Raw genomic sequence first — 144,179 nt, 5'->3', positions numbered from 1 at the left:
GAACTATCATAACTTGATGACATGAACTGTTAAAATCATCCTATGAACTCCCCTTGCTATGAGTCCACACTCACCAAGCAACCTGCTTATTATCATTTAGCTCCTCATGTAAATATGCCTACAGAGAGATAATGCACTGATCAGAAAACACTAGTATCTGTTCCTCTTGGAAATTATACTACTCATTAGAAATTAATCAGTTGGCATTCTGACTTGTATATGGGTCTCTTGTGAATTTGGCTAAGCATGAGTCAGTCCCCAGGAGCCCAGGCTCTGGTTTACTACCAATCAAATTGCAAAGCTTATGAAGCTAAGGACCAGACTGTAGATCCTGACTGCATTAGAGTGCTCCCATTTTATGGAGCCTTGTCTGGGTAACTCTCTGGCTTTCCCTAACCAAATCCTTCTGTCTCACTATGATTTCTCTTCAAACTGCAACAGAGCCTTTGCTACTAAGAGTGAGATCTGTTGATCGGGAGCATCAGTATCGTCAGTGAGCTCCTGAGAAGTGAAGACTCTCAGATTCCACCCAAACCTGCTGAATCAGAATCTGCATTTAAACAAAATTCCCAGGTGATTTGTAGTCTACTCTGGGGTAGGCTAGAGTATTCCTGACAAGTAGCCAGCACCCAACCTCCTCTTGAACACTCCCAGTGTCAGAGCTTACTACCTCCCAGAGCACTGCATCTTGAATAGTACTGCGCTTTTCTTGTTGGAAAGTTCCTAGAGATGTACTGTGATTTTGCTTCAGTCTTTCCTCTTCCTCCCATCCAATTCTTCCTACCCCAGCTCCCCAGAGTTTCCATGCTCTTCCCCAGCTGTATTATCAGCACTCCAGCAGGGTCTTTGCTATGAGCAGTTTCCCTGTACCAGACTTCACCTTTTCCCGGCTCTCAAACTGAGTTTACCAGTTCTAGATGTATTCCTTCCAGGTCCTACTGTCCCCAAGGCTAATAAGAGCTATTATTATTCATTGAGCATTTACTATGCTCTTTACATGCATTATCTCATTAAATTCTCACAACCCTCCATTATTATCCTTATTGTCATTAAAAAAAATTTTTTTTGTTGCACCTTTGGCATGTGGGATCTTAGTTCCCCCACCAGGGATGGAACCCAACCCCCTGCCTTGGAAGGCAGAGTTTTAACCACTAGACCACCAGGGAAGTCTGCTATTATCCTTATTTTCAGAAAAAAAAAAACTGTTTCAGAGAGAATTAGCGACTCCCTAAGCTCATGGAGAAGGAAATGGCAACCCACTCCAGTGTTCTTGCCTGGAGAATCCCAGGGACGGGGGAGCCTGGTGGGCTGCCGTCTATGGGGTCACACAGAGTCGGACACGACTGAAGTGACTTAGCAGCAGCAGCAGCAAGCTCATGGAGAAGGAAATGGCAACCCACTCCAGTACTATTGCCTAGAAAATTCCATGGATAGAGGAGCCTGGTGGGCTGCAGTCCATGGGGTCGCGACTGAGCGACTTCACTTTCACTTTCACTTTTCACTTTCATGCATTGGAAAAGGAAATGGCAACCCACTCCAGTGTTCTTGCCTGGAGAATCCCAGGGACGGGGGAGCCTGGTGGGCTGCCATCTATGGGGTCGCACAGAGTCGGACACGACTGAAGCGAGTTAGCAGCAGCAGTAGCAGCAGCAAGCTCATATAGTTAGTAATAGAGTCAGGATTTCAATGCACTTCTGACTGTAAGTATTAATAGCCAATAATGACCCAGTATCTTTCCTCTTGAGAGTGGTATTTGCATTCTAACATTGCCTTACACCCAAGAAGGAAAGTTCATGTGAAAAGTTTCTTGCATGAACTTCAGTCACTGTCACCGGTGACAGAGATATATTTGGGCCAGGAGTCTTTTTCAGCTCCTCAAATCCTACCACAAAGGCTAGCCTTGCCAAGTATGTATATCAACAACACTAAACTGAAAGCCACCCTGAGCAGTGCACTATCTAGTGATGAACTGGTGAACAGAGCAGCATACGCAGAAGCAACAGCAGGGCACCACAGCAGCTGATTAAGTTTCCAGTCGCACGGAATTTCTGTGGTGGTGAAGAGATGGACAAGAGTGTTCAGCCTTTAATATGTCTCCAGGAAATGAGACACCACATCTGGCTTCTTACCATTAAATAAGTGACAAAGTACCATCTGGGACAACTGGTGACCTGGCATCAAAGCCATGCTGTAGCCAAACAGCTCAACAATATAGGTGCAGAGAATGTATGGCAACAAATTTCCACTTGAGGCAGTTGCCCTTTGGATAGCAAGAAGAAGATGGCAGTGCGGAGACAGCAAACAGCCAAACGAAACAGAACCCTAAACCCCAAATGTGGTGCTGTGGCATACTTTCAGATTATGTCCCATGACTTGCAAGTGCAGGTAAACCTCAGTCAGCTCAAGTGGGTATACAACCGTTAGAAAACAACGGGTGTTTTTTAAACAAAGATTTCATGCACTCAAAGAAAAGACAGAATTTCAGAGAGGGGCTTTACAACAGTAGGTGTGCTATATCTGAATTTAAGAACAGTCTTCTCATGCCTGTAACAGTAATAGCTGCCACTGAGAACCCGCCAGGAGCCAGGCACGCTATACCCGTGTGTTAAGTATTATATGCTACATCTTACCAGAGGAGAAATGTGTGTTCAGGTTAAGTAACTTGCTGAGGTCACCCATTAGGGAATAACCGAATGATCGAATTGGAATTTGACTCCATGTCTTAGAACAAAACTACACTCTTGAACAACTTTTCATTACGTAAACTACCTACCAAAGTAAGAGTAAGAAGGAAACATATTTATTGAGAACTTACTATGTGCCAGACACTTTACATGTATTAATTATATCATTTGCTTCTTACAACAAGTAATAAAATCCTATTATTTTCAGATGAGAAAAATGAGGCTCAGAAAAGTGAAGTTTCTTGCTGAAGGTCACACAGCTAGTAAGTGGCAGAGTTGGAATTCACAAGGGAGTTATATTTGACTCCAAATTCTATGCCATTTTCACTTTGCTATACTTCTTCTCCACATATATAGTGAGGGTATTACTACAAGGGGGAAAGATTTGTTGTTTTTCGGTCAGATCCGGTAACACATCCAACCTAAGAACCCCTTCACCAGAGCGCACTGCTTTCTTGCTGAGCAGCCCTAAAACTCCTAGATAACAGAGATAATGAAAGTCCATTTAGTCAAGTACTTCATCATCCTTTATAAATGTCTACATCGAGTTGTACACACTGGCCCCCATGCTTGTGGAGAGGAGCGCTTGAACATGTGTTATGTGTGGAAAGGGTGTTTTCTGTTCACTGATGCAAACTAGCACAGAAAGGAATCATACTGATAAGGACAGTGAAGAAAATTGGGAGTGAATTGTGTCAAGTTGATTGCTATGGGGAAGGGGAATCAAGTTAGCTATCTTGAGTTTGGGGGGATGATTGTGGGGATACCAGATTGCTAAAAAGGGATATGAGCCCAAGGCATAGTGTCAGCAATGGTTTCAAGGGGAAAGTTGGGCAAGGGAGGTGCTTGGAGGGAATGATGGATGTGAGTGATTTTTACCCTCACCTGCAGTATCAGGCGGAGAAGGCAATGGCAAGCCACTCCAGTACTATTACCTAGAAAATCCCATGGACGGAGGAGCCTGGTAGGCTGTAGTCCATGGGGTCGCTAAGGGTTGGACACCACTGAGCGACTTCACTTTCAATTTTCACTTTCACACATTGGAGAAGGAAATGGCAACCCACTCCAGTGTTCTTGCCTGGAGAATCCCAGGGACGGGGGAGCCTGGTGGGCTTCCGTCTATGGGGTCACACAGAGTCGGACACGACTGAAGTGACTTAGCAGCAGCAACAGCAGCAGCAGTATCAGGACAACGTTACCGGATTGGCCAAAAAATTTGTTGGGTTTTTCCATAAAATCTTACAGAAAAACCTGAAAGAAATTTTTGTTCAACCAAATACTTGGGAAATTAATCTGTTCTCATGCAATCTCTTCTCTCTCTCTAACTCTCTCTTTTTAGGTTTCTAGTAAGATGACTTTCAAAGAATTAAATCTGTGAACACAAGAGATTTCTGTATATTAAAAGAAAGAAAAACAACAGCTTGGGGAAAATGTTTTTAATGAATCATGCCCTACAGATATGGCCACATATCTGAGGTTTATTTCCAATCTGTTTGCTACTCAGTAGACTAGATCCTGTTGTTATTTTTAACTTTGCTGTGGACTGGTTATGTGACACCGAGGAAGTTTCTGTTTCTTCTTTCTCAGCTACAAAATAGGGATAATAATAATGAAAAAATTGTGTAGATATATTCTGAACCACTTAGTGTTCCTTTAGATTAAAGCTTACCAGATCAGCTAGTGTAGCTAAAATAAATTATCTAAGATTTTGCCACTGCCTAGGACAAATGACAGGATTGCTGGAGAAGGGAGTGGGCCTGGCAGGCATGGAGAAGATCAGTTTACTAAAGTAGGGAGGGGTTAAGTTCTTCAAAATGTACATGGGCAGTATTTTTTTTTAACCTACAGACAGAATGGGATTCCTTTTTAATAGGAGCCTGATTTGGTAATTCCTAGTAAAACTGAACCTCTGAAAAGCAGTTTAAGAATAAACATAGTTACAGTGCAGTGCATAATCACAATCACCTGTGAGGCCAAGGTTTACTCTTTAGAAACTAAAGTGTGGGCAAAGGTGGCCTTTGTATTCCAAGGGGCAAAGTCAAAAATTCACAGCTGCCAACAATATGCATTAGGATTAGCTGCTGCTGGCCAGAGCTCAAAATCGATCAAAAACTGGGAGTAAACAAGTATCTGGCAATAATGATCAGGTACTAACACACAACAGACAGACTGGTTCCAAATAGGAAAAGGAGCACATCAAGCATTGTCTCCCTGCTTATTTAACTTATATGCAGAGTACATCATGAGGAACACTGGGCTGGAAGAAGCACAAGCTGGAATCAAGATTGCCAGAAGAAATATCAATAACCTCAGATATGCAGATGACACCACCCTTATGGCAGAAAATGAAGAGGAACTAAAAAGCCTCTTGAGGAAAGTGAAAGAGGAGAGTGAAAAGTTGGCTTGAAGCTCAACATTCAGAAAACAAAGATCATGGCATCTGGTCCCATCACTTCATGGGAAATAGATGGGGAAACAGTGGAAACAGTGTCAGACGTTATTTTTCTGGGCTCCAAAATCACTGCAGATGCTGATTGCAGCCAGGAAATTAAAAGATGCTTACTCCTTGGAAGGAAAGTTATGACCAACTTAGACAGCATATTAAAAAGCAGAGACATTACTTTGTCAACAAAGGTCCATCTAGTCAAGGCTATGGTTTTTCCTGTGGTCATGTATGGATGTGAGAGTTGGACTGTGAAGAAAGCTGAGCGCCGAAGAATTGATGCTTTTGAACTGTGGTGTTGGAGAAGACTCTTGAGAGCCCCTTGGACTGCAAGGAGATCCAACCAGTCCATTCTAAAGGAGATCAGTCCTGGGTGTTCATTGGAAGGACTGCTGCTAAAGCGGAAACTCCAATACTTAGGCCACCTCATGTGAAGAGTTGACTCATTGGAAAAGACCCTGATGCTGGGAGGGATTGAGGGCAGGAGGAGAAGGGGACAACAGAGAATGAGATGGCTGGATGGCATCACCAACTCGATGGACATGAGTTTGAGTGAACTCCAGGAGTTGGTGATGGACAGGGAGGCCTGGCGTGCTGCGATTCATGGGGTCGCAAAGAGTCGGACACAACTGAGCGACTGGACTGAACTGAACTAACACAGTTGAGACAACTGAAATTAGCTGGTCTCCCACTCATGATTCCGGGGAAGGCAATGGCACCCCACTCCAGTACTCTTGACTGGAAAATCCAATGGACGGAGGAGCCTGGTAGGCTGCAGTCCATGGGGTCGCTACGTGTGGGACACGACTGAGCGACTTCACTTTCACTTTTCACTTTCATGCATTGGAGAAGGAAATGGCAACCCACTCCAGTGTTCTTGCCTGGAGAATCCCAGGGACGGGGGAGCCTGGTGGGCTGCCGTCTATGGGGTCGCACAGAGTCAGACACGACTGAAGTGACTTAGCAGCAGCAGCACTCATGATTCACACAGTAATTAAGTTCAGTCACACCAGAATTAGATAAGTGTCATGGTTGTGTTGGTCATAGGAAGCAGGCAAGAGACAAGCACATCTTCAACAAAAGGGTATTTTATGACTACAAAACTTACTTTGGTTTGACTTTATCACAAATCATGCCATATAAAATATAGAAACTTTAATGACGAAAAGTACTAACAGAACCATCACAAGGAAAAAATGCCCAGATCCATTGAACCACAGCACATCCAGGAATCCATAAAATAAATTCTCCCTTACCTGCCAATCTTCCAATTAGCAGAGGGTGGATACACTCTTTTCTAAGCTGCGTCTGTGTAACTCTGGGAGCAGATCGGATCAGTATCCTTCATGTTCTTTAGAGCAAAGTAGTTTGGATGCAGAGACCAATGACTGCTTAATATTCTAGATGTTGTCAGCTCTGGTGCCACAGAAAGCCTTTTAGCAGAGGCAATGAAGTGGCTTAGCAATGTTTGGTTTTTGTGTGGTGGGGGGAAAAAGAGAGGGAGCAAGTAAACATTGAAAGCCTGAACTCCTATTTGTTTGAAGAAGTTCATCAGGTTTATTTTAATAATCCCACCAGTTCATTAAACATCAGTTTTGCTGAGGTGGAGATGGTTGAAGCATTTGTTTAGAGACCCGATGAGAGCATATGTTTGGGCTCTACAAGGTGTTTAGGGCCCAACATCCTGCTGGTTTTAGGACCTTCTGTTTGGATTCAAGGCAGGATGAACACTTTTCAGTACGTACATTCCAGGAATCAGGCTATCTCAGATGAGTGCCTTCAACTCTGCTGCACATACGGTATTTTCAGCAGAGATTTTCGAGTTCCAAGATAGATGGAATAGTCAATTGCTTAAGGGTAGTGTGTGCAGGGCAAGTTGCTTCAGTTGTGTCTGACTCTTTGTGACCCCATGGACTGTAACCTGCCAGACTCCTCTTTCCATGGGATTCTCCATGCAAGAATACAGGAGTGGGTTGCCATTTCCTTCTTCAAGGAATCTTCCAGACTCAGGGATCGAACTGGTGTCTTCTACATCTCCTGCATTGGCAGTCAGGTTCTTTACCACTAGTACCACCTGGGGTTCTGGCCTGGAGAATTCCATGGACTGTATAGTCCATGGGGTCACAAAGAGCTGGACACGACTGAGCGACTTTCACTTTCACTTAACTTTCCACCTGGGAAGCCCAAGGGTAGTTCTAGTGTAGATTTATAATGCCTGCCGTTATCCTATTTTTTAAAACAGAATCTTAGCCCTGTCACTGCAAGTCGTGTTACATAGCAGTGAACAAGCAAAGAATGGACTTTCCAGGGGAAAAATGTGCTAGACTAATCCCACCTGATCACTACAGTCAGTATTCAAATTAGGAAAATAAGATGTTTCGCTAACCTTGACCCTTTGGGCTGTCAAATGACATACAAAATGTTAAGTGATATGCATCACTGAGCATGCCGGATTTATGATTTTCTCTTTTGGAGCTTCGGTGACTTAAAAGAAAATTCACACATTCTTGACTTTATTCATTAGAATAATAAATATTTTTTAGAGCTTCTAATGTCTACAAAGTCTTATGATAGTTGCAGCAAGTTCCCTCCTTTAAGTATCTTAGTCTACTGGGAGTCGGTTGTACCAAGGAAAATTTTGTGAGCCCTCTTTTTGTTTTTGCCTACACGCATCTAGATTATAGGCAATAAAAGCTTTAGTTGAAAGCCTAGTCTAATCTCAATAGCTTACTAATAAGGAAGAAAAGTGATATTAATTTTCTAGACAATTGTAAATAGCCTTCTGATTGATCTCCCTGCTTTTAGTCTCTGCCCCACTCCAAGTCATCCTTCATATTACTGCCATACTGTACTTTCTAAAACATAGTATGATTATGTTACTTCTCATTGTGTATTGAATAGAGTAGAAATTTCTAAGCTTCAAGGGCTAGGACCTCAACAATCTAGGTTCATCTGACCACTGTCTCCTTTATACCTCCACTGTACCATATATAGTATCTTCCATGCTATGGTGCTTATTTATTTACATATCTTCTCCATCAGAGACTGAGTTCCTTGAGAGAAGGGGTCATGTATTTTTCTTCTTTGTAGCCCCAGCTTTTAGCCTGTCACATTAGAATATATTTGAAAAGCAGTAAGTGCATGGCAGGATTTCCCAGGTGGTTCAGTGGTAAAGAACCTGCCTGCCAATGCAGGATACATGGGTTTGATCCGTGGGTCAGGAAGATTCCCTGAAGGAGGAAATGGCAACCCACTCCAGTATTCTTGCCTGGAAAATTGCATGGACAGAGGAGCCTAGCAGGCTACATGTAGCCATGGGGTCCCAAAGAGTTGGACATGACTAAGCACACACATGCAAGAGGATGGCAAGAACTGTAGGGCAACCTGTTTAGTTTGCTGACTAGCTGGTATTAATTTTTTCCTACTGTGTTTGTTAAGGTATAATTTACACACAATAAACTTCTCTTTTTTAGTATACAATTGCATAAATTTTGGCAAACATATAGTCATGTAGACACTACCACAATCAAAATATAGAAGTTTCATCTCTCCCTCAAATTCCACATACTATGCAAAGAGTCGGAACCGACTGAGTGACTGAACTGAACTGAACTGATGCCTTTATAGTCAAGTCTCCTCCTGCACCCATCCTTTACCCCTGGCAACCCTTCATCTGTTTTCTGTACCTATGTTTTTTTCCTTACCTAGAATGTCATATAAATGGAATCACTAAGTATGTAGTTTTTTTGCATCTGATTTCTTAGTAAAATGCATTTGAGACTCATCTATGTTATTGCAATGCCAAGACATTTAAACAAAAGAGTGGTTAGAGAGATGGATGCTGGAAGAGGGTACAAAGTCCTATGTGAATGCAGAGTGGGGAATGTTTGCTTTTGACTTAATGATTTGGGGGAGATTTCATGGAGAAAGTAGTATCTGTCTGAGCAGGGCCTTGTGGGGTGGGTAGGTGGGATTTTTATAGGTGAGAGAAGATATTTCAGTAAAGGATATAGCAGAAACAGAAGTTCAGAGTCAGGAAAGAGCAGGGGGATTGAGGGAACACTATTTCAGTTTGTTTAAGCATAAGAGGAGGAGTATTGGGAGACAGGACAGAAAAGGTAGGTTAGGGCTTTATTGATCTTGAATAGTGTATTTAGGAATTTGATCTTGATTTATTTGGCGCTGGTGGTAAAGAACACGCCTGTCAATGCAGGAGACTTAAGAGTACTGGGTTTGATCCCTGGGTTGGGAAGATCCCCTGGAGGATGGCATGGCATCCCTCTCCAGTATTCTTGCCTGGGAAATCCCATGGACAGAGGAGCCTGGCTGGCTACAGTCCATGGGGTCACAAAGAGTCGGACAGGACTGAAGTGACTTAGCACGCATGCCCGAATCATCATTGCAGGTATTTGATTCAAGCTCTTCTTAGAGGAGAGTAATAGTTCTGTCTGCAGGAATTCTGCTGCCCTGCCTGAGTTGAAGTAGATGGCTGTCTATCTGGGTGAGTATACACAACTGTGACCCATAAAACAATGCCATAAATGACATCTAAATATATCAAAAGCATACCAAGGATATAAAATATCTGTGCTGCTGGTACTTGCTAGAAAACATGTTCATGAAATGACCTAGTCTAATTCTTAACCAAAAGTTCTCTTATCTCTCCATTCATTTATATTCTCTCGATTCTCTCTAGGTCAAGGTATCAAAAAGCCAAGTATTGTTCCTGGATTCTATTTTTCTACTTCTCCACGGAAACATCTTCACCGGGATGGTGGTGGTGGTGGTGGTGGTTTAGTCACTTCAGTCATGTCTGACTCTTTGCAAGCCCTTGGACCATAGCCCGCAAGGCTTCTCTATCCATGGGATTTTTCTGGCAAGAATACTGGAGTGGGTTGCCATTTCCTTCTCCAGAGAATCTCCCCAATCCAGGGATTGAACCCATGTCTCCTACATTGGCAGGCGGATTCTTTACCGTTGAGCCACTGTAAGTATCAATTAATGTTAAGGCTTCTATCTTAGCGGACAGCCAATAAAAATTCCTGATTGAACAGCATTTCTTTCTTTTATAAAACTATATTATCTGGTATTATTCAAGTTCCTATGTAAAAAGAACCCATTCCTATTTGGGATGCTTTTTTCCACCCTGGGACAAGAACACACATTTCACCAAAGAGGATATACAGATGGTAAATAAGCACATGAAAAGATGTTCAACATTATTAGCCATTAGGGGAATGTTCGTTAAAACCACAATGTGATATGACTGCATACCTATCAGAATGGCTTAAAAAAATGACCACACCAAATGATGGTGAGAACATGGAGAAACTGCATCACACGTACACAGTCGGTGAGAATGTAAAATGGTATAGCAAATTTGGAAAAGAGTCTGGTAGTTTCTTATAAAATTAAACATATAACTACCATATAACTCAGCAATACTAATCTTGGGCTTCTATCTTAAATAAATGAAAAATTGTGTTCACTAAAATATATGTGTATGAACATGTATAGCAGCTTCATTCATAGTTGTCCCAAACTGGAAAGAACCCAGATGTTCTTTGATAGGTGAATAGTTAACCAATTGTGATACATCCATACCATGGAATACTACTCAGCAATAAAAAAGAATGAACTATGAATATATGCAACAATCTGAATGGATCTCCAGAGAATTACACTGAGTGAAAAAGGCCAATCTGCAAAAATTACATACAGTATCACCCCATTTATATAACATTTTTGAGATGAAAAACTGTAGTAATGAAAATCAGATTAATGGTTGCCTAGAGTCGAGGAAAGGGTATGGGGTGGAGGTGTGTGTCACTATAAAAGGGCCACATGAGGGAACAATGTAGTGATGGAATTGTTCTGAACCTTGACTGTGGTGGTGATCACATGAACCTACACATGTGATAAAACTGCGTAGAACATGCAATAGAAAATAAAGTGAAGTTGCTCAGTTATGTCCGATTCTTTGCGACCCCATGAACTGTAGCCTACCAGATTCCTCCGTCCATGGGATTTTCCAGCCAAGAATACTGGAGTGGGTTGCCATTTCCTCCTCCAGGGTATCTACCCAACCCAGGGATTGAACCCAGGTCTCCCACATTGTAGGCAGATGCTTTACCATCTGAGTCCAGGGAAGTCCCAGAACATGCAATAAGTGCATGTAAAACTAGTAAAATCTAAATAAGCTCAGTGGATTGCATTAATGTCAATTTCCTGGTTGTAATATTGTTCTATAGTTGCATAAGGTGATAACATTCAGGGAAACTAGGTGAATGGTATATGGGACCTCTATGTCATCGAAATGGCTGTCTGAGGAGGCCTTACAAATAGCTGTAAAAAGAAGAGAGGCGAAAAGCAAAGGAGAAAAGGAAAGATATAAGCATCTGAATGCAGAGTTCCAAAGAATAGCAAGGAGAGATAAGAAAGCCTTCCTCAGTGATCAATGCAAAGAAATAGAGGAAAACAACAGAATAGGAAAAACAAGAGACCTCTTCAAGAAAATTAGAGATTCCAAGGGAACTTTTCATGCAAAGATGGGCTCGATAAAGGACAGAAATGGTATGGACCTAACAGAAGCAGAAGATATTAAGAAGAGGTGGCAGGAATACACAGAAGAACTGTACAAAAAAGATCTTCACGACCAAGATAGTCACGATAATGTGATCACTGACCTAGAGCCAGACATCTTGGAATGTGAAGTCAAGTGGGCCTTAGAAAGCATCACTACGAACAAAGCTAGTGGTGGTGATGGAATTCCAGTTGAGCTATTTCAAGTCTTGAAAGATGATGCTGTGAAAGTGCTGCACTCAATATGCCAGCAGATTTGGAAAACTCAGCAGTGGCCACAGGACTGGAAGAGGTCAGTCTTCATTCCAATCCCAAAGAAAGGCAATGCCAAAGAATGCTCAAACTACCGCACAATTGCACTCATCTCACACGCTAGTAAAGTCATGCTCAAAATTCTCCAAGCCAGGCTTCAGCAGTATGTAAACCGTGAACTCCCAGATGTTCAAGCAGGTTTTAGAAAAGGCAGAGGCACCAGAGATCAAATTGCCAACATCCGCTGGATCATGGAGAAAGCAAGAGAGTTCCAGAAAAACATCTATTTCTGCTTCATTGACTATGCCAAAGCCTTTGACTGTGTGGATCACAATAAACTGTGGAACATTCTGAAAGAGATGGGAATCCCAGACCACCTGACCTGCCTCTTGAGAAACCTGTATGCAGGTCAGGAAGCAACAGTTAGAACCGGTCATGGAACAACAGACTGGTTCCAATAGGAAAAGGAGTGCGTCAAGGTTGTATATTGTCACCTTGCTTATTTAACTTATATGCAGAGTACATCATGAGGAACGCTGGGCTGGAAGAAGCACAAGCTGGAATCAAGATTGCTGGGAGAAATATCAATAACCTCAGATATGCAGATGACACTACCCTTATGGCAGAAAGTGAAGAGGAACTCAAAAGCCTCTTGATGAAAGTGAAAGAGGAGAGTGAAAAGGTTGGCTTGAAGCTCAACATTCAGAAAACAAAGATCATGGCATCTGGTCCCATCACTTCATGGGAAATAGATGGAAAAACAGTGGAAACAGTGTCAGACTTTGTTTTTTTGGGCTCCAAAATCACTGCAGATGCTGATTGCAGCCATGAAATTAAAAGACGCTTGCTCCTTGGAAGGAAAGTTATGACCAACCTTGATAGTATATTAAAAAGCAGAGACATTACTTTGCCGACCAAGGTCCGTCTAGTCAAGGCAATGGTTTTTCCCGTGGTCATGTATGGATGTGAGAGTTGGACTGTGAAGAAAGCTGATCGCCGAAGAATCGATGCTTTTGAACTGTGGTGTTGGAGAAGACTCTTGAGAGTCCCTTATACTGCAAGGAGATCCAACCAGTCCATTCTAAAGGAGATCAATCCTGGATGTTCATTGGAGGGACTGATGCTAAAGCTGAAACTCCAATACTTTGGCCACCTCATGAGACGAGTTGACTCACTGGAAAAGACTCTGATGCTGGGAAAGGTTGGGGGCGGGAGGAGAAGGGGACGACGGAGAATGAGATGGCTGGATGGCATCACCGACTCTGTGGACATGAGTTTGAGTGTACTCCGGGAGTTGGTGATGGACAGGGAGGCCTGGCGTGCTGTGATTCATGGGGTCGCGGAGAGTCGGACACGACTGAGCGACTGAACTGAACTGAACTGATGTCATACAACTGCACATAAATCTACAATTATCTCAAAATGAAAAGTTTTTTGAAAAGAGAAATGTGTGTTGGTCGTAGAAATGGGTAATACATTACTTGAATTTAACTCTAGGAAATTATCTCCTTTTTTTTTTTTTGCCGAAGGATTCAGATGTTTACTTAAGACATTAAAGTTTTGAAAAAACAATAAAATTCGCCAAGTTTCTAGTTCTAACTATGTTGTTAGGAGGCATACAACCCAAACAGGGGCACTACTTCTGCTTTTGCTATGATTCTTAACCTTTTGGGGGGCCAGAGTTCCTTCTGAAACTTTGATGAAACTTCGTTGTTCAGTTGCTCAGTCGTGTCCTACTCTTTGTGACCCCACAGACCATATAGCTTCCTGCTGGGCTTTCCTGCCCTTCACTATCTTTTGGAGTTTGCTCAAACTCATGTCCATTGATGAAACTTATGTACAGAGTAAATGAACACACACAAATATATGCACAATTTCAAGGACTTCACGGACCTCATGAAGCATATCCCAGTGACCCCATGTTAATGTTCATCTAGTCCTATACTGTTCAATCCAGTAGTCAACAACTTCCTGTGTCTATTTACATTTAATAAAAGTAAAAATTCAGTTCTTCAAGCACATTAGCCACATTTCAAGTGCTCAACTGCCACAAAAGGCTGTGGCTATATATATTGGACTGCATGGAGATAGAAGTTTGTATCATTGCAGAATGTTCTATTGGACTGCATTGCTCTTGACATTTAGAATGATTTTTAAAAAATCTACTCCATGTACGGGTAACTTCAAGAATACTTTACCTTGGTACTTCCCTGGTGGTTCAGTGGTTAAGATTCCACCCTTTCAGTGCACAAGATGCAGGTTTGATTCCTGGTCAGGAAACCAAGATCACACATGCCACGTGGCCGAAAAAAAAGAATACTTCACCTGCATAGAGACTTTGTATGACCTATCTGTGCATCTCCAAGGACTCCAGCCTAAGAATTCCTCCTTTAGATTGATTCTATTTTACCCATAAATGTCTTATTTTTGTATTGGTCTTAACCAAGGGACTAACTGAGATGCCTGTGAATTAGGTAGGCTCTAGACACTGAATGTTTACCATTTAAATTATTACATATAATGGCAGAAGAAAACAGGGCTGGCACTTGCAAATAGGAAGAATTGTTTCAAGTGCATTATTTTGGAAGACAACAGAGATACAGATGAATAATTTCAGGAGAGGTTCAAGAGTGAGGCTTACCTACGTAATAACAAAACAACTGGCTAAAAGTAGAACATTCAGTTGCCTTGTTCAACTAGTATTTTTTATTTATTTTGGTGTTGTGTAAACATATATGATACTAACTGTGGCAAAGGGTTATTAAAACAGAGGAGGGAAGCAAGATTTTAACTGCTGTGATGGGAACATAAATAGCTGAGTTGAATAACATTTTAGATGTGTGGGCAGAAAAAAAGATGGAGAAAAATGTAAGAGAACCGGTGTCTTGCAATTTTCTCATTCATTGTAGTTTGTCAAGTATTTACAAATAGAAGGCACTCTTGCTTAAAGTAGTGGTCATTTACCAAAGCTCTGATTATCTTTCTCTTATTAGAAGAATTATATTCTTAAAAGGAAAATAATATTCTTGCCTGCCTGGCTTTCTCCTTCAAATATTGAAATCAACTTTAAAATTTTTTAATTGAATTTCATTTTCCACCTACACTAGGTGTACACCAGAATTATTATACTGAAAGTTTAGATTTCTTAGGGCCACTGTTTATTAGTCCCCTAAGAAAGAGTTGAGTCAGATCTCAGTTATAGATACAAGTAATGGGAAGCAGTGATATAGATAATACAAAAGAGCAGATTATCAAAGACACTTGGAGTTGATTTTTAAATGCATTTTTCAGCACATTTTCATCTTATGTTTTATGCAAACATTCCCTTCAGACCCTTAAGAGGTGACTCTGAAGTAGCTTGAGTGATCAAAGAAAATTAGCCTGAGATTAAAACACTGCCAGTGGACTAGCTGCATGCAGATAATTAAATTAATGGCATAACTTAGCATATTTATATTCTGTCTATTGCCTTACTCCCATGAGCATGTAACCACTAAAGAGGATCTATGAACTCACTGGTCTTATTCATTCTGGGAATTTATTCACATCTTCAAGGTGGTTGGTTTTAAAGTAATCAATCAGATTGATTTTTGTTTTATTTAAATCTATTTGACTGAACTTGACTGAGTATCTTGGTGTTCTCTTAATTGAAAGAGTTGCCATATGACATCAGAAGACATTGGAAATTTTATTTCAGATGCAAATATAGCATGTTACTGCTTAAATATCCTTGAGGCAAGTACCAAGTTGTTTGGATTAGCCATAAAAATGCTCAACATGCCCTCTGCTGGGCCTTTCTTTTATAAGATTGGAATTGAAAAATGCTGTGTCATCTGGTTGTACAGCAGGTTGAGAAAAGGAATTCCCCACAATGATCACATGCAGTGAATAAACCCTAAGTACAGATTCATGAGTCTTTCTGGCATGAATAAGTCTGCCTCACTTAGCTGGTTTCAAAAGGAAGATTTAAACGTTATCTCGACCCAAAGAAACGAAGACTTCATCATGCGTTTGGGAATTCCCTTGTGTTTTATGAAGCAAGAACATCTCGTTGTCAGGTAATCACTCCATAAATATGTAAACCAATGGAACAATTCTACCATTATTATATTTTATGTAATTATTACATTATTACACAAACCAACTAAATCATTCTGCCACAAGAGAATATCTGTGAAGAGGTGAATTTTAATTCAAGATTTTTGCAGGGTTTGCAAAGATGCATTTCTACCTATCCCCTCCCCCCGTCCCCAGGGTTTTATCTGAAACCAAATCCTATGAATCAGTAGGTGCTCCTTCCTATAATTTAAGAGGGTGTTTTGATTTTAGGGAAGAATGGAGATTTAGGTTCAGTGTTTTTTCTTTAAGGGAAAATTATTTTTATATTTTTGTTGGATCAAAATATTTTTTAATATCCTCTGTGGTATGGTAACAAATATCCAGCAAGGATCTTCCCCACAAATTCCTTACAGTCAAATGGGGGTGTACACAGTTCATTTGTATAAACTATAATCACCACATTTTAGTTGACCACATGTTCCTGTTTATAGCTTCAGAAGAAGCAAATCATGAAAATAGACAATAGGAGACTATTGCTTCTCCTCTACCCAATGCCAACTGTCATTCAAAAAAATAGAACTGGCCAGAATATAACTGGCTATTTTTTTTTTTTAATGAATTTCTCGCTGAGACACCAAGATCAGCTCTTGGAGCCCTGGGAGTCAAAAACATTTTCATTTTTATCAAACTGACAGTTCTTCCAGACTCATTTAAGTCAATGCCCTCAATGAAATCATTGTACTCTGAGTTTTCTGAAGCATCCAATTGCTTGTACTATTAACAAAATAAGTAATAACTGCAAAGATAATGATTGGAGCATTATAGAAATCTGTCTTGTGGTGTATATTAGTCTTTGCTGCTTTCCATTTGTTGTGAATGTTAGTGGTATGTCAAAGACAAGGGTGAAACTAACTACAAGACAGGAAAACAAACATACTAAAGGAATTTAGATTACCAATTTTTTTCATATTTCAGTAGAACATTGTGCTTTACTGTGTAGCCTTTCAGAAATCAGAATACTACAATCTATGCAGTAATTAAATTTATCTGGAGGTACATTTTAGACAATAGGGGTTCCGTGATTTTTTGTTTCTCTTTGCCCTTTTGTTTGCTGAATGCAAAGAAGTCTTGAATTACCCTCCTACTCTGAGTAATAATTTCTTTCGCTCACGTGCAATAAGTACATAATTTGAAAAGATATTTTAAAAATATGGATTGGCCAAAAAGTTCATTTGGGTTTTTCCATCCCATCTTATGGAAAAACCTGAACTAACTTTTTGGCCAACCCAGTATATACCATCTCCAAGATCTTATTGTAAGGGAATGGAAATATTCCCATAAGAAGTTATAGCATAAAAATGTCCCAGATAAATGTCAGAAAAAACCCACTGAACACCACAACTGCGTGTTTTTAAAATGTAATTACAGGTTAAGAGCATAGGTCCATTAAATGGCAGCCTAAGGGACCAGGCTTTTGAACTGTGGTGTTGGAGAAGACTCTTGAGAGTCCCTTGGACTGCAAGGAGATCCAACCAGTCCATTCTAAAGGAGATCAATCCTGGGTGTTCATTGGAAGGACTGATGCTAAAGCTGAAACTGCAATACTTTGGCCACCTCATGCAACAAGTTGACTCCCTGGAAAAGACTCTGATGCTGGGAAAGGTTGGGGGCGGGAGGAGAAGGGGATGACCGAGAATGAGATGGCTGGATGGCATCACCGACTCTGTGGACATGAGTTTGAGTGTACTCCGGGAGTTGGTGATGGACAGGGAGGACTGGCATGCTGTGATTCATGGGGTCGGGGAGAGTCGGACACGACTGAGCGACTGAACTGAACTGAACTGAACTGAAGGGACCAGGTATGTGAAGTATTAGTGCTTGAAAGAGATGCATCTTTTATTTACCACTTTACTAACATTTTAAGTATTCACAGAGTGAGGATTAATGGGCTGTGGATATTAATTTTTTTCAGATAAATATTAATAGGATATCCAAGAGTTAAAACAATTTTCACAAATGAACAATGTGGATATTCTTTTAGATTTAACTTTTTTCATTGCCAGAAATACAATCCAAGTATACAGAATAAAGAAAATAGAGCTCTACTTTCATCATGAAATTATTTTTCAGAGAGAGAAAAACTTTACTAAATCACACTTGCTTGAAGTTGGCAAGTACTATAATTGGAATTATAGAATGATATTTCATTATTTTGGAGAAAGGCTAGGGCTCATTCTGTGGTGAAAGGAAATTTATGGTGTAGATAAGTTCTGCACTGAGAACAGCTACCTTGTACAAGAAAACCAATTTTTCTAGTGCCTTAGGAAGCATTCATTTACATAAAAGTAGACTATTAATTAAAATCATTTTCACTGTTCTTTGAAGCAGATTTCTATATTTCATTAGCTTTGATTACATTACTGTTATATGCCTGAAAAAAAATTCTTTCAAATGCCCTTCCAGAGTTCAGTGATTTCCTGTCACACAAGTCTTCCTCTTAAAATTTTAACAACATACGAAATGCAGCTTTATTATTTTCAAGTAATACAATAACACAAATGAATTGGTACTAAAATCATGTCAAAGAGAAACACTACTGGGGATCTTTTAATGAACAGGCAAAGATTGTTTGCAGGAAAATTGTTGCTTTTATGTACCACATAAAAACAGTTTTCTATTCTTTGAAGCAGTTAATCATCTCCCCACTCCTCTAAGTGCCAACCCCACATTTTTAACTTAGATTAAACACTGGTGAGAATTAATGAGGTTTTTCTTAAATGCTACCCAAATTCACATAGTATGATACAGATCACTACATCTACAATAGTTTATATAAAGAAGTGAAAGAGTCATGTTAATTCCACGATATTGTGCAGTGAAACTAGACCTGAACTGGAATTTGGATCCATTACCCCATGACCCTGTGTGGGTGTAAGCCCTCTGTGTAGGTTGTGAATCACTGGTGGTAATCTAGGCAGTTCCTACTGCCAGGGCTTTATATAGAAGCAGCCTAACAAAAGTCATGTCCTGACTGCCAGCTGAAGGTGAGACACCAAATAGCTTCAGAGAGAGACAATGGAGATAAAAAGAACATGTTAATAGCCAGCAAGGCTATTATTAAGTTGAGGAACCCCAACTCTTCTAGTATTATTATAGATAGAATTGTGAAGTAGGTAATATTTGTTTGGGAGAGTATACGCTTCTCTTTTTAGCCTCATTCATCAATCATCAGTGAGGGCTTAGTGTTAGTCTGTTACTGTGCTAAGTGTTATGTATATTGACATGAACGAAACAAGGTCCCTGGATCTCCAACTGTCTAGTACTGCTTCTAGGTCACAGCTCATCCCATCTGCCATTTTGCACTTAAGTCACTATCAGTGAATTAATCCTTGCTATGGTATTCAAATAGGAAAAGGAGTACGTCAAGGCTGTATATTGTCACCCTGCTTATTTAACTTATATGCAGAGTACATCATGAGAAACGCTGGGCTGGAGGAAGCAGAAGCTGGAATCAAGATTGCCAGGAGAAATATCAATAACCTCAGATATGCAGATGACACCACCCTTATGGCAGAAAGTGAAGAGGAACTAAAGAGCCTCTTGATGAAAGTGAAAGAGGAGAGTAAAAAAGTTGACTTAAAGCTCAACATTCAGAAAACGAAGATCATGGCATCCGGTCCCATCACTTCATGGCAAATAGATGGGGAAACAGTGGAAACAGTGGCTAACTTTATTTTTCTGGGCTCTAAGATCACTGCAGATGGTGATTGCAGCCATGAAATTAAAAGACTTGGAAGGAAAGTTATGACCAACATAGACAGCATATTAAAAAGCAGAGACATTACTTTGTCAACAAAGGTCCATCTAGTCAAGGCTATGGTTTTTCCAGCGGTCATGTATGGATGTGAGAGTTGGACTATAAAGAAAGCTGAGCGCCGAAGAATTGATGCTTTTGATCTGTGGTGTTGGAGAAGACTCTTGAGAGTCCCTTGGACTGCAAGGAGATCCAACCAGTCCATCCTAAAGGAGATCAGTCCTGGGTGTTCATTGGAAGGACTGACGCTGAAGCTGAAACTCCAATACTTTGGCCACCTGATGTGAAGAGCTGACTCATTTGAAAAGACCCTGATGCTGGGAAAGATTGAGGGCAGGAGAAGGGGACGACAGGGGATGAGATGGTTGGATGGCATCACTGACACAATGGACATGGGTTTGCGTGGTCTCCGGGAGTTGGTGATGGACAGGGAGGCCTGGCGTGCTGCGGTTCATGGGGTCACAAAAAGTTGGACACAACTGAGCAACTGAACTGAACTGAACTGATGGTATCTGTTGGGCTTCCCTAGTGGCTCAGTGATAGAGAGTCTGCCTGCCAATGCAGGAGATGTGGGTTTAATCCCTGGGTTGGGAAGATCCCCTGGAGAAAGGAATGGCAACCTACTCCAGTGTTCTTGCCTTGAAAACCCCAAGGACAGAGGAGCCTGGTGGGGCTACAGTCCATGGAGTCACAAAAGTCGGACATGGCTTTGCGATTAAACCACCACCATACAAAAGGAGAGATCAGGGTAAGTTGTTAGTCAAGAAAGTCTTCAATAAGACATAAATTTTGGCCAGGATTTTAAAGTGAGAAAGAATTGGATAGGAAAAGAGAGGGAATAAATCAAGCAGTGGAATTACTTCATCATCATCATCCTACTATTACCATTTTTTGAGTGTCTATAATAGAATAGGCACCGTGCTAAGTGCTTTGTTTACATGTGTTATCTCATTTGATCCTTACAACCATGCTAAAAGGTAGGACTGCAGTATACCCACTTTACAGATGATATGACTAAGATGAGAAAACTGGAATTCAGAGAAGTAAAATAACCTATTTAAGATCACACAGCTAGAAAACAAACAGTAGATCTGATATTCAAATCCAGATCTGTCTCCCTACCAAGCCCATGCCCTAAATCACTATGACATGCCACTGCTTCTCATAGAACCCTTGTTACATTTTTGAAGGCTGAGAGAGAGCAAGCTATGAAATGTAATATTTGGGAAGATAGGTCCAATAGTTGGTCCTTAGCACGTATTTGTTAAATGAATAAGTAAATCCTTGTTTTTAGATGAAAAAAAAAAAGACCCCATATTTTATGTCTCTTTCTATTCCCATGTTAGAAAACCCAATTGTCAGCCAGAACTTGCCCTCCCTAGGAGCTTACATCTTAGTCACTGCAGAGCTATCCCTAGGCCCAGGTTACGGATATGTAAACAAGGATGAGTGGCACCCAAGGGTTTTATGCCCTAGTGTTTAACCTCACCTCTTGTATCCCAGGAGTGATGGGGGAGGTGTCATGTATAATATGCATCAGGTTAGGGCCCTAGCATTTCTCTTTAGGCCTTCTTTAAGCTTCTCTTGTTCAGACAAAGAGCTGCAGTTTTCTGAGGAGAAAGGATGAGTTCTTTGTGAAATAGAGAAACCATACATCTTCCTTCAGCCAAAATGCAACTTACCCCTCTCTCCATCTGAGTTCTGTTCCAAGAATTCTCTACAAAGCCCTCTGGTAAACACGGCCTTTCTGCATATCCTGGCTTTTTTACAAGACTAATTTTCTAAGAACATTTGCCTGTATGGTTGGAATAGTAATACATTTCTAAGAATTAACCACTGTGGCCTCCAATTGCAACTCATCTTTACCATACACAAGTTACTGAGCATTTAGATGCGGTTATATCCTATATGAGGCTAATAAAAATCATCAGTGGGAAAATTAATTTGACAAACGGTGATTTGGCCCATGTAAGTATTTTTTAGAGCTAAAATAATGTCAGACATCCTATTTGACTGATTCTCCACTCCTTCTATGCAGCCTCCATCACTGAATTGACTGCTCTGAGGAAAAGAGCTCAATTTATATTTCCATTTAAAAGCTAAAAATACACACAAGTAAATGTAGGTTGGATTTAATTCAATTCTGGAATGCAGGGCAACCAGGCATTTAATCTTGCAGTTTTGACATCCTAAGGCCTTGACTAGGTTTCTACCAGTTTTTACTAAAAGCATTAGTCATAACAAACAGATCATTTCCCAGAACATTTAATTTATTAAATGAACCCAAATAATTTTTGTCATGAGCTTACTCTTTATAAGGATTTCATATTTTTATGAAACATCCTCTAGATATCTATGTAATACTGGACACAAGTCCCACCTTACACCTGATTTAAAACTTTAAAGGAGTTCCATTTGGAAACTTAAGGCTGGTTAGTTTTACTTTCGGGTCATTCAGCATCTATTACCTTCAGTGTACTCTCCCTCCCTGCCCAAACATTAACATTCCCCTCTTTCACTCTTATAATGTATAGCCACAGCTCTAGGACCGTACTGATCTCAGTTCTTTCATATTTTCATCTTTACTGTATTCAGCTCTGCCCTTCTCAACTTTTTCAAGAGTTCCTGCTCTCTTGTGAATAATTCTCTTATGTTTTATATACACTGGCAGCCTTTTACACTGGTAAACCAAGTCCTCTATTTGTCTGAGACATTTTTATCTTCACACTAATGCTTCCTGGTCTCACATTCATGTCACCCTTAATTGCTGTCCCAAATGGAAGCTAATCTGTTTAATCTTCATTGTGTGCTCCCCTCTCTGTACTTTCTTCTTCCACTGCTCTTTCCCCCAAAGTTTCCATTGAGTCTTCCAGATCTCTGGTTCCATGACACATGCTCAACTGGTAAAATTCACTCATTGCCTCTTCACTGAGGGTTATACTAAAACTTATGATATTTCCTTATGGTCCCTGACCCATCTTACCCCAGAGGACACCACTTTTCCTTCAGTTACTTTTAATAGAGACAGCTCATCCTTCTGTATCCTACATATTTCAGAGCTATAGAGGGTCTCCTCACTCCCACATGGTTGTTTCCAGACCACTTTCCCCCCACCATCATGAGTAAAACCCATTTCTTGGAAACTCATGGCAGTCAAGAGACTCATGGCACTTGGTTTTACCACCTCCAAGTCCTTCTCTCCCTGTTTGGTCATGGACCAACTTCCTAGTCATTCCCCCACGAACATGAAGACTTTGGCATTTGAATCACAGTCATTCTCTCCACCCTAAGTTCTTCCATCATCCAACAGTCTGGCCTCCTTGTGATTCAACCTCAGGGACATTTGTCTCTATTCCACTGTAGTCACTCCACTGTCATGACCAGACTCTGGACATTATTATCATCCTGATCTGCTCAACTTCTGAAATCTTAACAGAAATATTTCACTTTCTGATTGCCTCTTCAGGTAGCTCTCCCTTTTATATTCCCACTCCTGATCTTTGAGTTCTTTGCTATCATCTTCTATAACTTTAACATCCACCCACATTGATGACCTTTCCAACACTATGACCTCATAATTTCTTAACCTCTTCAGCTCCAACAATCTCAACACTTCTCTGAGTAGTGCTTTTTTATATTCCGCCTTTTACTAGTTGTACAAATATCGGTTCTCCCTACTACATTTTCCTCCTTGAGGGCAATGATCATGTTTTGGCACTATTTTGTATGGCACCTTGTGTTGCGTATGCTCACCAGAAGGGTATTATTGTGTACTGTTTAAAAGAACAGGTTCTGATGTCAGGATTGCAAACCTTAGTTTTGTAATCTACTAGTTGTTATGACTATGAGGGGAAAGTTAACCAACCTTTCTATGTCTCAGTTTCCATAGATATGAAATGTGAATGCTAACACTTTGTACCTTATGGATTTTTGAAATGATTAATTACACTATGTGCAGCACATAGCTAATAGAATATTTACTGTTAACAACTGCCCTCATAAAGGGCAAGGAAAACCAGTTTTTAGTAGGAATTAGGTACAATACTGAACGAAAAGAGCTCCAGATATTAGGGATAATGATATGGAAACAATCATTTTTTAAAAATTGAGAGAAAGTGAGTTATTTAGCAAATTTTCATTTCCCTCTATTTGTACTTTCCACTAAGGAGATGCCAGTGTACTGATCACTGCCAGAGACCAATTTATTTAACCACATAGTATCACTATGTATCACTGGATGTAAAGTCATTAGAAAATCACATAATGATATATATTATTAAAATTTAGATACAGATATATGTCTAAAAATCTAAAACGTTAGGTAGAGTACATTGCTCCTTATATGATGTGATGAGGGATGCTCTGAACTATGATTTCCTCCAATTACCTGTTCCACAGTTCTGTCAAAGGTCCTGATATTATCATCAGAGATCAGGTTTGTTTGTTTAAATCATGTTGTTTCTAGAGACAACTAGTAAAGTTCTCCCTGGGATACTTTATTAAAGTAGCTCTGGCATATCTAATAATTACTTAAATGAGTAGGACATAAGACTTGTGAGTTTAGATGGAAATGGATATAATTTCTTTGCATAAAGTCCTTGCTGTCAGAGAAGGTAAGCTTGAGTGATGGAAGAGAACAAGCTAGGGTAAGAGGACTTAGGAACCAAAGATTGCTGAAAATGGAGAGGTTACTTAAGAGGAACTGTTCTATTGTATGCAATGCTATTCAGGCATTTCTCCACCTAGTTTAGGAGAAAGAGGACAGGAGTTAAGCAGAGAATATATCAATAAACAAAAAGCACATATTTAGACTTACAAAATATTCTTTGATTAAAAAATATATTCCTAGATTTTAAAATGGAGAAAGGGGAGATAAAATGTCCTTTAAATAGCTCATACTGAATTTACTCTTTTTTTTTTTTCTGGAAACCAGCATTCAGAGGTTCTGTATCTTTAACTCACTTATAAAAATATAAACTTATGCAGTTGTGTATGTTTGTGCCTATATGGTGGGAGGTGGGGGAGGGGAGAGAAAAAGAGAGACAGACACTTGGGAATTTATGTGAGAATATGAGAGAGAGGTACTAAAATCCTGTTATTGTAAGCCAGGTTACAGTAAGGCTTATGATATTTTCAGAATTTTGTGAATTCCAAGCATAACCATGGTATTTTCCAGGCCTAACATATTATATACTTGTTGGTACATCTCATGATCATGCTAGTTTTAAAATAACTGTGTGTCATTCTTTATTTAACTTGTGGTACAATGTAACTGGGCTTCCCAGGTGGCACTTGCGGTAAAGAACCCACCTGCCACTGCAAGAGATGGAGGTTGAACCCCTGGGTCAGGAAGATCCTCTGGAGGAGGGCATGGCAACCCACTTCAGTCTTCTTGCGTGGAGAATCCCATGGACAGAGGAGCCTGGTGGGCTATGGTCCACAGGGTCGCAGAGTCGGACAAAACTGAAGTGACTTAGCACGCATGCGCAATGTAACTGTCAAATATTTTGGTTATAAACCTGTCTTAAGATTTTTCTATTTTACGTCTGTCTTTATATTTATTATTCTTTACTATATTCTGTGGTACTTCATCTTGTTTTAATAGACACTTTTTCTACCTTGTCAAGATATTTTAAAATTTCACTTGTGTCTTACAATTTGACACTCAGCTTGAAGTCATATGTATAAGCAACAAAAATGTTTTCAATCCTTTCATCAAGGGTACCTGGGAATTCCCTGGCAGTCCAGTGGTTAGGGCTTGGGACTTTCACTGCTGAAGGCGCTGGTGGGATCCCTGGTTGGGGAACTAAGACCCCTCAACCTGTGTGGTGCAGTCAAAAAAAAGGCACCAATACAATGATATCTAAAAAAAAAAAAAAAAGGGAGAAAACCAAAACTGTTCCTTTTACCTATTGTTCCCTTAAATATATGCCTATACATATGTATTTATATTATAGCTTGCCAGTAAGAATAACAAGATTCAAAAGCCTTACTAAAGTCTTGAAACTTGATAAAGAGTGTCTCCCAGAAGCTTCTCTCAATCAACACACTTATTGGTGGAACAGTGAGACCATTTTTGTAGTAAAGTCAGGAACAAGTCAAAGGGGTACATTTTACCACCACTGGAACCCTAGACAGTAGAATAAGACCACTGGAAAGAATGAAGAGATACAATTAGTATAAAAGACAAAATTGTAGAGAAAATGGTCATTTATCCTGAAAATTCAAGAACAAATTATTAAAATAAAATAGGAGTTTAACAAAGTGGTCAGATGTAAGAGCAACATCAATAGTGATGCAAGGTCAATGTCATTAGCTTCCTTAGGTATCAGCATTAATTATGTTCATTGGAGTATTGTCTATAAAAAAGCAAACTTGAAAACAACCTAATTGTTCATTAATAGAGGAGTGGTTGAATAAGTTATGAGTGTGCTTGCACTATGAAATATTATGCAGTAGTTAAAAATAGATACAATCTAAATATTAATTTATTAACATGGAGATAACTCCAGTTCCTGCTGTTGAGTGACAAAAGCAAGTTGCAGAATAACTTCATTAATGTGAAAAATAAAAGATAGATTGATTCTGTATTTTCTATTGGTATATATATGCAATAATTAATACAAAAAGCCTGAAAAGTTACTGAATAAATAGCAATGATTATCTTTTAGGAGAGGCCTGAGATTGGGGGCAATGGTCAAGGGGAATTTTATATTTTATGTTTTGCTTTTTTAAAAGAGAAAGTATTACCTGCATAGGGAAAAATAAAAACAATTTTAGAGTGAAATAGTTTGCTGAATTCACCTAAACTTCATTTGAACTTGCCCATCTTTTCATATATAAAAGGGAATTGCTTTTTAGTTTCTTAACCTTTCATTCATTTAACAACTAGTGAAGACTATGCACTATGCTCTGTACAATGAGTGACATGTTCTCTGCCATCCTGGAACTTACAATCAAGTGGGAGAGACGCATAATAAGCAAATAAAATAGTCATTACACTTTGTAAGAGATTTCAACAGAAATGAGCACCAGGTTTTGATTGAAATTAATGTGGTCGGGGGAGATTTCTGTGAAGAAGAGACATTTAAACTGGGATTCAGAGTACTGAATACAGTATATCATGTATTGTAGTGATGATGGTGATGAAGAGAAAAACAAGCCCAAAGGGTCTTGCAGAAAAAGCTTCGTGGGTTGGTGAAAATATCTAAGGGTCAGCGTGATTAGGCTTTAGGCAGGGTGGGTGAGAGTGTTAAGTTGGGAAGGCAGGCAGAGGCCAGATCATACAAGTCCTTTCAGGCATGGTAATGTTTAGATTTTATTTGAAGAATAATGTTAAGTCACTGGGGGCGGGAGTTGGTTTTGAGAAGAGAAGCAATGTGATCTGACCTCTATTTTTAGAAGATCGTTCCAGCTGCCATGTCGAGAAAGTAGTGACACAGTTATATTTTTGGAGGCAGCATTATATGAAAACATGAAAGAGAAATGACTTCAGTAGAGGGGACAGCAAGTGCAAAAGCTAGCTCTTTGGTTTAGAAACAAGAAAGACAAGAGTGGCGGAGGTATAGTAATGTGGGGGAGAGGGGTGTGGAATCAGGTCTCATCACCCAGGGTCTTGTAGGACCTGCATGAAGCCTGGGTTTTATTCTAATTTGGACTGAATTCCATTTTCCACAGGATCACTCTGACTGCTGAGTGGAAGAGAAGACTCTGTAGGGGGTCAAGAGTAGGAGGGAGAGCTGCTGGGAGATTATTGCCATGGACCAGGTCCCAAGTGGCTCAGCTGGTAAAGAACCCACCTGCCAAGGCGGGAGACATAAGAGACGTGGGTTCGATCCCTGAGTCGGGAAGATTCCCTGGAGGAAGGCATGGCAACCCACTGCAGTATTCTTGCCTGGAGAATGCCATGGACAGAGGAGCCTGGCAGGCTATGGTCTATAGGGCGAAGAGTTGGACACGACTGAAGCAACTGAGTACACATGCAGGTGAGGCATCATATTGGCCTGGGCTTGGGTTGAAGCAGCAGAGGTGGGAAAAGGGATGGATTTCAGGAATGCTTGGAGATTGAATCAACAGGACTTGATGCTTAATGAGATGTGGGACTGTAAAGAAGAGGGTGCTTTCAAGTGCTTTCAGGCTCAAGGCAGGGAATGGTTTATTGGGACTGAGCGTTTGAAAGTGGCCCAGTGTGGCTGGAGCTCAGTGTAGGGGGTGGTGTGCAGGGAGGTGAGAGGAGATGAGGTCAGAGCGGTGGGCACGAGCCAGGTGATTCATGGCAGGTGAGGACATGGAAAGGTGTCTGAATGTACTCTAAGCGCCATGGAAGCTACTGAAGGGTTTTAAAGAAGGTGTGGTTTGGTTTTATTCTCAAAAGCCACTTGGGCTACAGAGTGGGTAGTGGACTTAGACGGGGACAAGAGAGGCAGGGAGATGAGTTAGGAAGTTATTGCAGAGGTCTGAGGATGAAGTCTTGGAGATGGTGCCAGACAGATTTGAGATTCATTTGAAGTGGAACTGATTAGTTTTCTTGAATTAAACACACACCCATATATATATATATATATATATATATATATATATATATATAAGTTTATATATAGAAGTGAAAGTCAGTTTCACAGTCGTGTCTGACTCTTTGCGATCTCATGGACTGTAGCCTGCCCAGTTCCACTGTCCATGGAATTCGCCAGGCAAGAGTACTGGTGTGAATTGCCATTTCCTTCTCCAGGGGATCTTCCTGACTCAGGGATCAAATCCAGGTCTCCTGCATTGCAGGCAGATTCTTTACCAACAGAGCCATTAGGGAAGCCCATATGTGTGTGTGTGTTTGTGTGTGTGTGTGTATCAGAGTCTAAGCCTTATTGAAGTTTTTATCATTTTCTCATTTCACTTATGTACTATATTTTTATTTACCCCCTCATTTCTAGGAAAGTATTTTTCTAAAACATGTGAGTTTGCTGTTCTGATGAAACCCTTCCATGCACATAACTGCTTGGGAATTGGTGAGTTGGGGGATTCTGAAAGACTATAGACATCACCCTATAGTCCACTTCGTTGAACATAGTCAAATAGATGAAGAACCATTTATCCCTCTCAAATTACTGACTTTGCTGAAATAAACTACAATACATTCAAATCTAATTGCTTCTTAGGGCAATTAACCTATTAATAGCATGTTTAACTTTTAAAAAACTTGTTCGGTCAGAAAGCCAATACTTAACGTATTCATTCAGAATTAGTTCATTCATTCTGCATTAATAATTGAGGAGTCCTGCCTTTTCTTGCACATCTGGGACAACTGGATAGATAGATGTCTCCAAAATATTTGGAAAGGGTTGTTAAGAAGTTACATAATTACTTAAGGATACCATAAACATATCTTTCTATTTCCAGTCGCATCAAACTGCAAATCCAAACACACTGCAAACTGGGAAACGTAGAATTAAAGCTTTACTGGGCTATACACCATTCTTCCTCAGTAAGAACATGTCTCAGACTGAAGTTGTCCCCATCGGAAAAAGGATTCTGCTAGTAGCGGGGCTATGAATGAATTGGGCCCAGTAGTAAAGACATCGTGTATCCATATCATGAAACCCTGAGAGGTAAGGGGTGCAGAAGCATCTCTTGGGCTTCTTGGGGACCTTGAAGGCAGGGTATAGGGGGGTGGGGAAGCACTGATACATAAAATAGGGGGGAGATAATGTATTTGCACAGCAGTAAAAGCATAAACATAGTGTATTGTTGATGAGAAAGAGACAAGCAGCCCCTGATATCTGGGATCTGGCTTGGTACTAACAATCAGGACTTGGTGTTTTCTTATTGAACATAAATAATTTCACAGATCATCAATAGTAGAGAAGGTCATTCTGTACCCATGATGGATCAAGACAAAGACAAGACCATTCTGTAATTATGTCTGAATCCAGTCAAAATATGAACAGCATCCAAGGCACAAAAATGACCAAACATCTCCCATCCTGACAAACATGAGTGACGATTACTTCTTTACCAATTATCTGACGGTTCAGGTTAGTCTTCCCCACTTACAAATAAGATTTATTTAGAAATCCAATCACAGAATTACCCCCTACTTTCTGACAGCATCCAAATCCAGAACAATGCCAGCTAGAGTGACCTACTCAGCCTGGTTTTCCCAAGAATTTCCTGGCTTTAGCACTGCAAGACCCACAATCCAGGAAATTCCTGTCTCAGGCAAACTGGGATGTCTGGTCAAAGGCCTGTTTCCTTAAATCCTCCCCCAAGTCATCTGAAGCAAGCCCAAATCCTAGAAATCCTTTCTAAAGCCCTCTTACTGAGATACCCCACCGTTTTTGATGGTATGCATTCCCCCTTTGCTGCAGTAAGTAATAAATCCAACTTTTAAAACTACAGGTCTGTTCCTAGCAGCCTTTGGGTGAAGGGTTTTGACATCAATAAGACATAAAGAGGCACAGCATTGTGGAAAGGCTAGGGAGGCCTAGTATGGAAAATGAAACTGAAGGAATGAAGACATAGTGGGAACCAAGGAAGTGAAAGGGTGCTACAGCCCTGAGGGGTCTAGAGTGTGGTTTTCTGAAAAGGTGGTTTTCAGGGGTGATAAAAGATAAGGTGATGGAAGGTAAAATTTAGAGCTTTTGTAGGAGGAACAGGAGTTGTTCCCCCATGCTCTGTGACTGAAAATACACACACACACACACACACACACACACACACACACACACACATAATGAAAGATAGCAAAAACAAACACAATTTTGGCTTATGTTATATAATAATGACTCAGTCTTTAATGGTCTAGGGGCTGATCATTGAGATTTCATATCCACACTTAATTCCCTATGTTTGTTGTTTGTCAACTGCATTATATAATAGTTTCTATCTAAGAGAAATTTCTAGGAAGGAAGAACTCCAATGACACACTAGCTGACAGGTCTTATAACTGCAAAACACTAAACTTACAATTTTAATTATTTGGGGTTGAATCACTGAGTGTTAAAGATCACCATTCATTAGTTAAAATAAAGACCCTAAAACTGTGCCTGACATATATTAAATGGCAATAAATATTAACTATTACAATTACTGTGATAATACTATCTTTTCCCGTGTGCTTATTTTAAAACAGGAGCAATGCTGTAGTTTTTACAAATGTTTTTGACCACATAGCCTTGATAATATTGGTATTATGTATTCAATGATAAATGTAGTTGCTTTCTTAAACTGTACTCAGAGACATACTCAAATGACTGTGCATGCCTTTTGTAGAGATTTACTATTTTGTCAGTCTTTTAAATTCAATAGCTGGGTACCTACTTTTCAGTAGCTGGCCCTTCATGTTGCAAAGCAAGTTTTGAAAACATGACTACTGTTTAGTCTGATACGGTTTATACTTTTAGAAAACCAGAGGATTTAGAAAACAGAAACAGTCTCACAGACATCGAAAACAAACTTATGGTTACCAAAGCGGAAAGGTGGGGAGGAAAGACAAATTAGGAATTTGGGGAATAACATATACATGCTACTATATATAAAATTGATAACCAATGAGGACCTACTATATAGCATATATATATGTGTGTGTATAAAACTGAATCACTTTGCTGTACACATGGAAACTAATACAACATTATAAATCAACTATACTTCAGTTAAAAAATTATGCTAAATAAACCAGGGGAGTAAACAGCATAACGTGACTGTCCATGTAAAAGCAAACCTTGAATACTTAGAGTCTCTAATTTGAAACAGAGCACGTAGGTTCCTTAGAAGAGGTTTAACTTCCAATTTTCAACAGAAAGCTGCCTCATTTTATTTTTACAAGAGTAAAAGTCATCTGTAAAAATATAGGAACACAGGGAATGCTTATGGAGTACTCTTAACTTCAGAAGAAAAAAAAATGTGAATACTTGGGTTCTGGTGATGTCCAGCATAGGTTACAAAAAGTAGCAAGTAGAGTTTTGTACATTTGCAACAATTTTGTACTGCTATGCGATGAGTTGACTCACTGGAAAAGAGTCTGATGCTGGGAGGGATTGAGGGTAGGAGGAGACGGGGACGACAGAGAATGAGATGGCTGGATGGCATCACCGACTCGATGGACATGAGTTTGAGTGAACTCCGGGAGTTGGTGATGGACAGGGAGACCTGGCGTGCTGTGGTTCATGGGGTCACAAAGAGTCGGACACGACTGAGCGACTGAACTGAACTGAACTGAAAAACCATGTTACCTGGTTTTTCAATACCCAAAGAAACAAGCAGTTTGGTTTTCAAACATTAGTACCAAATTGCCATATTGTATGTACGCAACCTGGATGTTTCAATCATTCTACTATTCAACACAAATTTGAATTTTTTCTTACAATCCTGAAATCTGGTTGATTTAATTTACATTTATTTTCTCAAACACCAAATTTGGTGGTGAGAATACTAATTATCCTGATAGTGCATTCAACCAGATCTTACTCCGTTTGAAATTACTTTTTTCCTTTGGCCAAGTCTGGGGTCGAAAATACCTATATCCACCTAAAGTATAGAAGACTTGTTTCAGAAGTCTACTTCTTCACTGGTTTAAAACCATTTATTTTGAAACTGGCATTTTTTACAAAATAAACAAAATAAAAACAGTATTTCTAAGAGGTAAATTCCTTTACAAAGTTAATGCATTAGATAATTATATTTACTTGAGTCATAAGTAAACATTTTTAAGGGAAATCTTTACTTTTGGTGTGAATTATAGAGATATCCAATTTCAGCCATACCATTTTAAATGTATATTGTTTCTTACAGAGTAGTTTCATACATATTGCTGCTGCTGAAAATATTAAAATCTCACATACATACAGCAGATAGTTGAAGTCTCATTTCTGTAAACATTTTGAACACTTAAAACATGCTACTGTTTGATCATAATAATCAGTTTTGCAGTTACTGCATACTTGAACACATACAACCCTGAATCAAAATGAAAAGTACAAATTAAGAATGAAATTAAAACATTTATATTTTCTTTAATGTTTACAGGTAAAGGCACATTTATTAAAAAGCAATTATATAATACACACTGAGAAAACTAATAGAGCTAAGAATATCATGAAGGAAAACAGGAACCACTTCCTGAATTGCTTTTGTTCTTGAAACAAATTAATTCCAAATATTAATAGTAAAGTAACTCGGAGTAGTGCCGGGCAAAAAAAAATTAAAATACACTTGTTTAACAGTCTCATTGCCAAATCCTAGAGCCATTCTAGATAGAAATACCATTTTAAGATAAACAAAGACATTAACCCTCTTTGGGAATTGGTTCTTACCAAAATTTGCCATCTGTATCGTCTGGTTGCCAGTCTCTGGAAGATTGTAAATCACAACAGCATCAGCATTTCTTCTGCTCGCTGTTTGAATTTTTTCTGAAAATGTACAATTACCTCTTTCTATCAGCGCAATCCAGGGCTTCTTAGTATAGGTAAACTCAGTGTTGTAGTCACAAGCTTGGTAGTTATTATTCTTAGGGATGCCTACCACCCCCATAGCATTAGCCACTGGTGAGGCTAAACCATAAACACCACATTCGCATGTCTCTACTGAAGTGTAGTTGCTCGTTTCATTGTAGTAAGTCACAGTCACATAGGCATTAATTGAAAAAGGTGCTGTGATTTTAAATAAAAAGGTAAAAATTACCAGCAGCTGAAGACAACTGGACTTAGTCTTCTGGTTCATTGTTCATTCATTTGAGCATAAAATTTAAGATGTCTGCTGATTTTTCCAGCTATCAGTCACCATTTGTCCATGCAGGTTCCTGCTAAGCAGAAGTTTGAAATTTCAGTTGCAAGTAGGTAACTGATCTCACCTCTAGCAATGTAAGCTCTGAATACATCAGCTCTATTTCACTTTACTTAGCTATATTCCCCTTTGCCTGTCCCTCCTCCAACTGTACACACGTATAACCCTTAATCAGGACTGCCTTAGCGATAAATAACACCATCAACTTTATTCTACATGTTAACTTATCAGGATTGGATGACTTCCTGCATTGACATTTTTTCCTTCTTATTGTTCCAGCTAGTGAACTTTGATAAACATGGAGTGGATCGGAATGAGGAACTGGACTCTTGGGACTCCCACGTGACAAAATGAGTCACCTCTCTCAGATTATCTAAAACACCAGACTGGTTTTCCAAGCCCTGCTGAAATATGCTATCAACCAATTCAGCCAGAAGTAAGTTAAGATCAGTCATTTTAATTGCTATGGCATTGATGGAATTGATTTTGCAGCCTTTTTTGGTCTTATTTCTTTGTGGAATTTTTCTTAACAATCTCCCCAAGGAATATCTTCTGCAACCTTGTTTATTCATTGAAAGGGAAACATAATTCCAGTCATTAGAGATCACTTGAAGTACAATGCCTTGCCAGCGGTGGGCACTCAAATATTTCTCAACTGATTGATACCTATGATGTGATGCATTCCCTTAATTTTTATGTCCCATGTCTTATACTCTAACAAAAGATTATTCAAGGTTTATCTCCTAACATTTAGAATAAAAAATAATTATTGGAGTGTAGTTGCTTTACAATATTGTGTTAGTTTCTGTTGTAGAGCAAAATCAATCAGCTTTATGTATACATATATCCCCTCTTTTTTGGATTTCCTTCCCATTTAGGTCACCACAGAGCCCTGAGTAGAATTCCCTGCGCTAAAAGTAGGTTCTCATTAGTTATCTATTTTTTACACTATTGTTGTTTAGTTGTTAGGTCATGTTTGACTCTTTTGTGACCCCATGGACTGTAGGCCCCCAGGTTCTTCTGTCTGTGGGATTTCCCAGGCAGGAGTATTGGAGTGGGTTGCCATTTCTTTCTCCAGGGGATCTTCCCAATGCAACCTGCATCTCCTGCATTGGCAGACAGATTGTTTACCACTGAGCTACCAGGAAGCCCATTTTACCCATAGTAGCGTATATATGTCAATCTCAGTCTCCCAGTTCATCCCACCCCAATCCTGTTCCCCCCTTGATGTCCATGTTTGTTCTCTACATCTGTATCTCCATCTCAGGTTTGCAAATAGATTTACCTATTTGTACCACTCTTCTAGATTCCACATATACGTGCTAATATACGATAATTTTCTCTGACTTTCTTCACTCTGTATGTCTCTAGGGCCCAGAATTTTTAATTCTAGTTATTTTAAATGTATAAATAGCTTTATTTACGTCATTGCTTCCTTTACCATAAGCTGTTTTTAATCAAGAGTACACTGGACACTAGCAGCAGTTGGGTATACATTGGTGTGGACTCGATTGGTCTGGGTAAGTTGCTGGGAAAGGTAGATTGCAATGTGTGCCAAGGGCTGGTGAAGGAGTAGATGAACGGACAACCAGACAGAGATATCAGGAGTCTGATTGGACCAACAGTCAAAAAAACACACAAATAGGTATCAGACTGACAGAAGTAGAAAGACACCAGGTCAAAAGGAGGGCAGAAACAATGATAGTCTGAAGTCCAAAGAAAATAGTCTGGAATAAGGAATACCATTAGAGTCAACGGGACAGGATAACAGAAAACAGGAAAATAGGAGACATTGTTGAAGATGACCAATGAAGCTATTTCCATCCCACTCCCCCACTTGTCCATTACTGGGCATGTGAAGTATTAGTGTTGGGAGTGGACCCTGCAAATGGAAACAAACAGTTAACATCAGAAGGGAGTTCAGGGAATCTGCAGTAGAAACTTACGGATAAACCACAGCAAATGCACAATACAAATATTATGAACCTTTCTATCCCGTTACAGTTGCTGATTACTCATGGGTGTATGCCCTCCCTCACAGTACCTGGTATTAGTAACAACTTACACATAGTAACCACTCAATAATGGAATTGAACTGAAAATTTAAAGGTCTTGTGCATTAGCTTATGATCTATTTCAAAGTAAATGCAAGTAGTTTATTATTTTGCTATTAGCATTATCATTTTGACCTCAAAACTCATAGTAAAGACTACTCACTAGACAAAGAAAACTATCAAACTGAAAACAGAAGTATTATTGTCAAAATGATTAGTCTGCTGATTGCTAATAGACATCTGTGACAAATTCAACAGATAATTCATTAGTAAAGTTCTAGAGATTTAACTTTCTATTCAGTTCAGTTCAGTTCAGTTCAGTCGCTCAGTTGTGTCCGACTCTCCGCGACCCCATGAATCACAGCACGCCAGGCCTCCCTGTCCATCACCAACTCTCGGAGTTCACTCAAACTCATGTCCACAGAGTCGGTGATGCCATCCAGCCATCTCATTCTCCGTCGTCCCCTTCTCCTCCCGCCCCCAACCTTTCCCAGCATCAGAGTCTTTTCCAGGGAGTCAACTTGTTGCATGAGGTGGCCAAAGTATTGCAGTTTCAGCTTTAGCATCAGTCCCTCCAATGAACATCCAGGATTGATCTCCTTTAGAATGGACTGGTTGGATCTCCTTGCAGTATAAGGGACTCTCAAGAGTCTTCTCCAACACCACAGTTCAAAAGCATCGATTCTTCGGCGATCAGCTTTCTTCACAGTCCAACTCTCACATCCATACATGACCACAGGAAAAACCATTGCCTTGACTAGACGGACCTTGGTTGGCAAAGTAATGTCTCTGCTTTTTAATATACTATCAAGGTTGGTCATAACTTTCCTTCCAAGGAGCAAGCGTCTTTTAATTTCATGGCTGCAATCAGCATCTGCAGTGATTTTGGAGCCCAAAAAAATAAAGTCTGACACTGTTTCCACTGTTTTTCCATCTATTTCCCATGAAGTGATGGGACCAGATGCCATGATCCTTGTTTTCTGAATGTTGAGCTTCAAGCCAACCTTTTCACTCTCCTCTTTCACTTTCATCAAGAGGTTTTTGAGTTCCTCTTCACTTTCTGCCATAAGGGTAGTGTCATCTGCATATCTGAGGTTATTGATATTTCTCCCAGCAATCTTGATTCCAGCTTGTGCTTCTTCCAGCCCAGCGTTCCTCATGATGTACTCTGCATATAAGTTAAATAAGCAAGGTGACAATATACAACCTTGACGTACTCCTTTTCCTATTTGGAACCAGTCTGTTGTTCCATGTCCAATTCTAACTGTTGCTTCCTGACCTGCATACAGGTTTCTCAAGAGGCAGGTCAGGTGGTCTGGGATTCCCATCTCTTTCAGAATGTTCCACAGTTCATTGTGATCCACACAGTCAAAGGCTATACCAGTCATTAAACTGATTCTAAAAGTAAAATCATTATACGATTTTAAATGACAACTTTGCATAACACTTTGTGGTAGTGCTCATGAGAAAACTTTGCTAAACTATTTTAAATTGCTCTGATGGTTGAAGTGCATGACTTCATTAGCCAGCATTATATACCTTGTATGTAAGTGCCTTTATATTTCCTTTTATAGCTTTCAGCGAGTCACACCTTACAAAGATAATTTTAAACTGTTTTTAAAAAGAACAATAAATACCCATCAGTGCAGTTTTCCAGTTGAATCAAGTTGGAAATTTATCAAAAGTGAAGATTCCTGGGTCCTACTACCAGTCATCCTGAATCAAAATCAGAGGGAAATATCTAAGAATCCACATTTTAAATAGCTCTCCAGGTAATTCTCATGCACTCTACAATTTAAGAACTTTATTTTTTAAATTTATTTTTAATTGGAGGTACTGGAATCAAGATTGCCGGGAGAAATATCAATAACCTCAGATATGCAGATGACACTACCCTTATGGCAGAAAGTGAAGAGGAACTCAAAAGCCTCTTGATGAAAGTGAAAGAGGAGAGTGAAAAGGTTGGCTTGAAGCTCAACATTCAGAAAACAAAGATCATGGCATCTGGTCCCATCACTTCATGGGAAATAGATGGAAAAACAGTGGAAACAGTGTCAGACTTTATTTTTTTGGGCTCCAAAATCACTGCAGATGCTGATTGCAGCCATGAAATTAAAAGACGCTTGCTCCTTGGAAGGAAAGTTATGACCAACCTTGATAGTATATTAAAAAGCAGAGACATTACTTTGCCAACCAAGGTCCGTCTAGTCAAGGCAATGGTTTTTCCTGTGGTCATGTATGGATGTGAGAGTTGGACTGTGAAGAAGGCTGATCGCCGAAGAATCGATGCTTTTGAACTGTGGTGTTGGAGAAGACTCTTGAGAGTCCCTTATACTGCAAGGAGATCCAACCAGTCCATTCTGGAGGAGATCAATCCTGGATGTTCATTGGAGGGACTGATGCTAAAGCTGAAACTGCAATACTTTGGCCACCTCATGCGACGAGTTGACTCACTGGAAAAGACTCTGATGCTGGGAAAGGTTGGGGGCGGGAGGAGAAGGGGACGACGGAGAATGAGATGGCTGGATGGCATCACGGACTCTGTGGACATGAGTTTGAGTGAACTCCGGGAGTTGGTGATGGACAGGGAGGCCTGGCGTGCTGTGATTCATGGGGTCGCGGAGAGTCGGACACGACTGAGGGACTGAACTGAACTGAACTGAACTGAATGAAAAACATCTATTTCTGCTTTATTGACTATGCCAAAGCCTTTGACTGTGTGGATCACAATAAACTGTGGAACATTCTGAAAGAGATGGGTATACCAGACTACCTGACCTACCTCTTGAGAAACCTGTATGCAGGTCAGGAAGCAACAGTTAGAATTGGACATGGAACAACAGACTGGCTGCAAATAGGAAAAGGTGTATGTCAAGGCTGTATATTGTCACCCTGCTTATTTAATTTCTATGCAGAGTACATCATGAGGAACGCTGGGCTGGAAGAAGCACAAGCTGGAATCGAGAATGGTGGGAGAAATATCAATAACCTCAGATATGCAGATGACACCACCCTTATGGCAGAAAGTGAAGAGGAACTCAAAAGCCTCCTGATGAAAGTGAAAGAGGAGAGTGAAAAAGTTGGCTTAAAGCTCAACATTCAGAAAACGAAGATCATGGCATCTGGTCCCATCACTTCATGGGAAATAGATGGAAAAACAGTGGAAACAGTGGCTGACTTTATTTTTCTGGGCTCCAAAATCACTGCAGATGCTGATTGCAGCCATGAAATTAAAAGATGTTTACTCCTTGGAAGGAAAGTTATGACCAACTTGCTGCTGCTGCTGCTGCTAAGTCACTTCAGTCGTGTCCGACTCTGTGTGACCCCATAGACGGAAGCCCACCAGGCTCCCCCATCCCTGGGATTCTCCAGGCAAGAACACTGGAGTGGGTTGCCATTTCCTTCTCCAATGTGTGAAAGTGGAAAGTGAAAAGTGAAAGTGAAGTCGCTCAGTCGTGTCCAACCCTTAGCGACCCCACGGACTGCAGCCTACCAGGCTCCTCCATCCATGGGATTTTCTAGGCAAGAGTACTGACCAACTTAGACAGCATATTAAAAAGCAGAGACATTACTTGGTCAACAAAGGTCCATCTAGTCACGGCCGTGGTTTTTCCAGTGGTCATGTATGGGTGTGAGAGTTGGACTATAAAGAAAGCTGAGTGCTGAAGAATTGATACTTTTGAACTGTGGTGCTGGAGAAAACTCTTGAGAGTCCCTTGGACTGCAAGGAGATCCAACCAGTGCATTCTAGAGAAGATCAGTCCTGGGTGTTCATTGGAAGGATTGATGTTGAAGCTGAAACTCCAGGTCTTTGGCCACCTGATGCAAAGAGCTGACTCATTTGAAAAGACCCTGATGTTGGGAAAAATTGAGGGCAGGAGGAGAAGGGGACGACAGAGGATAAGATGGTTGAATGGCATCACCGACTTGATGGATATTGGTTTGGGTGGACTCCGGGAGTTGGTGATGGACAGGGAGGCCTGGCGTGCTGTGGTTCATGGGGTCACAAAGTCAGACACGGCTGAGCAACTGAATTGAACTGAATTGCTTTACACTATTGCATTGCTTTCTGCCATATATCAACAGGAATCAGCCATAAGTATATGTATGTTCTCTCCCTCTTGAACCTCCCTCTGGCCTCCCGCCCTATCTCACCCCTCCAGGTTGTCGCAGAACACCAGATTTGAGCTCCCTGCATCATACAGCAAATTTCTACTGGATGTCTAGTTTTACATATGGCAGTGTATAGGTTTCAATGCTACTCTCTCAATTCATCCCACCCTCTCCTTCCCCATGTCCACAAGTCTGTTCTCTGTGTCTGCATCTCCTGCTGCCCTGCAGATAGGTTCATCAGTACCATCTTTCTAGATTTCGTTATATGTGTTAATATACAATTTAAGAACTTTAGATCATACAAGTTGTACATGAAGAATACTGTGGTGTCTAGTTGTAGTTTTGACAGATTAGCTGCTATCATTTAATTTCAACCTCATAGTGCTTCAACTTCCAATCTATAACAGTTTGTTTTATTTTATATTGCAGTATAGCTGATTAACAATGTTGTGATAATTTCAGGTGGACAGCAAAGGGACACAGCCATACGCATACATGTATCCATTCTCCTCCAAACTTCCCTCCCATCCAGGCTGCCACATAGCATCGAGCAGAGTGCCCTGTGCTACACAGTAGGACCTTGTTGGTTATCCGTTTTAAATGTAGCTGTGTGTCCATCCCAATCTCCCTGACTATTCCTTCTCCCCAAGGTTTGATATTAGTTTGTACTTGAGGTGCTTCTCTTAACATTCCTGAAGTTCTCTTACGAGACAAAAGGCTGTGCATGTGCTGACACGGCAGCAGCTAATATTATATCCTCAGGAAAACAGTAAGTTCTCAGGGACTTTTTCTTCATTGACACAGTGAAAGAGGTTGGATTAGAATTGACCTATCAAGTCTTTTGTGGATCTGACATGCTAGAACTCTTACAAAAATGAAAGTTGTTTCAAAACTATGAGGTTTTAATTTTTCTTCTTATCAGAACAATTCAAGATGAAGCTGCATCGAGTGTAGGTGAAACTACAGCACCTAGATAGGAAGTTAAGTTCCATGTACTGGGTAAAGCTTGAGCTCTAATAAAACTAACAAGTGCTTGAAATGGGACTATATACCCATTTAGTGTTAAATAACTTTAGTGGTGTACAAACTTGCCTGAACATTAGAATCAACTGGGGAGCTGTTACCTATCTTGATGTCCAGGCTCCACCCAGATCAGAAACTTGGGGCAAGGGTGACACATTGGCATAGTCATTTTTTAAACTCCCCAGGTGATACCAATATGAAGCCAAGTTTGAGAACCACTATTGTGTTTCAAACATTTGATACTATTGGACTTTTTCTATTGCTTGTACCAAGTACCTTCAGTTCAGTCGCTCAGTTGTGTCCGACTCTTTGCGACCCCATGAATCACACCACGCCAGGCCTCCCTGTCCATCACCGGAGTTCACTCAAACTCATGTCCATCGAGTTGGTGATGCCATCCAGCCATCTCATTCTCTGTCATCCCCTTCTCCTCCTGCCCCCAATCCCTCCCAGCATCAGAGTTTTTTCCAGTGAGTCAACTCTTCGCATGAGGTGGCCAAAGTATTGGAGTTTCAGCTTCAGCATCAGTCCTTCCAATGAACACCCAGAACTGATCTCCTTTAGGATGAACTGGTTGGATCTCCTTGCAGTCCAAGGGACTCTCAAGAGTCTTCTCCAGCACCACAGTTCAAAAGCATCAATTCTTCAGCGATCAGCTTTCTTCACAGTCCAACTCTCACATCCATACATGACCACTAGAAAAACCATAGCCTTGACTAGACGGACCTTTGTTTAATACATATTAAAAATCTTAGCAAAGGTATGTAATATTAATAAAGGTGTAGAGGAGGGAATTACTTCCCTTAAGCAAGAAAAATTTTTCCATATGATTGAATAAAAGCTAAGACAAACCTATCATTTATAGATGAACTACAGGGCTTACTAGATACAGGAATGGTATCTAATACAGGTACTCCTTGATTATTCATAGCAAACATCCAATTCTGGGCTGGGTGACTAACTTGGTGTATGTTCAAAACAAGTAAGTTAACTTTAATATTAGCCCAAGCCAAATAAAAATATCACAAGGCCATATCCAGTCACAAAGGAAACAAAGAATTCTTTATTCTAGGTAGCTGTCTGCTTAGCTAAAAATGGAGAACTGTTACTCTATGAGAAGAATAGGTATTAGGGTACAGCTAGCAGTCTCTGCTCGGAGAAGGCAATGGCAAGCCACTCCAGTACTATTGCCTAGAAAATCCCATGGATGGAAGAGCCTGGTAGGCTGCAGTCCGTGGGGTCGCTAAGGGTCGGACATGACTAAGCGACTTCACTTTCACTTTTCACTTTCACACATTGGAGAAGGAAATGGCAACCCACTCCAGTGTTCTTGCCTGGAGAATCCCAGGGACGGGGGAGCCTGGTGGGCTTCCGTCTATGGGGTCGCACAGAGTCGGACACGACTGAAGTGACTTAGCAGCAGCAGCAGCAGCAGTCTCTGCTAACCTCTTATATTCCACTCTCTTTCCAGGAGACAGTGACCACTCTAAAACATTATGAATCCAATCAAACATATCACTGGCCACAAACCATTTACTGGCTTCCTAGAGCTCTGAAGGGGCTTCTCAGGTGGCTCAGTGGTAAAGAATCCGCCTGCCAATGCAGGAGACGCAGGTCCGAATCCTGGGTTGGGAAGATCCCCCAGAGAAGGAAATGGCAACCCATTCCAGTATTCTTGCCTGGAAAATCTCATAGACAGAGGAGCCTGATGGACTACAGTCCATGGGGTTGCAAAGAGTCAGACAGAACTGAGCAACTGAGCAAGGACACAGCATGGATAGTCCATATTGGCAGAAGGTACTTAGCTAGATTTAGTAACATCAAATGCTACCAGTGTCACAAAATAAGGGTTTCACATTTCTTTAAAGACCTAGTCTTAATGTGAATAAAATTAATGCAGGATAAGTCCAACAAAGAAATAAAAGTGACAGAACATAAAGGTGCTCAGATTCTTAATAGCTTACCAAAGGATTTAAATGTGTAGATCTCATGTACCATCTAAAATTAGAAACTTCAGTGAAAGATTGTGGTCTTGTGGTAGACTATGTAATATTTTATAATTTACAAACCAGTTTTTTTAATATAAAAGTGATACCACAGTAGTGTATTTGTGTTTATTTGGGAAGAATCAGCACTTATTGTCACTTGAAGATAAGGTCTTCTGATGTGATAGTCTGCTATTTTCCTTAGGAAATCACCACAGTACCTATCCAATTTTTCTGTAACTGGAAATGTAGACACAGATGTTAAAACTCCAAATTTGGATAGAAACATTACTGTAAAATAAATTGCCATGGAAATTGTTTTTAAAGATCTTGAATCTTAAAAAATATTTCATATTTCTCATTCAATATGAGAACAGAAATCACACCTGTTAAAGTGTGTAATTTTGCAATCTCAGCCTGAGGGTTTTTTAGTCAACAGTTATTTAAGTATTAACGTTTCCCTTCTCCAACATTTATGTGGCACTAAAGCCTATTTAAGTTTCTAATAGCTTAATATGAAAACCCAGATTCTATTTGATAAACAACAGTTTTCAAACCATATGGAAGAATCATACTGGCTCATTTAGTAAGTACATGTGGGTCTATTATAGGTCAAAAACATGGAGGAGACATCAAATACATTCAGAAAGAGATAAGTTTTAACTTCTTTAATAATACATTCAAAATTTAACATGAGGAGGATTCACTATTTTAATTAACTTTAAACACAATTTTGAGAACAAAAGACCACACACTGGTCAAAACATTTAGAAATTCAAAGGGTATAAAGTCACAATAGAGTGGAAAACCTTACAACAACTGAATTCAGTATATTCCTTGTACAGCTGACCAAACTAAAGGGCAAGGCAACTGGAATATAGCAATTCATATGTGCTTTTGAAAATGACAGAAACTACCTCGGTTATGAGAAATGCAGGTTGACCACTTTAGGGGAATGTGATCCTCAAATTAGCAATTTAGAATTTTCCACTGTAGTCTATGGCCATACCACCTGTCTGTGCCTGATGTTGTCTAATCTCAGAAGCTAAGCAGGGTCAGAGTATGGTTAGCGTATGACCACAAACAACTTCTGGTTAGAACTTGGATGGGAGAATTCCATCATAACCTAATTAAAAATGGAAGGATGCTAAATGTCCATGAAAAGTTACTCTTGTAAGTTGGGATGCCTTAATTCTGAAGCTGTAGAATAAAATGGCTACACAAATAGCCACCCCTGGTGGCTCAGATGGTAAAAAAAATAAAAAAATCGGCTTGCTAATGCAGGAGACCTGGGTTCCAATCCCCAGTCGGGAAGATGATCACAGGGAAGGGAAAAGCAACTCACTCCAGTATCTTCCCTGTAGACCCCTATGGACAGAGGAGTCAGTGGGCTACAGTCCCTGGGTGGCAAAGTCGGTCACGATGGACACTTTCACAAATAGAACAGTGAACACAAATTCTAAGTCAAGATAATACTCATACAGAAACAAGTAACATGAATTTTCTTGATACACAAGAATTGTTTTGATGACCTTTTCAAGTAATGAATTTAAAATGAAGTGTGTTAGCTCCAAATACAAGATGAACAGAAAACCACTTTAGAATTTATGTAATATTCTTGCTGAGAAATGGTTATTGAAATCACAAACAAAATGATAGAATATCTTTAAAGCAATGCTTTACTTATAACCTTCAGTAATTTTATTTGCCAATTTTTAAGAAGTTTTATTTGGTTTGTAAATTTTGTGCAAGTAGACTTCTGCTTTATTGTTCCCCAAATTGCAGATATCCAAGATACAGATGACACGTGCTCTATCCAGTTTAGATACAGCTTTGATAATATCACCTAAAAGTAAAACAGATGGAAAGCATTTTAAAATAAATATGTACTCGGATTAAGTATCACAAAAGCTGATTTTTCTTATAATTAAGTGTCTCATTTTCTCCCTCTTCCCTTCAATTCATTACACACATCCATCGAGTTATGTCACAGTAACTTCTGCAGATAACAGTGAATACATCAAATGCTACAAAAAATGTCAAGATACAAGCTGGTACTCCCCATAATTAATTAATTAACTAAATAAATCTACATATTTTCAAGGTCATTTAGGTGCCAAGTAAACAGTTTCCTAGTACTCCTCAAGGAAATACAAAATAAACTTTCCTATTTTGAAATTCAATTATCAATTATTTACAAAACTTCTAAGACAAAAAGCGAAGTAAGAATAATAATTGAAGCTGCTTTTAAAGTATATTTCCTTTGAAGTAGCTTTATTAACTAACACTTAGCTTTGGATAGTTTTTTTTTTATTATTATTTTAATTGGAGCTAACTACTTTATAATATTGTGTTGGTTTTGCCATACATTGACATGAATCTGCCCCAGGTGTACATGTGTTCCCCATCTTGAACCCCTCTCCCACCTCCCTCCCTATATCATCCCTCTGGGTCATCCCAGCTCTGAGCATCCTGTATCATGCATCAAACCTGGACTGGCGATTCGTTTCACATATGATAATATACATGTTTCAATGCCATTCTTCCAAATCATCCCACCCTCGCCCTCTCCCACAGAGTCCAAAAGACTGTTCTATACATCTGTGTCTCTTTTGCTGTCTTGCATACAGGGTTATCGTTACCATTTTTCTAAATTCCACATATATGCATTAGTATACTGTATTGGTGTTTTTCTTTCTGGCTTACTTCACTCTGTATAATAGGCTTCAGTTTCATCCACCTCATTAGAACTGACTCAAATGTATTCTTTTTAATGGCTGAGTAATACTCCATTGTGTATATGTACCACAGCACCTTTATCAAGAGGGGATTGGGTGAGACATTGATGAAAATGGCAGAGTACAGAATTTCAGGGCTCGCTCCCTCCACTAAAGCAACTTATAAGCTGGCTGAAAGCTCTCAGATCAGCTTTTGCAGAACTCTGGAATTTAGAACAAAACTTAACAACCTGGTGAAAGATTAATGAGAGATTCTGCTGCACTGTGGTAAGAGTGTGCTTGTTTTGAATTGCCCACCTACTCCCCAAATCAGCAAGTCATGAAGATGGCAACTTGCCCTCCTGGTACAAGTTGCTAGCATCAGAGGGAGCAATGCTGACCTTTTTCTTAAAGATGTGGTTGTGTATTTTTGATCTCTTAGGCAGCTCCCTCAAGGTCAGATGCAAGAAACTGCTTTTGTTTTACTCAATTTGGACCACCCCCACGACTAAGGTAGCTTTCCCAGTGGCTTTTGCCAAAAGCATATTAAGGCAAAAGCACTGATCAGAGCAGATAGAGCAGGGGATAAAGTTGGGACAAGCAATAGACAGACCAAAAAGCCTGGGGAGGAAGGAGCTGGGAAAAGAGATACAGGGGAAATATTATTGGCTTTTAAGACTTCCTGTGTATTTCAAGGAATCAAGGTAGCCACATATATGCCCAGTGCTGGACACATGTTCAGAATAGGCCTGAGAAAACGCTCATTGTTCACCTCTGGCTAATCATCATTCTCTGCAGAGCAGAATAAGACAGAATAAGACAGGAATAAGACAGGATCATAAACAACTGGCTAAGTACTGAAGGGGCTTCCCTGGTGGCTCAGTAGTAAAGAATCCACCTGTCAATGTAAGAGATGTGGGTTCAATTCCTGCGTGGGGAAGACCCCTGGAGAAGGACAGCCTGGCAACCCACTCCAGTATTCTTGCCTGGAGAATCCCATGGACAGAGGAGCCTGGCAGGCTACAGTCCATGGGGTCGCAAAGAATTGGACACAACTGAGCGACTAAACAACAACAAAGCACCAAAGGGGTGCCACAACACAGAGTCAATCTGCAAAAAATGAGAGAGTACTGTTTTTCTTTTCTTCCTTTCCTTGGATAAAATGGTATTTAAGGAATCTCTTTCAAAACACTACCTGACCACTACTAAGCTACTGTATAAGAGATTTCTGTGACTACACATGACAAAGATTTCATTTTAAATATGAGAAGATTAGAACATTTAGAGGTTAAGTAAAGTAACCAAAGTCACAGGGTGATTCTAAACTGGACAGTCTGGCATCAAAGTATGGGCTCTGAACCTTTTGTGCTAGAGCTACTTCTCTAAAAAATTGTGCTAAAAGGCTAGCAGTGCATCTACGTTTTATGGGGCCTGAAAAGATACAGTATTTTGGGGCCCTCTTTATAAAACAAACAAACAAATATTCCTCCAAAAAAACCCCAGAAGGGCCTCAGAAGGGATTTATGCAAGTGAGAACTCTTCAAGCTTAGATTTCATCAGCTTCACACGAAAGCCACATCTGCCAGAAAATCGGATGATTTTTTAAAATCTTTAATAATTTTATTTATTTTTGTCTCTGCTGGGTCTTTGTTGCTGCATGAGCTTTTTATTAGTTGCACAGAGTGGGGGCTAGTTGCAGTGCACAGGCATCTCACTGTGGTGGCTTCTCTTGTGAAGCACAGGCTCTAGGCATGTGGGCTTGAGTAGCTGTGGCATATGGGCTAGCAGTTGTGCTGCATGGGCTTAGTTGCTCCGAGTTATGTGGAACCATTCTGGACCAGGGATCAAACCCATGTCTCCCACACTGGCAGGTGGACTCTCTACCACTCAGCCACCAGGGAAGCCCCTGATGAATTATTTAAAATTGTGCAAGTTCACTAACACACAATGAATATAGTAAAAGTGCTAGGTCTTCCCTGGTGGCTCAGTGGTAAAGAATCCACTTGCCAATGCAAGAGACCTGGCTTTGATTCCTGATTCGGGAGGATCCCACATGCTGCAGAGCTACAAAGCCTGTGTGCAACAACTACTGAGCTTGTGCTCTAGAGCCCGGGAGCCATAACTGCTGACCCCATGTGCTGCAACTACTGAAGGCCTTGTGCCCTAGAGCTCGTGCTTTAAAACGAGAGAAGCCACCAGAACAGAAGCCCATGCACTGCAACTAGAAAGTAGCCATCCTTCTCCACTCCACAACTAAAGAAAAGCCCATGCAGCAACGAAGACCCAGCACAGTCAAAATTAAAGAAAAAAGGAAAAAACTTGCTAGTACTATATAGTTTTCTTCTTCTTTGATCGGAATGGACTTTAATCCAGGTGCTTTGGAAAGATTTTAAGATCTTCAGATTTGATGCTAACAACAGAAAGCCAAACCTTAATAATTCTAATTGTTATAATGTCATTTATAAATATTGAGTTAGTACCTGCAACAAAATGTATAAGTAAGTCTTCTGTTTAGGTGACTCTGCCTACTTGTATAAATGACAACCTCTCTGTGCTTCAATCTGCTCATGTAGTAACTACATCATAGGCTGCTGTGAGGATTAAATGCATGAAAAAGCACTTTGGTAGCTGACATAACAATTAAATGTCAGCAACCATCATTTTCTACTTAAGAAAAACTGGTATTAAATTACAAATTTTTGGAGGTTTTCATTAAATGTAATATTGCTTCTCTTGTTACCATACTGATTCTTTTCTATTTATAAATGTATTTTGATGGTCAGTAAAACAAAGTGTCTTAAAAGTTTTAAATAGATCAAATGTGCTTTACACAGTTGCCTATAAAAAGTACTTTATGTAATCCAAGCAATTCATACTATAAACTTCACTCTTATTGCTGTATGCAACTTTTGCTATCATGTAAATAAATTTAAGTAAATAGAACTAATAGATACCCTGCTTTAAAAAATACCCTATTAAATTACAATGCTATTATTTATATTACAAAGGAATTGTTTTAAGAGGGTTATAGACTTTACCTATGAGCTCATTTTAAATTGTTAGAATTACAAAAATTGTATATTTTCAGGAACATCATATATGCATAAGGTGAGTGTGACAAAGGAATGTTATGTGTTTACCACTCCATTTCCTATTCATGGTCACATGGGAGACAAACTGTCCTAGCCTCCCTTTAGTTAGGTTAGCGTTAGTCGCTCAGTTGTGTCCAACTCTTTGCAACCCCACAAACTGTAGCCTGCCAGGCTCCTCTGTCCACGGAATTTCCCAAGCAAGAATACTGGAATGGGTTGCCATTCCCTTCTTCAGGGTATCTTTAAAAGCCAGGGATCAAACCTTGGTCTCCTGCACTGCAGGCAAATTCTTTACCATCTAACTGAGCCACCAGTTAGGTTGAGATCACGCAAGTAAGTTCTGGCAAATGAGAATGTGAGTGGAAATGATGTAGCAGTTTTGTTCCAACACACTTACAAGCCAGTCTCCTTCAACCCCGGAGAAGGCAATGGCAAGCCACTCCAGTACTATTGCCTAGAAAATCCCATGGATGGAGGAGCCTGGTAGGCTGCAGTCCATGGGGTCGCTAAGGGTCGGACACGACTGAGCGACTTCACTTTCACACATTGGAGAAGGAAATGGCAACCCACTCCAGTGTTCTTGCCTGGAGAATCCCAGGGACAGGGGAGCCTGGTGGGCTTCCATCTATGGGGTCACACAGAGTCGGACACGACTGAAGTGACTTAGCAGCAGCAGCAGCAGCTCCTTCATCCCTTTCTTCCTCTGCCTAGATAACCCTGGGAGTCATTTGTTCCTGTTGGAGCTGCAGCAGGATGGAAGCGGGCTGCATTCCTGAATCACTGCTGGGAAGAAAGCTAATAACTGATTGCATCAGACTTGACTTGAGCAAGAAACAAACTTTTACTGTGTTAAGTCATGAGACTTTGGAATTGCTTTGTACTGCAGCAGTCTAACCTATCTTGTAATATAGTGTGTCATTCCTTTCTCTGAACATAATATAGGAAATCCAGACTACCTAGAGGATAATAAAATTATTTTCTTAGATGTGTTAAAACCTTTTCATACCATGTTACGCTTCTGAAATGTTTATCAGTGGAAACTGCTTTCAAAGGGGTGAGATGTGTATGTGTGTGTATACACATACATATATTCTTGTACTTAATAGTTAAAAATATAATAGCAATTTCAATATCATATCAGTATTATTCAACAAATGATTTGGGAACTATGGCTAATCCCTTGGAAAAACATTAAGCTGGATACCCCATCTCATTCTTTATACCAAAATAAATTCCAAATGGATTAAAATTTTAAACTATAAAAATGAAACCATATTAACAAAAGAAAAGAAAAAACCGCCCAAACAACCCAATTCAAAAATGGGCAAAGGACTTAAATTAACATTTCTCCAAAGAAGATATACACATGGCCAACGAGCTCATAAAAATATGCTCACTATCATTTGTAATTAGGGAAATGCAAATCAGAACCACAATGAGATATCACTGTAGGATGGCTGTTATAAAAAAACAATCAAAAACATAGTCAAAAAAAAACAAAAAACAAACCACACAACCCAAAATAATGTGTTGGTGAGAATGTGGAGAAATTGGGATCCTCATGGATTGCTTATGGGAATGTAAAATGGTACAGCTGCTGTGGAAAATGGTTTGCTGGTTTCTCAAAAAGTTAAATATAGAACTACCATACGACTCAGCAATTCCAACCCTAGGGATAGTCTTAAAACGACTGAAAGCAGGGACTTAAACAGGTACTTGTACACCAATTTACATAGCAGAACTATTCACAGTGGTCAAAGGATGGAAAAAACCCAAATGTCCATCAAGAGACGAATGAATAAAAAAATGTGATACATTCACCAAAGATTATTCAGACGTAAAAAGAAATGAAATTCTGATATATATTATAACATGGATGGACCTTGAGGATATTATACCAAGTTAGTAAGTCAGACCGAAAAGGACTAAACTGCATTACTTCACTTAGATATCTAGAACAGGCAAATTCACGGGGACAGAAAGTAAAATAGAGGTTATCAGGAGCTAAGTAGAGTGGGGAATGGGGAGTTATTGTTTAACAGGTATAGTGTTTCTGTTTTCAGATGATGAAAATGTTCTGAAAATGGTTAACATTGATGGTTGCACAATACTGTAAATGTACTTAGTGTCACTGAATTGTACACTTTAAAATGGTTAAAGTGGTAATTTTATGTTATGAATATTTTATCACAATAAAAATTATATGTGAGTAAAAAATAGTATAAAAGTATCAGAAAAAAATCAGTGAATTTTAAAAAAATCTTGGACTGAGTGATGTCTTCTTGAGTCTGACATAAAATCAATAGCCACAAAAATGAAAGACTGATATATTTGAGTACATAAAAATAAAATTACTTAAAAAATCAAAACAAGATTCCCACTGAATAAATTTCAAACTGATAAAAGTATTTCCAACACACAATGAGGGTTAAATTTCTTCAATATGCAGAAAGAACTTACAAATTAATTAAAAAAAGAACTCATAGAAAAACGGAAATTTCTAGCATAGAAAGTTCTAGAAAGTTCACAGAAGACTATAAATGGCCAATAAATATATGAAGATATTGAACCTTAGAAATAATTCAGAACTGCAAATGAAAATAATGATACAATACATTTTGTCTATCGTCTGCCAAAGATTAACAAGACTGATACTATCTAGTATTTTTAAGGGAGTGAGTCAAGTGGCACTCTTTTTTTTGGTTGAAGTGTGAATCGTTATAACCTTTTTGAAGGACATTTTGATAATACCTACCAAAATTTTGGGTTTCCCTGATGGTTCAGACAGTAAAGAATCTGCCTGCAATGCAGGAGACCCAGGTTCGATCCCTGGGTTGGGAACATCCCTTGGACAAGGAGATGGCAACCCACTCTAGTATTCTTGCCCCAGAAATCCCTTGGATAGAGGAGCCTCATGGCTACAGTCCATGGGTCACAAAGAGTCAGACACGACTGAGCGACTAACACTTTCACTTTTTACTTACACCAAAATTTTAAATTTGGTGACATCTAAGAAATAGGGAAAGGAGTACATCAAGGCTGTATATTGTCACCCTGCTTATTTAACTTATATGTTGAGTACATCATGAGAAATGCTGGGCTGAATGAAGCACAAGCTGGAATCAAGATTTCTAGGAGAAATATCAATAACCTCAGATATGCAGATGACACCACCCTGATGGCAGAAAGCAAAGAACAACTAAAGAGCCTCTTGTTGAAAGTGAAAGAGGAGAGTGAAAAAGTTGGCTTAAAACTCAACATTCAGAAAACTAAGATCATGGCATCCGGTCCCATTACTTCATGGGAAATAGATGGGGAAACAGTGGAAACAGTGACAAACTTTATTTTGGGGGGCTCCAAAATCACTGCAGGTGGTGATTGCAGCCATGAAATTAAAAGATGCTTACTCCTTGGGAGAAAAGTTATGATCAACCTAGACAGTATATTTAAAAGCAGAGCCATTACTTTGCCAACAAAGGTCGGTCTAGTGAAAGCTATGGTTTTTCCAGTAGTCATGTATGGATGTGAGAGTTGGAATATAAAGCAAGCTGAGTGCCAAAGAATTGATGCTTTTGAACTGTGGTGTTGGAGAAGACTCTTGAGAGTCCTTGGACTGCAAGGAGATCCAACCAGTCCATCCTAAAGGAAATCAGTCCTGAATATTCACTGGAAGGACTGATGCTGAAACTCCAATCCTTTGACCATCTGATGGGAAGAAGTGACTCATTTGAAAAGACCCTGATGTTGGGAAAGATTGAAGGTGGAAGAAGGGGACAACAGAGGATGAGATGGTTGAATGGCATCACCGATTCAACGGACATGGATTTGGGTGGCCTCCGGAAGTTGGTGATGGACAGGGAGGCCTGGTGTGCTGCAGTCCATGGGGTCACAAAGAGTTGGACATGACTGAGCGACTGAACTGAACTGAAGAATTCATCTTACAGATATATAAATGCACAAAGATTATAGATTATATGTACACACACATGGGGCTTCCCTGGTGGCTCAATGGTAAAGAATCTGCCTGTTACACAGAAGACGCGAGTTCAATCCCTAATCCAGGATGATCCCCTGGAGGAGGAAATGGCAACCCACTCTAGTCTTCTTGCCTGGGAAATCCCATGGACAGAGTAGCCTGGCAGGCTACAGTACATGGGGTTGCAAAAGAATCAGACACAACTTAGCAACTGAACGAACAACAACATACATACACACACACAGATAGATATAGATGCTCATTGCAGTATAAAAAATATTTGGAAACAATCTAAATGTCCATCAATACAGGACTAATTAAGTAAATACCAGTATAGCTACACAGTGGAATATTTATAGCTACTAAAACCAAAGAGGTAGCTCTCTATATATTGATACTAACATGAAAGCTATTCAAGTGTTAAAAGATAAAAGTTGGTTATGAAACCATGTTTAGTATAATTCCATGTATGTATCTAAGAGAGAGAGAAACCGACTGTATGTGTGCGTGCACTGCGTGTATGTGAGACAGAAAGAATATACTGTCAAATGTAAAAATAATTTCTTAAAGGATTCAAATACAGGTTATCTCCAGAGAGTGGGTGGGCTGGTAGAAAGGGATGAACCTTCAAAGGCAGGGAGGGAAAATTTCAGTTTTACCCTGTACCTTTTGGTATTGTTTGAATTTTTAAATTATGAACATGGAGAGCTTTTATAATAAAAAACTAGTTCATAAAAATGTTGGAAAGATGATACCAATGTTATACTGTAAGCCACTGCATTACATTATTCTGTATATTCTTTTTTTAAATTAATTTATTTTAATTGGAGGCTAATCACTTTACAATATTGTGGTAGTTTTTGCCATACATTGACATGAATCAGTCATGGGTGAACATGTGTCCCCCCTCCCGAACCCTGCTCCCACCTCCCTCTCCATCCCATCCCTCTGGGTTGTCCCAGTGCACCAGCTTTGAGTTCCCTGTTTCATGCATCGAACTTGGACTGGTCATGTATTTCACATATGGTAATATACATGTTTCAATGCTATTCTCCCAAATCATCCCACCCTCGCCTTCTCCCACAGAGTCCAAAAGTCTGTTCTTTATATCTATGTCTCTTTTGCTGACTCATGTATAGTTATCTTTCCGTTTGTAATTATGGAGAGAATGGAAATGTTTCAAACAAAATTGATCTGTGTTCAAATCCTAGCTATTATCTATGCTGATGAATCTCTCTGATCTTCAGTCTAATCATCTAGTAACAGGGGATAATAATGTTTACCTTGCAAGGCTCTTGTTAGGATTAGCTGTAAGTTATGTAAAATGTCAAGACACAATGCTTTGCACGGAGCTAAATGGACACTATCATTATGCCATGAAAAATACGGTATTCCATGTTTGAAATGAATTACCTTGATTTTGATTATATCACTTCTCTCTTCTAGTGATTCTTGCCCTACATGTCCCAAATATTAACTGCTCTGGCAGAATGGTACCAGGTATTTTCATGTGATCATGTTAAGTGACTGCTGGAAGGATGCTGGCACTAGCAAGTAGTGGGTAACTGTGAATTACAGACAGCAGAAGAAATGTGACAGAAGTGGATACTGCAAGCAAGATACTGCAATGAAGCAAGAGCAAGAGTTCCACAAACATTTAAAGTACAGATTAAGGCCCTAATTACTAAATCCGGAGTTACTGACAGTCTAAGGAGCTGAAATGTATGAAGTAATGTGTGTGCATGCTCAGCTGCGCCTGACTTTTTGCAACCCCATGGACTGCAGCTTGCCAGCCTCCTCTGTCCACGGGATTTCCCAGGCAAGAATACTGGAGTGGGTTGCCATTTCCTCCTCCAGGGAATATTCCTGACACAGGGATTAAACCCACATCTCCTGTGTTTCCTGAATTGGCAGGTAGATTCTTTACCACTGAGCCACCTGGGAAGCCCCATAGGAAGTAATACTGCAAGTTAAAATATCATCTTTAAAATGGACTGTGGGAAAAATAAAGAACCTATCTCTTACAAAACTGGATACTCAAGTTCAGTTTGAAGTGAGGTGTTAGTTGCTTAGTTGTGTCCAACTCTTTGTGACTCCATGGACTGTAGCCCACCAGGCTCCTCTGTCCACGGAGTTCTCTGGGCAAGAATACTAGAGAGCGTTGTCATGCCCTTCTCCAGGGGATCTTCCTAATCCAGGGATTGAACCTGGGCCTACCGTATTGCAGGCAATTGCTTTACCATCTGAGCCACCAGGGAAGTTTAGTTTGCAGTAACCATTACTGTCAAAAGTTACTTCATCATCAGGCACAACTCCTAAGACTTGTTTAAAAACAACATACACTCAAGAGTTTCATCAGCTTAGAAAGACCCACCACAAAATCCCAAGATAATAAGACCTTTCTTTAGTGCTTTTTTAAAAGGAATATTCATATAAGCTCAATGAAAATAGCTAGAAACTTTACCACATGCTTAGGAAATAGAAATGACAGAAGAAAGTGAATAGGATAATTATAATTGGACATGTAATTTTACTCATATATAAAAATGATTTAAAGTTCAGGATGTTATATAGCAGCCTAAACAATTCGTTGGTTGAAGGGATTACACACATGCTTAGCAGTCCTCAAGGAATTTATTGCATAGCACTTGAATAACTAAGTATTTATAAGAGAAAACAGTTGTACTGTACTATAGTATGGGACTTCACTGGTAGCTCAGCTGGTAAAGAATCCACCTGCAATGCAGGGGACCCCAGTTTGATTCCTGGGTCAGGAAGATCCCTTGGAGAAGCGATAGGCTACCCACTCCAGTATTCCTGGGCTTCCCTGGTGGCTCAGATGGTAAAGAATCTGCCTGCAATGCGGGAAACCTGGCTTCTATCCCTGGGTTGGGAAGATCCCCTGGAGGAGGGCATGGCAACTTACTCTAGTAGTCTTGCCTGGAGAATCCCCATGGACAGAGGAGCCTGGCAGGCTACAGTCCATGGTGCCACAAAGAATCGGACACGACTGAGTGACTAAGCACACAGTATGGAAGCACTGAGATTTCAGGCAATTATAAGATAAAAGGAAAAATTGTCTTGCCTGAAATAAAAGGAGAGAAGAGTAGAAGCTGCACTGTTCCTTATGTATACCACTTCAGTACAGCAAATACTTACATTTAGAAATGTATTATAAAAAGAACAATGCCTGCCTGGAATAGAAACCATTAATCTATCCAATTTTATTTTAAAATATATTCTCATTTATCTTTGCGTACTTTTACCAAACAACTCTTTAAACTGTATCAAATGTTAAAGCTAGAACTGTTTATATAGTAACATCTTAAGGTTAAGACCATTTGCATTATTAATTAATTTTATTTTCTGACTACAAAGATCCTGAGATTGTCTTACCTGCAAGTACTCTTGAACCTGTCAGTTTTTCACTGCCAGTTGATGGCTTTGGATACACACAGCTGTAATTCATGCAGGTCAATAATGTGTCCACTTGAGATGTTCGGCTATCTTGTAGAGAATACATGGGGAGGAAAGCCACATCGATTGCTATCTCATGGTTCAGACCTGTTATAGAAAAATCACACATTTGTAGTTAGTAACATGGTGCTAATGAGGCCAGATCTGATGGTCTGATCCTCACATGTGCCAGACAGCCTGATAACTGTAAAAAAAAATAACTTTCAAAACTAAGGGACTAAACCCTTTGCTGTGCAAATGCTTATGAATACATTCTACTGATTGAAACAGGAGACACTTCGGAGCAATCTAGCATCATCGTTGGAAATAACAGTCTCAAATCTTTTACATATTGATGAATGGCCTAAATTTTAATATCTGGAGAACAGCCTAGTCACAAAAATGAAGACATGTAGAGAATTTTCATCATCATTTATGATAGATGCCATTATAGGACAGGAGAATTCAGAGATAACTACTGGTTCTCTTACGCCATTTTGGACTTATGGATATAAGACTCAAGCAAGGCCAGGAATGGAAGTACCAAGGTTCCATTTGTCCTTAAACATACAAGTAAAATTTCAGTCACTCACCATTAGGGCTAGAAAAGGTTGCAGCTTGGGGGAACCACCACCATGCATCCTGACCTATGTCTGTTGTTTCTTTATGAGGGTCAATGTCAATTAGGGTGGATTAAAAATAGACTTCTGACAGGTAAGGGTTTCAGCTGGGTATTCAAGCATGAGTAGCACTTAAATAAACAGAGAGAAGAGTATTTCAGGTAGGGCAGGGAGAAGCCAAAAGTACAGGCCAGGGTAAGGAAACCATCTTGACTGGATCAAGGAAAAATAAGCAGAGCACAGCTTGAAAACTCCGAATTCCACCCAGACACTCAAACCAGAAACTTAGAAGTTATCCTTAACTCTTCCCTTTCATTCTGCCCTGATATTTAGTCAGCAAGTCCTATAGATTCTATGACTTCAGTAGCTACCCTATTCATACCATAGCAGTTCTTAAGTACAGAGCATGAGCCAATGATACATAAACAAGTCCTTCTAGTTAAGCTGTAAACTGATCCAGAAACACAAGTCCATTCTTTGTTTTTTATGGGTAAACAACACTAAGTTCCATAGCTTTAACTTAACAAACAACTAAGGGCTACTTTAAAATCTGGTATTCATAAACTAAAATAGTCATACCATCTAGAATTTACTGTGGATTGCAATTCAGTATTATGACTCCCTCATAACTCAGCAATGCTGCAAAACTCATGTCAAGGTGCACATACTGGTATCCTATTTCCTTGATTCTAATACCAAATCTAGGGCATATCATCCATTTAATAATGGGTTTTTAATAAAAAGAAAACACTGCATTAAATGTACCCATTGACCATAAGATGCATTCCAACTTGCAAATGTAAAAAAAGAGAAAGAGTGCTTTAGAATTGAGAAAATATCAAGTTGGAAACCTTGATTTTTAGGAAGATAGCTTTATTATCATTGTGTCATTGATGCTATTATGAGTTGCTTTCAAAATTATAGACTGTGAGTTTAGCTTCAGCATTACTGGTAAAATTTGTGATGAATTGTTTGGGTAAAACTAGAGTTCAGAGTGCAAATGTATAAGTAAATATGCCCAAGGCCTCTGTACTTGATGTTCCTGTACATAGAATGTTCTTTCCCCAGATAAACACACGGCTTGCTCCTTCACCTCTGTTAGGTGTCTGGTGAAATGTTATTTTCTTAGGGAGACCTCCCTGACCACTCCATTTAAAATTTAGCCATTTCCAGTGACAGCACTCTTCAACCCTTTCTTCTAGCATTGATCACCACATCTCATTTCACCACAGGCTCTATTATCATTTGCATTAACTCATGTAACCTCAGTCCCCAGAACAGCACTGAGCATGCCTTAGGTGCTCAGTAAGTATTCGTGAAATTGAGTAAAAGAATGTATACGTGCACATTTCAGTGTACAATTTTCAACTAATTAGACTTTTCAAATACGAATTCATCCATATTCACAACAGCAAAAGAGATGAACACAAATATCCTCCCACAATGTACAGGCATAATGGACTTCAATGGAGACAATTTATGTGTTACTTAGGTAACATACAACATACTACCTAGGTAAGTGTGGCAATATATGTGGATTATGTTAAAAATTAGAGGGAAATAGAAAATCAAACAAATAAGCTCAGTTCCTCTTTTGTAAAGTGTATTGTATGCAATTTATATATCTTCCTCTCAAATTCTTCATTATCACTGTGTTCCTTTTCCAATGAAAGTCTGTGTGTTTGTGTGTGTATGTGTTGGGTAGGATCCCACCATATAGCATAGTACTTGGTATATGCTATATTTTATGAAATCTAAAATATCATTGTTTTTTAAGATGATCATTATTTTATACATCACTAAGGAAAAAAATACTACCAATTAAACAAAGGCATGGCATCATTTATAAGATCCATATCCATTTTAAAAGGTGTTAACATATGGGGGAAAAAAGTGTGTCTTACACTGATGAAATCTGATAGTAGGTACTTAAGGATTAAATTACATTTATTATGCAATAGAATAAGGGACAGAATTAAGGGGGCGCAACAGTAACCCATATAATCCAGTGTGTTGCTCCATTTGAGATACAAGAATGAGAAGCATGTCAGTGGAATAGGATATCCTAAGGATACAGCCAGTGAAGAAACCAAGAGTGAGGGCATCCAGTTCTACTCAGATTTTAATGGTTCAAGTAGGCTTCAACATGGGCATACATGAGCCTGCAGGCTAGTGCCAAGGAGGGCGGGAATTATGTTGCTCTGCTTGGTTGCTTTAATAGGAGAAAAAAATCAAGATAAGTAAAGCCTTATGATTTCCATGTAACTACAGCATATTACATTACTTTGATGTTACAGTTAATGCAATTACTTACAATTTGTGATGATTTAAATGCATTTTTCGGAAAAGGAAAAGAATGATACAAAATTTTTTGACAAAGAAATCCTGATTAAAAAGTCTAGAAAACACTATCTTAACATTCTCCTTAAATTACACCTACTGTTACTGGAGTTTGTATCTCTTGATATCCAAGAGATAAACAGATGGCTTTCAGAGGTTTACTAAAGGTTGGCTGAGTAATTATTTTCCTTCTTGTCTAAGTCAAATGCAAATTGAATAGAGAACTCTTAAGCTTTAATTGACTCATAGCATTTCATGGGCAACTATTAATAAATTAGTTGTTTGCAGAATCAATGATGTACTAATGCCATCTTTGAGTCCAGTCAAGATTTTGAGAAGTATCTTCTTATATTTTAAGTGAGAAATAATTATTAAAATTGACCAACAGATTAAAAAGCTTATACTTGGGCTAAACGCATTGAAAATTTCATCTTACTTCATTCAAATATCTTCTCTTTGAAGTGTGTTATTATGTAATAGGCAATGGGCTGAGATTTTAGCACATACTATCTACTTATTTGAGTCAAGTGAGATGGCATAACAAGAATTATTAACACAAGAATTGGTACTTTTGGGATAGGTTTCTGATATTGCCACAGTATCCAATTAGTTGAATTGTGGGAAGGAAGATTAATAATTCCGTACAGTATTTTCAATAATGATTCACCTTAGACCAGTCAGAGCTAACGACCAAGTAATGGGATTATGGTCTGAATAACCTTTCTGGCTCCCAGAATAAGACACTTCAAAATTACTGGGTCCTCCAGAGATCAGCAAGATAAAGCTGAAGGATAATAAACTACTAGAAGGTAGTATCAGTGTAGGTTGGACAGTTTTCATGTCAGAAGAACTTCAAAAATCATTCAGACTTATCTGCCTTCATTGGTTTAGCCAGTTATATCTGAAAACAGGGATCTAGAATAGGGGTCAGCAAACTACGAGCTGGGGACAGGGATCAAATGTAGCTTCTACCTGGTTTCAAAGAATCCATGGCCTAGGAAACTTTTTTTTCATTTTAAATGGTTGGAAAAAAAGAGAATATTTCATGATACATGAAAATTACATGCAATTCAAATTTAACTGTCTATAAATAAAGTTTTAGTTAAACATAGTCCGGCACATTCATTTACACATTGTTTATGACTGCTTTCACACTAAAACAGCAGAGCAATGAAATATCACCTCACACCTGTCAGATGAGCCATCATTGAAAAGTAAAAATGGAGCTACCAAATGACTCCTGGCTATATATATATATATATAAAACCCCACTAATTTGAAAAGATACATGCACCCAAATGTTCACAGCAGCATTATTGATAACTGCCAAGATATGGACACAACATAAGTGACCATCAACAGATGATGGATAAAGGAGATGTGGTATGCATGCACAATAGAATACTACTCAGCCATAAAAAAGAATAAAAATTTGCCATTTGCAGCAACATGGATGGACTTGCAGGGCATTATATTAAGTGCAAAAAGTCAGACAGAGAAAAACAAATACTGTATGATATTGCTTATATGTGGAATCTAAAAAATAAAGCAAACTAGTGAATATAACAAAAAAGAGGCAGACTCACAGATATAGAGAACAAACTAGTTGTTATGGGAAGGGGGAAGAGAGAAGGGGGAGGGACATTATAAGGGTAAGGGATTAAGACATGATTTCTATTCATGGCCTGACTTTCACCTATCTAGTAGGTAAGACTAGAAGATATCCAGGCTTCTTTTATCTTTAAAATTAAGTACCTCATCAGGAACAATCCCCTTTCTCCCTTCCTGCAAGAAAACTCACAGAAAATTACTACTGAATGCTGGTAATTTGTTATTTACAGGCACCTAGTAATACTTTTTCTGTTTTATTTTAAATGTTCTGTTTTATATAATCCACATGTAGCTTATTTTTCAATGTTTTTATCCCTGTAAATCCACTTACGTCCTTGAAAAATGGTAGGATATAAAACAGTCCAATTCTAACATGAATTACAGCTGGTTAGGTATAACAACAAATTAGCCTCCTTTACATCTGATTCTTGCTTTTCGGTGATACATAAGATAGCTGAAATGTTCAGAGGATCAGTAACATGTTGAAAAGAAGAAAAATCTTCAATTTTTATGACTCCAAATGAACTCATGATTTTAACGGTTACTTCTTGTGATGTATGGGAAATCTATGCCGTAATTTTTTTTTCCTGGATATAAAACTAACACTGATAAACTACCCAAAGAGACCAAGCAATGCAGTCGAGTAAAAAGCAGCATTTGAAACTTAGATCTGAGACTGTCTAACAGTCAGTGGGAATTCATACTTTTCATAAATTATATACATATACACAATCACATGGATATAATATTTATATGTGAGGATGTAGGGAAGAAGAGTGGGAGAGAGTAAAGGGGAAAAAGGAATCTTAATAAAGGTCAAGGTAATTCATTCCTGTACTAGAGATATAAAAATCTATGAAATGCATTTTCTTTCAGGCATTAAATTAATTTGCTATTGGGATTTCATCATTCTTTCACTTAAGGTAATCAGATCTTCCTTTCAAATACAAATAAAAAATTTCCCTTGATCTAGAGAGTATCTCACTTTGGCTAAGATTTTATTTTATAATTAATTTCTGTGTACATTTTTCATTCATGAGAAACAAAATTTAAAAATGAAGTTTAAAAATGTGTTGACTTTAAATTTTTATAAGTTCCATAGCTACATGTCAGTTTAGAACAACCTGAGAAAATAAGTTTATTGTCACTTATCAGACAATACAGTTTTGGGACTTTCTGGGTGGTCCAGTGGTTCAGACTTTGAGCTTCTACTGTAGGGGGCTCGGTTTCGATCCCTGGCAGGGAATGAAGATCATGAGTGCTGTGCGGCATGGCCAAAAAAAAGAGAAAAGACAAGATAGTTTTTCTCAGTAGCTTCTTTCTTTTCAACCTAAGTTACTTGAGAATTTTATTTTCTTCACAGGCTAAACAGACAGAAGTTCATAGGATCTTCTCTTAATTATCCCTTTCTCTTTAAAAGACATTTTACCCTTCAGTGGTTCAGATGCACTGAGAAAGAGAGGCATAGAATATGAGCAAGAAAGTGGTGACTAAAGGAGAAGAGAATCGGTTTTAGAGAGAGTCAGTCAGGGGATAGAAAAGTTCCCTTGGTTCCCACTCTTCTCTCCTTAAATACTTTCCAAGGATTTGCCAATATTTAAAAGCCCACAATTAAAGCTTCATGTATTCTAGGATGTGTTCCCATTCCTCTGGTTTGAGCCAAACAAGAGCTCTCTTTGGGTTTAACTTTTTTTTTGGGTGGGTGGAGGTGGAGTATTTAGTTTTTTTTTTAAAGCAAAATAGTATCATCTGTATTTAAATTATATCAAGGAAATAACATTCACAAGGGCTTTCCTGGTGGCTCAAATGGTAGAGTCCACCTGCAATGCGGGAGACCTGGGTTGGATCCCTGGGTTGGGAAGGTCCCCTGGAGAAAGGTATGGTAGCCCACTCCAGTATTCTTGCCTGGAGAATCTCCATGGACAGACGACCCTGGCCCATGGGCTTGCAAAGAGTCAGACATGACTGAGCAACAAAGCATAAGGAGACAGTAACATTCAAAGAAAAGAACAGGTGACTTACCTAAGATGGTTAATTCAAAATGTCCAAGGCTTCGGGCGCTCTTAAAATTTTCAAGTTTTGGGACTCTTCCTTCTGGTAGTATGTATTTTGCAGGCTGAGAATTAAACTGCCGACTAAGAAAATGTCGGTGCTCGAAACTAAATTTTCGTGGAATACTTTCAGGATAAACCTGGCTGTAATGCAGGTGATCTGTCAAGCAGAACTTCTTCTCTCTCCACAGCTGACTTTCCCATTTATCACTTATAGTTTTTCTGGCTCTCGCTATGAAGGCACCACTGGAGTTTTCTCGACCTGCTAAAGAAACAATGAGATAAACACAACTGACCTATAAACTAATGAAATCAGTTATTTCACTACAAAGAAGCAGATTAATAAGAAATAGCTTAATTAACTGTAAAAATCAAACAGCCGCCTAGAAAACATAAACTGAATGTCCAAAAGATAAATCTTATTAAAGTGAGGAATGAACTAAAATTCACCTTCAAAATAAACTTTTACTCCAAAGTATTAAAAATATTGTTTTCTCTGTTGCTGGAATTAATGAGATTTTTAATTATCTTCTTTATACTTTTTCTATTTTTCCTAAATGCTCTTAAACAAACATTCCTTTTATTTTCAGTGATAAATTCAAGTTAAGTCAAATTCATGAGAATAAGAACATTTAGAGATTGAACCACTCCTCACTAATGGTGGAAGGTAAGCTTAAAATAAATTTTGTTAACTTTTGCTAAAAGTACCCTGAACAAATACAAAATATAGTCTATTTCTTAGATATAATGCTTTTTCAAAAGGACCATTTATATGATATTCCTTTCAGATATAAATAACATGAAAAACAAAGAAGGAACTAAATTGAAAGACCACTTCAACTCTTGATTGTTCTGTCATCAAATCCATTTATCATTTATGTACAACTTACTTAACATTTTTAGTTTCTAAGGCAGAATATAATTTATCTCTTACACACTGTGATATTCAATTCACTCATTCATTCATTCACTCAGCAACACCTATTATGTACCAGATACTGCACTAAGGAATTTGGTAAAATAACATTTTAATTGAATAATATACACTGGAAACTGAAGACATAGAGTAGAATCAGTAAAAAAGCCAGATTTTAGCACTTCTCACTTTGTCAGTTCTGCTAGCTCAGACAACCTGAAGCAAGTTGTTTTTTCAGAACTCCATTCCTAAGTTTAATAAGGTTGCTCAATTGCTTCCTTGTATGCTGCCCGTGCCTTGGTGTTCATTATTTTCCTAATACAAAAGACCTTGCTGAGACAGAAGGGCGTTTCAACAGCGAGGTTTCAGTGTGGTTAATATATCACTTCTGCTTTTGGACTTTATTCCATATCCCCAGACTACTTTCTTGGTTTCTTAACCCTAGACAGAGACTGAACATTTATTACGAGGTAAAATACTAGACTGAATTTTGAGAGAAGATGAAGAAGTTGAACTTCTTACCAGGAATTTCAAATACTGCAATATTACGAAAGAGTTTCTTTTTAATTCTCAAAATTTAGTTGATGAACACACTTAACTTCCTATAATACCGCCTGATAACAAAAAGGATAGAACATATAATCACATGTGAAAATGAAAGGACTCAATAAAAGCCAAGAGGAAAACTCTAATAGGACTAAACTGAAGATTGGGCAATGGATTTAATCCTTTTTATCTTCTAGAAATAAGCTCCTCTTATCTAAACTAATAAAAGTACATAATCAGATCAGCAATAAGTAGATATTACAACCCAATAGTGTGAGAATTCCTGATTTGTTCTAAAATATATTATGCAAAGAACAAGTTATAGGCCATTCCAATTTTGAAAAATTAAATAATTATATCTACTCCATAGGGGAAAAAAATCCTGATTCACACTGTCAGGAATAAGTCTGATAGTCGGATATATTTTCTGTGCTTGTGTTCTCATTTGAGTGTTAAGAACTGGCAAGGTTTAATGCTCACATGAAAAAGTTCTTCTGAAAAAAATCATGCATTGTTTTTTAATTTAGTAACTTGGGACTGTAAGTATCCCAATTATATGTTTCAAAATTAATACAAATGGGTATGAAATCAGTACAGGAGATATTGGCAGTCACTGGTTGTGAATAGTAAGATTTCAAGGGCAATAATTAGGAAAGAGACAAAATGTATCCAGAGTTCAGGTTTTTCTAAAAATGGAAAATCATATACTATAATTCTTTACTTTTTAGCTTGAATATTAGTAATATTACCATACAAAACACATTATGCTTTAGGCCCAATACATAACTAAGATGGGCTTCCCTGGTGGCTCAGTGGTAAAGAATCCACCTGCAAAGCAGGAGACCCAGGTTCGATCCCTGGGTTGGGAAGATCCCCTGGAGGGCATGGCAACCCACTCCAGTATTCTTGCCTGGTGAATCCCAAGGAGAGAGGAGCCTGGTGGGCTACAGTCCATAGAGTCAACAAGAGTCAGACACGACTGAAATGACTTAGCATGCACATATGCACCTAACTAAGATACAGCTTAATTACCTAGCAAAATTATATATACATATATATAATTATTTATCAGAATTATAGTAATCATTATTTTAGTGAATCATTTTACCTTTATTCCTGGTGAGAATGGATATATATTTTAATGAGGAAAAATTTCAGAAGACCACATTTAAGTTGTGAGTTGAAAAAGGACATCGTATAAATGTGTATGTGTGGCGATTTTGTTTCTTCACTGAATCTACACTAAGCATTTCATTGTGTGGATAAGAGTGACAGGGAGGGGTGTATGAAGGCATAGGGGAGTGGGAAGAGCTATTTCCTTTGCCTCTTTCCTGCTTGCCCTCAATGACCCCGTGCTGGTGCAAGATCTACAAGACTGGAAAAAAACAGGGTATTCCAGTCAGTGATCAGGTCTGTGCTTGGTAGCAAACATGTAATAGACTTTGTAAAGGATTGTGTAAGTCAGAAGCTACTTATAATGTCTTATGATCTCAGTAGTACTATCACTGTTTATTGCTAGCTTTTCAGTGTATGTCTCATTTAGTTATGTTACCAGATACAAAGGATAAGATGTTAAATTCTGTAATCTTCAAAATACCTAACACAATCAAATTGCATACACAAATTAGCTATATATTCACAAAATGAATACTTTTGAATTTACACACATAATAATTTCCAAAACTAACATGAAATATATCTGGGAATACATTAGTAAACATGTTAACACATATAGATCCAATTCATTCATTAAACCTGAAGTATAATAACACAAAGAGGACTATGAAAAACTAGAAAGCTTCTGCATGGCAAAGGAAACCATCAACACAATGGAAAGGCAACCTACTGAATGGAAGAAAATGACTGCAAATCATATATCTGATATGGGATTAATATCCAAATATATAAATAATTTGTTTACCTCAGTAAACAAAAACAAGCAACATGATTAAAAAGAGGGCAGAGGATCTGAAGAGACATTTTCCCAGAGGCATACAGTTGGCATACAGGTACATAAAAAGATGTTTAACATTATTACTAGGAAAATGCAAATCAAACCCACAAGGTATCATCTCACACCTATTAATACGGGTATTATCAAAAATACAAGAATAAACAAGTGTTGGTGAGCATGTGGAAAAAAGTCAACCCTTATGCACTGTGGGGATGTAAAGTGGTACAGCCACTATGAGTAACAGTATTGAGGTTCCTCAAAAAAATAAAAATAGAAGAACAATATGATCCAGCAATTCCAATACTGGGTATTTATCCAAAGAAATAAAAAACACTATCTCATAAAGATATATATACCCCCCATGTCCACTGTAGCATTATTTACAATAGCCAAGACCTGAAAACAACCTAAGTGCCCATCAATGAATGAATGGATAAAGAAAATGTGGTATATATACAAAGGAATATTATTCAGTCATAAAGGGAAATCTTAACTTGGATGAATCTTGAGGACACTATGCTAAGTCAAATAAGTCAGACAAAGACAAATACTATATGATCTTACTTATATGTGGAATAAAAAAAAGACCACTCAAAAAAACAAGCTCACAGATACAGAAAACTGACTGATGGTTGCCAGAAACAAGGGTTTGGGAGGGGGTGGGTGAAGTGGGTCTAAAGTTATAAAATAAATAAGTCATGGAGATGTAATGTACAGCTTGGTAGTTAATACCATACTGCATATCTGAAACTTACTAACAGTAGACCTTTTTCATTACAAGAAAAAAAATTTTTATAACTACGTACGGTGATGAATGTTAACTAGACTTATTGTGGTAATCATTCTGCTATACATACAAATACCAAATCATTATGCTGTACACCTGAAATTAATATAATGTTATATGCTAATTATACCTCAATTTAAAAAAGAAAAAAATGTAAAGAGAGTTTTGTAAATTAGGAAGAACCATTATCAAATTCATGTATCAGACACTTCTTGAGAAACTATCTCGTTAATAGAAATGCCATATTGGGGGTTTGGGACACTATACTAACTGAATAAGATTTGATCTTTTGCTCGCACTCTAGTTACATATCTCTATTTTCTTTTTAACAATTCTGACCATTTAAATATAATTATCAGTTTCTTTAAGGTTTGCTTGCTCCAAATAGCTAAAAGTTATCAATATATTTTAAATATTGATAATAATCAAGAAAAAATAAAGAGAAATGAAATATAAAGGCAATTATCTATAAGCCTGGGCAAAATAATTTATTATGAAAACCATATAGATTCAAAAAAAGTAAAAAATTAAACCAATCATTCATATGGTAACAGATCCAAGGGTTTATACTCACATAATCTGTAAGAATTAACTAATTATTTTTACCTAGTTTCCAGATTTTTTCTGTAGAGGGATGCTATACAAATGTGACAACTTTGAGAAATATTTACAGTTTGAACATCTGTTTAAAAGTCTTAGGCTAATTTTATGAAGTAAATAAAGGGATGCTATCATTCCTTTTGAGTGCATGCCAGTCGCTCAGTCACATCCAACTCTTTGCAACCCCATGGTCTGTAGCCAACCAGGCTCCTCTGTCCATGGAATTTCCCAGGCAAGAATACTGGAGCGGGTTGCCATTTCCTCCTCCAGGGGATCTTCTCAACCCAGGGATTGAACCTGCATCTCCTGCACTGGCAGCTGATTTTTTACCACTGAGCCATCTGGGAAGCCCGCTGTCAATTTCAGAGAAGAGTAGGCTGACATATAGTGTGACAGACTTGCCTCTGTTCACACAAGTTAAAAAACAAACAAACAACCCTGAAGTATAGTATTACGGTACATGAACAAAAATAAAAATACAACATAAAAACTTATAGGATTCAGTGAAAGTAGTGATCAGAGGGAAATTTAAAACATAAATACTGATATTAAAAAAGAAAGATCTCATTCAATAATGAAACATTAAACTTAAAGGAACTAGAAGTGACAGAAGTAATTATGCTTAAAGCAAATATAAATGAAATAGAGAATAAAAAACATAATAGAATCTTAGAAACCAAAAGCTTGTTCTATGTAAAGGCCAACAAAATTGATAATCTTCACCTCTACTGACCCAAAGAGTGAAGACATAAATAACTAAATTCAGAAATACAATGTGATTCATTACAGAGATAAAGAGGATTAAAATAGAATACTATGAACAATCATACACCATAAATTAGAAAAATGAGATGAAACAAATTCATAAAAGCAAAAAAAGTTTTACTGAAACTCATTAAAAAAAAAATCTCCATAGACCTATAGCAAGTAAAGAGATTCAAAAGAAAATTTAAAAGACTATTCCATTTATTTATTTTTTTCCTCTTTTGTTTTTATTGGAGGCTAATTATTTTACAATATTATATTGGTTGGTTTTGCCATACATTGCCATGAATCCACCCCAGGTGTACATGAGTTCCCCCTCCTGAACCCCCCTCCCACCTCCCTCCTCCCTTTATCCTCCCTCTGGGTCATGCCCGCACACCAGCCCCGAGCATCCTGTAACATGCATCGACCCTGAACTGATGATTCGTTTTACATATAACAACATACGTGTTTCACTGTCATTCTCCCAAATCATCCCACCCTCACCCTCTCCCACAGAGTCCCAAAGACTGTTCTATACATCTGTGTCTCTTTTGCTGTCTCGTATACAGGGTTATCATTTGCATCTTTCTAAATTCCATATATATGTGTTAGTATACTGTATTGGTGTTTTTCTTTCTGGCTTACTTCACTCTGTATAATAAGCTCCAGTTTCATCCACCTCATTAGAACTGATTCAAATGCATTCTTTTTAATGGCTGAGTAATACTCCATTGTGTATATGTACCAAAGCTTTCTTATCCATTCGTCTGCAGATGGACATCTAGGTTGCTTCCATGTCCTGGCTATTATAAACAGTGCTGCAATAAACATTGGAGTACATGTGTCTCTTTCAATTCTAGTTTCCTCGGCGTGTATGCCCAGGAGTGCGATTGCTGGATCATATGGCAGTTCTATTTCCAGTTTTTTGAGGAATCTCCACACTGTTCTCCATAGTGGCTGTACTAGTTTGCATTCCCACCAACAGTGTCAGAGGGTTCCCTTTTCTCCACACCCTCTCCAGCATTTATTGCATGTAGACTTTTGGATAGCAGCCATTCTGCCTGGTGTGAAATGGGATCTCATTGTGGTTTTGATTTGCATCTCTCTGATTATGAGGGATGTTGAGCATTTTTTCATGTGTTTGTTAGCCATCTTTATGTCTTCTTTGGAGAAATATCTGTTTAGTTCTTTGGCCCATTTTTTGATTGGGTCACTTATTTTTCTGGAATTGTGCTGCAGGAGCTGCTTGTATATTTTGGAGATTAATCCTTTATCAGTTGCTTCATTTGCTATTATTTTCTCCCATTCTGAAGGCTGTCTTTTCACCTTACTTATAGTTTCCTTTGCTGTGCAGAAACTTTTGATTTTAATTAGGTCCCATTTGTTTATTTTTGCTTTTATTTCCAATATTCTGGGAGGTGGGTCTTGGAGGATCCTGCTGTGATTTATGTCGGAGAGTGTTTTGCCTACATTCTCCTCTAGGAGTTTTATAGTTTCTGGTCTTACATTTAGCTCTCTAATCCATTTTGAGTTTATTTTGGTGTATGGCGTTAGGAAGTGTTCTAGTTTCATTCTTTTACAAGTGGCTGACCAGTTTTCCCAGCACCACTTGTTAAAGAGACTGTCTTTTCTCCATTTTATATTCTTACCTCCTTTGTCAAAGATAAGGTGTCCATAGGTGCGTGGATTTATCTCTGGGCCTTCTATTTTGTTCCATTGATCTATATTTCTGTCTTTATGCCAGTACCATACTGTCTTGATAACTCTTGCTTTGTAGTAGAGCCTGAAGTCTGGCAGGTTAATTCCCCCAGTTCCATTCTTCTTCCTCAAGATTGCTTTGGCTATTCGAGGTTTTTTGTATTTCCATACAAATTGTGAGATTATTTGTTCTAGTTCTGTGAAAAATATCGTTGGTAGCTTGATAGGGATTGCATTGAATGTATAAATTACTTTGGGTAGTATACTCATTTTCACAATATTTATTCTTCCAATCCACGAACACGGTATATTTCTCCATCTATAATTTCCTCTTTGATTACTTTCACTAGTGTTTTATAGTTTTCTATGTACAAGTCTTTTGTTTCCTTAGGTAGATATATTCCTAAGTATTTAATTCTTTTCGTTGCAACAGTGAATGGAATAGTTTCCTTAATTTCTCTATTTTCTCATTATTAGTGTATAGGAATGCAAGGGATTTCTGTGTGTTGATTTTATATCCTGCAACTTTACTGTATTCATTGATTAGCTCTAGCAGTTTTCTGGTAGAGTCTTTAGGGTTTTCTGTGTAGAGGATCATGTCATCAGCGAACAGTGAAAGTTTTACTTCTTCTTTTCCAATTTGTATTCCTTTTATGTCTTTTTCTGCTCTGATTGCTGTAGCCAAAACTTCCAGAACTATGTTGAATAGTAGTGGTGAGAGTGGGCACCCTTGTCTTGTTCCTGACTTTAGGAGAAATGTTTTCAGTTTTTCACCATTGAGGATAATGTTTGCTGTGGGTTTGTCATATATAGCTTTTATTATGTTGAGGTATGTCCCTTCTTTGGTTTTTCCCGTGGTCATGTATGGATGTGAGAGTTGGACTGTGAAGAAGGCTGATCGCCGAAGAATCGATGCTTTTGAACTGTGGTGCTGGAGAAGACTCTTGAGAGTCCCTTATACTGCAAGGAGATCCAACCAGTCCATTCTAGAGGAGATCAATCCTGGATGTTCATTGGAGGGACTGATGCTAAAGCTGAAACTCCAATACTTTGGCCACCTCATGCGACGAGTTGACTCACTGGAAAAGACTCTGATGCTGGGAAAGGTTGGGGGCGGGAGGAGAAGGGGACGATAGAGAATGAGATGGCTGGATGGCATCACCGACTCTGTGGACATGAGTTTGAGTGTACTCCGGGAGTTGGTGATGGACAGGGAGGCCTGGCGTGCTGTGATTCATGGGGTCGCGGAGAGTCGGACACGACTGAGCGACTGAACTGAACTGAACTGAACTGAACTGATGTCCCTTCTATTCCCACTTTCTGGAGGGTTTTTATCATAAATGGATGTTGAATCTTGTCAAAGGCTTTCTCTGCATCTATTGAGATAATCATATGATTTTTATTTTTCAGTTTGTTAACGTGGTGTATTACGTTGATTGATTTGCAGATATTGAAGAATCCTTGCATTCCTGGGATAAAGCCCACTTGGTCATGATGTATGATCTTAATAGCAACTAAAAGAAGAAAATACCTAGGAATAAAATTTAAGCAAGGAGGTGAAAGATTTCTATACTGAAAACTACAAAACACTGTCAAATTAAAGAATACCTTAAAATGAACAGAAAGAAATCCCATGTTCATGGACTACAAGAGTTAATATTATTAAGATGTCAATACTATCCAAAACTACCTGCAGACTCAATACAACCCATATCAAAATCCCAAAGCTTATTCTGCAGAAATTGTCAGATGGATCCTTAAATTCATATGAAATTACAAGAGTCCTCAACGCTAAAGCAATCTTGAACAACAGGAACAAAGTTGGAGGACTCATACACCCCAATTTCAAAAGCTGATACAAAGCTACAGTAATCAAAATACTGTGATGCTGGCATAGGGACACACATATAGACCAGTGAAAAAGAATTTGATATTTAACAACAGTTTTCTAATTCAATTTGGTGGGTACTAAGTCAATGCAACTTTCCTAATGATCGTCCAGGTAATACAGGAAGCTCCTTGATACTTCCCCATGTTGACGGCAATAATTTATCTGACCCTTAATAACCTTTCAAGTTTATATTGGTTCTACTTCAAATGCAAGAGGCCTGTGCTCTGGACTCTGCTTTCTAAGCGGTTATTACACCTCAGTCTATGATCATTTAGGCCTCTAGTTCTTAAATTTCCATGAGCAGTTTTAGTTCCTACTCACCACTAAATGTAATCTTTTTGTTTCTGCCACTTAGGGATTTTTAATTCTTGCTTTCAGCTTGGTTATATATTTATACTATAACGATTTCCCCCTTATTTTCTATCCTTTATTTGGGGGGTGAGTACATTCCAAATCCCTTTGTGGGTTCTTAATCTGTTAGACTGACTAGAAGTCAATTCTCAAATAAGAATAACTCATAAAGCAAGAAGGATCTAAAGTATTCAAATGTCTACAGAGATGACCACTTGTAAGATCTACTTTAAACAAACTCACTTCAAGGATACCCTGCCAGAACTAAATTTGTGTCATGATATCACTTCAGAAATAAACCCAAAAACTGGAACTACAGCTATCTTTTAAGCTTTAACTACGGTTATTGTCAAATAAAAATTAAACTTCCTACTTCATTCTTCTGTTAATTAAAAATAGTACATCTGAAAGAATGTACTACCAAAGAACCAATTTATTAAGTATTGTTCAATTACTCTGTCATGTCTGACTCTTTGCGATCCCATGAACTGCAGCACGCCAGGCCTCCCTGTCCATCACCAACTTCCAGAGTCCACCCAAACCCATGTCCATTGTGTTAGTGATGCCATCCAACCATCTCATCCTCTGTCGTGCCCTTCTCCTCCTGCCCTCAATATTTCCCAGCATCAGGGTCCTTTCAAATGAGTCCACTTTTCGCATCAGGTGGCCAAAGTATTGGAGTTTCAGCTTCAACATCAGGCCCTCCAATGAACACCCAGGACTCATCTCCTTTAGGATGGACTGGTTGGATCTCCTTGCAGTCCAAGGGACTCTCAAGAGCCTTCTCCAACACCACAATTAAAAAGCATCAATTCTTTGGCGCTCAGCCTTCTTTATAGTCCAAATCTCACATCCATACGACTACAGGAAAAACCATAGCCTTGACTAGACGGACCTTTGTTGGCAAAGTAATGTCTCTGCTTTTTAATATGCTGTCTAGGTTGGTCATAACTTTCCTTCCAAGGAGTAAGCATCTTTTAATTTCATGGCTGCAATCAGCATCCGCAGTGATTTTGGAGCCCAGAAAAATAAAGTTAGCCACTGTTTAGACTGTTTCCCCATCTATTTGCCATGAACTGGTGGGACCGGATGCCATGATCTTACTTTTCTGAATGTTGAGCTTTAAGCCAACTTTTTCACTCTCCCCCTTCACTTTCATCAAGAGGCTCTTCTTCACTTTCTGCCATAAGGGTGGTATCATCCACATATCTGAAGTTATTGATATCTCTCCCAGTAATATTGATTCCAGCTTGTGCTTCCTCCAGCCCAGTGTTTTTCATGATGTACTCTGCATATAAGTTAAATAAGCAGGGTGACAATATACAACCTTGACGTACTCCTTTTCCTATTTGGAACTGTTATTCCATGTCCAGTTCTAACTGTTGCTTCCTGACCTGCATACAGGTTTCTCAAGAGCCAGGTCAGGTGGTCTGGTATTCCCATCTCTCTAAGAATTTTCCAGAGTTTATTGTGATCCACACAGTCAAAGGATTTGGCATAGTCAATAAAGCAGAAATAGATGTTTTTCTGGAACTCTCTTGCTTTTTCGATGATCCAGTGGATATTGGCAATTTGATCTCTGGTTCCTCTGCCTTTTCTAAAACCAGCTTGAACATTTGCAAGTTCACGGTTCACGTATTGCTGAAGCCTGGCTTGGAAAATTTTGAGCATTACGTTACCAGCGTGTGAGATGAGTACAATTGTGTGGTAGTTTGAGCATTCTTTGTCATTGCCTTTCTTTGGGATTGGAATGAAAACTGACCTTTTCCAGTCCTGTGGTCACTGCTGAGTTCTCCAAATTTGCTGACATATTGAGTGCAGCACTTTCACAGCATCATCTTTTAGGATTTGAAATAGCTCAACTGGTATTCCATCACCGCCACTAGCTTTGTTCGTAGTGATGCTTTCTAAGGCCCACTTGACTTCACATTCTAAGATGTCTGGCTCTAGGTGAGTGATCACGCCATCGTGATTATCTTGGTCGTGAAGATCTTTTTTGTACAGTTCTTCTGTGTATTCTTGCCACCTCTTCTTAATATCTTCTGCTTCTGTTAGGTCCATACCATTTCTGTCCTTTATCCAGCCCATCTTTGCATGAAATGTTCCCTTGGAAACTCTAATTTTCTTGAAGAGGTCTCTAGTCTTTCCCATTCTATCATTTTCCTTGATTTCTTTGCATTGATCGCTGAGGAAAGCTTTCTTATCTCTCCTTGCTATTCTTTGGAACTCTGCATTCAAATCGGTGTTTATTTCCTTTTCTCCTTTGTTTTTCGCTTCTCTTCTTTTCGCAGCTATTTGTAAGGCCTCCTCAGACAGCCATTTTGCTTTTTTGCATTTCTTTTTCTTGGGGAATTAAGTGTTGTACTGGTCCAAAATTCAGAACAATTTGGGACTAGTACTTTTGACAAGGATTTAAGGTAATATAAATAAAAACAGAAACAAAAATAATTAGCTACATATCTATTTAATGTACTTATATTATGCTAGTGGCAGGCACAACCCAAAAATGCAGAATCAAATCAAACAGAAATATGTATATAATAGTGTTCCACAAAGTCTTCATAAAATCATCATCATCATCAAAGCAACATACCGTTGGAGGAGCTTGGCATGCTTGGTTTACTTCCTTTTGTTTGTGAAGAAGTTTCTGGCTGAGGTACAGGAATTCTACAAAAGATTAAAAAAAGATAACAGTTATAAAAACAGACTTGAATGGGAAAACTGGTTCTATTTGGAATTTATTCTAATCCAATACAATTAGAAAATTTATAGGTTTAGTTTCTTGAAAGTAATGCATTAGAAATGTAAGGAAAACACATGCAGATTATGAACAAATATCCATACTAACATAATTCGAATACTGAAACAGAGTTATATGTTTTTTAAGGAGTATTACACAAAAGAAAGTATTCAACTTTTATTAAACTAGTTGACACTAAAGATGGATATATATATATTTCATTCTCTACAATATAAATTAAATTATTCAATGGCCTCCTTTCATGTTTTCTTTGTTCAAATCTTCTGGAAAACAGTCTGGCCTAACTCTCCAACCTCATTTCAGAGTTTTCTATAAGCCTCATGCTGCTTCAAAACGTCATGTTTTTCTTTCAGCCAGAAAAACCTTATTCCCCCTTTTCTTTGCCTGGTTAACTCTTATTCAGCCTTCAAAATTTAGCTTGTAGCATTATTTTCTATAAGAAGCCATCCTTGATCTCTACTCAAGGTTCACTAATCCTTATATATGCTGTCATAGCACTAAGAATAAATATCATACCACTCACCATGCTGTATTAAAATTACTGCCTTTACAGTTTATCTCCTCTACCAGATTCTATTAGCTCTACAAAAACATAGACTTTTTCTATTTTTGTATCTCCACAGAATAGCCACTCAATAATTGTTTATTGAAAGAAAAATAAGTGAAAAGGAAGCATCTTATTTTGAAGCTTATGAGAGAAACTCGCACTTATAACAAAGACCTCTTTCTTAAAAACTTTCAGTATATTTCTATGATGATTATTTTCTGCTGTTGTGATTCCCAAACTAAAAGCATAAAGCAAAACAGAAGTGTCATGTTGGAGAATACCACATAATACTGCTCAACTTACTTCAGCAATAGAAATGTCTGTTACAATAGTAATAGTCTTCATTTTGTGAATGAGTTCTTAATGAATGGAAAGAACAAGCTTTCATGAAGGAAGACTGCATTAATTTCATTTAAAGAACTCCAGGAAATAAAAACATGTTTTATAGTTGTAATTAAAACTCTTTTCTGAGTATCGAAAAATCGTTTATTTCTAAAAGTTAATAAACTGATAACATCAACTCTGAGAGATATTTAAATAAATAAAAATAGTTAAATTACATGTATTTTGAGATCATTAAACAGTATGTATTTACTTTTAAACTGGGTTTTCCCAGGTGGCACAGTGGTAAAGAATCTGCCTGCCAATGCAGGAGATGCAGGTTTGATCCCTGGGTTGAGAAGACACCCTGGAGTAGGAAATGGCAACTTGTATTCTTGCTTGGAAAATTCCATGGACAGAGGAGCTTAGCAGGCTACAGTCCATGGAGTTGCAAAGAGTCAGACATGACTGAACAACTGAGCACACACAGCAGCACATACTTTAAAATATATGGTGTTGTAAAGTGATTTTTTTTCATCTGAAACAAATTAGAACTAGTTTTCCAAATTCTAACAGCATCATTATATTGTATAGAATATTTTTTAAGTGGCTTAGGAAATTTTTACCGGAACATACAATCATTCATTTGTATGCCTTAAGTGTCTTAAACTTGAGGGCCTAAATGACAAAAGTGGGGTATCAATGTCTATGGGTATTAACTGAGGAAACTGAAATAAAGAGATGAAAAATTAAAGCATGAGAAATATAAAAGGATGCCTGAGGAAAGAAAGGAAACAGATGGCTAAGACAATAATGTTAAATATGGTGGATAGTAGCTGAATATTATAAAAATTATGTCAAAGGCAATAAGCTGTACTCTTCATCAACTTATTGGCCTTAGAGAAAAGTCTTATAAATTGTATAGTATGCTATGCCCTCATAGATATAACAGTATTATAATTAATACTGTAGTCTTTCCTATGGTCTTCCCCAGTGGCTCAGTGATAAAGAATTGCCTGCTAATGCAGGAGATATGGGTTCAACTCCTGGGTCAGGAAGACTCCCTGGAGGAGGAAATGGCAATCCACTGCAGTATCCTTGCCTGGAAAATCTCATGGACAGAGGAGGCTGGCAAAGAGTTGGACACAACTGAGCACACATGCACAACAAAAGTCATTCCAATAGTGCCTTCTCCTTTCTTAGGAGACACTGATAATGAATTTTAAGGATTCATATAACCCTGATATGGTGTACTTTCTTGCTTTAGGAAGTAAATACCACCAAGAGAACATAAATATGTTTTAACGTCCCATTTATTATATTTTATTTCTCAGTGTTAAATATTGGATGAGTTGATATACTTTGACTACGTTTTACTATCTACTAGAGAGCACCATCATCTTTCAGGATTTGAAATAGCTCAACTGGAATTCCATCACCTCCACTAGCTTTGTTCGTAGTGATGCTTTCTAAGGCCCACTTGACTTCACATTCCAAGATGTCTGGCTCCAGGTGAGTGATCACGCCATCGTGATTATCTTGGTCATGAAGATCTTTTTTGTACAGTTCTTCTGTGTATTCTTGCCACCTCTTCTTAATATCTTCTGCTTCTGTTAGGTCCATACCATTTCTGTCCTTTATCGAGCCCATCTTTGCATGAAATGTTCCCTTGATATCTCTAATTTTCTTGAAGAGATCTCTTGTTTTTCCTGTTCTGTTGTTTTCCTCTATTTCTTTGCATTAATCGCTGAGGAAGGCTTTCTTATCTCTCCTTGCTATTCTTTGGAATCCTGCATTCAGATGCTTATATCTTTCCTTTTCTCCTTTGCTTTTCGCTTCTCTTCTTTTCACAGCTATTTGTAAGGCCTCCTCAGACAGCCATTTTGCTTTTTTGCATTTCTTTTCCATGGGGATGGTCTTGGTCCCTATCTCCTGTACAATGTCACGAACCTCCATCCATAGTTCATCAGGCACTCTATCAGATCTAGTCCCTTAGGTGATGGAATTCCAGTTGAGCTATTTCAAATCCTGAAACATGATGCTGTGAAAGTGTTGCACTCAATATGCCAGCAAATTTGGAAAACTCAGCAGTGGCCACAGGACTGGAAAAGGTCAGTCTTCATTCCAATCCCAAAGAAAGGGAATGCCAAAGAATGCTCAAACTACCACTCAGTTGCACTCATCTCACGCGCTAGTAAAGTCATGCTCAAAATTCTCCAAGCCAGGCTTTAGCAATATGTGAACCGTGAACTTTCAGATGTTCAAGCAGGTTTTAGAAAAGGCAGAGGCACCAGAGATCAAATTGCCAACATCCGCTGGATCATGGAGAAAGCAAGAGAGTTCCACAAAAACATCTATTTCTGCTTAATTGACTAAGCCAAAGCTTTTGACTGTGTGGATCACAATAAACTGTGGAACATTCTGAAAGAGATGGGAATACCAGACCACCTGACCTGCCTCTTGAGAAACCTGTATGCAGGTCAAGAAGCAACAGTCAGAACCGGACATGGAACAATAGACTGGTTCCAAATAGGAAAAGGAGTACGTCAAGGTTGTATATTGTCACCCTGCTTATTTAACTTCTATGCAGAGTACATCATGAGGAATGCTGGGCTGGAAGAAGCACAAGCTGGAATCAAGATTGCCAGGAGAAATATCAATAACCTCAGATATGCAGACGATACCACCCTTATGGCAGAAAGTGAAGAGGAACTAAAAAGCCTCTTGATGAAAGTGAAAGAGGAGAGTGAAAAGGTTGGCTTGAAGCTCAACATTCAGAAAACAAAGATTATGGCATCTGGCCCCATCACTTCATGGGAAATAGATGGAAAAACAGTGGAAACAGTGTCAGACTTTATTTTTGGGGCTCCAAAATCACTGCAGATGCTGACTGCAGCCATGAAATTAGAAGACGCTTACTCCTTGGGAGGAAAGTTATGACCAACCTAGATAGCATATTAAAAAGCAGAGACATTACTTTGCCAACAAAGGTCCCTCTAGTCAAGGCTATGGTTTTTCCCGTGGTCATGTATGGAGGTGAGAGTTGGACTGTGAAGAAAGCTGAGCACCGAAGAATTGATGCTTTTGAACTGTGGTGTTGGAGAAGACTCTTGAGAGTCCCTTGGACTGCAAGGAGATCCAACCAGTCCATTCTAAAGGAGATCAGTCCTGGGGTGTTCATTGGAAGGACTGCTGCTAAAGCTGAAACTGCAATACTTTGGCCACCTCAAGTGACGAGTTGACTCACTGGAAAAGACTCTGATGCTGGGAGGGATTGGGGGCGGGAGGAGATGGGGACGACAGAGAATGAGATGGCTGGATGGCATCACTGACTCAATGGACATGAGTTTGAGTGAACTCCAGGAGTTGGTGATGGACAGGGAGGCCTGGCGTGCTGTTATTCATGGGGTCGCAAAGAGTCGGACACGACTGAGCGACTGAACTGAACTGAACTGAGAAAGCACCATGGGTCACTATCTCCCTTTGAGATTAAAATGTTCATTGATACAACCTCTTAAATGGTCATATTTATTACTACCATAAACTATACCAATGGAAACAGACCAATGGGTAATACAGACACTGGAGTCAGCAAGCCAGGGTTTAAAATACAACAATGTGCCAGAAGAGTGGCATGCCCAGATTCCACAAGGAGAGTGCACAGAAGCTCCATGTTTCTTCTCAGACCTTTCTCCATGTGTCTCTTCATGTGGCTCTTCCTGATCTGTAACCTTTACAATAAAACTGTGATTTTAAGTATAGTATTTTTCATTCCAGTGAGCTACTGACTCTGAGGGGGTCATGGGAACTCCTGAATTTGTAGCCAGTTGATTGGAAGTGAGGGAGACCTGGGGACCAGCTGAATTGTGGTCATTAGCATCTGAGGTAAGGTCAATCTTGAGGAGGACTAAGCCCTTAAGAATCTGATGTTAAGTCTGGTTATTAGTATTAGAACTGAATCGCAGGATGGCTAGTTGGGTTGGAAACCCCACACGAAGAGCTCAATGAACCTAACTGATAGGTTTAATAGCACACAGGACATAGTAAAAGAGTAAATGGAGTCAGAGGTCCAAACTGAAACACAGAATCAAAAATAGAAATGAAATATGTATATCAGTAAAAAATGCAGTGTAAGAAACTTGTTGGTCAGTCAGAAGTGCTAATATATATGAAGTAGGAATCATAGAAAAAAAAGGAAATAATGAGGAAGAAAATATATTTGAAGAAATACGGCAGATGGTTTTTCCAAAACTGATGAAAGATATCAATAAACAGACTCAAGAAGCTTCGTAACCTCAAAGCAGTATTAAACAAAGAGAACCACCCCTTGGTACATCACATACAAACAGATGAAAATAAAAATGAAAATCTTAAAAGCACTCACAGTAAAAAGATACAGTATCTTTGAATGAACAATCAGAAGACATTAGTCTGATTCTTAATAGAAACAATGAAAGCAATAAAACAGTAGTTTCAGACTTCAAAAAAATAAACCTGCAACCAACTGAAAATATCCTTTTAGAAGTAAAAGTGAAATAAAGATATTTTTAAACAAACAAAAATAGAGAATATATCATCAGCAAGCTGTATTGAAATAAATGCTGAGAGGAACTCTTCAGTCAGAAGGAAAATGATCCCAAAGAGAAGCATGGGAATATAAGTAGGAATGAAGAGAACTTAAAAAATACTGTGGTTAAATATAAATAAATGCTAACCATATAAGAAAAACAATATTAAAAATGTCTCTTAGAATTTAAAATATATGTAGTATTAAAATATGAGGCAAAAATAATGAAAATGGAGATAAATGGAATTATCCTAAAGATCTAGCATTATCAGGAAATGGTAAAATAATTTGCATTTATTTATTTACTTATTTATCTATGGCTGTGCTGGGTCTTCGTTGCTGTGGGGGCTTTCCTCTAGTGGCGGCAAGCGGGGACTACTCTCTAGTTGTGGACCGTGGGCTTCTCATTGCAGTGGCTTCTCCAGTTACGGAGCACAGGGTCTAGGGCACATGGGCTTCAGTCATTGTGGCTCACAGGCTCTAGAGCACAGGCTTAATAGCTGCGGTACAGGCTTAGTTGGTCTGTGGCATGTGGGATCTTCCCGGACCAGGGATCAAACCCGTGTCTCCTACACTGTCAGATTTGTTTTTACCACTAAGCCACTAGGGAAGCTCTAAATAATTTGTATTTATCTACATTAAGTCAAGTGTTCAGGTTGTAATTTATAGAGTAAATACTAAAGACATATATCAAATTAAAAGAGGGGAAACTGAATAATGAAAACTATTAAACAAATAGTATAAAAATTTGTATAAGCCCAAAATACAGATCTCCATCAACTTATGACGGGGTTAAGTCCTGATAAACCCACTGTAAGTTGGAAATATAAGTAACTTGAGAATGAATTTAATACACTTAACCTACCTAACATCATAACTTAGCCTAAGCCACCTTAAACATGCTCAGAACACTTACAATACCCTGCAGTTTGGCAAAATCACCTAACACCAAACCAAATTTATAACAAAGTATTGTATAGTTCATGTGATTTATTGAATACCATGCTAAAAGTGAAACTCAGAATGGCTGTCTGGGCACAGAATGATTATAAGTGTATCAATTGCTTACCCTTGTGACTGTATATTTGATGGGGAGGTGTGGCTCACTGCCACTGCCTTGCATCACAAGAGAGTATAGTACTGCATACCACTAGCCCAAGAAAAGATCAAAATTCAGAATTTGAAGTATGTTTTCTACTGAATTTGTATTGCTTTCACACCATCAAAAAGTTTAAAAATAGTAAACTGAAACATAAATTGGGGACTGTATCATTATTGAACAGAGTGATATCAGCATCAAGGCAAAGGAAGATGCTCTCTTTGTCTCTCTCTTGTCTACAACCAGTAAAACATTCACAACTCAACAAAAGTGCTTTTGCCCAACATACCAGAGCATTGGAGATTTCAACATAGCTGTATATCTAAAGGTGGGTGGACTAGAACTTACAGAGTATGTGGAATTTGGGGAACAGTGGAGTTGGTGCCCATAATCCTGGTCCCCCAAGTCATGGCAGCTGAACTTGCAATCCTGGAGAACTCGGTGGCAACAAGGTGGATACAACTCTGGCCTCCTGCCTATAGCGGTGCCCACAGCCACAGATCAACTGAATGGCAGTGGTAGTAGGGTCTGGGACCCTGCCTCTCTAGCCATGGAGGTACCCATGATTCTGAGCCTTCCCCTCGCTTACAGCTGCAGAGTCCTCAAAACTGACAACACTGAACATGGCCGAGGTTCCTGTGCCACTTGGGTTACCCCCCGAACCTGCAGTGGGAAAGTCTGAGCCTCAGGAAATCCTAGATACGGCAGAACTGTCCACCATCCTGGTGCCCCAGGCAGTGACACCAGCCACACCACCAGCAGCATAGCACCAACGACCCTCGAAGCATAAGCAGTAACAACGAAGGCACTGGGAGATACCTCTGATGGAGGTGCTTAAAGTTCAGTTCAGTTCAGTTCAGTCGCTCAGTCATGTCTGACTCTCCGCGGCCCCATGAATCACAGAACGCCAGGCCTCCCTGTCCATCACCAACTCCCGGAGTTCACTCAAACTCATGTCCACAGAGTCGGTGATGCCATCCAGCCATCTCATTCTCTGTCGTCCCCTTCTCCTCCCGACCCCAACCTTTCCTAGCATCAGAGTCTTTTCCAGTGAGTCAACTCGTCGCATGAGGTGGCCAAAGTATTGCAGTTTCAGCTTTAGCATCAGTCCTTCCAATGAACACCCAGGATTGATCTCCTTTAGAATGGACTGGTTGGATCTATTTGCAGTACAAGGGACTCTCAAGAGTCTTCTCCAACACCACAGTTCAAAAGCATCAATTCTTTGGCGATCAGCTTTCTTCACAGTCCAACTCTCACATCTATACATGACCATGGGAAAAACTTGACTAGACGGACCTTTGTTGGCAAAGTAATGTCTCTGCTTTTTAATATACTATCAAGGTTGGTCATAACTTTCCTTCCAAGGAGTAAGCGTCTTTTAATTTCATGGCTGCAATCAGCATCTGCAGTGATTTTGGAGCCCAAAAAAATAAAGTCTGACACTGTTTCCACTGTTTCCCCATCTATTTCCCATGAAGTGATGGGACCAGATGCCATGATCTTTGTTTTCTGAATGTTGAGCTTCAAGCCAACATTTTCACTCTCCTCTTTCACTTTCATCAAGAGGCTTTTTAGTTCCTCTTCACTTTCTGCCATAAGGGTGGTGTCATCTGCATATCTGAGGTTATTGATATTTCTCCCAGCAATCTTGATTCCAGCTTGTGCTTCTTCCAGCCCAGCGTTCCTCTGCTGACTGTCAAATATAACCAGAGGCAGTGCAGGGAAGAGAAACCAAAAACTTGTGCTATAGCACCACCTACTGGAAGATGAAAGAAAGGCCTTATCTGTTGAATTATTAGAAACAAAAAGTTTTACCTAGAAATGAAAAGGGCTTCCCTGGTCACTCAATGGTAAAGAATCTGCCTGCAATGCAGGGGATACAGGTTTGATCCCTGGGTCAGGAAGATTCCCTGGAGAAGGAAACGGCAACCAATTCCAGTATTCTTGCCTGGGAAATCCCATGGACAGAGGAACCTGGTGGGCTACAGTCCACAGAGTCTCAAAAGAGCCAGACACGACCTAGCGACTAAAACAACAACAACAAAAAGAAGAAACGTGTCTGCCACTTGAAATGGGCCAGCAGAGTAACACCTCATTAAGCACCATGAAAAACCACAGTAAAATTGCACCACAAAAAGAAAATGACAATTCTCCAGAAACCAAAATTAAAAATCGCAGAATACTGTGATCTAACTGATAAGAGAATTCAAAATAGCTATCATAAAATTCAATGAGCTACAAGATAAATCAGGATACCAATGAGTTCAGGTATAAAATTAATAAACACAAGGAATAGTTTACCAAAGACACTAAAAGTAAAAAGAACCAATCGGAAATTCTGGAGCTGAAGAACTTAATAAATGAGTTGAAGAATGCATTACAAAACAGTGGAAATAGAGCAGACCATATGGAAGAGAGAATTAGCGAGCTTGAAGATAGAAATAGAGAGATTATACAAGTAGAAGAGAAAAGAGAATTGAAATTTTTTTTTAAAATGAGTAAATGCAAAGAAAGCTAGCTGACTCTTTTAAGAAGGGCAGTATTAGGGTAATGGATATACCAAAAGGAAAAGAGAGGGAGAAAGGAGCAAGGAGAAGAAAGAAATAATAGCTGAGAATTTCCCAAGTCTGGGGAAGGAATTGTACATACAAGTCCATAAAGCTAGGAGAACAACTGTTGCCTCAGTGCAAAAAGATCTTCTGTAAGATGCATTGTACCAAAGTTGTCTTCATAAGTCAGTGACACAGAAAGAATTTCAAAGGCAGGGGAAAAAGGATGGTAACCTACAAAAGAACCTACATTAAGCTATCAACAGATTTCTTAGCAGAAACTCTACAGGTCAGGAGGGAGTGGAATGACATTCTCAAAATACTGAAAGATAAAAACTGTCACCCAAGAATACTCTATCCAGCAAAGTAATCATTCAGATATGAACGGGAAATAAAAAGTTTCTCAGACAAACAAACTATGCCTTACAAAAAATGCTGAGAAGATTTATTCCACCAGAAACAAAAAGGCAAAAAAGTACACGAAAGTTTGAGTAAGGTAATAAACAGACAGAATCATAAAACTGTAACTACATCAAAATAGGCTTTTTAACATTTTATTATAGCATAAAGGTTAAAGCGGAAAAGAGGAAAACATAACCACAGCTACTTCAATTTGGTAACAAATTCACAACATAAAGAAAGATAATTTGAGAAACAAAAACATGAACAGGAATGGGGAAAAGGACATAACCTATATAGGCAAATGAAGATAAGATGCTATCAGCAGAAAAAGGACTATTTTATCTGTGAGATGGTGTATACAAACCTTATGGTAACCATAAAACATAAATCTAAAGCAGAAACTTTTCTGGTGACTCAGTGGTAAAGAATTTGTCTGCCAAGAAGGAGACGTGGGTTTGATCCCTGGGTTGAGAAGATCCCCTGGAGAAGTAAATGGCAACCCACTCCAGTATACTTGCCTGGGAAATCCCATGGACAGAAGAGCCTGGTGGGCTACAGTTGGTGGGGATGCTAAGAGTCAGACATGACTTAGCAACTTAAAAACAAGCAGAGACACCAAACAAAAGAAAAAAAAGCAAGAGGGCTTCCCTGGTGGTCTGGTGGTTAAGAATCTGTCCTGCAATTCAGGGGACACTGGTTCAATCCCTGGGGCGGAAGGATCTCACATGCCTTGGAGCAACTGAGCTTGTGCCCAACAACTACTGAGGCTGTGCTCAAGAGCCTGTGAGCCAAAGCCACTGAGTCCATACATTACAACTACTGAAGCCAGCACACCTATAGTCTGTGCCCTGCAACATGAGTGATTGCCAAAATGAGAGCCCACACACCACAACAGAGTGGCCCCCACTAGCCAAACTAGGGAATGCCCAAGTTCAGTAATGAAGACCCACCAAAGCCAAAACCAAGAGGAAGAAACTGAGAAAAACATCAGAGAAAACCACGAAACCAAATTGTAGATCAAAAAAGAATGAAAAAGAAATAATGGAGATACAGAGCAACCAGTTAGAACTGGACATGGAACAACGGGCTGGTTCAAAATTGGGAAAGGAGTACGTCAAGGCTATATATTGTCACCCTGCTTATTTAACTTATATGCAGAGTACATCATGTAAAAAGAGGAGCTGGATGAAGCTCAAGCTGGAATCAAGATTGCTGGGAGAAATATTAATAACCTCAGATATGCAGATGACACCACCCTTATGGGAGAAAGCGAAGAAGAACTAAAGAGACTCTTGATGAAAGTGAAAGAGGAGAGTGAAAAAGCTGGCTTAAAACTCAATATGCAAAAAAACTAAGATCATGGCATCTGGTTCCATCACTTCATGGCAAATAGATGGGGAAAAATGGAAACAGTGACAGACTTTATTTTCTTGGGCTCCAAAATCATTGCGGATGGTTACTGTAGCCATGAAATTAAAAGATGCTTGCTCCTTGGAAGAAACGCTATGACAAACCTAGACAGCATATTAAAAAGCAGAGACATCACTTTACCAACAAAGGTCCATCTAGTCAAAGCTATGTACGGTTTTCCAGTAGTCATGTATGGATGTGAGAGTTGGACTATAAAGAAGGCTGGGTGCCAAAGAATTGATGCTTTCAAGCTGTGGCACTGGAGAAGACTCTTGAGAGTCCCTTGGAGATCAAATCAGTCACTCCTAAAGGAAATCAACCTTAAATATTCATTGGAAGGACTGACGCTAAAGCTGAACCTCCAATACTCTGGTCACCTGATGCGAAGAGCCGACTCATTTGAAAGACCCTTATGCTGGGAAAGATTGAGGGCAGGAGGAGAAGGGGGTGACAGAGGATAAGATAGTTGGATGGCACTCAATGGACATGGGGAGAAGGAACTGGCAACCCACTCCAGTATTCTTGCCTGGAGAATCCTGTGGACAGAGGAGCCTGGTGGGCTGCTGTCCATAGGGTTGCATAGAGTCAGACATGACTGAAGTGACTTAGCATGCATGCATGCATTGGAAAAGGAAATGGCAACCCACTCCAGTATTCTTGCCTGGAGAATCCCAGGGATGGGAGAGCCTGGTGGGCTGCTGTCTGAGGGGTCGCACAGAGTTCGACACGACTGAAGCGACTTAGCAGCAGCAGCAGCAATGGACATGAGTTTGAGCAAACTCCAGGAGGTAGTGAAGGACACGGAAGCCTGGCGTGCTGCAGTCCATTGGGCTGCAAAGAGTCAGACAAGACTGAACGACTGAACAACAGAGCAATCAGAAAAGAGAAGATGAAATGGCAGTGACTAAATCCTCATCTATCAATAATCACCCTAAATGTAAATGGATTGAATTCACCAATCAAAAGATACAGTGGCTGGGTGGATTAAAAAGCGTGGCTGGATGGATTAAAAAGCAAGACACGGAGACGCCCGGCTCCGGCGGCGCAGGCGCGGGAGACGCCCAGCTCCGGCGCAACCGACCACGTGCAGAATCGTGGCTGAGATGAGCTACCCCGCGCCCAGGGTTAGGGCGGTGGCCGAGAGGAGCTGTACCACGTCCAGGAGGCGGTGGCTGCTTGGGCACCGGAGGGCTGAGAGGAGCTGAGCCACATTCAAAGCAGGAGGGGCGGCCTTGAGGAGATACCCCTCGTCCAAGGTAAGGTACAGCGGCTGCGCCTTGCTGGAGCAACTGGGAAGAGATACTCCACGACCAAGTGGAATATAAGAATCCAGTGTTCTGGGGAGGAAGGAACAAGATGGCGGAGGGATAAGACGGCAAGACCACTTTCTCCCCCACAAATTCATCAAAAGAACATTTGAACACGGAGTAAAGTCCACAAAACAACTTCTGAATACTGGCAGAGGACATCAGGCTCCCAGAAAAGCAGCCCATTGTCTTCTAAAGGAGAGAGAAGAAATCCAGCTCCACCCACCAGAACACCGACACATGCTTCCCTAACCAGGGAACCCAGACAATCACCCGTCCAACCCCACACACAGCGAAGAAACTACATAATAAAGAGAACTCCACAAACTGCCAGAAGAGAGAAAGGCCACCCCAAGCAAAGCAATATAAGCAAGATGAAGAGGCAGAGAAATACCCAGCAAGTAAAGGAACAAGATAATTGCCCACCAACACAAACAAAAGGAGAAGATATAGGGAATTTACCTGATAAAGAATTTCAAATTTTGATGGTGAAAATGATTCAAAATCTTGAAAGCAAAATGGAGTTACAGATAAATAACCTGGAGAAAAGGATTGAGAAGATGGAAGAAAGATTTAATAAGGACTTAGAAGAAATAAAAAAGAGTCAATATACAATGAATAATGCAATAGATGAGATCAGAAACGCTCTGGAGGGAACAAACAGTAGAATAACAGAGGCAGAAGACAGGATAAGCGAACTAGAAGATAGAATTGTAGAAATAAATGAAACAGAGAGGAAAAAAGAAAAACGAATTAAAAGAAATGAGGACAATATTAGAGCCCTCTGGGACAATGTTAAACGCTCCAACATTCGAATCATAGGAGTCCCAGAAGAAGAGGACAAAAAGAAAGATCATGAGAGAATACTGGAGGAGATAATAGTTGAAAACTTCCCTAAAATGGGGAAAGAAATAATCACCCAAGTCCAAGAAACCCAGAGAGTCCCCAACAGGATAAACCCAAGGCGAAATACTCCAAGACACATATTAATCAAATTAACAAAGATCAAACACAAAGAACAAATATTAAAAGCAGCAAGGGAAAAGCAGCAAATAACGCATAAGGGGATTCCCATAAGGATAACAGCTGATCTTTCAACAGAAACTCTTCAGGCCAGAAGGGAGTGGCAAGACATACTTAAAGTGATGAAAGAAAATACCCTACAGCCCAGATTACTATACCCAGCAAGGATCTCATTCAAATATGAAGGAGAAAACAAAAGCTTTACAGACAAGCAAAAGCTGAGGGAATTCAGCATCACCAAACCAGCTCTCCAACAAATGCTAAAGGATCTTCTATAGACAGCAAACACAGAAAAAGTGTATAAACTTGAACCCAAAGCAATAAAGAAAATGGCTACGGGATCGTACTTATCAATAATTACCTTAAACGTAAATGGGTTGAAATTTTCAAAAAGGCTAGGAAACAATTCTCATAGCCATCAATAGTTCAGTGTTGAGTTCATGAATAGTTTTTAAAGTTTGGGACAAACTGTAGTATTTGCTATTTGAAGTACTATTTGTAATTGGCATATTACGATGTAACATTGGTCTTCATTTCCAACTTAAAACGCCTAAAAATGCCTAACAGGTTTTTAGATTTGTGAATTTTAGTTGAAATGTATTTTACGATGTTACTAAACCTGCAGAAATATTGAAATATTTCAGAGAACTTATTCACTGTACATTTAATTTATTTTATTTATAAAAGTTATGAACTGTAAAAAGTTTTACTTGTTGGGTCAAATGCTTGTTGCTTCAAATGCTTGTTGCATTTGAAGTGCTAGTTACAAGAAAATCAAATACCTTCAATGTATAAATGCTATTAAGTTTTTAAAGGACTCTGGAGTATAAGTAAGTTTGTTTAAAGAAATTTAGTCTGTTCAACTTGAAAAAAAAATAAAATTGGATTATTTGATTAAAAAAATAAAATAAAATTTAAAAAAAAAAACAAAAAAAATAAATAAATAAAAAGCAAGACACAATTATATGTTGCCTCCAGGAGACTCATCTCAACTCTATAAAGAGAAACATAAGGTCAAAATGAAGGCATGCAAGATGATGCTTCACGCAAAGGGCAGACAAAAGAAAGCAGGTGTAGCCATACTCATATCAGACAAAATAGACTTCAAGCCTAAAATTGGACAAGTTAGAAGAAATGGACAGATTTTAGAATCATACAAGTTTCTAAGACTGAATCATGAAGAAACAGAAAATCTGAATAGACTGATCACTAATACAGTGATCAGTAAAATGATCAAACAGTAGTAAAAAACCACCCCCCAAAGCAAAACTCCAGGACCAGACAGCTTCATAGGTGAATTCTACCAAACATTCAAAGATGATTTAAAAATTTTAAATTCTTTTAAAATTCTATCTTTTAAAATTCTTCCAAAAAATTGAAGGGAATGCTTCCTAATTTAAAATGTCCATATCACATAAAGCAATCTACAGATTCACTACAATTCCTATCAAAATCCCAAAGACATTTTTCCCAGAAATAGAACAAAAAATTCAAAAATTTATTTGGAACCACAGTGGACCCCAAATAACCAAAACAATCATGAGAACAAAACTGGAGGTATCATACTTCTTGATTTCACACTATATACACAGCTATAATAATCAAAACAGTATGGTATTGGCAGAAAAACTGACACATAAATCAATGAAACAGAACTGAGGTCTCAGAAATAAACTCATACATATACGAACAATTTATTTATAACAAGGGAACAAAGAACATGCAGTGGTGGAAGAAGTCTCTTCAATAAATGGTATTGGGAAAACTGGACAGTCACACACAAAAAAATGAAACTGGACCACTGTATCTCCCACCACACACAAAATTAACTCAAAATAGAGTAAAGACTTGAATGTAGGTCCTGAGACCATAAAACTCATAGAAAAAAACATAGGAAGTATGATCTTTCACCTTGGTTTTAGAATTATCTTTATAGATAGGTCTCCTCAGGCAAGGGAAACAAAACCAAAAATAAACACAAATGGGACAACGTTAAACTAAAAAGCTTCTGCACAGCAAAGAAAACCAGCAACAAAATGAAAAGACAACTTACCAAATGAGAGAAGGTATTTGCAAATCACATATCCCACCAGGGGTTAAGATACATAATATATAAAAAACTCATACAACTCAGCTTCAAAAAAATAAACAATCCGAATAAAATGAGCAGAGGACCTGAATAGATATTTTTCCAAAGAAGTCATACAGATAGCCAACAGGGACAGGAAAAGATGTTCAACATCACTAATTATCATGGAAATGCAAATGAACACCACAATGAGATTATCATCTCAAACCTTCACACCTGTCAGAATGTCTATTATCAAAAAGACAGCAGGGGCTTCCTTGGCGGTCCAGTGGTTAAGACTCTGTGATTCCACTGCAGGGGGCACGGGTTTGATACCTGTTTGTGGAACTAAGATCCTGCAAGCTGCATGGCATGGTCAAAAAAATTAAAAAACAGAAAAGATACACGCACCCCTATATTCACAACAGCGATATTGGTAACAGCCAAGATAATGGAAATAATCTAAGTATTATCTAAATAATCAACAGATGGATAAAGATGTAGTGTATATAGTGGAATATTACTCAGCAATAAAAAGATGAAATCTTATCATTTGTAAAAACATGGATGGACCCTGAGATTATCATAGTAAGTGAAATAAGTCAGACTAGGAAAGACAAATACTGTATGATCTCCCTTATATGTAGAATTACAAAAAGACAAAAATGGTTATTTTCTTTTTGTAATTCCCTATTTTAAAGTTACATTCAATTAGTCCATGCTGAATATGGCAGATAAGAGCTTATGTTATGGGTTGAACTGTGCCCCCTCAATATTCACGTTGAAGTCCTAACCCCCATTACCTTGGAATTTAACCTTGATGGAAGTCCAATTGAGCTATTTCAAATCCTGAAAGATGATGCTGTGAAAGTGCTGCACTCAATATGCCAGCAAATTTGGAAAACTCAGCAGTGGCCACAGGACTGGAAAAGGTCAGTCTTCATTCCAATCCCAAAGAAAGGCAATGCCAAAGAATGCTCAAACTACTGCACAATTGCACTCATCTCACGCGCTAGTAAAGCCATGCTCAAAATTCTCCAAGCCAGGCTTCAGGTTCAATATGTGAACCGTGAACTCCCAGATGTTCAAGCAGGTTTTAGAAAAGGCAGAGGCACCAGAGATCAAATTGCCAACATCCGCTAGATTATGGAGAAAGCAAGAGAGTTCCAGAAAAACATCTATTTCTGCTTCATTGACTATGCCAAAGCCTTTGACTGTGTGGATCACAATAACATTCTGAAAGAGATGGTAATACCAGACCACCTGATCTGCCTCTTGAGAAACCTGTATGCAGGTCAGGAAGCAACAGTTAGAACTGGACATGGAACAACAGACTGGTTCCAAATAGGAAAAGGAGTACATTGAGGTTGTATATCGTCACCCTGCTTATTTAACTTCTATGCAGAGTACATCATGAGGAACGCTGGGCTGGAAGAAGCACAAGCTGGAATCAAGATTGCCGGGAGAAATATCAATAACCTCAGATATGCAGATGACACCACCCTTATGGCAGAAAGTGAAGAGGAACTCAAAAGCTTCTTGATGAAAGTGAAAGAGGAGAGTGAAAAGGTTGGCTTGAAGCTCAACATTCAGAAAACAAACATCATGGCATCTGGTCCCATCACTTCATGGGAAATAGATGGGGAAACAGTGGAAACAGTGTCAGACTTTATTTTTTTGGGCTCCAAAATCACTGCAGATGCTAATTGCAGTCAGGAAAAACGCTTATTCCTTGGAAGAAAGTTATGACCAACCTAGATAACATATTAAAAAGCAGAGACATTACTTTGCCAACCATCTAGTCAAGGCTATGGTTTTTCCCGTGGTCATGTATGGATGTGAGAGTTGGACTGTGAAGAAAGCTGATCGCTGAAGAATTGATGCTTTTGAACTGTGGTGCTGGAGAAGACTCTTGAGAGTCCCTTGGACTGCAAGGAGATCCAACCAGTCCATTCTAAAGGAGATCAATCCTGGGTGTTCATTGGAAGGACTGATGCTAAAGCTGAAATTCCAATACTTTGGCCACCTCATGTGACGAGTTGACTCACTGGAAAAGACTCTGATGCTAGGAGGGATTGGGGGTGGTAGGAGACGGGGACGACAGAGAATGAGATGGCTGGATGGCATCACCGACTTGATGGACATGAGTTTGAGTGAACTCCGGGAGTTGGTGATGGACAGGGAGGCCTGGCGTGCTGTGATTCATGGGGTCGCAAAGAGTCAGACACAACTGAGCGACTGAACTGAACTGAACTGAGATATAGGGTCACTGAAGATGTAATTTAATTAAGACGTGGTCATGTTAGAGTAGGGTGGGCCCCTAATGCAATGACTGATGCCCTTATCACATGGGGAAATTTGGACCCAGAGATTGGAGTGATGTTTATACAAGCCAAGGAAAGCCTGAGATGCTTAGCAAATCACCAGCTCCTAGGGGTAAGGCATGGGGCAGACTTTCTCACAGCCCTCAAAAGGAATCCATTCTACTGACACCTTGATTTTGGACTTACAAAGCTGTGAAACAATAAATTTCTGTTGTATAAGTCAAACAGTTTGTGGTACTTTGTTATAGCAGTCCTAGAAAATTAGTACAGATTTTGGTATCAGTAAGTGGTGTGCTGCTATAACAAATACATAAAAACATAGAAGTGGCTTTGGAATTTGGTATTAAGTGAAGGGGGCTTTCCTGGTGGCTCAGCAGTAAAGAATCCAACTGCAATGCAGGAGATGCCAAGAGATGTGAGTTCATTCCCTGGGTTGGGAAGATTTTTGAGGTGCATAACATAAAAAGCCTAGAAAGCCCTGAAGAGAATGTTGGTAGAAATATGGATTTTGAAGGAGAATCTCTTGAGGGCTCTGAAAGAAAAGGAGTGGTAGAGAAAGTTTCTGCTGTCTACGAGAATACATTCAGTGTCAAGAACAGAACTAGAAATGTGAATGTAAAATGTGCTTCTGGTAAGGTTTCAGACAGAAATGTTATTGGAAACTGGATGAAAGATAATCCTTGATACAGAGTGGCAGGGTACGTGGCCAAACTGTGTTCTGTTGAATGGAAAGTGAAACATATATAAGATGAACTTGTATATTTAGATGAAGAGATTTCTAAGCAAAGTGTTGAAGACACAGTCTGGTTTCTTCTTGACGCTTATAATAAAATACAAGAAGGGAGAAAAGTTGAAAAGCAATTGTTCAGAAAAAAAGAATCAAGGAATTCCCTGGAGGTCCAGTGGTTAGGACTCCACACTTTCACTGCCAAGGGCCTAGGTTCAATCCCTGGGTGGGGAACTAAGATCCCACAAGCTGCACAGCATGGCCAAAAAAAAAAAAAGAAATGAAAAAAAAAAAAGAACCATCAATACTTGAAAAATTATCAGCCTTTCCGCACTGAAAAACATATGAAAGCTTGCTTTGGGAAGCATACTAAGAGCATTGCTAGATAACCATATGCCCAAGAGATTACGACTTGTGGATCCAGTCAACCAACTCAGTAGGCATGCTATTAGCTTCAACTGAAAGGAACATAGGTGGGAAGAAATACAGGAATGCAATGCCATTGGACTTCTGGGATTTTACAGTCAGGAAATGAGCTGACAGAGATATCCAGCTGTGATCAAGTATTATCCTTCAAGAAAGGGGAAAAATGACCCTGAGGAGTGAGACCATTTCCTCCATTCTAGAAGGCAGGGACACCTCCTGAATTCCAGAAGCCAGGGCCACTTTTTCAGTTCCAGAGTGCAGGGCCACCACTCAGTGCCATGGGGGTGGGGCTGCCATCTCAGTGGGCCCAAAGGACACAGTACTCTGCCAGAGAGGATAATTCTGGGGCCTTAAAGCCAAATAGCATTTGCCTTGCTAGGTTTCAAATTGGCCTGTGACCCATAACCTCCTTTTTCTTCCCGATTTCTCCCTTTTGAAATGGGAATACTTATCCTATGTCTGTCCCACCATTGTATTTTGGAAGGTAATATGTCTAGTTTCATAGGCTCACAGATGGAAAAGAATTTTGTCCAGGATGAAACACCCTGTATCTCATCCATATAAGATTTATATGATATTTAGAAATGAGAGTAAATACTGGTATTGATTAAGACTTTGGGGGGTGTTCTGATGGAGTGAATGTATTTTATATGTGAGAAGAACATGAGTTTTTAGAGGGCAGACTGTTATGGATTGAATAATGTTCCTGTGAAACACCACCCTTACTACCAATACGTAACCAATTACATGTTAAATGACCATAAGAATATGACCTTATTTGGAAGTAGGGTCATTGATGATGTAACCGGTTAAGATGAGTTCATACTAGAGTAGACTGGTACTCCAGAGTGGGTCCCTAATTCAATATGGCTGGTGTCCTTAAAGAAAACTTGGACACATATATACCCACAGGGAGAATGCCATGTGAAGACAAAGGCAGAGATTCAAGTGATAACTTACATAAGCCAAGGAATGCTAAAGACTGCCACTAAACCACTAGAAGCTAAGGGAGATGCATGAAACAGATTCTTCCTCATAGCCTTCAGAGGGAACCCACCCTGCCTATACCTTGATCTTGGACTTTGGCAGCCGTAGAAAACTATACAACTTCCAGTACCACTGCTCATTTTATAGGATAGAAACAAATGAAAAAGCACATGCTATGTATATACTTAATACAAATGACTTACTGTTTGCCACTTGGGGTTTGCATAATTTTTTTCTTCGTGACAGGGCCTGAACTTGCCTCTGCAGAATGACAACATTGAGAACTCCCAGAACCATCATCGTGATGACGTTTGCCATCTTTTTCCTGACTTTGACTTTCTTTCCTAGCTGCTTCAGATGTTGAGGGTCGGTTAGCATTCTGAAACCAAAAATTTGAAGAAAACATTTTAAACTAATTCACAAAAATTATTTCTCTCTTAAAAGACTCTACACTTTTAGCATATTCATTTTTCGTAACTTGAGTTGTGACAAAACTTTGTAATCATAACAATGCTTTTATAAAGTTTATTTATCTTAATCCAAGTGTTAGTAACATATTTCAAAAAGATAAACAAAAGTCTTCCTTATATAACTGTAAAGTTGGATTAGATGCATCTTTCCATAAGAATAGTAATCTTAGAAATAACTTTTAAAAACATAAACTCATGGAAAAAATTAACTTGTCTTGATTTAGCCTAGAGTCCAGAAGTGGCCTCTTCTACAGCATTTATCCTCCAAGAGTCATTTCTACCTCTTAATAAAATCTGGGTAGAACTGCCAAGTCTGACAATAGAGCTAAAAATTTCCAGTGGGAATGTACCTATACTTTCGGCCTGGACAAAAGGTAAGAAATGAATGTAATCACAAATATCACCTGGAAATCTAAATAAAGGCTATCATGACAGGATCATTATTACATAGAAAGCAAAAACAGGATACCAAGTTTGGGGGGCCTAGGGAAATATCAGAGGCTGTGACTGTAGTCCAGACTGCTCCAAAATAAATGACATAAAGAAAACAAACTAAAAATGAAGCTTTTCCTTTTAGGTTTACATCATTAAGAGTTAATACATTTGAGTTCTGAATGAATTGTACAAGATATAATACCAATTGTGATTAAAATCACAGTGCTTTCAGAGATATACTATTAATTCTCTGGCACCATACCTGTAGTGTTTCAGATGCTGAGGCACTTTCAGTTGCCCTGTCAGGCAGGACATACTTTATAACAGAAATTATTCCCTGAATTGCAATGCGCTTTTGTTCCCTATACTGCAAGTCTTCAAGCTCCGCCTTTACTTCACTTATAGCTGTCAAGAGCGATTCAACTGCAAAAGAGTAATTCCAAGGAAACTGTAAGTTTTAAAGAACTGAAATGACAAAAATAAGAATTAGATTTGCATTGTAATTTCACAACATGAAAATTATAAACTTGATAATAAGTTAAATATGTGAGACTTTGTGCTTTTATTTGGCATCCCCTAAGGGCTCATGCTAAAGCTGAAACTCCAATACTTTGGCCACCTCATGCGACGAGTTGACTCACTGGAAAAGACTCTGATGCTGGGAAGGATTGGGGGCGGGAGGAAAAGGGGACAACAGAGAATGAGATGGATGGATGGCATCACGGACTCGATGGACATGAGTTTGAGTGAACTCCGGGAGTTGGTGATGGACAGGGAGGCCTGGCATGCTGTGATTCATGGGGTCGCAAAGAGTCGGACACGACTGAGCGACTGAACTGAACTGAACTGAACTGAAGGGCTCAAAAATCACTGCAGATGCTGATTGCAGCCAGGAAATTAAAAGACACTTACTCCTTGGAAGGAAAGTTATGACCAACCTAGATAGCATATTAAAAAGCAGACATTACTTTGCCATCCAAGGTCCGTCTAGTCAAGGCTATGGTTTTTCCCGTGGTCATGTATGGATGTGAGAGTTGGACTGTGAAGAACGCTGATCGCCGAAGAATTGATGCTTTTGAACTGTGGTGCTGGAGAAGACTCTTGAGAGTCCCTTGGACTGCAAGGAGATCCAACCAGTCCATTCTAAAGGAGATCAATCCTGGGTGTTCATTGGAAGGACTGATGCTAAAGCTGAAACTCCAGTACTTTGGCCACCTCATGCGATGAGTTGACTCACTGGAAAAGACTCTGATGCTGGGAGGGATTGGGGGCAGGAGGAGAAGGGGACAACAGAGAATGAGATGGCTGGATGGCATCACGGACTCGATGGACATGAGTTTGAGTGAACTCCGGGAGTTGGTGATGGACAGGGAGGCCTGGCGTGCTATGATTCATGGGTCGGACACAACTGAGCGACTAAACTGAACTGAAGGTAATGTCGGTAAAATACATAGGTCAGTTAAATTGTGATAAAGTCTTCTAGTCTGGTGTCTTAATTTGATACAGAAATTTTACATATTTACTGTAATTTATATATCATACTTCAAACTATAAAGTGTTGCTTAGCCATTGTGTAGAAGTACACATTAATATTTTCTATCCTCTATATGATATATATAGCATATAGTACATATTGCTGGCATTATGAGGTATAGAAGGATGGCAATATTTAACTGATGATAGATCAGTATTTCAAAGTTTCTTTTTTTCCAAAGCTGTGTAATTATCCCATAGCTTTTCAAAAAGAATATATGCTAAACTTGTCAACTATCATATTTTAATTCTAGTAAAATAAATTAACGTCTCTCATCAGTACTTATTCTGAATCTCACTAATTTTGATATCATGTTTATTTAAAGGTGGAGCCTCAACTGAGTTATATCCAATACACAGTCATTCACAAGTTTTGCAATACACATATCCATAAGTTTTGCAAACCTGTGGATACAAAGAGCCAACTGTAATCACTGTATATCCCTTATGTAAGGCGTTTGAACATCTGCAGATTTAGGTATCCATGGGGCTCCTTGAACCAATCCCCTATGGATACCAAGGGATATCTATGTATCATTCCATAAAAGTGGCCTAATACAGTTATCTGTATCTTGATATCAAATTGTCCAATGTATCCTTTCATATGTTTAATCTAAATAATGTTATAGGAGTTGGGATCTACCAATTCAGATTTTATCTCAAAGACCTTAAATCAAGATATTATCTCCATTTAGTCAGTCTATATTCCTTTTTTCTTACAGTCTAATAAAATCAAAATATCCACCTTTATGGGACATGACATATGTTTTTATATGTTGATAAAATCAAATTATTAACAGTGAGTATTGCTACACTTTGGCCTACTCAAAGAATAAAGATGAATAAATGACAAGGCATATACCATACATATAGCATATAATCATAAAAGACTAGTAATTTCATCAGTACCTTTACAAGAACTACTATACTTCGAAAATGTCTCTGGCACTGGTGGATAGGGATAATATCCACCCATAACTGTATTCTTCACTTCGCCAGAATCGTTCTTCGTTTTAACCCACTGAATAAACTTTTTTACCTTGGCATCATCGGTATATGGCTGGCCTTTATGACCTCATTGCACAAAGGGTAAAAAATAAGGAAAAAAAACAAAAACAAATCACTGTAGTAAACCGCCTGGACATTTGTGTGTATAAAAACATTTTAATATAAGATCAATCTTACGTCACCAAGAAAAGAAGTCAACTTATTCACTACGTAGCACATAATTATACTGAATATGCATACAAAAATTATCAAAGATGGTTAATAAATCCTAATTCTAGAAGGAAATCAAACATATTACAGTTTCTGTGGGCTATACTGTAGCTGTCTGTAGGACACCAAAAAAAGCCAGAAGAAAAAGAAAACTAATAGTCTGGACTTTTCTAACTATCCAACTGGTTAGCATCTTCTTAGAAAACCAATTTTAATGTATTAACCCAAAGGTATGATAGCACATATGAACTAAATTTTCTGTGAATATAGCTCAGCATTTAAATTCATGCCTTTGAAATGTACTTGTGTCATTTACATCTGATATTATTAGTATATATTAGATCTGATATTATTCATATTTATAAAATGAGGTATAAACAAAGATGTGTATTACATCCTTCCTAGGACTCTTCTTTGACAAATTTCCTTATTACCAAGATGGTAGCATTCTAGTAAGTACAACATTCCACAGTACTCTCTCATCTGATTTTTTTGCCCAAATTATCAGAGGGAATGGAAAAAAATAATAAACTTGTAGATAAGCAGTGAGACTTTGCTTGCTATGTAAGTAAAATGCAAGTCTGGGGACCAAAATTTAACATACATTTTCATTTTAATGTTTTAAAACTACTGTTAGTTGAATCCTTATTGTGATACAGGGCCAAACAGTCTTCAATCTGTGAAGCCATTTATGATTATCTAACTTAACATTAAGCAGGAATTAAAGTTAACCAAAGGACGTAAAATTTTTCAGAAATTCTTCAGAAAGTCAGAAAATCATTGCTTAAATTGTAAATCATCTCGAAGCAATATATATTATAGGCTGTATATTCTTTGTTGGGGCTTCCTAGTGGCTCAGATGGTAAAGAATCTGCCTGCAATGCAGAAGACCTGGGTTCGATCCCTGGGTTGGGAAGATCCCCTGGAGAAGGGAATGGCAACTCACTCCAGTATTCATGCCTGGAGAATCCCATGGATAGAGGAGCCTAGTGGGCTACAGTCCATGGGGTTGCGAAGAGTCAGACAGGACTGAGCAATTACTGTGCACACGCGTGCACACACACACACATATTCTTTGTTAAACCAATCTATAGTGAAGGAGTTCAAAATAAGGCTATCTTGTGGTTCAATGTTATAATAGAAAATTTAATTTAATGAAGAGAAAATATATTAGACTTCCAATTAAATATATAAAGAAATTGCTTACCAGTAATAACCATGTGACTCTCGTTTGTAGTGGTGAGGTAAAGCAGTTTAGGTACTTGAGCATCATTTCTGGTAACTTTCAGCTGTGTACACATGAAATATGTCACTGCAGGAAAAGAAAATACTTATGAAATTATTTATGCATTTCAAAGGGAAATACCTAGATCACGATCTAACAGAGTGCTTCTCAGGTTTTACTGAACTCAGGAATCACTTGGGATAATTGTTAAAATGTAAATACAGATTCAGTGGTTTTAGTGTGGGGCCTGAAATTTTTTACTAGTGAGATCTTAGGTGATACTAGTGCTAGCCCTTTGACCACACTTGGAGCAACAAGGATCTAACACTTTTCCTTCAGGAAGTTTTAATACAGCAGCTGCACATAACCGAAGGCCCTGCTTACTGGACAGTTGAAGAGTGAAAGTCTTTTAATTGGCCACACAACTGAGTGTGAACCGTTATTTCCCACAGAGAAAAGAAACTGAGCTTCTGCATGTTTTCACTGATTAACCCAATTTAACCTTGATCCCCGAAATTACTCTCACTCTTTCTATCAGGTAGAGCTATACACTATTAATGTGAACTTGTTTATGCAAGTGTTTTAATTGTGTTTCTCAATTAGACTTTAAATCTCAAAGACGGGGCTTCTACCACGTATTCTTTTCTGTTGGTTTTCCTCACCAACTAGATAGACTAAAAAGAATCCTTGAAAATGAGATTATTATGTCTTCAGATTTCAACCACTTTCAAAAGCTACCAACTGTTTTGTAACTATCAGGTTATTTAGGAAGAGTTTACTTATCCAACAATATCTTTAAAATTTTAACTTACTATGTGCCAAAACAGTTATCTTACAAATCAGGAAATGAAGAAATAAATATAAATACTTGCAATTTCCTATCAACAGTAAGCTCTTATTTGAGAATGAGTATTTCCCTAGAGCATGATAATATCTATAAATTCATTTCCTGTATCTCTCATTTAACTAGTTCTTTATTCTGGAGCAATGAAAAGAAAATCTGTTCAAATGACTAAGAATAATTCTCTTGATTTATATTGTTTTTATTTCAAAAACTGTTCAAAGATGTGAGTATTCATGATTAAAGATGCTGACATAAGAACACTAAAGAAATCTCTAAGTTCATGGTTGCTAAAAATAAGACATTTGAACCTAACACCTTCTAGCTGTTTAAAATCTCTCTTGACCTTTATTTCCTCACCCATAAATTTGTAAAAACATCACCTATTTAAAAGGTAACTGTACGTACAAAATTAAGTAACATCTATGAGCAACTAATATATAATAAGCAGTGAAAAAAAATTTCCCCTCAGTTCTTCACTTTTCTTAATGAAAAGTAAAAAAGGTGGCCCTGGGCCAGTGGTGCCCCAGCATGCACACACCATGGGCCTTCCACAGCACCATGCATTGCCAAAGCCTGTGATTCTGAGCACACACACCCAAGATAAAACAGATGCCCTGCTCCCAAAGGATTCCGGTACTGTTCCAGAAGATCCTTAGTTATGTTCTCCTTCATAGGCCTGAAGCTCCCTTAACATTCACCATTTATTTCACAAATTTTTCCTTCACTCTCGGTCAAAAGATGAAAATGAATAGTGATTGCTGTCAATTCTTGTACTAGAGTAAATCTCACTAAGCTCCATATAAACTTTTCTTAAAAGATATATTTCATGTTTCCATAAGAAATAGAATGTGACTACATGGCAACATTTCTGTGAAAAATCATTCGCCAAAACCTGTGTCAGTTTTATTAAAACAACTATAGTGGCTATAGAGAGAGAGGGACCTGGCCATAAAACCCATCTAAATTGTCATGAGTGAACATCACTATCAACTATCTAAGCCCTGAGAGAAGTTTATGAAAGGTCACAGCCCCACTTACCTTGGAAACCCATACCTTGGTTTTGGTCAAAATTCTCTTTCTGCTCTCCCCTCCAATCATAGTTGGGGTAATGTTTAGTTCTATTCACATATATATATATTAAACTCACAAGCATAAGGTGGATTCTAATGAGGTAATATCTGAATAGTGGGTAATATCATTTTACAATAGAGAATAAAGGGGTAGTAGAACAGCCCTGTATATGGTCTCTAGACAACCTGATGTTCTACCATTTCTATGTTGCTGCTGATCAAAAAAATACACGTAGTCAAGATGGGAATTTCCCCAATTTTGGCAAGCATTTAACAATCAGTATTTCATTCATATAGTCATTTGAAAAAATAGCTCACCATATCTAAAATAGCTTTATGTTACAAATTCAAACAAGGAAAAATTTCACTGAAGTTGTTATAAGAAAGTAGTAAATATATTTTTCCTCATCAAAATAGATTTGTAGACTAAGTTGTTACATAAAATACATAGTAGGACATACTTTAAATGTCTTGAAATAAATAAAAGTAGTGGAAAAATACCTATGTATATCAATAAATATAAGGGGAAAAATCAACACCAAAGTAAGTAAAATATTGACCAGGTGGTATAACACCATTAACTTAATATTAATTTCATACTCAAATGACATCATACTTACCACTGTCATTATTTAATTACATAGTTTCCCAATCCTCTCCCAGTTAATTCTACATTAGTAAAGTCTTCATTGTCTTAAATGGGGTCTATTTATTCAGTTTCCAAACAAATACAAAGGAAATGGTCTATGCTTTAGTTTCACAGAATTTTAAGCTTTTATGTCTAAAATGCTAAAAGTGAGAATTAATAAGAGCACCTGTTTTCTGAAAAACTAGTTTCAATTCAAAATTAATTCTGAATAGAAAACCAGAAGACAGTTAATATCTATAATACCACTTATAATATTAATATGCTGCTGCTGCTAAGTCGCTTCAGTCGTGTCCGACTCTGTGCGACCCCATAGACAGCAGCCCACCAGGCTCCCCCGCCCCTGGGCTTCTCCAGGCAAGAACACTGGAGTGGGCTGCCATTTCCTTCTCCAATGCGTGAAAGTGAAAAGTGAAAGTGAAATGGCTCAGTCGTGTCCGACTGGTAGCGACCCCATGGACTGCAGCCCACCAGGCTCCTCCATCCATGGGATTTTCTAGGCAAGAGTACTGGAGTGGCTTCCCATTGCCTTCTCCGATAATATTAATATAGAATTATATTAAAAATTTATATGTGCTATCAGACTGCTTGAATTTGCTAGTTCAGTATCATGGCATTCTGTAAGTTAGTATACTCTACTACTTTTTTCAGTTAATGCTCCCATTTCCAAATATAAAATGATAATAATATTTAAACTGAGTACTTGGGTAAATATGTTCAAAGATTTCTGGCTGAGATGTTGAAAACAGCTCCACTATAAATGGTTGTTCTGAAGTCCCGTCAGCAATGTGAATCCAGCGATATGACCAAAAGTCTTCACGGCTATCTATATGGATAGAATATTAGAATAAATGAAGGCAATGGATTATACACATATGAACATAGAATTATTCACTGAAATACATTTTATGACTTTCAATATCAAAAGCTTACCCTTCTTTTTTGACCGCTGGACCCTTCCTACAAAAACCAAAACGCCAATAACATCACAGATACTATTATTTGGCAGCTTATCCAGTTCTGATCTAAAAGAAGGAAAATTATTAAATAGATATTTTATTTTTAAATAGCAAAAGAGCATTCTACAAATATGAATGAAAATACTTATTTATTTAACTGCTACAGCATAATTTGGGGGAGATTTTGAACAAATTATAATACCTTATTTCAGTGACTAACAGTGAAAAATTAATATTTGAGATATTTTACAAGAATCTAATTTTACCTCGTAACAAAACGGTGATTTAATTTTGGCAATCTCCATTCTGGTTTCACCTGATTTTCTGGGATGATAGTTATATTATTTGGAGGATCTCGAATATTCAGGCAGATTTCTGAAAAAGAAATATATTACTTTAATATGATATACATATAAAATAATATACGCATGTATATAACACACAGCAAAAAATAGATTGAATACTTTGAGTCCACCACTAAACCTAAGAACTAGATCATTTTCAATAGCTTTCTTCTATCTATTCTGACATTATCACATCCACTTATCTTTATGTTTTACCATATACTTAAATTCTTAAAAAGAGGTATTTTAAAAATCACTTAAGTGTTTTTGCCAAAATAGTACACTATTTGGATTTGTTTTTGAACTTTAAATAAATGGAGTAATACCAAAATGTAGTATTCTAGGGCTACTATTTTCCCCACTTAACATTATGGTCTTAAAATTCATCCATGCAGCTGCATGTAGCATTTTTTTCTCATTTATACTGCGAATAATATTCCAGGGTGTTGATATACTACAATTCCATTTACTCTTCATCATATTGTTAGACATCTGGATTATTTCCAGCTTTTGTCATAACAGTCACTATGAATTTTTTCTGCATATCTCCTTGTACACACAGGCAAATGTTTTCTAAGGTATTATATCCAGAAGGGAAACCCTGGATTATAAAATATGCAAATGTTCCATTCTATAGGATGAAGAAGTCGCTCAGTTATGTCCGACTCTTTGTGACCCCATGGACTGTAGGAACCTACCATGCTCCTCTGTCCATGGGATTTAACAGGTAAGAGTACTGGAGTGGGTTGCCATTTCCTTCTCCAGAGGATCTTCCCAACCCAGGGATCAAACCCAGGTCTCCTGCATTGTAGGAAGATGCTTTACTGTCTGAGCCACCAGTGAAGTCACTCTATAGGATAATTCCAAACTATTCTAAGGTAGTATTTATTAACTCTTCACTTAGTTTAATATTATTATATTTATTAATATCTACTAAATATTAATTTAAACTATTAACAGTTTCAGCAGCAATGTGCAAGAATTCCATTGAGCCACATCCTCTCCAAATTTTGGTTCTGTTAAATTTATTTTGGCTGTACCACACAGCATATGGAATCTTATTTCCCTGACCAGGGATCGAACCTGTGCCCCTGCAGTGGAAGCACAGAGTCTTAATCTCTGGACAGCCAGGGAAATTCCTAAATGTCTTATTTTTTTTCAATCTAGTGATACAAAATGGCAATTTGTCATGGTCTTATTTTGTACTTCTCTTACTACTAATTATGTTCAACAACATTTCATATACCTATAGTTCATCTATGCATCCTCTTTTGTGAAATACCTCCTAATATTTTTGAACATTTTTTCTACTGGATTGTCTTTTTCTTATTTGTATTAGTTCTTTATATATACTGAATACCTTTGTTGATTATACTATTGAAAATATCTTCACCCAGTTTTTGGATTTTTTGGGGTGTCTTTTGATGGACAAAAGTTCTTAATTTTTGTTTTATCCTTTTAAAAAATATTTTATTTATTTGGCTGTGCTGGGTCTTAGCTGCAGCATGCAGTATCTTTTACCTGTGGCATGTAAACTCTTAGCTGTGGCATATGGGATCTAGTTTCCCAATCAGGAATAGAACCTGGGCCCTCTACACTGGGAGCGTGGAGTCAGCCACTGGACCACCAGGGAAGTCCCAGAAGTTCTTACTTTTAATGTAACTAAGCTTATTAATCTTTCTTTTATGGTTACCATTTCTGTGTGCTATCCAAAAGATGCTTCCTCCAGGGGATCTTCCCAACCCAGGGATCGAAGCAAGGTCTGTTGCATTGCAGGATTCTTTACCATCTGAGCTACTAGGGAAGTCCAAGAATACTGGAGTGGGTAGCCTATCCCTTCACTGGGGGGAACTTCCCAACCCAGGAATCAAATGGGGGTCTACTGCATTGCAGGCAGATTCTTTACCAGTTGAGCTACCCAGGAGGCCAATACATCAATTATACCTCAATAAAAAGCTCTTATGCTTTTAATGGATTTTATCTTCTCACTAGGTGGTGCAGTGGTAAAGAACCAACCTGCCAATGTGGGTTTGATCCCTGGGTTGGGAAGATCCCCTGGAGGAGGAAATGAAAACCCACACCAGTATTCTTGACTGGAGAATTCCAAGGACAGAGAAGCCTAGCGGGCTAGAGTCCATGGGGTCGCAAAGAATCAAGACACAACTGAGCACATAGGCACTCATGCATCCCCACATTGGCAAGGGCAGCCTGTACAACATTAAACAGAAATAGTAATAAGAGACCATCAATGGTCCCCATTTTACAAAGGAGTGTTTCAGGACTTCCCTAGTAGTACAGTCATTAAGACTTTGCCCTTCCGCTACAGAGGGCTTGGGTTCAATCCTTGCTTGGGGAACTAAGATCTGGTATGACACAAAGCATGGCCCCCCAAAAAATTTTGGAGTGTTTCTAAATTTTCCCCTTAAGAGTTGTGCTTTTTTTTCATTTGGTTTGGAAAACATCCTTTATCAGTTATGGAAAGTTCCTTTTCTTGCTATTTTCTTTTTAAAATTTATGAGTGCATGTAAAATTTTAGCAAATGTCTTTTATGGCTCTATCAGGACAACCCTCTTTAATCTATTAATGTGGTAGTGACACTTGTCTATTTTTGTAAGTAACTTTGCATTGCTGGAAAACAATACAACTTAGTCACAATGTGTAATCTTTTTTTTTTTTACATATAACTGAATTCAGTTTGCTAACCTTCAATTTTGTATATCTGTATATATGTTCATAGCTGAAGGCAGCCTTTAGTTTTCCTCATTCATAAAATTCTTTTTTTTGATATTAATATTTGAGATTTATTTCCTGTTATTTTAATTACATATAGAAATCTATGTTAATTCCCCTTTCAAATTATATATTAATATTCATATTTGAGAATTATTTCTCCTTATTTTAAGCTATAGAGATAGAAGTCTATGCTAAAGTCCCTTTCAAATTTTGTACATAAAATTCTTATTTGGTTTTGATTATCAAGGTTATATTGGTAGCAAAGAATAAGCCGGAGAGTATACCTTCTTACTTTATTCTCTGGAAATTTTGGAATGATACATTCCTTCAATGTTTGCTAGAATTTGCCTATAAAATGATACCTGCCTGGTGGGTGGGTAATGTGTGTGTGTGATTATTTTAAACCTCTGATTCACTTTAATAGTTATGGAACTATCTGGGTTTCTTATTTCTTTAATGTCAATATTTTTCTAAGGATTTGCTATGTAGCAAACAAAGATTAAACCAGGATGAAGATGACTGCTTTCTCATTTTGCCTATTACCAAACATGTGACTACAAAATTCTCTTTTACCTTTTCATATATGAGTGAAGGAAGTTTGTATTACATGGTATTACCTTGCACCTAGAAAATAGTTTGTATTTTACAAAGCACTTTCATAGCCATAGTTACTCAGTTATACTCAAGGTCCCTCCCAGCTCTAAAATGCTAGGATTTCAAATGAATTAAAAACTTCCTTCACCCCAAACCAAAAACACTTAAGGTTATTACCTCAATATGTGTTATGTAATACAGTCTGAAAATCTCAAGACTTTAAAAGGTTTACTATTTGTGTATGTCAACTGAACACTATTTTGTATAAGATAGGACAGAACAATAAACAAAAAGGCAATATACAAAAATCATACATTGCCAGCAAATATTCCTTTTTTTTTACAACAGAATTTATCTTCACAAGCTTCCATTTATCTAGTTTCTTTAAAATTACATTAGTTTCTATAACTTACAACTATATGTGTAAGAATGAAAAAATAAACCAAGCTAAATTACCCCCAACAGTTTGTGTTCCAACATCAACACCTAGAAGGCAGTGATAGTATCACAGATCCTTATTTCTGTACTGACCGAACTGTCCCTCGTTGTATCCTCTTTCTCATGTATTCTCTCATAACATTTAAACTACCCTGTTCTTATTGCTAACCCTTACTTACGTTTTCTCCAATTCAACTCATTCTCCTACTCTCCAGACCATTCATTCTTTCCTCAACTACATTTCTGTTCATTTCCTCTCCCCTTCTATTCATCCTTTTTTCTTACTGTTTACTGTCAGCAGTCTTTCATGTTAATGTAATTTGTTCATCTTACATATGTTAGACTAATTATTTTTTAAATTGGAGGATAATTGTTGTGTTGGTTTCTGCTGTACAACAACATGAATCAGCTGTAAGTAGACATATATCCCCTCCTTCCCGAGCCTCCTTCCCACTCCTTAGGTCATCACAGAGGACCTAGTTGAGCTCCCTGTACTATACAGCAGCTTCCCACTAGCTATCTTTTTACATAGAGTAATGTATATGTCTCAATGCTACTCTCTTAATTCGTCCTACCCTCTCCTTCCCCTGCTGTGTCCATAGGTTCTCTATCTATGTGTTAGGTTAATACTAAGGGTAGAACTCTATATTACGTATCTTTGTGTCCCCTGTGCCTAGCACAGTTTACAAAACTTATTTTTTTCCCTTTAAAAGATGATTAATCACACTGAGATTTTTAAAGATCATATATCAATAGTTTTCAACCCTGGCTGTACATTAGAATCCATCTGAGAGGTTTCAGAGATACCTCAATGTGTGGTCCCCTCCTCAGAATAATTATTAATTCAAAATCTCTGAGAGTGGGGTGGTCATGGTTCTTTAAAGCTCCCCAAATAATACTAATGTATCAGTAGTACTGAGATCCACTTATACATGAACACTAGGCAAACTATGGCTTGTAGATGGCTGCCTGTGTTTTGCAAATAAAAGTTTTACTGTAACAACACAGCTATGCCCATCCATTGACATATTATCTTTGGTTGCTTTCACTCAAGAAAGACAGAGCTGAGTTGTTGTGAAAGAGACTATACTACTTACACATCCTATAATATTTACTATTCAGCTATTTATAAAATAGCTCACTGACCCTTGATGAAGAGGGAAAAAGTCCTATTACTTATTAAAAAGGTGTGGGATAGCAGAGACTGATGCTAACACTGATAAATAAAACTGTTCTAAAGACTAAAACGTGCATTTTAAACATATTCTCATTAAAGCTCTCATTTTAAAAATGATTTCTGTATTTGTAATTATTCACTTAAAGGTATAAATAGCTTCGCCTGCCGTCTATGGGGTCGCACAGAGTTGGACACGACTGAAGCGACATGGACATCACCGGATGGTCAACACCAAAATCAGATTGATTATATTCTTTGCATACAAAGATGGAGAAGCTGTAAACAGTTAGCAAAACAAGACCAGGAACTGACTGTGGCTCAGATCATGAACTCCTTATTGCCAAATTCAGACTGAAATTGAAGAAAGTAGGGTAAACTACTAGACATTCAGATATGAGCTAAATCAAATTCCATATGATTATATAGTGGAAGTGAGAAATAGATTTAAGGGACTAGATCTGATAGATAGAGTGCCTGATGAACTCTGGATGGAGGTTCATGACATTGTACAGGAGACAGGGACCAAGACCATCCCCATGGAAAAGAAATGAAAAAAAGCAAAATGGCTCTGAGGAGGCCTTACAAATAGCTGTGAAAAGAAGAGAAGTGAAAAGCAAAGGAGAAAAGGAAAGATATAAGCATCTGAGTGCAGAGTTCCAAAGAACAGCAAGGAGAGATAAGAAAGCCTTCCTCAGCGATCAATGCAAAGAAATAGAGGAAAACAACAGAATAGGAAAAACAAGAGATCACTTCAAGAAAATTAGAGATTCCAAGGGAACATTTCATGCAAAGATGGGCTCCATAAAGGACAGAAATGGTATGGACCTAACAGAAGCAGAAGATATTAAGAAGAGGTGGCAAGAATACACAGAAGAACTGTACAAAAAAGATCTTCACGACCAAGATAATCACGATGGCGTGATCACTCACCTGGAGCCAGACATCTTGGAATGTGAAGTCAAGTGGGCCTTAGAAAGCATCACTACGAACAAAGCTAGTGGAGATGATGGAGTTCCAGTCGAGCTATTTCAAATCCTGAAAGATGATGCTGTGAAAGTGCTGCACTCAATATGCCAGCAAATTTGGAAAACTCAGCAGTGGCCACAGGACTGGAAAAGGTCAGTCTTCATTCCAATCCCAAAGAAAGGCAATGCCAAAGAATGCTCAAACTACCACTCAGTTGCACTCATCTCACGCGCTAGTAAAGTCATGCTCAAAATTCTCCAAGCCAGGCTTCAGCAATATGTGAACCGTGAACTCCCAGATGTTCAAGCAGGTTTTAGAAAAGGCAGAGGCACCAGAGATCAAATTGCCAACATCCGCTGGATCATGGAAAAAGCAAGAGAGTTCCAGAAAAACATCTATTTCTGCTTCATTGACTATGCCAAAGCCTTTGACTGTGTGGATCACAATAAACTGTGGAAAATTCTGAAAGAGATGGGAATACCAGACCACCTGACCTGCCTCTTGAGAAACCTGTATGCAGGTCAGGAAGCAACAGTTAGAACTGTACATGGAACAACAGACTGGTTCCAAATAGGAAAAGGAGTACATTGAGGTTGTATATCGTCACCCTGCTTATTTAACTTCTATGCAGAGTACATCATGAGGAATGCTGGGCTGGAAGAAGCACAAGCTGGAATCAAGATTGCCGGGAGAAATATCAATAACCTCAGATATGCAGATGACACCACCCTTATGGCAGAAAGTGAAGAAGAACTAAAGAGCTTCTTCATGAAAGTGAAGGAAGAGAGTGTAAAAGTTGGCTTAAAACTCAACATTCAAAAAGATCATGGCATCCGGTCAATGGAAACAGTGAGAGACATTATTTTTGGGGGCTCCAAAATCACTGCAGATGGTGACTGCAGCCATGAAATTAAAAGACGCTTACTCCTTGGAAGGAATGTTATGACCAACCTAGACAGCATATTAAAAAGCAGAGACATTACTTTGCCAACCAAGGTCCATCTAGTCAAGGCTATGGTTTTTCCAGTAGTCATGTATGGATGTGAGAGTTGGACTGTGAAGAACGCTGATCGCTGAAGAATTGATGCTTTTGAACTGTAGTGCTGGAGAAGACTCTTGAGAGTCCCTTGGACTGCAAGGAGATCCAACCAGTCCATTCTAAAGGAGATCAATCCTGGGTGTTCATTGGAAGGACTGCTGCTAAAGCTGAAACTCCAATACTTTGGCCACCTCATGTGACGAGTTGACTCACTGGAAAAGACTCTGATGCTGGGAGGGATTGGGGGCGGGAGGAGAAAGGGACGACAGAGAATGAGATGGTTGGATGGCATCACGGACTCGATGGACATGAATTTGAGTGAACTCTGGGAGTTGGTGATGGACAGGGAGACCTAGCGTGCTGTGATTCATGGGGTCGCAAAGAGTCAGACACGACTGAGCGACTGAATTGAACTGAACTGAACTGAAGCGACTTAGCAGCAGCAGCAGCATATCTTAAAAAGAGAGTTTATATTATGAAAATCTAGTCTTATAATTCTATGTAGCAGAGATAGCATAGAGCTCAATTAACTTTCACTGCTATGTTTTAATAACTATTTATCTACTGACCACATGCTTTTGTCCCACTTTCCATACGTTTTTAAGGTTTAGAAGCAGCTATTAGTACAGACTCATTTCTAGATTTGTCCACAGCCACATAGAAACGGTGATTGAATTTAATTTTCTTTATATAAGAAAACACTGTATTTAGTAAAAAGAACATTAGGTTAGGTATCAGGAGAACTAGGCATCAATTTTCACTATGCCAGTGATCAATTATATGCCATCAACAAAGTCACTTACCTTATCGGCTATTGGCAAAGAATGTCTCACTTTTTACTAAAAAGCAATTTTGTCACCTGGAGATGCATGGTTATGGGAAAGAATTTATAAATTGGCAGACACAATAATACACGTTTAGAATTAGCTTCTTCTTGCCAACTTTCACTACATTTTCTTAATTAAATCTCAACAGCAATCAGTTTATCTTCTCCTATGATAAAGAGTAATGTGATAATGGACTAGTCGTACCAAATTAATTAATATCTTGTTCACCCAGCCAGATTGATGTCTACCATCAATAGCCGGTAGACACTAATAAAGAATTATATAAAATTGTCCTAAATACATGTTTCAGTAAACAGTGAACAAAGGCTACATTATCTGAACATTCTTTATGTAATTAACCTTAATAGGTCAGCTAGGGAGTTCAGAATACATAGAAATACAGGTCCAGTATAAAACTATAACAAACCAAAACCAGTGCTTAAAACTGTTGACTGCTGTGTCCTACAATTTTGAAAAATGGAAATTCAAAGAAGTCATATCCACACCTTAAGCAATCACTTCATATATTAATTCTAAAGTTCCCCAAATATTAAGGATGATGCCAAGATATCAATACTGTGATTTCAATACTAATTAGGAAGAGTCCTTTCAAGATTACAATAATTGGCAACATTTGAATACTGATCATAAGTTATATAACATTATTATATCAACTTTAAATTTCCTAGTTTTGATAACTATACTGTGACTGTTAACAGAATGTTCTTGTTCTTAGGAAATAAGAGTAAAATAACACCAAGGTGTTTAGAGGTAAAGGGATATGTATATATGATGGCTGCCACTTACTCTCAGATAGTTCAGAGGTGAGATCTATCTATCCATTTATCTATAGTGGAGAAATGATAAAGTAAATGTTGCCAACTGCTGAATCTGTGTGAAGGGTATACAGAAGTTCTTTATACTATTCTTTCAACTTCTGTGTAAGTTCGAAATTATTTCAAAATAGAATGTTGACAAAAGCCCTTTGAAATGGCACCTTGAAGTAACAAAAACTATATTCAAGTCAGTAATTTAATATTTTAATACAAAAAAGTGAAAGAAAAGAAAAGTAAATCCAAAGTGGCACTCATTCCTTAATCAATAATAAATATCTCAGATGCTTTTCCTTAATAAATGAATAAATATAATTAAGTGATTGCTCAAAATTTTTTATGGATAAAGGAATTTAAAGGTTTGTCAGGTTCTAACAGCTTCAGGAATTTTTAATGTCTTTTGACAGATATGGTACTTTGCAAATTTATACAAACAAAATACTGATAAAATAACAAATTCACTGAATACTTAACCCATTGTAGAAATTAGTTTGATCTGTGGATCCACAGGAACAGGCTGCATCCTGAATGGATAACTCTTCTTAACAGAATAATCTTGAAGCAGAAGAACTAAACCAACATGCAGACTTTTGTACCACTCAGGACACAGGGTATTCCACATAATCACAGACACTGTGCCTGAGCTGTCAGCAACTTCCAAAAAGGTCTAGTAAAAAAAAAGAGTAAAAGCATATTTTACTTAATAAATGCATATTTGTTACTTTTACCTACATGGTGTTCAAATTTTATTTTTTAAGAATGAGGAAGCAAAATTATAGGAGAACCACTGAGTAATTTATGATATAATATGAGAGACTCTGTAATGATGAAAAGTTATGAATGAAGAACTTTTAGTAATGTGAGATAATACTTAAGAAAATGTTAAATGAAACAAAATGTTACATATACTATGATTTCCATTTTGTAAGAAAATTTACTATGATATATGACATGCTGCTGCTGCTGCTGCTGCTGCTGCTAAGCTGCTTCAGTTGTGTCCGACTCTGTGTGACCCCCATAGATGGCAGCCCACCAGGCTTCTGTGTTCCTGGGATTCTCCAGGCAAGAACACTGGAGTGGGTTGCCATTTCCTTCTCCAATGCGTGAAAGTGAAAAGTGAACGTGCAGTCGCTCAGTCGTGTCTGACTCATAGCGACCCCATGGACTGCAGCCCACCAGGCTCATCCATCCATGGGATTTTCTAGGCAAGAGTACTGGAGTGGGGTGCCATTGCCTTCTCTGATGATATATGACATAGTTATACCTAATACATGATAGGGGACTTCCCTAGTGGCTCAGCAATAAAGAATCCACCTGCCAATGCAGGAGACACGGGTTTGATTCCTCGGTCGTGAATATCCCCTGGTGAAGGAAATGGCAACACACTCTAGTATTCTTGCCTAGAAAATCCCATGGACAGAGGAGCCTGGCAGGCCATAGTTCAAGGGATCGCAAAGATTTGGACATGACTTGGTAACTAAATGACAACAAATACATGATAGGGATACATATATATACATAGATATGGTATATATGACATACATATGCTATCACAGACATATGCATATATGAGAGATACATACATGTATGTATATATATATGATCTATACATACAAAACGGGGGGATAAAACACACTAATATTAACAGTGATTCTCACTGAGTGGTAGGATTTGGGTTGATATTATTTATCGGCTTTATATATCTTTATACACTTTGCAAATTCCCTAAAAGCATGTATAACTTTTATTATAAAAGCTTAGCAAAGCACTCAAAATAATTTTTGATAATGTGGAAATACAGTAAAATGTTAAGTTCAAAAAAATGGGACAGAAATCAGCATCATATGCACAGTCAAGATAACAGAAAAGTGTCAGATTTGACAATTAAGGTCTCTATAGTGAGTGACCAGCTGAAGAAAAGAGACAAATTAATGGTGTTGAGAAGTAAACAGGAGGCAAGACAGTGAAAACAACTACTGTAGACTACATCTTCAGGGAGCTTGCCTGAAGGAGAGAGAGAATACAGGCATCCTGATGTCAAAGATTTTTTTCCTTTTTTAAAATGGAAGACTGTACTATATATCTGGGCTTCCATGGTGGCTCAGTGGTAAAGAATCTGCCTGCAATGTAGGAGATGCAGGCGACACGGATTTAATCCCTGGGGCAAGATCTCCTGGAGGAAGGCATGACAAACCATTCCAGTATTCTTACTGGGAAAATTTCATGGACAGAGGAATACAGTCTATGGGGTTGCAAAGAGTCGGACACAACTGAAGCGACTGAGCATGCCCACACAGACTATAAATTACTAATATTTATATGCTGGTATAGAAATCTCAGTGAAAAAAGGAAAACGTTGAAGATACAGAAAAAGGTATGAAGGAGACTAGCTGGATCAAGGGAACTAAAGAGCACTAATACAGAAATAATTCCTTTTTGTATAAGAAACTACACAGAAAAATACCCTGAAATATATATTTATGTTCATTATTTACATTATTAAGTTGAACTTTTAATGTTATTTAAACATAAATTATCCTAATGAAGATATCAGGTCTGCAAGTATAATTTATGATTGATAAATTAACATATACCATCTTATCACTATTCATACCTGGTATGGCTCAATCATCTTTTTATCAGGTTTTCCATAGTATCGCAGTTTTGATTTATGTAAGATCCTCACAAGCAAAGCAGGAAAACTCTTCCTATTAGCCCAGGTCATCTCAAGTTGAGAAAGGGAAATTATTTTGGTATCTAGAATACAAAATGAAAAAAATATGTCATAGTGATTTCAAAATTCTATTCTATTAGTTAAAAATGGTAACCAGATCAGATCCAAATCAACTCCTTTTCACCAGCTAAGCCAGTCTATATACTTCTCACATACAAAACTTAGCAATAAACAGTATCCTTAATAATAATGGTTAAATATATATATATATACACACATGTATGTATATGTATACACACACACACACACACCCATGATTAACTATGCGACTGGAATACAGGTAAATACTTATGTTAACTAACCCATTTAGATGGAATTGTCCATCTATAATACTGTCTATCTTGTCAAACTGTGTAATTACTTCCTGGAAGACTTGGATCAAAACTTACCTTCCTTAAGAAAAAACTCAACACCATGGAATATTTTCCCACTACTAAGCACTTACATATTTAATTTATAGCATTTTCATGATATATTTCTTTATTGTCCCATCTTAGTCTCATATGTGTAAGTTCAATTTTCCCCAAACATTCCAGGCATGGTCCTGTATCAGGGTTTTGCACTTGCTGTTCCCTGGGTCTGGAATGTCTTTCTCTTAGATACCCAAGTGACTTTTTCTTCCTCAAGTTTTGCTCAAAGGTAACTTTCTTAGTGGGGCTTCCCTGGTGGCTCAGAGGTTAAAGCGTCTGCCTCCAATGCGGGAGACCCGGGTTCGATCCCTGGGTCGGGAAGATCCCCTGGAGAAGGAAATGGTAACCCACTCCAGTATTCTTGCCTGGAGAATCCCATGGACGGAGAAGCCTGGTAGGCTACAGTCCACGGGGTCGCAAAGAGTCAGACACGACTGAGCGACCGAACGAACGCAACTTTCTTAGTGATGCTAGCTCTAACCCCCTATAGAAAACTGATCCCCTTACTTATCTCCATCCCATTTCATTTTTCTTCATAACAATGGCACTTATTACATTTTTATATGCCATATAATTTACTTGGAAATCTTTTAATCTCCAAGCCTGTTGGTAAGTACCAAAACTGTTTAAAAGCTATTCATCATCTTTAAAAGATTAATTTGTATTTCTAATTTTATGCTTCCTTGGGCTAAGAGGGATTCCATCTGCAATTTTCTCCACATTTTGCTCTCAAAGCCTACAGTCCCAGCTTTTAAAACCTGAACCGGTATTTGTTCAAACATTTCATTTATTTCTCTAAGGCATCCTCCACTTCCATTTTTATTTATATAATGTATCACCAACTCAACTTTGGTATTAAAAGTATTCTTGTAATTTGTTTTCAGTAAGAGTTTAAACAGCCTTTTATAATTACAACACTACCATTAGTACTCACCCCTATTTTCAGTATTAGGTATCTTGTATAAATTTCCCTCCAGATTCTCCCAAAACATTACTAGTCCAGGATCACAGAGACTAGTATTTGATCTGACACAATTAAGTAATTTCCTTTTTAATATGGTGAAACAAATTGTAGCTCACCTCTGAATTACCTAGAGTGTATGTGGAACATTCTTCACCAATGAAGGTACACACAACTCCTTTACAAGTGAAATAAATTCAAAAGCTACACACTTTTATAAAACCAGAGTTGTAAGAGCTACTATTTCTGCTACAGTTGAGTCCAGACAGCCATGATCAGACATCTGCCTGGAGAACATTTTCCCAGATTGGGTAAAAACAACAACAACAAAACCTCATTAACTTCATAGAATATACATATCTGTAAAATCTAAAAAGAAATTACAGTTTATACATAGACAATGGGAATCCATGTAAATTCACAGAAACAAGTGGATTTTTTATCAAAATAATGAAAATAATAGACTACATATTCAATATAAAAATTAGTATTATACAGAGTGAAGTAAGCCAGAAAGAAAAACACCAATACAGTATACTAACGCATATATATGGAATTTGGAAAGATGGTAATGATAACCTTGTATGCAAGACACAAAAATCGACACAGATGTATAGACCAGTCTTCTGGACTCTGTGCAAGAGGGCAAGGGTGGGATGATTTCGGAGAATGGCACTTAAACATGTATATTATCATATGTGAAACAGATCACCAGTCCAGGTTCTATGCATGATACAGGATGCTCGGGGCTGGTGCACCAGGATGACCCAGAGGGATGGTACGGGGAGGGAGGTGGGAAGGGGGTTCAGGATGGAGAACACATGTACACCCGTAGTGGATTCATGTCGATGTATGGCAAAACTAATAAAATATTGTACAGTAATTAGCCTCCAATTAAAATAAATAAATTTATATTTAAAAAAATAATAATAAATAAATAAATAGAAATTAGTAAACAATGCAATAGTGTTTCTCAAATTTGGTGGTCTCAGGACCTCTTTGTAGTCTTAAAAAATTGCTGAAGACCTCAATAAGCTTCTGTTTATGTGGGCAATATTTACCAATATTTACCATATTATGTAGTAAAACTAAGGAATAAAAATCTTTATTAATTCCTTTAAAACAAAAACAATAAACCTGTTATACATAGTAAAAAGATGTATTTTTGAAAAATGACTACATTGTTCAAAACCAAAAATGTAGTGGGAAGAGTGGTATTGTTTTACATTTTTGCAGATCTCTTTAGTATCTAGCTTAAAAAAGCACAGCTGGATAAATCATATTTTCTTTGGCATTTATTCAGTATGTTTCAATGTCCTTGACATGCAGCCTCTGAAACACTCCACCCTATACTTCAGAGGGAGAGTTTAAAAAAAGAAAATAAAGCCTTAATATTATTATTACATTGAAAACCGCTTCAAAAGAATAAATCTAAGGAATATAAAGAGGAATAAAGATAAAAACTGAAAATAATGAATTAGAAAACAGTATGACTGGTAAGTCCAATTCCCTGGAAAAATTAATAAAAAGGTAAAACCTTGTAAGTGCAATCAGGAAGAAAGCAAACAAAAAGATAATACCCAGAATGTGATCACCTATAAACATAGAGAAAATCATTTTAAAGATTATATGATTATATAGCACTAAACATGAAAACAGCAGTGAAATTGATAGTGTTCTAGAAACATATGAATTACCAATATCGTTGCCCTCAGGAACAGAAGAACACTGGAACAGATCAATAACCATGGAAGAAAATGAAAAAGTTCCTAATAATGACCTTCCAAACTGCACCAGATTCACATGGTTAACAATTTTCAAAGAATAGTTTTCTCTTCAGTTGTTCTAGAGCACAGTAAGTATAAAAATTGTACCAATACATTTGATAAACTTAGATAAATCTTAAAAAATTATAACAAATAGTAAAAAAGAGAACTAAAACCCCAAAACATTTCTGATGACAAAAATCCTAAATCAAATACTTTTAAATATAGCAGTATGCCAAAATGCATCATGATTAAGTAGAGTCCTAAACATCTTGTTCAGGAGAATATTGTAAACTCTAAGTAATTTTGGAGATTGACATAAAATGCAAGTTCAATAATTATGCTAAAACATTGAAGAGAATAAAAATATATTACTCCTAAATCACTAGGATAAAAAGGTTTTCAAATAGTTAAAAAAAAAATGCATGGCATATAATAAAGTAGGACTGCAAGAATAGGTACAAACATCATTAATTACATAAAATTTAACTTGATTAACTTCAACTCTCGAAAGAAAAATAATTTCTTTGGGTTAAAAAGAAAAATCTTAGCTATACCGAGAAACCTAAAACAAGGATAATTTGAGAGACTAGCATTGAAACATGCATATTATCATATGTGAAATAGATCACCAGTCCAGGTTTGATGCATGAGGCAGGGTGCTCAGGGCTGATGCACAGGGATGACTCTGAGAGATGGGATGGGAGGGAGGCAGGAGGGAGGGTCAGGATGGGGAACACATGCACCATGGCTGATTCATGTGAATGTATAGCAAAAACCATTTTTTTTAAAAATGGAAATAAAGTGATGAGCAAAGAAATATACACTAAGCCAGTTGTTATCAAAGTGTGGCCTTTGCACCAGCAGAATCAATGTGTTAGAAATGTAAATTCTAGAGCAGATATACTGAGAATCATAAACTGGTGGCAGGATCCAGCAATCTGAATTTCTGAGGTCATATGGCTTCCCCCATAGCTCAGTTGATAAAGAATCCGCCTGCAATGCAGGAGACCCGGGTTCTGCAGTGGGAAGATCTGCTGGAGAAGGGATAGGCTACCGACTCCAATGTTCTTGGGCTTCCCTTGTAGCTCAGCTGGTAAAGAATCCTCTTGTAAAGCAGGAGACCTGGGTTCGATCCCTGGGTTGAGAAGATCCCCTGGAGACAGGAAAAGCTACCCACTCCAGTATTCTGGCTTGAAGAATTCCATGGACTGGCTGAAACTCCAATACTTTGGCCACCTCGTGCGAAGAGTTGACTCACTGGAAAAGACTCTGATGCTGGGAGGGATTGGGGGCAGGAGGAGAAGGGGACGACAGAGAATGAGATGGCTGGATGGCAACACCGACTCAATGGACGTGAGTTTGAGTGAACTCAAGGAGTTGGTGATGGACAGGGAGGCCTGGCGTGCTGTGATTCATGGGGTCGCAAAGAGTCGGACACAACCAAGCAACTGAACTGAACTGTAGTCCATAGGGTCACAAAGAGCCGGACATGACTGAGCAACTTTCACTTTCACTTTGAGGTGATGTGGACGCCCACTCAGGTTTGAGAATGATGGCTCTAAATGCTAACGAAGAGACCATGGAAGTGGTAAACAGTACTATTAGGCAAAATACAATTTGAGGCAAAAAGGAACTAAAAGAAATTCTATGTTGTTAAGAGTAAAATCCACCAAGATATACTCAAGTTATCAAATTTTACGTATTATGGAAACATCTAAACCTAAAACTTTTAGAAATATAAGCAGAAATGAACAAAATCACCTCTATAAAGAGAAGTCAATATTCCTCTCAAAGAAATGGGCAAATAGATTTTAAAATAAGGATATGGAATGTTTTAATTAAAAATTTTAAAACCTGGTATGACAAAGAACTGCATAGCTAATAAGTAAACTTTTTGTAAACTTTTTGGGGTAAACAGAAACTCAATTTTAAAATCAGAAAATATGAGTAATGAGTAATAACAAAATCTCTATACTTCAAAACCTGAGGTATACAGCCAAAACAGTAACTGTGTGAAATTTCAAAACTTAAAGCTTTGGGAAGAAATAAAGAAGGGAATAAATAAACCTAGCATTCAACTCTAGAAGGAAGTACCAAAAATAAAAATAAAAAATGAACAAAGGACGTAAAAATAATTAAAGAGGACAGTACAAATAAAGTAGAAACATCTCCCTGATACAGACTTTTAATTAGTAAAGCTAAAGTCTTATTTTTGAATAACAAGAAAGTTGACAAACCTCTGGCAAGGCTGATCACGAAAAAGGGTGAAGACTTGAACATTAGGAACATATCAGGGGATGTAACTGATGAGATAGAGATTAAAACACGTAGATTATGTACAGCTCTGAGATTGAGGTGAAATGAGATTTTCTAGTGAAATATCAACTCTCAAAAATGCACTCAAAAGAAGCGTTACTGGTTTTACTACTTTCTCAAAAATTGAAAAGGAATCATTTTCCCAACTCCCAGTGCTCACCCAATGTCCCAGGTTCAAATAGTTTTAGGGGTAAATTCCACCAAACCTTCAAAGAACACGTTATTTCTCTAAGCGCAGAAAAACAGGCAGGCTTCCTAACTCATTCCATTAGACTAATATTAATTAATCTGGTATCAAAATTGAACTGAAATAGTACTTTCCTAAAATATAACAAACCTTATGGGTCAAATTCATTTGAATATATATATATATATATAAAACAATAATAAGCATGACCAAGTAGAAACAGTAGTGGTTCAACATCAGAAAACCTATGAATGTAATCTATTTCATTCGTTCCTTTATTAAGTGAACACTTCTCAACTGCCGATTATGTGCCACACATTTTCCTGGCTATAAGAAAAATAGACCACAGCAGTGAACAAAACAAAACAAAAAAACACGACTGGTTACCCACAAGGATCTTATAAATTAGAGGGAGGAGAAAGAAAACAAAATAATTTCTGAGTGTTATCAGTTTTGTTACAGTGATGTAGTAACAATAGTGTTAGTCGTTCAGTCGTGTCCTGCTCTTTGTGACGCCCTCCAGGTTCCTCTGTCCATGGGATTCTCCAGGCAAGAATATTGGAGTCGGTAACCATTTCCTTTTCCAGAGGATCTTCCTGAACCAGGTATTGAACCTGGATCTCTTGTATCTCCCACGTTGCAGGCAGACTCTTTACTTTCCCTGGTGGCTCAGGTGGTAAAGAGTCCGCCTGCAATGCAGAAGACACAGGTTCGATCCCTGGGTCAGGAAGATCCCCTGGAGAAGGAAATGGTTACTGACTCCAATATTCTTGCCTGGAGAATCCCATGGACAAGAGACTATCAGGCTACACCCCATGGAGTTGCAAAGAGTCAGACACGACTGAGCAACTCACACACACAATAACAATAAAAGGGGAAGGAATACATATTTAAATGACCGTTTTTAAATGTTTTATTTGGAGGTGCTCCTAAGACGGCAGAGAAATAGGACAGGGAGACCACTTTCTCCCCAACAAATTCATCAAAAGAACATTTGAACGCTGAGTAAATTTCACAAAACAACTTCTGAATGCTGGCAGAGGACATCAGGCACCCAGAAAAGCAGCCCATTGTCTTCAAAAGGAGGTAGGAAAAAATATAAAAGATAAAAAGAGAGACAAAAGAGGTAGGGACGGAGATCTGTCCTGGGAAGGGAGACTTATAAAAGAGAGAAGTTTCCAAACACCCAAGAAACACTCTCACTGGTGAGTCTGTGGTGAGCCTTGGAAACACAGAGGGCAACATAACCGGAAGAAAAAATAAATAAATAATTAAACCACACAGATTACGTGCCCAACAGTAACTCCCAGCGTAGAAGCAGTGCAGACGCCCACATCCGCCACTAGCAAGCGGGGGCTGGTCAGGGAGGCATGGCCTGCATTGCTTAGAGTGAGGATCGGGACTGAATGATGCGAGGGCAATCTGAGGGAGCTAACTTGAGACAGCAAAGCAGACTGTGGGATAGCTACTCCGCAAAAAGGTGAAAAGCCCTAACCTAAGACACCACCAGACCCGCTCACAGAACAAAGGACTGACTAAAGCTAGCCCACTGCGGACGGCCCATCCCCCATCCCCCACCGAGACAGGCAGGGGAGGGCTGCCAGAGCCAGAAGGGGGCAATCACGGCCCCAGAGAGGAATCCGATACCAAACTGCAAGCAGGCTTCGTTGCTAACCAGTATTTCTTCAGTTTCTGGATGGTCAACATCCGCCTGAGAAGGTGCGCTGATTGTACACCCAGAAAACTGAGTGGCAGGGACTGGGGAGGCGATAAGTCACAGCGACCGCGCTCGCCAAACACCTGGTCACATGAGCTAATCGGACCGGGGAAAGGCACAAAATGCAGGCCCAACCGAGTCTGCGCCTTTGTGGAGTACCCGAGTACCTGAACCTGAGCAGCTTTGACCTGGGAAGTGCATGCAACCCAGAGCCCACCTCAGACAGTTCCCAGCAGAAAAACCTAGAGTCTAAGCAATGTAGACAGGGAAAGCACACACGCCGTGAGTAGGGGCAAACCCAGTGTGTCCGAGACACTGCGAGCACACTCACAGATGCCAGTGATATCTATCTGCAGGGTTCTTCCCTCCCCACAGCACGACTGAACAAGTGAGCCTTAGAAAAAGTGACCACCACCGTCCCCTTGTATCAGGGCGGAAATTAGACACTGAAGAGACCAGCAAACAGAGGAAGCTAAAACAGAGGGAACCGCCTTGGAAGTGACAAATGAAGAAGTCTTGAGGCTACTGCAAGGATAAGACTGAAAACCAGAGGCAGGAGGCTTAAGTCCAAAGCCTGAGAACACCAGAGAACTCCTGACTCCAGGGAACATTAATCGAAAGGAGCTCATCAAACACCTCCATACCCACACTGAAACCAAGCACCACCCAAGGGCCAACAAGTTCCAGAGCAAGACATACCATGCAAATTCTCCAGCAACGCAGGAACACAGACTGAGCTTCAATATACAGGCTGCACAAAGTCACTCCAAACCCACTGACATCTCATAACTCATTACTGGACACTTCACTGCACTCCAGAAAGAAGAAATCCAGTTCCACCCACCAGAACACCGACACAAGCTTCCCTAACCAGGAAACCTTGACAAGCCACCCGTCCAACCCCACCCAGAGCAAGAAAACTCCACAATAGAGAACTCCACAAACTGCCAAAATAAGGAAAGCCCACCCCAAACACAGCAATATAAGCAAGAAGAAGAGGCAGAGAAATACCAAGCAGGTAAAGGAACAGGATAAATGCCCACCAACACAAACAAAAGAGGAAGAGACAGGGAATCTACCTGATAAAAAATTCCGAATAATGATAGTGAAAATGATCCAAAATCTAGAAAACAAAATGGAGTTACAGATAAATAGCCTGGAGACAAGGACTGAGAAGATGCAAGAAAGGTTTAACAAGGACCTAGAAGACAGAAAAAAGACTCACTATATAACGAATAATGCAATAAGTGAGATCAAAAACACTCTGGAGGAAATCAACAGTAGAATAACGGAAGCAGAAGATAGGATAAGTGAAGTAGAAGATAGAATAGTAGAAATAAATCACAGAGAGGAAAAAAGAAAAACAAATTAAAAGAAATGAGGACAATCTCAGAGACCTCTAGGACAATGTTAAACACCCCAACATTCGAAGCAGAGGAGTCCCAGAAGAAAAAGACAGAAAGACCATGAGAAAATACTTGAGGAGATAATAATTGAAAACTTCCCTAAAATGGGGAAAGAAATAATCACCCAAGTCCAAGAAACCCAGAGAGTCCCAAACAGGATAAACCCAAGGCGAAATACTCCAAGTCACATATTAATCAAATTAACAAAGATCAAACACAAAGAACAAATATTAAAAGCAGCAAAGGAAAAACAAATAACACACAAGGGGATTCCCATAAGGATAACAGCTGATCTTTCAATAGAAACTCTTCAGGCCAGGAGAGAATGGCAGGGCATACTTAAAGTGATGAGAGAAAATAACCTACAGCCCAAATTACTGTACTCAGCAAGGATCTCATTCAAACATTCAAATATGAAGGAGAAATCAAAAGCTTTACAGACAAGCAAAAGCTGAGAGAATTCAGCATCACCAAACCAGCTCTCTAACAAATGCTAAAGAACATTCTCTAGACAGGAAGCAGAGAAAGGGGGTATAAACCCGAACCCAAAACAATAAAGTAAATGGCAACAGGATCATACTTATCAATAATTATCTTAAATGTAAATGGGTTGAGTGCCCCAACCAAAAGACAAAGACTGGCTGAATGGATTCAAAAACAAGACCCCTATATATGTTGTCTACAAGAGACCCACCTCGAAACGAGGGACACATACAGACTGAAAGTGAAGGGCTGGAAAAAGATATTCCACGCAAACAGAGACCAAAAGAAAGCAGGAGTAACAATACTCATATCAGATAAGAAAGACTTTAAAACAAAGGCTGTGAAAAGAGACAAAGAAGGACACTACATAATGATCAAAGGATCAATCCAAGAAGAAGATATAACAATTATAAACATATATGCACCCAAGATAGGAGCACCACAATATGTAAGACAAATGCTAACAAGTATGAAAGGGGAAATTAACAATAACGCAATAAGAGTGGAAGACTTTAATACCCCACTCACACCTATGGATAGATCAACTAAACAGAAAACAAACAAGGAATCACAAACTTTGAAAGATACAATAGACCAGTTAGACCTAATTGATATCTATAGGACATTTCACCCCAAAACAATGAATTTAACCTTCTTCTCAAGTGCACATGGAACCTTCTCCAGGACAGATCACATCCTGGGGCATAAATCTAGACTTGGTAAATTCAAAAAAACTAAAATCATTCCAAGCATCTTTTCTGACCAATTTGCAGTAAGATTAGATATAAATTACAGGAGAAAAAATATTAAAAATTCCAACATATGGAGGCTGAACAACACGCTGCTGAATAACCAACAAATCACAGAAGAAATCAAAAAATCAAAATATGCATAGAAAAGAATGAAAATGAAAACACAACAACCCAAAACCTGTGGGACAATGTAAAAACAGTGCTAAGGGGAAGGTTCTTAGCAATACAGGCTTTCCTCAAGAAACAAGAAAAAAGTCAACTAAATAACCTAACTCTACACCTAAAGCAACTAGCAAAGGAAGAAATGAAGAACCGCAGGGTTAGTAGAAGGAAAGAAATCGTAAAAATTAGGGCAGAAATAAATGCAAAAGAAAAGAAAAAAAAGAGAGCATAGCAAAAATCAACAAAGCCAAAAGCTGGTTCTTTGAGAGGGTAAACAAAATTGACAAACCACTAGCCAGACTCATCAAAAAACAAGACCCTCTGGGGAAAACCAAATCAATAAAATTAGAAATGAAAATGGAGAGATCACAACAGACAACACAGAAATACAAAGGATCATAAGAGACTAAGAAATGGACAAATGTACTTAGAAAAGTACAACTTTCCAAAACGGAACCAGGAAGAAATAGAAAATCTTAACAGACCCATCACAAGCACAGAAATTGAAACTGTAATCAGAAATCTTCCAGCATACAAAAGCCCAGGTCCAGATGGCTTCCCAGCTGAATTCTACCAAAAATTTAGAGAAGAGCTAACACCTATTCTACTCAAACTCTTCCAGAAAATTGCAGAGGAAGGTAAACTGCCAAACTCATTCTATGAGGCCACCATCACCCTAATACCAAAACCAGACAAAGATGCCACAAAAAAGAAAACTACAGGCCAATATCACTGATGAACATAGATGCAAAAATCCTTAACAAAATTCTACCAATCAGAATCATTAAAGATTAAAAAGATCATACATCATGACCAAGTGGCCTTTATCCCAGGAATGCAAGGATTCTTCAATAACCGCACATCAATCAATGTAATACACCACATTAACAAATTGAAAAATAAAAGCCATATGATTATCTCAATAGATGCAGAGAAAGTCTTTGACAAAATTCAACATCCATTTATGATAAAAACCCTCCAGAAGGTGGGAATAAAAGGAACATACCTCAACATAATAAAAGCTATATATGACAAACCCACAGCAAACATTATCCTCAATGGTGAAAAATTGAAAGCATTTCCCCTACAGTCACGAACAAGACAAGCATGCCCACTCTCACCACTACTATTCAACATAGTTCTGGAAGTTTTGGCCACAGCAATCAGAGCAGAAAAAGACATAAAAGGAATCCAAATTGGAAAAGAAGAAGTAAAACTCTCACTGTTTGCAGATGACATGATCCTCTACATAGAAAACCCTAAAGACTCTACCAGAAAATTACTAGAGCTAATCAATGAATATAGTAAAGTTGCAGGATATAAAATCAACACACAGATATCCCTTGCATTCCTATACACTAATAATGAGAAAATAGAGAAATTAAGGAAACAATTCCATGCACCATTGCAACAGAAAGAATAAAATACTTAGGAATATATCTACCTAAGGAAACAAAAGACCTATATATAAAAAACTATAAAACGCTGGTGAAAGAAATCAAAGAGGACCCTAATAGATGGAGAAATGTACCATGTTCATGGATTGGAAAAAAAAAATTCTGAAAATAAGTATACTACCCAAAGTAATCTATAGATTCATTGCAATCCCTATCAAGCTACCAACAGTATTTTCCACAGAGCTAGAACAACTAATTTCACAATTTGTTCAGTTCAGTTCAAATACAGAAAACCTCGAATAGCCAAAGCAATCTTGAGAAAGAAGAATGGAACTGGAGGAATCAAACTGCCTGACTTCAGGCTCTACTACAAAGCAACAGTCATCAAGACAGATGGTACTAACACAAAGACAGAAATATAGATCAATGGAACAAAATAGAAAGCCCAGAAATAAATCCATGCACCTATGGACACCTTATCTGTGACAAAGGAGGCAAGAATATTCAATGGAGGAAAGACAATCTCTTTAACAAGTGGTGCTGGGAAAACTGGTCAGCCACTTGTAAAAGAATGATACTAGATCACTTTCTAACACCATACCCAAAAATAGACTCAAAATGGATTAAAGATCTAAATATAAGACCAGAAACTATAAAACTCCTAGAGGAAAACATAGGCAAAACACTCTCTGACATCAATCACATCAGGATCCTCCATGACCCACCTCCCAGAATATTGGAAATAAAAGCAAAAATAAACAAATGGGACCTAATTAAAATTAAAAACTTTTACACAACAAAGGAAACTATAAGCAAGGTGAAAAGACAGCCTTCGGAATGGGAGAAAATAATAGCAAATGAAGCAACTGACAAAGAATTAATGTGAAATATATACAAGCAACTCCTGCAGCTCAATTCCAGAAAAATAAACAACCCAATCAAAAAATGGGCCAAAGAACCAAATAGACATTTCTCCAAAGAAGACATACAGATGGCTAACAAACACAAGAAAAGATGTTCAACATCACTCATTATCAGAGAAATGCAAATCAAAACCACAATGAGGTACCATTTCATGCCAGTCAGAGTGGCTGCTATCTAAAAGTCTACAAGCAATAAATGCTGGAGCTGGTGTGGAGAAAAGGAACCCTCTTGCACTGTTGGTGGGAATGCAAACTAGTACAACAACTATGGTGAACAGTGTGCAGATTCCTTAAAATACTGGAAATAGAACAGCCATATGACCCTCAAATCACACTCCTGGGCATATAAACCGAGGAAACCAGAATTGAAAAAGACACGTGTACCCCAATGTTTATTGCAGCACTGTTTATAATAGTCAGGACATGGAAGCAACCTAGATGGCCATCAGCAGACGAATGGATAAGAAAGCTGTGGTACACATACACAATGGAATATTACTCAGCCATTAAAAAGAAAGCATTTGAATCAGTTCTAATGAGGTGGATGAAACTGGAGCCTATTATACAGAGTGAAGTAAGCCAGAAAGAAAAACACCAATACAGTATACTAACGCATATATATGGAATTTAGAAAGATGATAACGATAACCCTGTATGTGAGATAGCAACAGAGACACAGATGTATAGAACAGTTTTCTGGACTCTGTGGGAGAGGGCGAGGGTGGGATGATTTGGGAGCATGGCATTGAAACATGTATATTATCATATCTGAAATGAATCGCCAGTCCAGGTTCGATGCATGATACAGGATACTCGGGGCTGGTGCACTGGGATTACCCAGAGGGATGATATGGGGAGTCAGGTGGGGAGGGTTCAAGATGGGGAACACATGTACACCTGGGGCGGATTCATGTCAATGTACGGCAAAAGCCATACAATATTGTAAAGTAATTAGTAGCCAATTAAAATTTAAAAAATAAAATTGAGTACTGCAAATAAACAAATAATTTATTTGAGGTGAAAACTGAGGATGGGAAGGAACTTTCCAAAAAGATGAAAAAGCAGGCACAAAGTTCTTGCAGCAGGATAAAGCTTGGATGTTTAAAAATTTTGTGTTCATTGCTCAGTCGCGTCACACTCTTTACGACCCCCATGGAGTGTAGCCCACCAGGCTCCTCTGTCCATGTTATTCTCCAGGCAAGAATACTGGAGTGGGTTGCCAGTTCCTCCAGGGGATCTTACTGACCCATGGATTGAACCTGGGTCTCCTGCCTTGCAGGCAGACTCTTTACTGTCCGAGCGGAAAATGGCAGGGGAAAAAAAAAAAATTAAAATGGCGGCTGATGGGCGGGGTGGAAAAAATGGCGGCTGGCGGGCGTGGTGGAAAAATGGTGGCTGGCGGGCGGGATGGAAAAAATGGCAGCTGGCGGGCGGGATGGAAAAAATGGCGTCTGGTGGGCGTGGTGGAAAAATGGCGGCTGGCAGGCGGGATGGAAAAAATGGCAGCTGGCGGGAGGGATGGAAAAAATGGCGGCTGGCGGGAGGAATGGAAAAAATGGCGGCTGGTGGGCGTGGACGAAAATGGCGGCTGGCGGGCGGGATAGAAAAAATGGGGGCCAGTATGCTGAACCAAAAAATCAGAGGGAAGCAGTAAGGAAGACTATTACAGCAGAGCTCTGCAAAGTGTAGTCCTCAGGACAAATACAGCCTGTTGCCAGGATTTGTTAATAAAATAACCCATACATTTACATGTTTTCTGTGTTGCTTTCCATAAACTACGGCCAAGTTCAATAGCTGCAGTAGAAACCACAGGTCTCAAAAAAGACAAAAAGATTTCTATCTCTTTACAGAAAGAGTTTACATCTGCCATAGGGCCATGTGGATTCCAGTAAGCGGTTTAGATGTTTGTCTAAGTGCAATGGGTAGCCCTGGGGAGGGGTTTAGGCAGGAGAGTGGCACAGTCTAACTTCCATTTTATTTTTTGCCTGCACTCTCCACTTGCAAGATCTTATGTCCCTGACCAGGGATGGAACCCTGGACCTGGGCAGTTGAAGCAGAGTCCTAACAACTAGACTACCAGGGAATTCTCCTAACTTGCATTTTAAAAAGCAGTCTCTGAAGTACTGTCATTTACTTTTGGAATAGGGCACTGAACCAGAAGAGGAAGACTTTTAGGGTTCCTGAAATGCTCCATATCTTGATCTACGGTGGTGGTTACACACACACACATATATAGTTGTATTTTTAAGATTTTTCCATTTTACTGTGTACACAGTATACCAAATAGAAAAGTTTAAAAAGCACAAAATCACACAACAAATCTAAGAGAAAAGGGACAGAGTGGGAGAAAATAACTTGCAATATACAGCAGGTAAAAACTTACTGCCCTTAGCAAAGAAATCCTATAAATTAATTAGAAAAAAGATATAACTAAAAACAATAGTATAAAATAGGGAAATGGGCACTCTACGAAATATGTTGCTGCTGCTAAGTCACTTCAGTCATGTCCAACTCTGTGCAACCCCATAGATGGCAGCCCACCAGGCTCCCCTGTCCCTGGGATTCTCCAGGCAAGAACCCACCTTTTCAGAAACCACTTTGTCAATACCCATTTTAAAATTCAAATACTCTTTAACCCAGTAATTTCACTGATAGGAAGCCATCCATTTAACAGAAATACTTGAACATAGTAAACAAACACAGGCATATCCTAATGAGGTTCAGCACTGGATCTAAAACGGAAAAACTAATTACCTAAAACTATATACTACCCATTAAAATGGGCATGATTATATACATTATGGTACACCCCCACTATAGAAAAGTGTGTAAAAAGATGTATGTTAAAGACACTTGAGAGAAATAGAAATAACAAATCATAAAATGTAATATAATCATTTTTCCCCATTTTGAGTGGAAAGTTGAAGCCATAAGAGGAGGTATGAAGGGTCTTTTACTCCATCCAAACATTTTACTATTAAAAACTTCAAACATACAACAAACCTGAAAGAACACCAATACTTCTAGATTTGTCATTAGCACTTTACTGTACTTGGGTCTTACACTTTTAATGCAATATACTTTTAAATACAAAGTTTGGATTTTTTAGCACATGGTCCTTGCCTTTTGCAATAAAAATATGATTTAAATATAAATAGATATTACTTTCATAATCAGGGAAATGAAATTACTTTTTACAAATTATTCTCCGTTCTTCTAGAGCACCAATTTTTCATTTGCACATTCAGTCCTAAAAATAAAAATATTCAATAGAGTAGTAATGCACTACTGCCTTATTTCATGCTTGAGATTAAGAAAAAAAAATCATTCCATTATTTCATCCCTGAAATGAGTATCTTGTTTTTAAAGTTTAAGTTTTTAAAATCATCCTTAGCTACACATTTCTACAGCCGTCTTCTTTTTCTTATAAGTGGATATTACTTTAATTGCATATTTTCGTCCCAATTATCTTTTCAATTTCAAGTCTGTTGCTGTTACACATCATAGCATTACTACTGCAATGTGTTTTTTTTTAAAAAAAAAAACAAAAACCTGAAAAGCAGTAAATGCAGAAAATTATCTTTCTCGCTCCAGTACTTTTGCCTTTATTTTTTGCACTTTATTTCTTCCCCTTTCCATATACCTACATACCTATAATTCTGCTCATTTCCATCTCTTATAGGTAAAAATATATTTGAGAGCAGTGGCTGATGACTAAGGAGCCAGCATTATTATCAGGTTAACTTCCTTCTTATGAAACTGAACTTAGTTTTGCTCCTGGTAAGTAATAAACACAAAAATGAGAATTTCAAGCTTTTCCACAAAAATCACACATTCCAAAAACAGTATTTACGTAACTGCTACAGTTAACGGTATCAAAATGGCATTTCATTAAATGTAAACTAAGGAATAAATCACGGAACATTCTTTCTAGAATCAAAGTTTAAAAAGGGAAAACCAAATTTTTTACAACGTTTATGCCGAATTCAAATCTTTCCAACCAACACAGAAAGTACTACTTCCACTACTGGAATGGGAATAGAACTAAAATTAATTTCACTCCGTCGAATGTATAACAAACACACTGATTGCAACGAGACTACGTTTGTCAGATTAAATTTAAACCCCATGCAAGACACTTGCCGAAATAGCCCCTTTTTACAATCAACCCAAGACACAAGCAGTGCAATTTTCATTAAGAGACCGTCTCTCCATCATCCTGCAAAGCTTGTCTCTTACCACTCCCGGCTTATAATTAAGAAGACCCAAACACCTTCGTTTCCTTTTCCATTAAAGCGAATTCCTAAAAACTATTTTTTAACCCCTCCGGCGTTCCCTCCAATTACTTACTGTTAAAATCGTACTCCTCTGGTTGCTTATTGTTCAGCCAGATATCTCCATACGGATCTTCGTTATTCCATAGAGGCAGGTAATGACTTTTTCCGCCTCTTAAAGGTCTCTCAGGGACCTCTCGGTGTGCACTATTTCTGAAGGGAGTATCTAGAGAAACAGAGTCTAGCATCTCCCCACAGAGAACGTTATCTATGCACAAGATTCCCTGGCCTACTCTTTTCTCGTTGTAAATGCACGAGACTCTGGAAATTCTCACTTCTATGCCAACTCTGAGAATATTTTTATATACGAGAGAATTCAGGCTGGGGTCCAGGTAGCACTTCTCCTGGTACACCCCGTCCGAGATTGTCACATCAAAGCAGTAAAGCGGAGGTTTAGGGTCCATGTCGTGTGGCTCATCCTCTAACAGGTATCTCTGGACGGCCAAAACTGCGACAGGAACCACCTCCGACGGGGTGACCCACTGGCGAGGTAAGTCTATTACTTGCTCAAGAACCTTTTGGATCCAGGACTGGCGCCTCAAGGCACAGATCCTTTGGTTCACACCTCCCGGGACCACAGCCTGATTTTTCTCAGGGTGCGGCATATCGCCCCCAGCCTGGGATGGGTCAGCCTGAGGCTGACCCGACTCACCAGACATTGATGGGTGACTGCGTACCCTCTTCGCTTTAAAAAGTCATCTTGCTGAGTCCGAAGCTAAAAGAATAAGAAACCGCGCGCGCGAGCCCTATATGCTACTCGGCCCCCCGGGGCTGGTAAGGCTCCGCCCCGTCGCGAAGCTACAAAGACTTTACGCGTGTGTTCTTCGGCTCTCTGGCCCTGCCCCTCGCCAGGCGGGCTTCTGTATCCCAGGAACTATTACTAGGCAATAACACACGTTGTTGCGCGGCGGCTTCTCTAACTTAGAGCCGGCTGGAATGCCCGGATTGGAGAAGCGGGAAAAGCTCTGGTTGCCATGGTTTCCAAGCAAAGTAACCAGAGGGAGGGGAGGAACCCTCGTGACTCTTCTAGTAGGGAGGGTGCTGAGAGGCTATGGTGAAGAGAACCTGGCTGGAAGCCGGAAGCAAGTACTCAAAGCTCAGCGTTGGGGGGGGGGGCGGGGCCTTTGGCAGAATCTTTACCATCTGAGCCACCAGGGAAGTCCCCTTGGGCCAGCGACAGAAAGTAAATGGGGGCTTCCCAGGAGGCACAGGTGGTAAATAACCTGCCTGCCAATGCAGGAGACGTAAGAGACACAAAGTTCGATCCCTGGGTCAGGAAGATACCCTGGAGGAAGGTATGGCAACCCCCTCCAGTATTCTTGCCTGAGAAGCCCATGGACAGAGGAGTCTGGCGAGCTACAGCCCACAGGCTGGCAAAGAGTAGGAGACGACTAAAGTGACTTAACACACATGCACACAATATACGTGAATGTGATAACATGGGTCTCCTATGTATGTGCGTGCTAAGTCGCTTCAGTCCTGTCCGACTCTTTGTGACCCTATAGGCAAGAATACTGGAGTGGGTGCTAGTGCTAAAGAGCCCGCCTGCCAATGCAGGAGACGTAAGAGACACGGGGTCGACCCCTGGCTTGGGAAGATCCCCTGGATGAGGGCATGGTAACCCACTCCAGTATTCTTGCCTATAGGGTCACAAAGAGTTGGACAGGACTGAAGCGACTTAGCAGCAGCAGCAACAGCATCCCTTTTCTAACTAGACACAGCTTTCTGGAGGACCCAGTTTCTTTGGTGGTACCTCTCAGTTCAGTCACTCAGTCATGTCCGACTCTTTGTGACCCCATGGACTGCAGCATGCCAGGCTTCCCTGTCATCCCCAAATCCCGGAATTTGCTCAAACTTGTGTCCAGCGAGTCGGTGATGCCATCCAGCCATCTTATCCTCTGTCGTTCCCTTCTCCTCCTGCCTTCAATCTTTCCCAGCATCAGTGGTACCCTAGGCTGTTGAAATTATTTCATGTACCCTTATCCTTTTCCAAAGTAGCCTATATTCTGGAGAATTATGAGAAAGTGTAACTCATCTTTTCTCTTTGGCTGGGGATCTTTCACTTTCATCCTTACCACATCTCAGAAGACAAGCATCAGCAAAATATACATATACATATATATGTATGTATATTCTCTATCTATAGTTTGGATCTAATTTAACTAACTAGAAATTGAAGTGTGTTAGTCGCCCAGTCGTGTCTGACTTGTGTCCAACTCTTTGTGATCCCCTGGACTGTAGTCTGCCAGGCTCCTCTGCCCGTGGAATTCTCCAGGCAAGAATATTGGAGTGGGTTGCCATTCCCTTCTCCAGGCTATCTTCCTGACCCAGGGATGGAACCTGGGTGTCCTGAATTACAGGCAGATTCTTTACCATCTGAGCCAAAGCTAGCTTTTAATCTGACTAATACAAATTTAAATTCTCATTCTCCTACTTACTATTTGTTTGATCTTGACCAAGTTACCTAAACTCTCCAAACCTGATTCCTCTTTTTAAAAATGGAATGGAGGGAATTCCCTGGCAGTCCAGTGGTTAAGACTCTAGGACTTCCACTGCAAAGGGCACAGATTCAATCTCTGCTTGGGGAACTAAAGATCGCACATGCTGCATGGCATGATCAAAAAAAAAAAAAAAAGAAGAAGAAGAACAATAAATAATCAGGACTTGTCTGGTGGCTCAGCGGTAAAGAATCTGCCTGCCAATGCAGGAGACACAGGTTCAATCCCTGATCCAGGAAGATCCCACATGCCATGGAGCAACTAAGCCCATGTGCCTTAACTACTGAGTCCATGCTTTAGAACCCATGCTCCACAACCATAGAAGCCACTACAATGAGAAGCCTGTGTACTGCAACTAGAGAGTATTCCTCACTCACCACCCCCATGCGCCAATGAATGCCCAGCACAGTTAAAAATAAATAAATGAATAAACAAATATTATAAGAAGAAACAACAGAAAAAAGAAATAAATAATGATAGGAAAAGTATCCTAACTCCTTTAGTAGTCAAGAAAATTCCCATTAAAATTACTTATAAAATTGCCCCCCCCCAATTTTGAAGCATCATAATTTTTTATTCATTGGCTGTCATTTTGTCTCACCTCCAAGTTGTTGGATATTAGTTAGGCCAGAGGAACAGGAGGAAGATGGGAAAGTGCCAGTCTCAAGGATACTGAGCTTCACTGGAATATGGCCAGACTGCTTGTGTATCTTTTATGCATTTTCTCCTCCCATCCTATAAGACTAATCAAAGCTCTTAACAACATGACAAGGCTAGAAGATATCTCTTTTCTTTTCTGTACTACAGAGAATTATATCTACGTTAATGAAGACGAAATATTCATGATATATTGAGCTAAATACATACACACACACACTGAATATGAGAAAAGTGTGGAATAATACATAGAAGGTTATCTGGAGTTTCCAAGTGAAGAAGGAAAAGGGGTGAAATTATATATATTTTTATAAGATCAACATATTATTTAATTTCATTGTTTTCAGTAAACACATGCTAATTTTATAATTCTGGAAGAACATTTGATCACAGATTGAAGAAATATACCAATTTGAAAACTTTTAATTTAATATGGATATATAGTTGAAAAGTATTTTTTATTATCATTTATTATTAACATAGGCTTAAAACTTATAATAAACTTATCACCGTAAAGTAAAAATATATTTTTATTTTTTGGTTGTGCTGGGTGGGTCTTCATTGCTGTGCTCCGGCTTTCTATAGCTGTGGCAAGCAGGGCCTACTGTCTAGCTGCGGTTCACGGACTCCTCATTGTGGTGGCTTCTCTTGTTGCAAAGCATGGGCTCTAGGGTGCGTGGGCTTCAGTAGCTGTGATGCTTGGGCTCAGTAGTTGTGGCTTGTATGCTCTAGAGTGCAGGCTCAGTAGTTGTGGTGCATGGGGTTAGTTGCCCCAAGACATGTGAAATTTTCCCAGATCAGAGATCAAACCAGTGTCCCCTGCATTGCAAGGCAAATTGCTAACCACTGGACAACCAGAGAAGCCCCAGAAAAATTAATATATTGCATAAACCTGAATATTCAGTGTCATGAACATAAAACATATGTTTAATTTAGAATCATTTCACAGAAAAATTTTTATTTGTAGTATACACTTCTTCCACCAAAAGGGCCAAACATCATTCCAATAATATGAGCTATGAAGTTTTATTTATTATTGCATATGCTAAGTCCCTTCAATCGTGTCCGACTCTTTGAGACCCCATGGACTCTAGCCCGCGAGGCTCCTCTCTCCAGGCAAGAATACTGGAGTGGGGTGCCATTTCTTTCTCCATCATTGTATATAATCTTTGTGAAATGGATGCAATAAGCATAATTTTTTCTTTGAAATCACCTGTAGACCATTTAGTATTTCACAGAGGCATTTTGAGGAACACACTTTAGAAACTTGGGATTAGAAGAGTGATTTCCATACTCTTTAAACAATGCACCCTTTCCAGTAAAATATTGACTATAAATATTTATATATTAATGATAAATTATGTTTATTTCTCTTATAAAATTTTATGTACATTTAAAACCTACACAAAATTTTAAAAATTAAAATGATAAAATCAAAGTAAATTATGTTTTACTTTACATTAACGCCACAAAAATGTACTTTTAAATATTTATCTTCAGGTATAGTTTATCGGAGAAGGCAATGGCAAGCCACTCCAGTACTCTTGCCTAGAAAATCCCATGGATGGAGGAGCCTGGTAGGCTGCAGTCCGTGGGGTCTCTAAGGGTCGGACATGACTGAGCGACTTCACTTTCACTTTTCACTTTCACACATTGGAGAAGGAGATGGCGACCCACTCCAGTGTTCTTGCCTGGAGAATCCCAGGGACGGGGGAGCCTGGTGGGCTTCTGTCTATGGGGTCACACAGAGTCGGACACGACTGAAGTGACTTAGCAGCAGTATAGTATTTTATTGAGCTCTGTATTGTTAAACATACTTTATTATTTTGAAAACCACGGTCAACATTTTGTGATCCAGTGATTAAAAGGATTGGTTCTAATTTTTAAAAAATCCTAATTGCTGACAGATAACGGTTGGATAAATTACTTAGGAGGTATGGTAATATAGTATTTGCAGAAGCCAGATAAAAGAATGATACAAACAGCTCTTTTGAGAGGCTCTTCAGGGTTATTTGCTTGCTTTTGCTCTGTATTTCCTTTTCAAATTCCTATTTTAGCTTGTAATTTTGGAGTACCTTCTGATTATAGTAAATGATCACTGTTCTACAAAATTTATGATGTTTCAGCAAAATGAAATAGCCTCTATCACGTTAATTTTCTTCTTGTCAATACATTCCAATCATCATAGTCTTTAGTCTGTTGAAGAGGTTGTAATGGTGTTAACAATTTCCCAGTCTGTCAAAAACTGGTAAATGACAGAGAACTGTCATAATCTGTATGTTACAAGTGGTACTGCCATGATGTCAGTGAGATTATCTGCAGCAGATGTTAATGGTCATAATCACAGCTTAGTGGATCACCATGTCATTATGCACACTGCAGCGTATAGAACAATTGATTCAATGCTTCCTGTGTGCCAGGAACTGTGCCAAGCATTGTATAAGCATAATATCATTTAGGATAAACAGTTATCCAGTTAGATGTGCTTAGTCGCTCAGTTGTGTCTGACTCTTTGCGACCCCATGGACTGCAGCCCTCCAGGCTCCTCTGTCCATGGGGATTCTCCAGGCAAGAATACTGGAGTGGGTTCCGATGCCCTCCTGCACGGGATCTTCCCAACCCAGGGATCGAACCCAAGTCTTCCGCACTGCAGGCAGATTCTTTACTGACTGAGCCACCAGGGAAGCCCATCCAGTTAGATAGGTATTATTATCTATACGCGGAGAAGGCAATGGCACCCCAGTCCAGTGCTCTTGCCTGGAGAATCCCATGGATGGAGGAGCTTGGTAGGCTGGCTAGGGCTTGAATTTAAGGTTTGTGACTCCAGATGTGCTCTTTACCTATAAGCTACAAAATATTTGGTTCTCTTCTATTTTATGAATGTTGCATGTGTGTGCGTTAGTCAGTTAGTCATGTCCAACTCTTTGTGACCCCTTAGCCCACCAGGCTCCTCTGTCCACAGAATTGCAAGGATATATTTCCTAGTGTTCTTGTAATTGGTAAGGGTCACCTAATGAGTTCTGGCCAAGGGGCTGTGAACAGAAGTGATATCTTTTGTTTCCAGGTAAAAACACTTAATTACTAATGTGCAACTCTCTTACTACCTTTCTTTTGTGTTCAGATGCTACAGCTTCTCAAATTCGAAGAAACCTGATAACTCTGGAGAATTACCTGAATCCATAGTGTAATTTGTGTGAGTTAAAAGCATACTTTTGTTCTGTTGAGCTACTGAGATTATAGGACTGTTTATTAACATACGTTTGTATGTGTGTGCATGCTCAGTCGCTAAATCCTGTCCAAGTCTTTGCAACCCCATGGACTGTAGCTGGCCAGGGTCCTCTGTCCATGGGACTTTCCAGGCAAGAATACTGGAGTGCGTTGCCATTTCTTTCTCCAGGGAATCTTCCCAACCCAGGGATCAAAATTCTGCTTGACAGGTGGATTCTTTACCACTGAGTCATCTGGAAAACCCTAGCTTACTATAACCTGATTGCTTCAGAAAACTGGTACTGGAAGTAGAGTACTGCCACAACAAAACCCTGAAATATGACATTGGCTAAATGGTTTTGTGGCAGGATTTTTCAATGGCAAAAATGTGGTGAAATTGTAACTTGCAATAGACTCAGCATATATAATTAGGGAATTTGTAACTCCAAGAGATTGGAAAGCAATGCTAGTGGGGAAATATGGGGAAGAATCTAGAAAATAAGATGTTCGTACTGTTTGTCATAGTGATGGCAGTGTTCGTCAATAGCTGCTGGCTTTGATTGGTATGATGGTTAATTTTATGTGTCAACTTGATTGGGCTAAGAAATGCCCAGATAACTGATAAAACTTTATTTCTGGGTGTGTCTGTGAGGGAGTCTCCAGAACAGATTAGCATTTGAATCAGGAGACTGAGTGAAGAAAACTACCATCACCAATGTGGGTAGGCATCTATCAATTTGCTGAAGGCTTGGATAGAACAGAGAGATAGAGAAAGGGCATTTCACTCTGTCTGCTTTGACTAAACATTCAATTTTTCCCCTGCCATGGATATCAGCACTCCTGGTTCTTAAGTTTTGGGATTCAGACTGGGAATTACACCATCAGCCCCTCAATTCTTAGTCCTTCCGACTGAGTTACATCACTGGCTTTCCTGGTCCTCCAGCTTGCAGATAGCAGATGGAGGGACTTCATGGCTTCCATAATAGCATAAGCCTACAATAAATTGTGATGGACAGGGAGGCCTGGCGTGCTGTGATTCATGGGGTCGCGGAGAGTCGGACACGACTGAGTGACTGAACTGAACTGAACAATAAATTTCTGTGTGTGTGTATGTTTCTCTCTCTCTCTGTCACCATCTCTCTATCTCTCTGTCTCCCTCTTTGTCTCTCTCTCCCTCTCTATCTATAATATATACATATAACATTATATATATATATATATATATATATATATATCTTATTGGTTCTGTTTCTCTGAAGAGTTTGAGTAATCCAATTGACAAGAATAGCTCAAGAAAGAATTAACTGGTTTGCAAGCAGAAATAAAGGGGGATATTGGGAGACTGGGATTGACATATACACAATACTATATATAAAAAAACAGATTAATAAGGACCTACTGTATAGCACAGGGAGTGAAGTGAAAGTCGCTCAGTTGTGTCCAACTCTTTGCGACCCCGTGGACTATACAGTCCATGGAATTCTCCAGGCCAGAATACTGGAGTGGGTAGCCTATCCCTTCTCCAGTGGATCTTCCCACTGGAGAACCAGGGTCTCCTGCATTGCAGATGGATTCTTTACCAACTGAGTTATCCGGGAGCACAGTGAGCTATACTCAATACTCTGTAATGATTTTGATTCACTTTGCTATACACCTGAAACTAACACAATGTTGTAAATCAACTATAGAGTGTGAAAGTGTTAACCACTCAGTCGTGTCTCTGCTCTTCACGACTCCATGGGCTGTAGCCCTTCCAGGCTCCTCTGTCCATGGGATTCTCCAGGCAAGAATACTGGAGTGGGTTGCCGTACTATGCTGCTGCTAAGTCACTTCAGTTGTGTCCAACTCTGTGTGACCCCATAGACGGAAGCCCACCAGGCTCCCCTGTCCCTGGGATTCTCCAGGCAAGAACACTGGAGTGGGTTGCCATTTCTTTCTCCAATGTGTGAAAGTGAAAAGTGAAAGTGAAGTCGCTCAGTCGTGTCCAACCCTTAGCGACCCCACGGACTGCAGCCTACCAGGCTCCTCCGTCCATGGGATTTTCTAGGCAAGAGTACTGGAGTGGCTTGCCATTGCCTTCTCTTGCCATACTATACACCAATAAAAAAAATTTTTTTAAGAAATAAAGGGGAATAGTTTATGGTTGGAAAACCCAACTGGATTTCAACCTCAAACTGTAAAAAATGAGATTGAGAGATCTTTGGAAGGACAAATACGCATTGAAATGTTTCAAATTATTAAAATGTATCATGGGAAAATCAGACTAATGATGTGACACCCTATAAAACTTTTCAGTTAAATAAAATACTCAGGTCAAAGATTACCTTAATGTGGTTTTTCCACAGAAGACTGACAACCTCAAGTGAATCCACATTAAAGAAATGGGGAGATATGGGAGCAAGGAAGAAAAAACAAAAACAATCTATAGCAAATCTGAAAACTACATCTGCATAAGAAGTGCAGGTGTGGTTATTGGCACATGTTGCTGACTGAAACCAAGTTTGTTTTTGAAAAAATGAAACTGTTAAACAAACCAGAAGCCTGTGAAAAAGACTTATACCACTCCTTGGACCACCAGGATTAAAATAATTTTAGGTCATCAGGGTCAATTTAGGCCATAAGACTTAAAAACAACTCTTAGACCACCAAAATTATATAGACAAGAAGCAGGCATACCCCTCAAGGAAGACATAGTCCATATTGCTTAGTTCAGATATAATACCTGTACAAACAGTATCTACCAAAACAAGCTAGCATCTTGGTGGCAAGTTGATTATTTCAGACCTTTCTGCCATGGAGAATAGTGTGAATTGCTCTTAACAGAATTGACACCTTATCCAGATATGAGTTTAGCTTGCTCTCTCTGCTGGCATCATGATGTGAAATTTACAACATGCCTGATTCAAAGGATCCATTTTATGGTGAAGAAGGTGTGGCAATGGCCACAAGACCACAAGGACCCACTGGTCCTCTAATATAACAGACCTCAGGATTAACTGGTTCAATAAACTGATTGAATGGCTGGTTAAAGGCACAGCTAAGGCACCAGACAGAGGAAAACACCTTGCAGTGTTGGGATATTGTCCTTCACAATGAATAATATCTACTTAGATATCAACAAATGATATGTAGCATTGTATTTCTAATATCTATAATACACATCCAGGAACCAACTCAGTGACTCACTTACAGAATTTGTATCTCTTATTTCTACACACACAAATCTGCTTCTTACGGGGAATGCTTCCACCAGGAAACACATTAAGGGTTCTACCTAACGTGAAACTACAACTACCAGTGGTAACTTTAGGCTTCTCATTTTGATAGAGGAGAAAGCAAAGAAAGGAGTTACTCCACTAGTGGGCATAACTATCTCTGATTATCATGAGAAGTTAGAGCTTCTGCTTCATAATGGAGGCAGGATAGAATATATTTGTCACTCAAATGATTCACTGGGATGTCTTTTAGTTATTCCATGTCTGATGATAGCAGTGAATGGACAATTACAGTAACACTGACTCATAATGGCAAGGCAACAAAGAGCTCAAACCCCTCAAAGATAAAATGTTGGGTTGTCCCAAAAGGTAAATGACTTAAACCAACTTCAATATTGGTCAAGAGCAAGGTTAATAAAGAATGAATGATAGAAGAGAATATGTTGATCAATTGGTCTTCAATCAAGATTAATCAAAGCAGGGGGGCTTCAGCTTGTTAATTAACTCTCCTGAATTACTTAATTTTAGAGACTATGGCCTGCATCTCCTTAAAAAATTTGATATCAGAGTATACTTAACATAGGGTAATAGTGTATCTGATTAGTACAAAGGGTGAACTGAAGCAGATACACATATATTGTGCAAAGGGTAAATTGTTGTACATTTGAGTCCTGCTTTTTAAAGAATATGTATTGTACGAAGATTCTTCAAAAGACTAGGAATAAGCTACTATATGACCTAGAAATCCCACTACTGGACATATACCCTGAGAAAAACACAATTCAAAAAGATACCAGTACCTCAATGTTCATTGCAGCATTATGTACAATAGGAGGACATGGAAGCAACCTAGATGTCCATCAATAGATGAAGAGATAAAGAAGTTGAGGTACATATATACACTGGAATATTACTCAGCCATAAAAGGAATGAATGTGACTGAGCTGAACTGAGATGGATGAACCTAGAGCTTGTTATACTTACTTTCTGAAGTAAGTCAGAAAAACAAATATTGTATATTCATGTATATATTTGGAATTTAGAAAGATGATGCTGATAAACCTATTTGCAGGAGAGGAATAGAGATGCGGATGTAGAGAATGGACTTGTGGACACAGCAGGGGAAGGAGAAGGTAGGACGAACTGAGAGAGTAGCATTGACATATATACACTATAGATAGCTAGTGGGAAGCTTCTATATAATACAGGGAGCCCAGCCTGGTGCCCAGTGCTCTATGATGACCTAGAGGGGTAGAATGGGGAGGTGGGGATGGGAGGGAGGCACAAGAGGAAGTGGGTATATGTATGTATATATTATATATATATATATATAAAATATATATACTTATGGCTGATTCATGTTGTTGTATTACAGAAACCAACACAACAATGTAACCCTCCAATTTTTAAAAATTATTTATGTATTTATTTGGCTGTACCAAGTCTTGCAGATGACACCACCCTTATGGCAGAAAGTGAAGAGGCAAGAAAGCCTCTTAATGAAAGTGAAAGAGGAGAGTGAAAAAGTTGGCTTGAAGCTCAACATTCAGAAAACTAAGATCATGGCATCCAGTCCCATCACTTCATGGGAAATAGATGGGGAAACAGTGGAAACATTGTCAGACTTTATTTTTGGGGGCTCCAAAATCACTGTGGATGCTGATTGCAGCCATGAAATTCAAAGACGCTTACTCCTTGGAAGGAAAGTTATGAGCAACCTAGATAGCATATTAAAAAGCAGAGACATTACTTTGCCAACAAAGGTCCCTCTAGTCAAGGCTATGGTTTTTCCCGTGGTCATGTATGGAGGTGAGAGTTGGACTGTGAAGAAAGCTGATCGCCGAAGAATTGATGCTTTTGAACTGTGGTGCTGGAGAAGACTCTTGAGAGTCCCTTGGACTGCAAGGAGAACCAACCAGTCCATTCTAAAGGAGATCAGTCCTGGGTGTTCATTGGAAAGACTGATGCTGAAGCTGAAACTCCAATACTTTGGCCACCTCATGAGATGAGTTGACTCACTGGAAAAGACTCTGATGCTGGGAGGGATTGGGGGCAGGATGAGACGGGGACGACAGAGAATGAGATGGCTGGATGGCATCACCGACTTGATGGAGGTGGGTTTGAGTGAACTCCGAGAGTTGGTGATGGACAGGGAGGCCTGGCGTGCTGTGATTCAGGGGGTCGCAAAGAGTCAGACACGACTGAGCAACTGAACTGAACTGAACTGAAGTCTTGGTTGCAGCCCACATGTTCGTTAGTTGTGGCATGTGAGATCTAGGTCCCTGACCAGGGACTGAACCCAGGGCCCTGCATTGGTAGCATGGAGTCTTATCCACTGGACCACCGGGAAATCCCTGTTCCTTAATTTTTTAAAATTTAACTTCACTTTACATAGCAAAATTTTACTTACTCCTTTTCTCCATTGGACTATTCATGGCACCATTAAAATGATTTCATTGTCTATTGATCAATGTTTTATTTACTTACGTTATTAGTACTCCTTAGAAGTTTCTTTTTTGAAGGTTACTCTAGGTGAGGCTCATAGACTTAGCTGCAACTGAGGTTTAACATTAATTATTATCAACATTTGATATCAACATTTGCTTTTTAAAAATAGTTAAACCATTCTAATCCATGATCATGCAACTAGTTTACTTTTCAGAAAACCCTATAAGGCATTCATGCCAAGAGGTATATATCACTAGACAGATAAGTAACAATATAGATATAGGCTGCTACTGCTGCTAAGTCACTTCAGTCGTGTCCGACTCTGTGTGACCCCATAGACGGCAGCCCACCAGGCTCCCCCATCCCTGGGATTCTCAGGCAAGAACACTGGAGTGGGTTGCCATTTCCTTCTCCAATGTGTGAAAGTGAAAAGTGAAAGTGAAGTCGCTCAGTCATGTCTGACCCTTAGCGACCCCACGGACTGCAGCCTACCAGGCTCCTCCATCCATGGGATTTTCCAGGCAAGAGTACTGGAGTGGCTTGCCATTGCCTTCTCCGATAGATATAGGCAGTTGGTTTCAAAATTTACTTCT

The 144,179-nt window shown here is 38.8% G+C and overlaps 1 protein-coding gene and 1 long non-coding RNA gene across 6 annotated transcripts; one reads left to right on the top strand and one right to left on the bottom strand.

Moving 5' to 3' along the window:
- Positions 1–27,257: 27,257 nt before the first annotated feature.
- On the top strand, positions 27,258–50,720 carry LOC129564190 (uncharacterized). 3 transcript variants are annotated; one of them, XR_008687447.2, is made up of 5 exons: positions 27,258–27,396; positions 27,512–27,819; positions 28,762–28,836; positions 33,890–34,046; positions 49,306–50,720. It is a non-coding gene; the product is annotated as an uncharacterized LOC129564190 (long non-coding RNA). The 3 variants fall into 3 exon arrangements; XR_008687446.2 differs by lacking the exon at positions 49,306–50,720 and adding an exon at positions 38,580–41,976; XR_016036946.1 differs by lacking the exon at positions 49,306–50,720 and adding an exon at positions 37,498–37,616.
- Positions 44,501–132,220, bottom strand: RADX (RPA1 related single stranded DNA binding protein, X-linked). 3 transcript variants are annotated; one of them, XM_088834089.1, is made up of 14 exons: positions 131,578–132,220; positions 114,625–114,767; positions 112,485–112,677; positions 103,326–103,434; positions 103,034–103,125; positions 102,804–102,926; positions 99,523–99,627; positions 98,007–98,171; positions 95,827–95,987; positions 94,863–95,038; positions 74,732–74,805; positions 62,620–62,913; positions 55,967–56,134; positions 44,501–44,631 (listed from the first exon to the last, which is right to left on the bottom strand). In XM_088834089.1, exons 1-14 carry the CDS (start codon positions 132,218–132,220, stop codon positions 44,501–44,503), a joined length of 2,577 nt encoding a protein of 858 aa, XP_088690215.1. The 3 variants fall into 3 exon arrangements, with proteins under 3 accessions (XP_088690215.1, XP_055293876.2, XP_088690216.1); XM_055437901.2 differs by having other exon boundaries at positions 62,620–62,910; XM_088834090.1 differs by lacking the exon at positions 95,827–95,987 and having other exon boundaries at positions 62,620–62,910; positions 98,137–98,171.
- Between the last annotated feature and the right edge of the window lie 11,959 nt (positions 132,221–144,179).

The sequence above is a fragment of the Moschus berezovskii genome, chromosome X, assembly GCF_049115385.1.
Source record: "Moschus berezovskii isolate FMDL1 chromosome X, NW_MosBer_1.0, whole genome shotgun sequence".
In the NCBI taxonomy this organism is placed as follows: domain Eukaryota; kingdom Metazoa; phylum Chordata; class Mammalia; order Artiodactyla; family Moschidae; genus Moschus; species Moschus berezovskii.
Note: the sequence above shows the minus strand (reverse complement) of the source record. Positions and strands in the feature narration are given on the sequence as shown.

What these genes read in the sequence shown, in the direction of transcription:
- RADX (XM_088834089.1), bottom strand. Translation starts at nt 132,220, where the DNA reads ATGTCTGGTGAGTCGGGTCAGCCTCAGGCTGACCCATCCCAGGCTGGG. An exon ending in GTATAGTAGTTCTTGTAAAG is followed by an intron (nt 95,988 to 98,006) that starts GTACTGATGAAA and finishes ACTCTTTTGCAG; the next exon opens with TTGAATCGCTCTTGACAGCT. An exon ending in CAGCATCTGAAACACTACAG is followed by an intron (nt 95,039 to 95,826) that starts GTATGGTGCCAG and finishes TTTTGGTTTCAG; the next exon opens with AATGCTAACCGACCCTCAAC.